This window comes from Carex rostrata, chromosome 25 (assembly GCF_964058835.1).
Source record: "Carex rostrata chromosome 25, lpCarRost1.2, whole genome shotgun sequence".
In the NCBI taxonomy this organism is placed as follows: Eukaryota; Viridiplantae; Streptophyta; class Magnoliopsida; order Poales; family Cyperaceae; genus Carex; species Carex rostrata.
Window position 1 is genome coordinate 3,807,362 of NC_135942.1, and position 138,467 is coordinate 3,945,828.

At 33.4% G+C, this 138,467-nt stretch overlaps 10 protein-coding genes across 16 annotated transcripts; 6 read left to right on the top strand and 4 right to left on the bottom strand.

The window, feature by feature from the left end:
* The first annotated feature begins 14,614 nt into the window (after positions 1 to 14,614).
* LOC144576085 (RAF-like serine/threonine-protein kinase 20) lies at positions 14,615 to 22,683 on the top strand. 2 transcript variants are annotated; one of them, XM_078326337.1, is made up of 9 exons: positions 14,615 to 14,877; positions 15,803 to 18,432; positions 18,867 to 18,941; positions 19,105 to 19,257; positions 19,457 to 19,620; positions 20,431 to 20,578; positions 21,199 to 21,321; positions 21,967 to 22,054; positions 22,239 to 22,683. In XM_078326337.1, the coding sequence occupies exons 2-9, from the start codon at positions 15,868 to 15,870 to the stop codon at positions 22,418 to 22,420; spliced, it is 3,498 nt and encodes a 1,165-aa protein (XP_078182463.1). In that variant the 5' UTR covers positions 14,615 to 14,877; positions 15,803 to 15,867; the 3' UTR covers positions 22,421 to 22,683. The 2 variants fall into 2 exon arrangements, 1 of the variants encoding a protein (XP_078182463.1); XR_013518600.1 differs by lacking the exon at positions 22,239 to 22,683 and having other exon boundaries at positions 20,431 to 20,612; positions 21,967 to 21,993.
* A 1,518-nt stretch (positions 22,684 to 24,201) lies between these two features.
* LOC144576093 (coiled-coil protein) lies at positions 24,202 to 27,418 on the bottom strand. Its single transcript, XM_078326347.1, has 6 exons — positions 26,876 to 27,418; positions 26,300 to 26,432; positions 25,427 to 25,537; positions 25,250 to 25,311; positions 24,548 to 24,635; positions 24,202 to 24,441 (listed from the first exon to the last, which is right to left on the bottom strand). The coding sequence occupies exons 1-6, from the start codon at positions 27,035 to 27,037 to the stop codon at positions 24,350 to 24,352; spliced, it is 648 nt and encodes a 215-aa protein (XP_078182473.1). The 5' UTR covers positions 27,038 to 27,418; the 3' UTR covers positions 24,202 to 24,349.
* A 1,589-nt stretch (positions 27,419 to 29,007) lies between these two features.
* Positions 29,008 to 33,629, bottom strand: LOC144576086 (zinc finger BED domain-containing protein RICESLEEPER 2-like). Its single transcript, XM_078326338.1, has 4 exons — positions 33,412 to 33,629; positions 31,385 to 32,971; positions 30,554 to 30,824; positions 29,008 to 29,420 (listed from the first exon to the last, which is right to left on the bottom strand). The coding sequence occupies exons 2-4, from the start codon at positions 32,966 to 32,968 to the stop codon at positions 29,371 to 29,373; spliced, it is 1,905 nt and encodes a 634-aa protein (XP_078182464.1). The 5' UTR covers positions 32,969 to 32,971; positions 33,412 to 33,629; the 3' UTR covers positions 29,008 to 29,370.
* A 10,610-nt stretch (positions 33,630 to 44,239) lies between these two features.
* On the bottom strand, positions 44,240 to 46,296 carry LOC144543662 (ascorbate-specific transmembrane electron transporter 1-like). Its single transcript, XM_078292001.1, has 4 exons — positions 45,982 to 46,296; positions 45,828 to 45,876; positions 45,115 to 45,314; positions 44,240 to 44,750 (listed from the first exon to the last, which is right to left on the bottom strand). The coding sequence occupies exons 1-4, from the start codon at positions 46,114 to 46,116 to the stop codon at positions 44,445 to 44,447; spliced, it is 690 nt and encodes a 229-aa protein (XP_078148127.1). The 5' UTR covers positions 46,117 to 46,296; the 3' UTR covers positions 44,240 to 44,444.
* Positions 46,297 to 61,236: 14,940 nt separating this feature from the next.
* On the bottom strand, positions 61,237 to 62,744 carry LOC144576092 (putative F-box protein At5g55150). The gene has a single exon (XM_078326345.1). The coding sequence runs from the start codon at positions 62,653 to 62,655 to the stop codon at positions 61,768 to 61,770; it is 888 nt and encodes a 295-aa protein (XP_078182471.1). The 5' UTR covers positions 62,656 to 62,744; the 3' UTR covers positions 61,237 to 61,767.
* A 2,283-nt stretch (positions 62,745 to 65,027) lies between these two features.
* On the top strand, positions 65,028 to 70,083 carry LOC144543751 (denosine deaminases acting on tRNA). Of its 2 annotated transcripts, none has more exons than XM_078292144.1 (10): positions 65,028 to 65,425; positions 65,513 to 65,633; positions 67,732 to 67,880; positions 68,035 to 68,100; positions 68,230 to 68,331; positions 68,828 to 69,000; positions 69,090 to 69,172; positions 69,373 to 69,492; positions 69,642 to 69,726; positions 69,821 to 70,083. In XM_078292144.1, exons 1-10 carry the CDS (start codon positions 65,236 to 65,238, stop codon positions 69,929 to 69,931), a joined length of 1,200 nt encoding a protein of 399 aa, XP_078148270.1. In that variant the 5' UTR covers positions 65,028 to 65,235; the 3' UTR covers positions 69,932 to 70,083. The 2 variants fall into 2 exon arrangements, with proteins under 2 accessions (XP_078148270.1, XP_078148272.1); XM_078292146.1 differs by having other exon boundaries at positions 65,133 to 65,425; positions 69,105 to 69,172.
* Positions 70,084 to 80,667: 10,584 nt separating this feature from the next.
* Positions 80,668 to 86,457, top strand: LOC144576088 (uncharacterized). Of its 3 annotated transcripts, none has more exons than XM_078326342.1 (6): positions 80,668 to 81,082; positions 83,402 to 83,993; positions 84,142 to 84,329; positions 84,511 to 84,575; positions 84,962 to 85,172; positions 85,957 to 86,457. In XM_078326342.1, exons 1-6 carry the CDS (start codon positions 80,912 to 80,914, stop codon positions 86,299 to 86,301), a joined length of 1,572 nt encoding a protein of 523 aa, XP_078182468.1. In that variant the 5' UTR covers positions 80,668 to 80,911; the 3' UTR covers positions 86,302 to 86,457. The 3 variants fall into 3 exon arrangements, with proteins under 3 accessions (XP_078182468.1, XP_078182467.1, XP_078182469.1); XM_078326341.1 differs by having other exon boundaries at positions 80,670 to 81,082; positions 83,402 to 83,997; positions 84,137 to 84,329; XM_078326343.1 differs by lacking the exon at positions 80,668 to 81,082 and adding an exon at positions 82,621 to 82,684 and having other exon boundaries at positions 83,402 to 83,997; positions 84,137 to 84,329.
* A 13,206-nt stretch (positions 86,458 to 99,663) lies between these two features.
* On the top strand, positions 99,664 to 102,893 carry LOC144576087 (uncharacterized). Of its 2 annotated transcripts, XM_078326340.1 has the most exons (7): positions 99,664 to 99,867; positions 100,018 to 100,170; positions 100,349 to 100,947; positions 101,074 to 101,266; positions 101,640 to 101,704; positions 101,970 to 102,180; positions 102,380 to 102,893. In XM_078326340.1, exons 1-7 carry the CDS (start codon positions 99,850 to 99,852, stop codon positions 102,722 to 102,724), a joined length of 1,584 nt encoding a protein of 527 aa, XP_078182466.1. In that variant the 5' UTR covers positions 99,664 to 99,849; the 3' UTR covers positions 102,725 to 102,893. The 2 variants fall into 2 exon arrangements, with proteins under 2 accessions (XP_078182466.1, XP_078182465.1); XM_078326339.1 differs by lacking the exon at positions 99,664 to 99,867 and having other exon boundaries at positions 99,948 to 100,170.
* A 3,924-nt stretch (positions 102,894 to 106,817) lies between these two features.
* On the top strand, positions 106,818 to 109,784 carry LOC144576091 (uncharacterized). The gene is made up of 6 exons (XM_078326344.1): positions 106,818 to 107,022; positions 107,269 to 107,867; positions 107,989 to 108,181; positions 108,549 to 108,613; positions 108,916 to 109,126; positions 109,318 to 109,784. Exons 1-6 carry the CDS (start codon positions 106,885 to 106,887, stop codon positions 109,660 to 109,662), a joined length of 1,551 nt encoding a protein of 516 aa, XP_078182470.1. The 5' UTR covers positions 106,818 to 106,884; the 3' UTR covers positions 109,663 to 109,784.
* Positions 109,785 to 126,161: 16,377 nt separating this feature from the next.
* On the top strand, positions 126,162 to 133,118 carry LOC144576241 (Leucine-rich repeat protein kinase family protein). Of its 2 annotated transcripts, none has more exons than XM_078326551.1 (13): positions 126,162 to 126,455; positions 126,701 to 126,839; positions 127,480 to 127,551; positions 127,645 to 127,788; positions 128,268 to 128,414; positions 128,653 to 128,772; positions 128,900 to 128,970; positions 129,714 to 129,971; positions 130,776 to 130,981; positions 131,238 to 131,370; positions 131,476 to 131,636; positions 131,848 to 132,063; positions 132,673 to 133,118. In XM_078326551.1, exons 1-13 carry the CDS (start codon positions 126,362 to 126,364, stop codon positions 132,916 to 132,918), a joined length of 2,007 nt encoding a protein of 668 aa, XP_078182677.1. In that variant the 5' UTR covers positions 126,162 to 126,361; the 3' UTR covers positions 132,919 to 133,118. The 2 variants fall into 2 exon arrangements, with proteins under 2 accessions (XP_078182677.1, XP_078182678.1); XM_078326552.1 differs by having other exon boundaries at positions 128,900 to 128,964.
* Positions 133,119 to 138,467: the final 5,349 nt, after the last annotated feature.

A 138,467-nucleotide genomic window follows, 5' to 3' on the forward strand; every position in this document is an offset into this window, starting at 1 on the left:
GCTCCGTTACCAACTCGGAGTTGTACTTCCTTATTGCGTAACTTCCTCTTAGTGCGTGCATATTCGTGCAAATATGAGCACATGATCCAGTAGCCAGTACCCAATCATTAACAGAGGTCGCAACATTAATTTCAATAACATAAATACTTGAGACTGAGACTTTTGAGACATTCTCAAAATTCATATCTCCAAGATACTCCGGGCAGTTTCTCTTCCAGTGACCTTTGCTATTGCTAAAATAGTAGTCAGAGTTAGCAGAAACATTTATCTTGGGAGAGTTCGTTCCTGGAACCAACTTCCATTTGCCTTTGTACTTAATCGCCATTTTTCCCTTTTGCTTTCTTGATCTTCCTCCCATCTTCTTGGATCATGAGGACATGAGAACTATTCTCAATGTCTTTATCAGTGATCCTCACCATCCCTTGGAGCTCCTGCAAGCTCTTATCCAACTCTTGCTTATGGGAGTTCACAATGAACTCTGAATAGCTGGGAGGAAATGAGTTCAGGATAACTTCCGTGGCCAACTCGTGGCTCCACGGACAGTTAAGCTTCTCCAGTTTCTCATCATCGCTTGTCATACGAAGCGTGTGAGTACTGACAGAGCTACTCTCTACTATCTCAGCAGGGACCGGTGTATTTAGGATATTTTCATTTTTCTCACGCATGTCTACCTTTTTCGAGTAAGGAGCGTAAAGAGAAAGACGTTTCTTTAGCCATATTTCTACAACGTTTAAAGTAAAGATTTTAGTTTTGTTCATGTAATGTTTTATTCAATGAATAAAACTCCCACTGCAAATTTGTTCTATTCCCGTTTGCAGTAGGACCAAGATCCATGTTTTCACCAATAACCAAGGCAGTGTATGCATATCATGGCTATCAGTTATCTTAGGTAAGCAAACATGCTAATCACAACTCTTTGTGATTCTTAGTTTCGTTAAAACATCACGTGTATTTAACGAAGACTTTGCCCCGAGCCTAAAACTCTTTTAGAAATCATCGGTAAGTAACCTCACTCTACTTTGTTTTGTTATGTCTCACATAACCCTCGACCACCAAAGGTAAAAGGCGATGCCTACTGAGTAGGTTTCAATCATCAACCAATGAACATTAGTGTGAGGAGGATAGAGTAGGAAGGGCATACTACTTAATAATTAATGGGTTGGTGTTTATGCTTAACAGTGCCAGCAATCTTCAAAGGGGTATGTCAGAAAGAACAACTAATGTGATTATATTCGTATCTTTATAGCGACCTCTTTCATATGCTTCATTAAGCAGTCGTGGAAAGGAAGTCTTGAATACGAAATGTGATCTTCATTTCCTTTCTTATCTTATGTTAGAAAGAACGATTAATGTGGTTCTATTCGTATCTTTATAGCGACCTCTTTCATATGCTTCATTAAGCAGTCGTGGAAAGGAAGTCTAAAATATCGAATATGATCCCCATTACTTTCTTCTCTCAGCATATGTAAGAATGACTAAATGTGATTCTATTCGTATCTTTATAACGACCTCTTTCATATGCTTCATTAAGCAGTCGTGGAAAGGAAGTCTTGAATACGAAATGTGATCTCCATTAGTTTATGTTCTTATTAGTACCTCTTTGATACGCTTAGCTTTGTTAAGCAGTCAGTTCTTGTAACTGACTTTGGACACGTGAAAGTCGTCTGCCAGAAAGACAACGGTGAGTTCCTTCACAAATCTTTCTTTGACATCACGTTCTTTCACTGTTCCTTTGAAAGGAATAAATCTAATTTATTCAATTCATATCAAAGCAGTAAATCTAATTTACTTATATACGGGAGCAAGTCAGGTATATTTCTTTCAGTTTTAAAGCAGTAAATCTAATTTACTCTAAGCTGTAAATCTAATTTACTTATATACGGGACCAAGTCGGGTATATAATCTATCAGTTACCAATTCTTTATTTTGCAGCTATGCTCAGTTCTTATTTATACCATTTAAAGCACATAAACAATTTATATGTTTTAAAATCAGATATTCTTTTCGGTCCATAAAGCAATTTGGTAACGTGACAAAGTTCCTTTTGGGCCAGCCATTAGGACACGTGAAAGGGGCTCCCAGGAAAGATCGGGGTCACAAGGACCGCTAAGACTCAATCTTTCCTAGACAGAACCATCTCTTTCTTGTGTGGAAATGACAGCTCTTACTCAGGTACTTTATTGCTTCATCACATTCTTTGATGAACTTTACTTATCCGAAGGTTTTCGAAAAGGCAAAAACTTACACTAAATTTTGCCATTTCAAAAGCATAGAGTAATTTGGTAACGTGACAAAGTCCCCTTTGGGCCAGCTATCAGGACACGTAAACGAGGGTTAGACGAAAAATCGAGACTTTTCTTGTCATTAACCTTGTCGTTTACGGGTGGAGATTAACAGTTCTTACTTGGGTACTTTATTGCTTCATCACATTCTTAGATATACTCAAATGCAGTTGAAAGTTTTGAAAACGAAAACATAAAGAAAGCATAAAATCCTATTTTATCTTTCTCGGTCGGAAAACCGATCCAAGAAATGTAAAAGTTTACATTTCATAAGAAAGCATAAAGAAAGCTTAAATCTAATTTAACTTTCTTAGTCGGTAGAACCGATCCAAGAAAATCTCATTTCTAATCGGTTTTGGACTTAAGCTGCAAATGTAAGAATTAAACTAATATGCGGTATATGCACCTAATTTGCATAAGTTATAACTTTTAGAAAATCAATCAGTGGGAGAGCCTTGTGCTCTGATACCACTGCTAGGGTTTTCAGATACCACTTTTGGGGTTTCGCGGTAACCAAAACCCTTTTAGGCTTAAGCTGCGGAAAGAACGTAAAACAAAAATTTTTACTTCTAACTCAAGCCGTGAATTAAAAGGGATATGCTGGAAAGACCAAAGCAGAGTTCCTTCTGAAGTCTTTCATTGCAAGGACCCTTTTAATCCTTTTTACAGATCTACTCCATGATTGATTTCTAAAACTTTAATCTACTTACAAATTAAATAGATTAATATAACATATTTATACCTTGTTTCCAAATCACAGTTGGAATGCAGACCGAGCGAGTAGAGCCTCACCAAGGAAGGAGTCGACTCGGAGTATCACACGTGTGATACCTCTATCGGTTATCCACCAGGACTAACCGGAGAGCGGTTTATTTCTTCTGCCAGAAATACCGTAAACCGCGGAATTATGCAAAAACACTATTCACGGGAATAAGACGAAAACCCGTAAACACGAATTTTCGGTTGCTCAGTTTCATCAATATGCAAAACTGACATACCGCGAAATTCGGTAAAACACTATTCATCGATCCCGTAAATATTCTCCACAACAACCCGCAAGATTATACGTCAACTACGTATAACTTTCTTTTCTCAACCGAAACACTATTTGGGAGAGAAACAGAGAAAGAGAGAAAATACCGATTCGTTTCTGCACGAAAAGATACATGTGAATGTGCATATGTATATATGTGAATATATCTTTCTCTCTCTACCCCTCCACCCCTATTTATAGTGTTTAGAGTTGGTTGCAAAAGACCAAAATGCCCTCCAAGTTCGGCCTATTTACAAGACATGCCATTGACACCTCATCCTTTTTATATGTGAAATGACCAAAATACCCCTTCCACACCCTTCCACATCCTTCTCCATGCTTCTACACATGCAAGGTGGCATAGGTGTGAAATGACCATTTTGCCCTTGTGGATAGGATTGATGACATGTCATCTGGATAGGATCAATGACGTGTCATGCGGATAAGCTCGAATCTGAAAAGACCCGAATGCCCTCGGCCCGAACACAAATAATATTCGTATAATTATTCTAAACAATTATATATATATTTTTCTTTCGGTTATTTGTTTCGGTATCGATGACATGTCATCTGGATAGGATCGATGACGTGTCATGCGGATAAGGTCGAATCTGAAAAGACTCGAATGCCCTCGGCCCGAACACAAATAATATTCGTATAATTATTCTGAATAATTATATATATTTTTCTTGCGGTTGTTGTTTCGATAATTTATACAATGTGTCATGCACATTTATAAATTAACCGGTCAACTTTTATATAACGTGTCACACACGTTTATAAATTAACCAATGTTTTTGCTTGTTATTTTTACATAACATTTATAATTTAATTATAACACGTATAATTAATTATAACCATCTTATCATTGATCATAACCAATTTATAATCAATCAAAATAAGATTCTCCGATTAACTCCTATATGGTGTGACCCAATAGGATCTGTGTTATGTTGGTAAATAGAGTTAAAACCGTTTTAACTTCTATAATCATGGGTGGCGTCTGGCAACACATCATGACCATCCAATTACACAGATGATGCTGTACTGTACAATATCACGATCCAGTAAACAATTTACTTGTGTCTGTTCCTCTGTCTCATAGCTATCAGATAAGTTTCAAGGTAGATGTGTGTCATCCTTGCTAACTGAATCTTTTCTTGATCTTGAGCATATTATCAAATATGATTACTCTTGTAATCATACCGCGCGCTGATAATCTTACTCTATCAAGGGGCCCAGTGATGCTATAACTCGTATAGAGATACGAGGGACAAGTAGTATTCTTGGCAGACTATCACTTCCTCAGCTAAGCTATATATATCAAAATGCTACCGTTATGACTGCTTTTTACGGACAGTGTTAGATAACACTCACACATATATATTTCTTAGTGGGAACGATAAATACCTTATACTTTAGAACGTGACACTGAATGAAAAACATAAATGACACGAACACAATTCTATTTAATGTTTTCATTCGGGGTCTGTCAAATACCATGTTCCTAGAACATGTATCTATGTGATTAAAATGACATCTCGTGTCAAATGGTTTGTAAAACTTAACTATCTTTCAATCCACATACTAACCTTATAGTGGTAATTAGTGTTCCTGCTAATTACCTTGGTTAGTGACCTTTTAAGATTAAGAGTATATATCATCTATATTATGGAGTTTCACAATTTCAGTCATGAACTCGAAATGATCCATAAATTCAATAATACTCAAGGCAACAAAATGATATTAATCATCCAATTCATGAACAAAGCTTTATGATAAATTATCGTATTATTGACTTCTAGATTATTACAAACTAACACACATATCTTAATGCGATGCACACGGATCAAACGGTAGAGGAACCCTTTAGATTTAAATTTGAGTTTGATAGGCTTTATATGCTTTTAATAAAGGGTAAAATGGGTATTTAAAGATTTTAGAATGAGTTTTAATATAAAATACAATAAAATGGGTAAATTTGTGAGTTTTTGAAGTTTAGAGGGAGAAATACGTAATTTTAAACTTTAGAGGGAAAAATACGTAATTTTGAAGTTTTTGAGGGGTATACGTGAAATTCCCCCAAACAAAAAAGAACCAAAAAATAGACATAACCACATATACGACGCCTGTCAATCCTGACCACTGGATTGGTCTGTTGTCCGGTTCTGATTGTTTTTATCTCCCGTATTGTTTTGGAAAGTTCTTCGGTGTTCGAACGGGTGACTGGTGGGTGGGGTCTACTGTTGAGTCTCCTTGGCCTGGTGCGGTACGCAACTGTGAATGACCCTTTTCTGAATCCACCGAAGCTCGCTTAAAATTCGGGTCGAAGGAATGCATGATTAAAAATTAAACAAGATTGTTTAGGAATGTCAATGATATATTTTGAGTAGAACTAGGGTGTTCTTAAGTTCACCAAGCTTCGTGGTGAACTTAAGTTTAAAATCTGTCAAATCGACTTTAAATGATGAATTCGAACCGTTGAAATCCGCATACCTCACGAGCAAGGTTCTAAATAGCGGCTATAGCATTTTCAGACCATAAAAGCGATAGTGCTATAGCGCGCTGTTTTTTTAACCAGCCCACTATGACGCGATAAACGTTATTTAAACCTTTGTTTATGAGTGATGCCTCTACATGTGAAAATTTTAAACATTCGAATTAATTTAGTATAAAGTCAAATGGTTAAAAAACATTCAAAAAATGAATGCATTAAAATTAATTTATTAACATTCTAATTTTGACCGATTGACTTTATACTAAATTAATTTAAATGTTTAAAATTTTCACATATAGACGGATTACTCGTAAGGTATATGAGTTTCAATGGTTTGAATTCGTCATTTGAAGCCGATTTGATGGATTCTAGATTTGAGTTCACCAAGAGGCTTGGTGAACTTAAGAACACCCTAGTTTTACTCATATATTTGTCATATTTGTATTGAATTGGTAAGATAGATATGAATTATTATTTTTTGTTAATTTATAGAATATAGTATGAATATGGCTAAGATTTTTTTGGTAGCTTAATGAATAAGGATATAAATAAAAATTATTTCATATCTGTTATTTTATAGAGTAATTATATATAAATATACATTCATATGAAAATGAGACATGATGTGATATACGATCTAAATATGTATGGTATTATTCTAAATTTAATTTTTTAATTATTTCTTTCATTCTTTTTTCTTTCTCTTGTTTTCAAAAATATTTTATTGAAAGCATAAATAAGAATGTTAATGACACTTTTATCCGACTCGTATTATATTCGACAAAACAGATATATATATAAAGTTATTTTTGTTAGCTTAATAGGTATGAATATAAAAATACTTCCATTCAATTCGCATTGCATAATTATTTATGAAACATTGTTTCTAGTTTTTTAGTGAACTATCTGAAAACAATTGAATATGTCACTGTCAAGGACCTATATATGGAGACTTCTTTAGTACCTAAGTTTTCTCAGTGGGACTAATTAAAATATAGATCTGGTCACACATTCTTTTTCTGTTTTTCTTTTTGCTCAGTCAAACAATTTGACAATCAAGAAAAAGTTCAATAGTATATATTAATAAAGGTTAATTCCAAAAAAAAATCAAACAATACATCATTTATTATTATTATTATTATTATTATTATTATTATTATTATTTATTCTTTCTTTTTACAGATTAAGTTGGGATGTGACATGTACAAATATAATTTTCATGAAAAATAAAGAAATTACAAAACACGAGATCAAGAAAAATATACCAAATCTCATTTAAAACATCTTATTTAATTATAACGAATAAAATTTGTATTTTATATAATAATAATTAATTAATATTGTTATGTTATTGTTTAATCCAACTAATTTAATTACATGTAATAATTATATTAATAAAGAAAATTGTATAATATCAAATATTTTAAAAAGAAAAATAGGATTTCCCAATTAATCCTACCGTACAACTGAACACTCATTTCAGCATATTCCTATAATTAATCCTGTGCATTTCCACACTCATGAATTCGCACTTTTTCAAAAATGGATTCCCATCTCCATCAAATCTCATCCCATATAATCCTGTAACATCCAAACGGGCCTACAAACCTTGTTATTGGAGAGCGTCTTCATTCGGAAACACACCAATTTGTAACCTTTTGTGATAAACTAAATCCATTTTTCTCTTCTTCTTCTTTTTTTTTCAATTTATTTTTTACCTGACTTAATTCTCTTCGAGAGTGTCTTCATTTTACCTATCTTAATTCTCTTCTTCTTCTTTTTTTCAATTTATTTTTTACAAAACACCACGATGCAAATATCACGTTGGAAAACCGGATCCACTTGTCTAACGGAACTTGTAGATTGGGTTTATTTGATTTTTGCAAAAATATATTGATTGCCCCCACCTAATTGAGAATCATACATTTGTTGTTCGTACAATAATCTTTTACGTCTATTTGACTAATTTGCAAAAACATACAATTATTGAATTTTACAATTTCTTCTACTTTAAGATTATTTTAGGTTCAAGAAGAATTGGAATTGCAATATAAAATGCTTGGACAGAAGAAATCATGAAGATATTTGTCAAGAATGCAAATTGTAATACTTTGTACTTGGTAAAGTAAGTTTGAGGCTGTTTTTACAGAGCCAAACGTTATGTAACGTTTGTAAAACGTTATAAGGTTTTACTCCTGTCAAAAACACTAAGTAAGAGCTCGATCAAACTCAGAGAAAACATAAAACGTTATAACGTTTTAAGGATGTTAAGGGACTGAAATCCAGTTGTACAAGAGTCCTAAAACGTTATAACGTCTTCACAAAACGTTGTAACGTTTTAATTAAATTTGATCTTCAAAAATCCTGTTTTTGATCAAGATTTTACAGAGCAAAACGTTATGTAACGTTTTACAAACGTTGTAACGTTTTTGAACGATTAGCTGAGCTGTCAGGAAATTGAAAACCTAAAATCGAATTATAATATAAAACGTTGTAACGTTTTAGCTCAATTTGCTTATTTTTGAGCTGTCTCTATAAATAGAGCAGTGGGGTCTCTTCCCCACCCAACCTAGCCGTCCCTAAACTTCAAAAGAGGCGATTTTCTGAGAGCTTGGTTCCACCATTGTTGATTGAGCTTAAAACTTCAATATCTCTCAATCAATCTCAAACAACCTCAAACCTACTTCACTAATCTCTAATTAGATTAGGTTAGAGTGATCTATTGAGTGTTTCTCTTGTTCTTGAGTAGCTTGTGTGACTTCTCTTGTTTGTAAGGGCTCGCCGGCTCAAACCTCGAGTTGCTCGTGTGACTTCCCTTGGTTGTAAGTGTTGGATTTTGACTATTCAAACCCATTGATTAATCATGTTGGGGTTTTGACTGTTCAAACCCATTTATATGCTTAAGGTGCGGAAAGAGTAAAACAAAACTTTTACATCTACCTTAAGCTACGGATTAAACGAATCAAGAAGATCCGTTTAATCCTATTTACAGATCTACTCCATAATTGATTTTCTAAAACATTAAATCTATTTATCAATTAAATATATTAATATAACATGTTTATACCTTGTTTCTAAATCACAGTTGGAATGCAGACCGAGCGAGTAGAGCCTCACCAGGGAAGGAATCGACTCGGAGTATCACACGTGTGATACCTCTATTAGTTATCCACCAGGACTAACCAGAGAGCAGTTTATTTCTTTTGCCAGAAATACTATAAACCGCGGTATTCTGCAAAAACACTATTCACTGAAAAATTCGTTTCAATCAGATTTGCTAATTAAACCAAATCTGAAATACTGCGAAAATTCGGTAAAACACTATTCACCAATCGAAAAACCGTAAATAGAGAAAGAGAGAAATCCAATTAACAAAGTAATCAGATTAACACGTGAATTAGTGAGTTTTCTCTTTCACCTATGCCCATCTATTTATAGGCAAAGGAGGAGGTTCACCAAAAGACCGAAATACCCCCGTACTTGACAAAATTACATTTTTGCCATTTTGGATGTGGCATTCAAATTTGATTTTGCAACTTCATATTGGTTAGATTAGTTTAATGGATTCTAAACCCATTAACCCAAACCCACTATGAATAGTAAATATCCAAATCAAATATGTATAATTGTCATGTACAAATATATTCGTTTACGGTTTTCGTTTGGTAATTTTTATACAACATGTCAAACACGTTTATAAACAAACCTGTGTTTCTGTTTGTCATTCTAAATGACGTACAATTAATTTAATTAATTATACCAAGTATAACTAATTATAACCATTAGTTTTTGCTTTGTCATTTTTAACATGACAAATATAATTTAATTATAACACGTATAATTAATTATAACCATCTTAATATTGATCATAACCAATTTATAATCAATCACAATAAGATTCTCCGATTAACTCCTATATGGTGTGACCCAATAGGATCTGTGTTATGTTGGTAAATAGAATTAAAACTGTTTTAACTTCTATAATCATAGGAGGCATCTGGCAGTATACACTATGACCATCCAATTACACAGATGATGATGTACTGTACAATATCACGATCCAGTAAACAATTTACTTGTGTCTGTTCTTCTGTCTCATAGCTATCAGATCAGTTTCAAGGTAAATGTGTGTCATCCTTGCTAACTGTATCTTTTCTTGATCTTGAGTAGATTATCAAATATAATTACTCTTGTAATTATACCGCATGCAGATAATCTAACTCTACCAAGGGGCCCAGTGATGCTATAGCTCGTATAGAGATACGAGGGACAAATAGTATTCTTGGCAGACTATCACTTCCTCAGCTAAGCTATACGTATGGAAATGCTACCTTTATGACTGTTTTTTACGGACAGCGTTAGATAACACTCACACATACATATTTCTTAGTGGGAACGATAAATACCTCATACTTTAGAACTTGACACTGAATGAAAACATAAATGACACGAACACAATTCTATTTAATGTTTCATTCGGGGTCTGTCAAATACCATGTTCCTAGAACATGTATCCATATGATTAAAATGACATCTCGTGTCAGGTGGTTTGTAAAACTTAACCATCTTTTAATCCACATGCTAACCTTATTGCGGTAATTAGTGTTCCTGCTAATTACCTTGGTCAGTGACTTTTAGGAGTGTATATTATCTATATTATGGAGTTTCACAATTTCAGTCATGAACTCGAAATGATCCATAATTTCAATAATACTCAAGGCAACAAAATGATATATAAATAAACATTCAATTCATGAACAAAGCTTTGTGATAATTTATCGTATTATTGACTTCTAGATTATTACAGACTAACAGTAAGGGCTCACCGGCGCTCATCTCTCGTTGGCCTTGACTTCCCGTTTTGTAAGGGCTCACGGTTCACAATTGTAATCCTTTCATATTGGGTAATAGAAAGGCGCACCTAGAAAGAGGTTGCGACGCCCCGGAGACGTAGGCCTTTGTTTTGCCGAACTCCGTTATCATCCCGCGTGTCAAATTTCTCTAAACTCATATCTTTTACTTTTAATTGCAATTTAATTTCAGTTTTCGAGCTAATTAGCGGTGCCCCTTATTTCAACAACATTTGTCATTATTAATTTATACGGGATAATGTTGTTTGTAGAGAAGACATAATCATTTGGGTTTGGTGAGAGAATAAAACAACTGTGAAACTCATTTTTGTTTGTTGAATTTAGTTTAGTGGATATACTTGTTTATTAAAAATATTTGTTGAATTTATTATTATTAAAAATGTTAGATTTAAAATTAATTCTATGAATAATTAATTTTATAGTCAAATAAGAAAGTGAATAAAAAATTGATAACATATCGAATATAATAAAAAAGTAAAGGATAAATAGAGTAACTAGGGTGTTCTTAAGTTCACCAAGTTCCTTGGTGAACTCAATCTAAAACCCATCAAAACAGCCTCAAATGACGAATTCGAACCGTTAAAATTCATCTTACGAGTGATGCGTCTACATGTGAAAATTTTAAACATTTGAATTAATTTATTATAAAGTCAAGCAGTCAAAATTAAAAGGTTAATAAATTAATTTTAATGAATTCTTTTTTTGAACGTTTTTTGACCATTTGATTCTATATAAAATTAATTTTTTTTACATGTAGATGCATCACTCATAAAGTAGGGGGGTTTCAACGGTTCAAATTTGTCGTTTAAAGCCGATTAAATGTGTTTTAGACTTGAATTTACCAAGAGGCTTGATGAACTTAAGAACACCCTAGTTCTACTCTAAATAAGAAATTGAAGAACAATGAGAGATTAACTTTAGAACAACTCATGAACTCATTTAGGTAACATTTACCTTCTATTTATATTTTGTAAGTATAGTAACAAATGAATAGTTCGGGTTCGGGTTGGTGGAGTCAAAAATTCGTAATTTGAAAATAATTTGGATATAATTCGGAAATAATTCGGTACCACAACAAAGCAAAAAAAGAACAACCCCCCCCCCCCCCCCCCAAATAAATAAAATTAATAATAATAATAATAATAATAATAATAATAATAATAATAATAATAATAATAATAATAAAAATATGAGCAAAACTAGGGTGTGATGTGCTCATCAAGAGATGTTGGTGAGCACACCTCCAAAAGGCTATCAGATTGACTACGAATCACGAATCCAAACCGTTGAAATCCATGTACTTCGTGAGTGATACATTTACATGCAAAAATTTTAATGTTTCAAATTTATTTAGTACATGGTCAAGCATTAAAAAAAATGATGAAAAATGAATTCATAAAACAATTTAAAAAATAACCTATAAAATATTCATTGTTTTGACCGTTTGACCATATGCTAAATAAATTCGAAACTTTACAATTTTTGCATGTACATGCATCATTCACGAAGTACATGGATTTCAACGGTTTGGATTCATAATTCAAAGTCAATCCGATAGTTTTTTAGAGGTGTGCTCACCAATCTCTCTTGGTGAGCACATCACACCCTAGTTTTGCTTAAAATATATATATACATTTGCGTTTTTTCACGTTTTATTAGCGAATAATTCGTAATTCGCGTTTTATTTGATGTTCAGTTCGGAAACGTAAAAAAACGAATTATACGTGAAATATTCACGAATTATGTTACTATGCTTTGTAAGTCGCTAACTAAAGTTCTGGGATGAATTTATACTCTACAATTTCTCAATGGTATAATACTTGACTAACAGAAGAGTTCAATTAGGTCCTTTTTTTCTTTTAATCTCAACGAATGTTTGATTTCAATCCTACGAGGCTAAAGCAATAGTTGATCTATAATTATTTTAGTATAAGACAGATACGATAATATTATTTTAGATAAATTAAGATTTTCTCTAATTTGACTTTAGTTAATGTTTTTGCATTTTTATATTTCAGAAATGAGATAGTCATGCTGTTTTTGACCTCCACATGCAACGCAATGCCACGAAAAAATTCGATGCAAAACAATTCGATCCATTGTTTTTAAATCCGTTACTGTTTTATACAAATCAACTAGTTCCTTTATTTCAGGCGCATTTGATGCATTTTTTTTTATACAAATTACAAAAAACTTATATAGCGTAATCATCCATAGATCTGTCATTTGAAAGTTCAATAAAGAAACATGTTTGACTTATATAGCGTAATTTCAAATTTTGACTTAAGATATCTCCTTTACTTGCACCATATTTGGTTAGCGTTGTTTTCTTTTGTTGCATGTTTAATTCAAAGAATATTAAAATATAGATTTTGTAAAATTGAAGGACAAAATGGCATCCATTAACATTGATCTCGTATTTAGTATGAATAAAAATATATTAATTTATGATTTCATTTCTTTCCCTTCATTTCTCTCACTATCTCCTGTCCAAACAAAATATTACAAGTACATTATTAATACAAATTTTTTTTTTACATAAGATGATAAAAAAGCTAAACAATAAATTACATTCATTCTCAGATCTTAGATTTTCTGAAAATTATATTTCACTGCATGTTGGAACTAATACAAAAAAACTTGTCAAAATATTCAAAATAATAAGTTCAGTACTACATTTTGATATTTGGGTTAATTAATAATGCATCGGGCTTTATAACACGAGTCAAGACCAATTTAGTCCGAAGTAAAATACACGGATTCCGTTTAATATTCGTGTCAAAACAAATTAGACGGTTCAGATCTAAACTTAAAATTTGAGTTACCTTAGGTGATATGAATTCTTATAACCCCAGAGCCTTGCACCTTGGTGCTAACATAATCGCAAAATAATGTACTTTCATTTTTTTTTTTGGGTCAATTAATCTCCATTACATCGTTCCATTGACAGAAGATATCTTTGCAAAATATTATTAGTTGTCAATTTAGACGATAGCGAGGTCCAAACTTATCTTGTCCTCGTCAGTTTTCTTCAAGTCGAAGGGACCATGCGGATCTCAATCCTACCCGAATCCAACAGCATACGCTACTAGAACTACAGTATACTAGTACTAAGATCCAAACAAGTAATTAATACTCCATTTATGGATCGGGTTAACCCAATAACCCATGGGCCATGGCTAGTGAGTAGTGGGGTAGTTCGGAAAAAAAAAACCGGATAATATATTTTGTAATTAAAAAAGAGTGAGGTTATGACGTTATGCTATTACGTATGTATTACGAACACTAGTCTGTATTTTGAATCATTATTTTTGTTTTTAAAATTTAAATCGTTTAAAATGATCTTAATATGAGTATATACTTATAAATTAACTTTTATATTTTTTAGATATTTTTGTTATTTTTTAAGATGGGTAGAGAAATCAGTATTTTTGAGTGATCTATAATATTTAGATCAAGTAGTTTTGAATAAAAAGTTGATGTACGAATATTGCGAACTTGTGTCCACTATGCATTGTAAGCAAAAATATTAATTGAAAGTACGAAACTTAGTTGACTATGCACCGTACATTTGTACCAAAGCTCACTCAATATAAAAAAAATGAAATATAAAAAGTACTTGGTATTTATCGGATCTCAATCCTACCTGATTAGATAGTCGCTGCCTCGAGTCCGCATTAACTCAAAAGAGCATCTTTTGGGTTAACGCATCTAGACCGTCTGATTTTAAATGAAATCAATCCAGTCACAGTCTATAATTCAGGAGTCCTTCAATATTAGTGTGGATCTAATCCGCACGGATGATAAAGTGGATCGGACAGTCCAGATACATCAACTCAAACGATTCTTTTTTGAGTTACTGCAGAGGATACGAACTCTGCTACCTCAGTCCCGTGACCAATCTGAAAAGGGTTTCTGGTACTTTCGCAAATAGTCTGTAAATGGAGGGGTAACAAAGAAATTGAGCGATTAACAAATAATCCTACCCCTCTTTGTCCGATACTATTATCGTTTACTTGCTTCTCACCCTGCTTCTCTCTCTCTCTCTCTCTTCTCGCTCTCTGTATTAATTAAATCAGAGATATTAGAAAACAAACTACGAAATCTAATTACACAAGGGAAAATTTCAGACCGTGGAAATCTTGATCCGTCCAATGGCGGCTCCTTTCGGGCCGCTTCTTAGATTGATTTGAGGTACTGGTTTTTCTCCCTTTTTCTGAAAATTATCTTTTCTGTTTAGGAATTGATCTTAGCAGAGTTATATGAGTGGGTAGTTTTCGAATTTTTTGATCTAAAAAGTGATGTTTATTGGTAGATTTTTTTTTGGGTTTTCGGATTTGGTAGGTAGGCAAGCCAGTTAACAAGTGAGTTTCTCTGCTATAGTTGATATTATATAGAAAAAGGGTTAATTAATTTTCAAAAGAAAACTAATTTGTTTCAATCTGAGCAATGTTTGCTTGGTTGAGTTACCATTTGCTTGATTCTATGGTGTTAGACTTGTTATCCTTTGTAAATAATTATGTTTAATTGTTCACCAATTAACTATGCTTAAGGTTTGATTAATTTCAATGACTAATTGATGTTTATGCTTAAAAGTGGAGAGGTGCTAACCTAGCCTGCTGAGTTGTATCATTTTATTGCTGCAAGCTTCTTCTCTCCATTCACATATTTTTTAGAAGTTCCTTTTTATTAGAGCTTGTTTCTTTCATTTGCTTAAAAGTGGACTTGATTCACAGTTTGTTCCATCACTGATTCAACTATGATTTGATCAAATTTATTTTCCAATGACTAGCACAGCTGTGCTTTAAATAAAGCTTTCTTGGTCTACTCTGATGTTTTGTTTTGCTAAGCATTTTTCCTCCGTTTGTATTAGCAATTCGTTGGAGCTCATATTTTTCATTTACGCACAATACAATAGTAATTTTTTTATTTATCTCTTGTCATTGAGCTGTAATGGAATTGTTTTGCATGGGTGATTGCATAAAATGTTTGACTTAAGCATTTAAGTTCCTACCAAATATCCCGAGGTGAAGCAGTCTTACAGTTGTTTCCTACCTCATAGCAGTAATTCACTGCCTTAATTGAACATTAACCCTTTTGTATTTTTTTTTCTGGATAGATTGCGATCTTACCTTTTCAGATGGAACTCACAAGACTCTAAAGAATTTATAAGCCAAATTATAAATGGAGTACAGAAAGGAATCCGGTCAGAGGACAACAGGCAGTCAAGGGACCCTTCCACCCTCTTCTACCAGTACTGGATTAAATGTACAAGTACCTGGACCAACTAGACCTGTTCTAAACTACTCCATCCAGACTGGAGAAGAATTTGCATTAGAGTTCATGCGGGACCGTGCAAAAATGCCGTCAGCTCCTTTACCAGTTATTGCACCAGTACCAGCACAGGTACCGGTACAACCACAAACAGGCTACATGGACCGCAGATCCATTTTGGGTGTTTTCCGCCCAGGATCTGAAGCGATCTCTGACAACTCCACTTTAGCAGCCTCAACTGAACACCCTAACCCTAACCCTCCAGCAGTAACTGAAAATAAGCCCTATTTTTCTTCAACCAGATCAACACCAGCTCCGGCCCCACCACGGGCCATGTCAGGATATACATCATCGGAGGCTGCCTCTGACACATCTGGCAGTAAAAGGATAAAATTTCTCTGCAGTTATGGTGGAAAAATCTTACCCAGACCGAGTGATGGTAAGTTACGGTATGTTGGTGGTGAGACGCATATTATTCGAATAAACTATAACATCTCCTTTCAAGAGTTGAAGAGAAAAACAATGGCTATATATAATTTACCTCATACCATTAAGTACCAGTTACCTGGTGAGGATTTGGATGCTTTAATATCTGTCTCGAATGATGAGGATTTGAGAAATATGATGGAGGAGTGTGGGGTTCTTCTGGAGGGTTCTTCTGAGGGAGGCGGAGGCGGAGGGTCTCAGAAGCTGAGGATGTTTCTCTTCTCCAGCACGGATTTTGATGACTCAAGCTTGAGTCTGGGCTCAATGGATGGTGATTCTGAGGTTCAATTTCTTGTTGCTATCAATGGGATGGATACTGGTTCAGGGACTGGTAAGCCAGTGAGCGGGTACGGGTTTACTGGTTCAACTCAAGGGGGGGATTTGGATCAGTTTATGCATCTTAATTCCAATATAGACAGACAGAAAACAAGTGAAGGTACTGGTACTGGTACCAGCACAGTACCAGCTGGCCAGAATCAAGCACAGGGAAAGGTTCCACCTAGTCTCTCGAGCGAATTCGATCCATCTCACTACTCTTACCAGTCAGAGAGTGTTCCGTACATGGACCCGGTTCGTACATACCCTAGTGTTAACCCTAGCGAAAGCCAGTACCAATACAACACTGCAATACATGATTCTGCCCCTCTTTCAGTACCATCTGATTATGCGTTCATTTCTCAATACACACCTCACACTACTACTACTGGGATAAATGCTGTGTTGCCTCCATCTGTCAGCGGACAAGTTGTTCATGAGAAAGAAGTTGTGTTACCAAAGGATACGGTGATACACCCTGCTCCACCCTTACCAGTACAGGCACCAACACCGGTAAAAGATGATATATCATCATTGTTACCACCAAAAGACATCAATTCAAAGCATGTAGAAAATGTGTCAGCACCAATCTCAAAGCAAAGTGATGGTAATAACAATGAGGTGAATAATGAAGAAGGGAGTTATTCATCTGGCGGGGCCTTCAATTCAGGGTACTCTGACCAAGATACTGATGTTGTGGATAACATTCAGGGAAAGAACCAACCTAGGTCATTCAGGGTTTTTCACTCTGAGAGGATACCTAGACAACAATCTGAGTCCTTGAACCGGCTTTCCAAATCTGATGATTCTATGGGTGCACAATTTTTAGTAATCAACACTTCCCGATCAGACACAGTCAGAGATTCTATAGCAGAAGTTGTGGATCCCACGCTTGAAGGAACTTCCACCTCTTCTCAGCCACTGGGTGTAGAACTCCCACATGAAGATGATTTGTTAAATTTTGAAAACTATGAAAATACCCCTTTACCTCCAACACATATCGAGAATCATGCAGTTAATGAACCAAATGTGGTCTCTGGAGAAGTTACTTACCATAGAAGTGAAGATCATGGTGGGAAGTTGCCAGCAACAGCACCCATACCAGTTCAAGATGGTCAAAAGGCTGAGCCACATGACCCACATGTTGTAAAAACCAAACACAATGAGCCTACTTCGAAGAGAGATGGACCAGAATCTGCCTCAAATTTGGCATGGCCAGAAGACCCTAACCCTAAAAATTTGAGCTCTTTTCCCCTAGAGGAATCTCTGGCAGAGAAGAAGGACATCTTAGTTGACATAAATGATCGGTTCCCTCCAGACTTTCTCTCTGAATTTTTTTCAAAGGCCAAACTTGCTGCAGCAGAGTCTTCTCGAAGCCCCTTTTTGAAAGAAGATGCTGGCCTAAGTGTAAATATTCAAAATCATGAGCCAAAGAGTTGGTCCTTCTTCAGAAATTTGGCTCCCGAGGAGTTTGCCAGAAAGGATGTGTCATTGATGGACCAGGATATGAATTTTGAGCAGATGGCCTCGCAAATAGAGTTTGATGTGGAAATGAAGCTTCCAGAAGCTTCTAGAAGGGACATCAAGGATTCTGCAGGTGTTGATGCTTTTCATGTCAATAATGATCTGTTTGTGAATGTTGGAGAGAATCTTGGCTTGCCTTCAGAGTATGATGTAAGTACACTTTGGAATGATGAATTTTTCTACTGATTGGTTTGTGCCAATGGTGGTAATACAGTTACTAACTGGTACTGGTACTCATATTATGAATGTGCTGGGAATACCTGCTGGTACTGTTATTTTTGTCATGTGTCTTGGTTTATACCTTTTTAATTCTGTATCAGTCAAGGTTGTTGATAAATTCGTGCTGTTTGATCTCAGATTTAACAAAACTTCTTGTCAGATTGCATATTGATCATTGCAGTTATTTGAAAATTCTCCAAAAAAAACTCCCACATAAGTTAATGAATCAACGAATGAATAAAAAGCGATATATTTCAGAAAAGTGAAAACAACAAAAATAAATTAAATAATATTTGTATGTTCAAAGAATTAGGTGTAAAATAATAGTATAATGGTGATGGAACAAATTGTGTCTCTTTTACCAGGAAATAAAGATTGAAGAAGCTGCCGGACAACTTTTAGATGCTGCTTTCGATGATATTGATCTGAGCAATCTACAGGTATTCTTGTGAACTTCTGGCTGAAAAATCTTTGCAAATTACCCTTTGTGTCTTGCTCTACCTCCATGGCTAGGGGAGTAATTTTGTGTATTTTCAAATCTAGTTATGCTGAGAGGTGTTTCACTTATAACATAGCAAAGATTCTGTTTTGATTTTTGAGCAGTTAATAAAGAATGACGATTTAGAAGAGCTGAGGGAACTGGGGTCTGGGACATTTGGTACAGTTTACCACGGTAAATGGAGGGGAACTGACGTGGCCATCAAGAGGATAAAGAAGAGTTGCTTTACAGGCCGCTCCTCTGAGCAAGAAAGACTGGTACACTCTTTTTTTTTTTTAATTCTTCTGCCGTACTTGTTGGTAGTATTTTGTAAAAGGTATCTCAAAGATAAACCAGAAAGGAAACAATCAGAGCAGATTTGCCCAACTGGTTCTGATCTGGCATATAGAGGGTAGAAAACATCTAAAAGGAATTTTGATAATAAATTCAATAATTCTTCCATCTCTCTGTATATAGACGCATGAGTTCTGGCGGGAAGCAGAGATCCTCTCAAGACTTCATCACCCAAATGTGGTGGCCTTTTATGGAGTAGTACAAGACGGCCCAGGAGGTACAATGGCCACTGTGACAGAATTCATGGTTAATGGTTCTCTCAGGCATGTTTTACAACGCAAGGATAAGTATGTCCCTCTTTCTCTTGAAGCTGACACAGTTTTAACAATTTAAAGCTGGAGTAGAACTAGGGTGTTCTTGAGCTCACCAAAGGATGGGTAAGCTTAACTCCAGAACCTATTGGAATGATTTCAAATGATGAATCCAAACTATTGAAATCGATCTACTTCACGAGTGACGCAATTACATGTCAAATTTATAATTTTTTTAATTAGTTTTAGTATAAAGTCAAGTGGTAAAAAAAAAAGTTTTACAAGTTAATTTTAATACATTCATTTTTCATTATTTTTTTACCGCTTGACTTTATACTAAATTAATTTGAAAGTTTATACATTTGACATTTAAACACATTACTTGTGAAGTAGATCGCTTTCAACGGTTTGGATTCGTCATTTGAAGTTAATTTGATAGATTTTAGAGTTAAGCTCACTAAAGGGCTTGGTGAACTTACGAACACCCTACTTTTAGCAAGTCTTAAAGCTGAACCTCAGTATGGTGTCATGCAGATTTGGTACTCTTATCTGCTGTTTAATACAGTACTCTTAATTGTAGTTGCTATGACAAAGACCAGGTCAACTGGCAGTAAAACTGAATATTGGACGTTTTTTTCGGGTTCTTGAATGTCAGGTTCTAAAAAGTAAAATGCATGCACACAAACAGATGGTCAATATTCAGTTGTAATGCTGGTTGACCTGCTTCGTCTAGTCTTTATTGCCTCACCGTGACCTGACAGTTGCTAACTTGCTATTGATTATTTATTAAAATGACTTTTCTATCATTGATTAAATAATTAATATTGTGAAATAATGTGGGAGAAGGTATCTGGATCGCCGCAAGAGACTCATAATAGCAATGGATGCTGCTTTTGGGATGGAATACTTGCATTCGAAGAATATAGTGCATTTTGATCTGAAATGCGATAACTTGCTTGTCAACCTTAAAGACCAAACTAGACCTATTTGCAAGGCAAGTTCTTGTATGCACCTATTTCTTTATTCTGGTGAGGACTTGTACTTCATTTGAAGGGGGTACCCAATAATGTCGTGAATGTAGTCATGACAACTGTGATACAATGTCAATTGCAGAAGCTAAGCTAGTACATGTCAAATTGCAAACACCTCTCATCTCCTTATTTCTAGAAAGTCCATTGTGAAAGCTTCAAAGTTAGTACTACTCACTAAAAGAAGATTTTTTTTTTCTGTAATGAACATGTGACCAATCTACCTTTTTTTTCTTTTCCTGGAGGACATATTTCTGTAAGCAAGCTTCTTTACAATGGCTGTTCATGTCATTCCTTTCTAGTTAACTACAGGGTTAACACAAAAACCCAAACTTGTAAAAATACCCATGGAACATATTTCAGTGGCTGTTCTTGTTGTTTGTTGATAGTTAACGGCATGGTTAACACAATCTCTCTCTGTTTTTTTTTTACATGTAACATAAAGGAGGATTTGTGCAAATAATGAAAATGGGGGCGTTTTTTGGTACCTAGATGTTTGAACTTATTTTTACGTGTGTGACATGTCCTTGGACTAACAGCGAATACTGTTTTCTCACACGAATGATTGTCTTGTTAAAAATACCAGGTGGGTGATTTCGGGCTATCAAAGATAAAGAGAAACACACTTGTTTCGGGTGGTGTGCGAGGGACTCTGCCTTGGATGGCTCCTGAACTACTCAATGGAAGCAGTAACAGGGTTTCTGAAAAGGTATCATAAATACTTATACTTCTAATTATGAGAATTAAGTAGAGTAAGGCTTAGGTTAGGTGCTATGGATAGCATAAGGCCTTCCGTGCTATCATATAAACTTCAAACTTCGATCTAAGTAGCTCAGTAAATTGGTTATATAATAAACTTCAAACTTCTAATTTTTGGAACTTTTTTACTATTTTTTATGATTTATGGAAGATGGCAAAAAATGGCCTAAAATATTTTGACAATTTTCTTTTATTTTTAATCCATTTTTTTGCCATCTTTCATAAATCATAAAAAATAGTAAAGAGAATTCCAAAAATAGTAAATATAAGTTCATTATATAACCAATTTACTGATCTACTTAGATCGAAGTTTTGTACGCTACGTTTTTGAGGCAATAGCACGAAAAGCTTTATGCTATCCATAGCACCTAACCTTACTCATTTAAGTATCTGCAAATAATTGTAACATGATCTAGTATTATTTAATGTCTTTGCTTTTTATTTTTGGTTTTCCTTGAACTTGCAATTCTGAATTGAGCACAAAGTCAAGCAAGAAAAAAGTTACCTTAGTCAGGATATATGAAAATTTTAATTTACTTAATTTTCTAACTGCTGCTTTTGTTCTCATTCCTTCTTTTATTCAAAAATCTTGCAGGTAGATGTATTTTCATTTGGCATTGTGATGTGGGAAATACTCACAGGAGAGGAACCATATGCCAACATGCATTATGGAGCAATTATTGGTAAGATCTTTATTCTTTTCCCATAATCCTTTCATTGTTTGATTTATGTCTGTAATACCAATACAGCACCTACCAAATATGATATCTAACAAGAGTTAATCAGTGATGTCTTGTGTGACATCTCGCAAAAAGGAAGACAACTATTTAGATTGCTAATGGCCTAACAAATTTTGAATTGACACAGGGGGTATAGTGAACAATACACTGAGGCCACCAGTGCCATCAAATTGCGACCTTGGTTGGAAGAGGCTTATGGAGCAGTGCTGGGCACCTGATCCATTCCAACGGCCGTCTTTCACCGAAATAGCTGGTACATTGCGTGCCATGTCTGTGGCTTCTGCAGCACAAGCCAAACAAACCAAGTGAAAAGTATTTGGTTCCTTGCAGAGGTTTTATACCAAATTTACTGGATTGTACTTTTTATAGTGTATCTGTGTAAGAAAGAATGTGACATAGAGTGTGCATATTGAGGAATGGATTTGAGAGTTGATGGTATTTATCTTTTGTTCCTCCTACTTTCTTTTTGTTCGGAGCCTCCTTAGGTCAAGAAATGGATTGTAAAATAAACAGTTCTTGTAGGAATATTATTGATCCCCCATGGGCATATATAATGTACTTGTCATATTATATTACTAGTATCATACCCGTGCGTTGCATCGGGGACATATTATAAGAAATAAATATATCAATGAATATAATAATTATTTAAAAATTAAAACACATGTTAATAGAAAATTTATATGATTATGTATTTTTAATTAACTTTAATCGTGATCTCTGATAACAATTTGATGATGTGATGATTTTTTATTTTTAAGTACCAATGATATTAAATAATAGCTCGATTCAAATCTAATATCAAATATCATACAACAATTCAATATCAACATATAATATGATATAAAAAAAACATAAATAAAAAGTGTTATCATGTGTATGTATAGGATATACACACACACATTATAAGAAAAATATATATTTACACACGTTCCAATTTATATTTTTCTTTGTTTCCAATTTAGAACACACACACACACATTGATATATTCTATATCGGAAATATATTCTAAATTGCCCACACCAATATGTATAGAAACAAAGAAAGAGAAATAAGGAAATAAAAAAAAATGATTTCCATTGTGATCCGTATAGAAACGAAGAAGTAAGGAAACAATAAATAAGAAAATGGAATGTAGAGTTTTCTCAATTGAAGAGGAGAAATATGGAAAAAAATAAAAATAAAGAAACGGATAAATATATCGCTAAATTTCAGAATTTATTCAATTTTAATTGTAACATATCGTGTGGCAGCATATATGGTGGGTATGTTTTTAACTAAATTTAGACTTCTATACATAAAACAGATGCATTTAATTAAAAGAAGACAAAATATGTAATTGGAGAGCTGAGATCAAATCCGAAGTTTCATCTCTCAATCGTAGCCGTTGGCGGATCGGACACCCAACGTGCTTAATAATAGAATAGAGATACGGCAACACAAATTTGTTAGATCATATTGCCATATGCTTGTTTCATCATTGGAAAGCACATTTTTTTCTAGCGTCATGGTCGATTTATATCCCTTTTGCTGTCAATCTAAGATTTCATTGTCAAAGCAACTGATATTGAGATGCCTTTCACTGCTTTATAAGTTCACTAGTCGAAACAGAATAGTTATACAAATTGCAAAAGTGGCATCATATAATGTACAATCCTAAGATTGTGACACGATTACAAAATCTGATTAAAGATGGCTGGGCATGAAATTAGAAGCCTGAACAAATCAGCTGGGAAAAAGAAGTGATGATAGACGATCTTGCATTTGCTATTTCTACTTGTAAAATTTTTTGGGGAATAGATGGAAATATAAGATTTTATTAAATCTCAACCTGTCTCGAATGAAACTTGCGCTGTTCTCAGCTTAGGAGAAAACATATAGCCCCGAATAATGTTGATGATTTTGATGTATGTATGTATAAGAAGAACATTACAAAGTTGTAATATTATAGTATATGGCAACACGAATTTGTTGCATAAAAATTTGTTAGATCAAAAATTTGTTAGATCCTATTTCCTCATGGTCGATTTATATCCCTTTTGCTGTCAATCTGAGATTTTGTTGTGAAATTAACTGATATTGAGATGCCTTTCACTGCTTTAAAACTTAACTTGTCGAAACAGAATAGTTATACAAATTGCAAAAGTGGCACCATATAACATACAATTCTAAGATTGTTATACGATTACAAAATCTGATTAAAGATGGCTTGATAAGAAAGTAGAAGCCAGAATAAATCAGCTGGGACTCTTCTTTTTGAGCTCGAGCTGAGAAAAAGTAGCGAGGATAGACGATCTTGCATTTGCTATTTCTACTATCTTGTCTAGTGCTGCATGAAAGAAAAAAGAGGAAAGATTAAAAAACAATTATAGCACTGACAAATAGGATACAAAATTTTGGGGGATAGATGGAAATATAAGATATTAAATCTCAACCTGTCTCGAATGAAACTTGTGCTGTTCTGAGCTTAGGAGAAACCATAGCCCCGAATAATGTTGATGATTTTGATCTTTCCTTCTGGATCTATGATATATAAAAAGAACATTACAAAGTTGACACTGACAAATTAAAAAAAATGTCACCAGTCTTAGGTGATCACAATAGTATTGCATACACTTTTGTATATATATTAATAAAGAAGAGAGATTCTATGGTACTATGCATAGTGTATATTGGTCCATACTATGGATCAATATCTCCAAAATTCAAGCAATTGATCTGAAGTTTTGAACCATTCAACATGACCTCCATATGAAAATGTATTTGTAGATTAAATTTTACATATTTTTACAATTTTTCTAGATAGGTAGGAAATCACTTGATCTAAATATTCTAGACCATTCAAAAGTAGTGAATTTTTTAGCTATCCAGAATTAAAAAAAAATGTAAAATTTGATTTACAAGTACATTTTCGTATGGAGATCATGTTGAATGGTTTAGATCGACTATTTGGACTTTGAAAAAGAAAAAATTTGATCTGTAGGACGGACCAATCCACGTTATGCATAGTACCATAGCCTCACTCAAGAAAGAAACATAAGATCATACCAATACTGGTTGACCATTTACCATAAAATATTATTTCATGCTTTCAGATATTCAATTTTAGATAAATTATTTTAAATTGACAAACTTACATCGTTTGAACTGGCATTGGAGGCTTGAGCCTCAACCTCAGTGGCATTTGACTTCTCACCATCTTATGTAATAAAAATAGCAAATTAAAATATGGAAAGCTAGATTAGAAGAACAAAATTATAAATTTAAACATATAATGAATTGAAAAATAACACAAAGAAGGGTTGCCAAAGTACCTAGCACATCAGTGGGGCCACGACGCCTTAGATTTGAATTATTTGGTACCTCTGATGATAGGTTCTCTTTTGTTGTTGACCACTTTGAAAGAGAATATTGTGGTTTTGGATCTACATTTCAGAGTTTTAACATGTGTTAGTGCCAAGGGTGGATACTGATTCCATGCAACTCAGATTGAAAAATGAGGAAACAACTTGATCAGTAGAATACCATTCCATCTGGTTAGTAGTGACGAGTTATTCATCAACACCAATCAATCAAAAATTAAAATATATATAATCCGTTGACAATACCAGCAAAAACAAACTTTATATAAGAAATCCAACTTTGCAAGTATGACCTCTATGATAAATTTATCATGCACATATTAGAATGAAAGAGAATATGCATGTTTACTGTTCATCAAATGATTTTTGAACTTATCAAATGTCTGAATTTAAGGACCCTTGTTAAATGATAATTGCACAAACTTGATAGGTAAGCTATGTACATCAAGTAATGCACACATAATCTTATCTTAAGTTTTAAGCATTCTTTAAAAAATTTAAAAGATATTCTGAAGATTGTCAGGGAATCACCTCCCAAATTAAATAAGTATCTTTTTTGTGCTAAAACAGGGCTCAAAATGCAATTTTTTTGGTCTGAAGTATATATGTGCACAAATTTACGGAAAAAAAAAGAACAAACATCATTGTATGTTTAGTTAAAGGTTCTAAGTAGAGATTAGCACTTAATTACAAAATAAACATCAACATCTGGCAAAACCCCTATTTGTTTACATATGGTTATTCACCAATCAACTAATACACATAATGTTCAGATTATATGTGTATGTACTGCACTGACTGATAACTGATAGTCCAAGGCTATACCTGACAGGTTATCAATATGCAATTCGGTTACTTTTACAGTGGTAGAAGCCGAATGCACCTTGTGATCAAACAATTTACTGGATATACGTGTGTGGCCCATAGACTGGCGTGCACTAGCCAGATCAAACCATCCCTGTTCAAATGGAGAAAAAAAAAATTAACCTTTCTGATTGTGCAAGGAGATAATTTGCAGTGAAGTGCTCAATAGGTTGCTTACAGTACCAGTAAACAGTGTTTACTGTCGACAGAGCATGTCAAAATAATCCCATTATAGAGATATCTGATCAATTTCTCAATCAACTTCTGAAATTACATCTACATGCTATGCAGTAATGTAGAGGCTCAATAGGTCCCAAGTTAACAACACAACCTTAAAAGTACAATTGAAAAAAAAAAGAACGGTAAAAAGCAGCCAATTTCTTCAATAAATCCACTAATTGAAGCATCAAGTATCAACCAGACCGGGATAGGTTAATTGGGTACCCAAAAAACAAATTAACAGAGAAGAACTCAAATCTCAGAGAAAACTGTATACATAACATAATGAAAGATGAGATTTGACGATTAGCAGAATACCTGGCGAAGGGACGAGGATAAGGAATCAACGAGCATAAGATAAGCGTCTAACGAATCGAGGAATTGAAGAGTGCTCTCATCCTCCCCCTCTTCATCTTCCTTTTTGAACTTTGCTTCTTCATGGGAAGCGGACTGTAATTGATCGCTCTCGATCTCTGCCATGGGAGCTGAAAAGTGAAACTTGGATTTCGCTCCCAGAAATGGCGGGTAGATTTTGGTCTGGCCCGATCAAACAATGGTCGACTGGTAGCTCTGTTAAATGAGCAGTTTCTCGCTCAAATGAGAATTGGAATCGGAATTCTTCCTCGTCTCTTGATCGGAACGAAAGTCTTAAAGGGAGACGACTCGATTTGACGGGATTTGAGAGGGGATATTTCCTCCAGCGAAATCACCGGAAAGTTGATGGTATTTGGCGAGCAACGATTTTATTTAGGTGAAATTACGTCGCTGCCCTCGTCACTATCTGATTTTGCACCGCTGCCCTATCGTTGTTGTGATCGTGGTTGAAGAGGAAGAGGAAGAAGAAGAAGAAGAAGAAGAGGCGGAGGAAGAGTTGATGTGTAGGTCTGGCCGAGTCGCCAATTAGCTTCTTGTCAGATATGCAAATTTCATCTGAGGTCGCTAAATTTTGCTGCTTTTTTTTGTTACGAACTGGTCATTCAATTTAATTTGTCCTTCTATATTCATTGAACATGAATTAGTATATTCCGTAGGTATTTTTAAAGGAGTGACTATTAGTATTTTGAATAAAAAAGTTACGAGTGATTTGGTTAAAATCAATGAAAAATTTAATGACTATATAAAATAAATTAAATTTGAGTGATTAATTTCGTGATAAAGGATAAAGTTCAGAAACCTCTGAGAAAGATTATTTTTTGAGATATGAATACTCTTTAACTCCGATTTGTTCAATAATATATTTATATATATAATTAGAGTTAGGTTATGGAAGCTATAGATTCATATATATATATATTTTTTAAGTTCAAACTGTTGATTTCAATTCTTAAATATAATTGTTCATATTCATATGAAAATGTATTTAGAAACTAAATTTTATATTTTATAGATCATTGTTTACTACTTTTTAAAATGGTACAAAATTACTAGTTTTGAATGGTCCAGAATTTTAAATCAATATATATTATACCCATCTAAAATATATAAAAATTTAATCAACAAATATATTTTTATACGAAGATTATGTTGAAAAGTTCACATTGATGATTTAGACTTTGAAAACAGAGAGATACAAAAAGTGTTAACAATAGATCTTATCATTTTTTCTTCCAAAAATAAACTATTAGGCACCATAAATCAAACTGTTCGCTTGAATTTTGACAAGAATTGACGGTTTAAGCCCAACTTTAAATGAGCTTTTGTCCAAAGGAACTAAAACCCCACCCTCTTAAAATTATATTAAAAAATCCCGACCAAATAGTTTTTTAGATGATGTACGGTTTAAAAACTTATAACAAACGCTTTTGATACTATCCATTTCTATGAGTTATTTAGTTAACGCTTTCTTATCCTCGTTGATTTCTTACTCTATAAATGATTGCAAACTGAACATGCTAATATGCTATAGCTTAAACAACTTTGTTTCGAACAGTATCATTTGATATCATAACCACGTCAATTAACACATTTACGATAATGTATTAAATTATTATTCTTGCGTAATTGAAAAATGTGTACAATTTTTATAGAACAAGGAGCCGGCAATTTTCTACCCTGCAACTGTTAACAAATGTCACAACAAAAATGCTACTTTCCATATCTTAATTTTCAGTTTGCAACAGATAAACATGCCCATCAAGAGTCTCATAATGTTTACATTCCTAAATTTCTTCTCAAGAGAGAAAATGCCTGATCACTGTTACATGACTTATAAATGATGAATGTACAATTTCATTTTTTTTTTTCCTGATTTTATGAAGTTTTAATGCCACTTCTCATTGCCAATACATCCTCAAACTTTCTTTTTCATTATGTTAATAGCAGCTCTTCCAAAAGTGTTACAGTAATAACTATACTTTTGTGGCATATAAAAATAACCTCAATCAGTGTACTGAACGACATGCACCCACCCGTGACCAAAAAAAAAAGGAAGAAAAAAAAAACAATGTGAGTAATCTGCATCACCCGAGAAAGGTATGCTTTCAATAATCCCAGATCAAATGAGATCAGCTAACCTATAACCAAACTGAAGCTTCCTTAGAGGAATTAACTACACAAATCTTGGCCATACTACATATGAGTTCAATCATTGTCTTGTACTAATTATCAATACAAGCTAAAACCACCAAGTTTCTAACACTAACACCAACTAACAGTTTATCTTAATGCTAGATGCTACTGCCCTAAATGAGAGACATGCAAATTGAGTGCACAAGAAAATGAGGAAAGAAAAGCGCTTGATTTCTCCATTTCTTGCTAACCAATATGCTGATATCAACTGTACACCAGCATGTCTTTTTCTTTGGGATTTGAAATCAATTTAATTCAACTGTAAGCCCATTGTCTTCTCCTTTCCCATCAGAACCTACATAGCAATGTAGGAATAATCAGCAGAAGATTTTAATTATATATGATGAAAAACCAGTCTCGAGCCGGCAACTACCAGCTAGCACAATCCATATTGTGACAAATACCGAGCATTGCCAGCAATATACCACCTTTCATACTGGCAACGGGAAAAAGATACTGGTAACAGAGTTGAGTAAACATTTATATTTAAAGCATGCTTCAACACCCACAGGTAAAATATATATTTTAAAAAAAAAGTCAGAAAATGCCCTTTGCCAAGGATACCCATCATTTATCTACATAATATAAAATACTATATCATTATTTTCTTATAATGTTATGTCGTTTATCTTGAGGGAGTTCGAGTTCAAAATACATGTGACTTGTCAAATATGTTCTATCATACTACAAAGTAACCAGCCTAATTTTCCATGCCCCTACATTTTTACCAAAAGATATGGAAAATCCATTAATTTCATATCAATTAGGGATTAATTTTAGAAGTCAAAATAGTTATATCACACTACTTAAATCAGCAGATTTTCTGTGTTGAACTATTCAAGGGGGCTTTTGTGTATAGTAAGGCATCCCAAAAAGAATTAACAACGAGATTACAAGGACTGGTAAAGATCTGCTCTGGCTAGTAAGACATTCTATCAAATGGAAATGGTGCCACATCCAACCTGTGTCACACTAGTGTCAGGGTGACAGGTACACATACCAGTACAGGTAGTAGGCTTAGGTATTATCATATATGGCTTGTTCAGATGGGAAGGAATAGGAGAATTGATTGGAATAGATCCTCTATTTCAGCCAAACAAGAAAAAAATTGAGTGGAATTGTGTTTGAACTTTTGCAGTCAAACCCCTGCTTTTTATGAGGTCCCTCCTCTAATTCTCTCTGAGTCAATACTCTTTTTCATGGGGATGGTGGAATAGAGGAATTGGCCTTCTCCAATAGATGGAATTGGCTCATTTACCGATAGTCTTCCCCTCTTTCACTATTCCACTTTTCCACCATCAACCAAACACGACTGGCATAGTACGAAATAGAAGCATATTCCAAATTCCACTTTTCGTCTACGCTTTCACTATTCCACCTATTGCCGAACAGGACCATAGGTAATCAATTGCTAAAATAGTCAAGAACCTTCAGATGGAAATAGCCAGTCTTTGGTACATATCAAGGCCTCTAGTTCGTCAGGCTTCAGAGAGCCTTTGTACTGGTCCAAGACTTTCCCGCCAATGCTGAATGCGGATTCCGGAGTAACTGGACAGATTGGAATGGCGAGGATATCTCGCGCCATTTTGGCCAGCTCAGGAAACCTTGGCTGGTTCTCTTTCCACCATTCTAGCACCTCCATTGGCTTATCCCACTCAATCTTCGGCTCCTCTAAGTACCTGTCCAGTTCTGACTTCCCCTATAGAGTCAACACAAAAAAAGGAAAGACACTTTTAAAAAAACTCACATTATAGACAAATAAAAAGGGAAGGAAGAGATCGATCATCATTAATGCACTTTGAAAATTATGCTAAATTTGTTTTATATAATAGATGATGACAAAATCATGTATCTAATTTCGGAAGAGATCCATCATCATTAATGCATTTTGAAAATTATGCTAAATTTGTTTTATATAATAGATGATGATAAAATCATGTAAGTAATTTACATTAGGTTTGTATAAAGAAAATATATCATTACATGTTTCATAAAGGAGAGCATGATACAATGTTCACTGTATTGCAGGTATAATGTGAATATACCTGCACCACCAGCTAGCCAATAGGGTGTGACACTAAACTGTTTTTACTTCTTCTGTTAAAACCCCTTCATAAATCTCCAAGAAAAAAAAAATTCTTAAAAAGAAAAGAAGACAAACGAGAAATGAGATAAAAACAGTGTTGTTTGAGGTGCAGATACTGCAAAACAGTAACTTGGAGCCCATCCTGCCACTAGTTGTCAACCAACAATACTAACCTCAGGCTTTCTATCTTTGTCTTTACTCTTTGAGCTTGATGCCAAGTTCGCCTTATACTCGTTGAAAATCCCATAGAGGCTCTGCCGGACCATGCTTAGATAAAACTCCTTCTCTTCCTTCTGTATCTTCTCAAATGCATACTCTACCAGATCCAATTTATACCTAGGATCCAGCACCACAGCCACAGAGAGAATAGTGGAGAACTCTCTCCAGTAGCTGTCAAAAATGGACAGCATCTTAGCGGCCACTGATTGGATAATCTCATCCATGCCTCTAGACTCTTCCTTCAGCACATATTGTATTTTACAAATTCCTTGAAAGCATAGGTTGGCAGTTGGATAGGTTGCCGTCGAAAATGTACAGGTTGCATCATAGATGGTCTTTAAAAATTTGTACATTCTCTCGACGAATTGCCATTCGCTGGAATCAAGACAGTCGGTAAAACTTACATCACGATTTTGTAGTTCATTAAATGCATCCTTATACGGCAATATACTCTCAATCATAAGGAATGTGGTTCTCCATTTAGTTGGTATATCTTGGCGCAAACCAAGGTTTGTATCTACGTTATGCTTTTTTGCACATTCTAGAAATTTCTTCTTCCTATCAGGAGACCCCTTAACATACTTCACACATTCCCTTATTTTATATACGCCTAAATCTATGTTCTTAAGTGCCTCATGTACAATCAAGTTTACAACCCTGGCACAACATTTACAGCTGAAAAATTTGCCCTGAAGTAAAAGTGCCTTTTTACCATTTAACTGTGCCTTGTAAATATCAACCAAGGTATCATCACTTAATGCATCATCCACGGTAATGCAAAACAATTTGTTTTCAACCCTCCAACTTTTAAACAAATTAGAAATGAACCCTGTCAGGGAGGCACCATCATGTGGGGACGGTAAATATTTGAAATTCAAAATTTTCTTCTGCAATTTCCAATCCCGATCAATGTAATGTGCAGTAACGCAGATGTACTCTTCGGTTTTCACATTGGTCCATACATCAATACTCAGACTGACCCTTCTGGCAAGCTTTTCAAATAAGAGGAACACCTTTTTTCTCTCCTTTTCATACAATTTCACCACATCTGATTTTACAGTCCCAGTATCCAGAAATTTCAAATCAGGACAGATTGTGGTGAGAATTTTTTTCATACCATCTTCTTCTAAAAGTTCATATCTGTACTCGTGTTGCACAATAGCTCGCATCAAATTCTCCTTAAATGTGGCCTCATCATACTTAAAAGGTTTTGGCATTGGTGGCAGGTTGGCAGCTTGAACTGGTACAGCACGAGCCATCATGATTGGGCCCACATTTCGGCCTTTTGGTATGTGGTGGTGCTCTATGTGTCTGTGCAGGTTAGTGGTACCAAAAACAGGACTGACAAGGTATTCTCTATTGCATAAATTGCAACATGCCTTCTCCTTACCATCAGCCCCCATTTGCTTCGTAAAGTAATTCCAAACAGTTGAGTAGGATTTACGGTTCGGTTTTTTTCTTGCAGGTTTTGGGGTTTCTGATTCAGGTTCTGTTTCAACTATGTCGAGAGATTTGTTCATGTCCATGTTTTCTGACATTTTCTACGCAGAGAGATAGTTGTTGGATTAATTAGTAAAGAAGCCAGACAGAAAAGGTAATAATACAAAAATTAAGAAAAGAGAACAGTATAACTCTAATCACAGTCAATACCAATATCCTGGTCAATTTCCATACTACTAATTACCAGAAAATGGTGATCATGCATCACTCGGACACAATTTTGTTCTTAAATTGGCAATTTTCATTTACATAATTGGTAAAAATAGAGATGTGAGCAAGGTTTACGTTTCTACCATGACTGTTAGGTACATTACTTGTAGGACAAAATGAAGCAGAACTAAGAAGAGGTGTGACCTGACCAGTATGGAACCGAATTGTAAGCTAAAATTCCTTAAACAACTATTCGCTGGGCTAAAATTAGCCTCAAATGCGCTAGACGAAAAATAATCCGTAAAAGAAAGAAAATTCTTTGCCTCGGTACCTGACACAAATCGGCACTGCAAAAAACAGGGAAGAAGAGAGAAAAGAGTGCGAGAGAGAACTCAATGTATTATTGTAGAGAAGTTCGAGTGATGGTCTTCTCTCGAACGATTCTTCAATTCTTAGGGTTTTGGTTGTGAAAGGGAGATGAGAAGAGAGTCGGAATAGTGATCGATTTTACGGAGCAGGCGACACACGAGTCCGAATCGTCTGTGGCCATACGGACTCGGCTTACAGTACGTCATCTGTATGACAAATGGGCCCACACCTTTAATTTAAGACGTGATTTCTTGTGTACCCCTCTAATTCCTCAAACTACCAACTGTAGTCCTTGCAAAAAATGTGGCCTCATGATTCACCATATATAATCAGACATTTATATAAACCAAATTGTTTATGCTGGAAACCGGAAAGGAAAGGAAACGGTGGATTTTTGAAAAAACACCATTTATATATAATCAACTATCAAGTACTAATGGGTAATGAGTGATTTCAATTATAGCATAACGGGAATTTATTATTATTTTTCGGTGTGGTTCATTAAAGCATTTGTATATAATCAAGTACTAATAATTGAGAAGTGTTTGTGTTACTAATTCGTCGTGTTTTATGTTTTAATGTAACAATTAAGTCTTGGGGCTGCAATATTGTTAATGAACGCATATGGTGTACAATTCTTGATTTCTCTATTTTAAGCAAAGACTTTGTACAATAAAATGTTTTAAGAGTTAATCAAACACTGTTCTTGGGCCTCCAAACTCAGCCCATTGTTTCCATGTTTTTCATGCATGTAGAGCGATTTTGAAAAAGGTAAAATAATAAAATTTTCGAAGACCTAATAAAATTTAACAAACACATATATCCATATTTCAGTTAAAAGTTATTTAAATTAATACATGTAAACAAGAAATATATGATCAATGAAAAGGAAAATACAATTATTCTTCCAAATTGGTAGGAAATAGTTACATTACCAAACAAGAATTATAAAGAACTCCACTATAATCTTTCAACCTCACCATACATTTCTACCCACTAAAATAAGTAAAAAAAAAAAAAAAAAAAGCGAAATAATACACTTTTTTTTTCTTTTTTCTTTTTTTTTTCTGTAAGAGAGTTTTGAAATTTAAGTATTCCCACAATACTTAGGGGCTTAGAGCATTTATTCTTTTTGTACAACATTGTCATCATGAAACACTATAAATTATGACTTAGTTTGACAGTTAAAAATAAAAAGAACCATTACATTCATTATTTTCAAATTATCCAATTAATATAGAAGTGAAAAGCAGATTCTTAAAAAAAAATTAAAAATTAACAGGCATGTTAAATTATTTTTATATCACCTAATCAACATCAAAGAATAAAATGTCATATTTTCATATTTGACAATTTCAGAATTAATAAAAATAATGTAACAACTGTATAATTTATGTGTAGTTGTTCATGTCCTTTATATTTTTTGAATTTCGTGTTCTTATTACCTGTCCGGTGTTGGAGTGTTTACATTATTAAATTTATTTTAATAAATGATATAATAGTTATAAGGATGTAAAAATAAAAACACAACAGGGTACAAATAGCACAATAGAGTTTACAATATCACATAATTATTCAACTGGCTATATTAGAGTTATTACATTTAATGTAACTCAATCTCACAAACAAAACCTTAATTTTAATTTTGGAAAAAACATAAAAAAAGTAAAATCTTTTATCTAGCAGCTGTTATTTTCAAAGACATAAATATACATAATTTGTATTTCTAACGACTAAATTTAATAAAATAAACAAAAAAAATTAAAGAAATATTATCAAATTCATATTAGTAACAACATATATAGTTAAATGAAATCATGTTACACTTACTCATACGACGCTGGTTTTGGATAATTCAAATCAGATTGAAAATTTAAAATGAAATATCTAGAAAATAATATAGGCCCCGATTTAACATTTTATATATATTTTTTTGTAATAGTTGATTTTCTCTAATATCTAATATCTAAAATTATAGGAGAAAATTTAAACTCACAAGTGTGCAATGAAATAAAATTAAAATATTTATTTAAATTATTTTAGATCAAATTGTTTATTTAAACTCACAAGCAATTAAATTTTCTCATTTGATATTTATAATAGTTAAGGTAGTTATTGAGCATGCAACAAAAAGTGTGCAATAAAATAAAAAAACGCATGTAGAAGAAATGTAAATGAGTGATTGTACGTACATTTTGTATGTGTGACAATTTTTTTTTCTTTTACTAAATTCAGACCTGGAGAGTCATGGGTGACCACCGCCGCATATATTATTAATAGAACAGGATTCTAATATCTCGTGCCTTTCATACTTCATTATACCTCATATATTGTATTTTTAATTTTAAAGTTTAATATATTGATCTAAGTTGCACAATATAATATTCATACTAAAATATGTTTGAAGATGAAATTTATAATTTTTGGAAATTTTTTACTATCTTTAAATAGACAAAAAATCACTGTTTTTGATGGTCGAGATACAATGATTTTGTATCTATTTTAGAAATAGTAAAAAAATTGCAAAAATTATAAAATTTCATCCCAAAACATATTTTAGTATAAATATCATGTTGAGCGGTTTGAATTGACAATTTGAACTTTGAAAATGAAGATAAACAAGGCATTGGAATCCTTCTCTTATTAATAATATACGTAAGATGTACCAAAATCAATTCATACATTATCAATAACATCTCTTAATTAGCGGCCATTTTTATTAATAACCCACAAAAAAAAGTTTTTTACAAAAATAACCTCAAAATCTAATTTTTTTCAAATATAACCAAACCGCCAGGGTTGCTGGCGGTCCACTTCTATAGCGGACCGCCACTATTCCTGGCGGTCCACTTTTTTTTTTTTTTTTTTTTTTTTTTTAGAGATCTGATTTTTTTTCTTAATATTTTCATTTGTGAAGTTTTAGTTTTTTTTGTTTAGGGTATTTGTCAAAAAATTAAGGACTTGGCATTTATTAAAATTTTAAATTTCAAGTTCTGACAGCTTGGGCGGTCCACTAGGGACCAGACCGCCAGTATCCCTGGCGGTCCGCTAGCTGTCTTATAAGCACGCTTTCTCTCTCTCTCCAGCACACAGTCTCATTTGTTAAACCACAGAAAAGAAAGAGAGAGCGATTTTGGCGATTTTGAAGCGATTTTAGGCGATTTAGAGGCGATTGCTACAGGTATTTTATTTTTTATTTAATTATTTTCTGTTTAATTTTTAATTAATAATTATTATACCCGCAGTATGTAAATACTATAAATTAGTCTTTAATTAATATTATAATTAACTTTTAAATTGCAAAAAATAATGAATCTATTATACTGTAATTCTTATGAATTTTTTTTTTAAATGTAGTTTGTTAAGGAAAAAATGCTGGTTGCACTGTACGTGGGCGGTAAGCTAACTAAGGGTGTAGAGGGCGTGTATTACTCGAAAGATGCCTCATTCGGCTTGCAGGTTAATGAAAGAACCACATTTATTGAACTTAAGCAACTAGTATACGAAAAGACTGGTGTAAACCCCAACCGGTATGACTTAGAATTGGCTACCCGAATTGACACACAACGGGCTGGGGCGGGTAAACCTTACTTTGTGAGTTTTCCTATAACAGATGAGGAGTTGTGGAAGGCTGTGTACCAACAATTTGAGTCTAGGGGGGTCGCGATGATAGACTTATATTCCAGGAGGATTCCCCAGGCCGGGGCTAGACCTTTTAGTGCGGCTGGGGCTGGACCTTCTAGGGCTCCCCCTGTTGGACCTTCAGGTTATGACAATTCGGCTTATGACAGCCAGGGGTACCACCACTCCCCTCATGACAGCCAGGGGTACCACCACTCCCCTCATGACAACCAGGGGTACCACAGTCCCTGTTATGACAACCCGGGGTACCAAAACTCCTGTGAGTTTACTGAAGTTGTACCACCACCACCACCACCCAGACAGGCACCCATAATCCCTACATTTCCAGCTATACCAGAGTCAGTACCGATACAGTTATCCGTTAATCGAAATGATACTAATATTGATGTTGATGCTATTGATGCCATACCGGAAAGAGAAATGGAAACTGGAGATGAATACCAAGGAATTTGGGAATCTGATGACTTATCAGATGGTGATGCAAATGTACCAGGTTTGTCCAGGGAAGAAAAATTCCCAATCAGGGGTCGGGGGAATAGGCATCCTGTCGCCACATTCAACGATACCACAGCTTTTGAAGAGGCTGACATTAGTTTCTTTGGTCCTCGTGTTGTATACAATCGTGAACTTGCCCCAGGGCAAGTCTATACCAACATAGATGAACTTGTAAAGAAAATTCACGAGACTCACGTTCACGGCAACTGGGAATGTATATTAGAAAAAAGGGAATCAAAAAGATTGGTTGTGATATGCAAAAATGCCCCTTGTTGCGAGTTTCGCCTTTATGCAACCCCTGCGGGTTCGGGGGAAGCATGGATAATTAAAAAGTGTGAACCACCTCATACATGCAAGTCTGCGTCCACAAGGACAGACCATTCAAACCTGACAGCATCACTAATTGCCGATGCAATTGAGGCAGACATTAAGTTGGATCCATCGATGAGCATCAAGGCGGTGGCTATGGCCGTCAGACACAAATACATACATGTAATCCCAAAATATAACAGGTTGTGGAGAGGTCGTGAACTTGCGATTTGCAGAGTATTCGGTAGTTGGAAGGATTCATACAACTATCTGACACCATTGCTCCAGGCTATGGCAAGTACAAATCCTGGCACCGTATTTCAGCGGTGGCATGGCCCCATTTATGACAAGAATGGAGTACTAATAGAGGGAGTTCAACAATTCAAGGGCATAGCATGGGCTTTTGGTCCTTGTATCCAAGCTGTGCCATTCATCAGACCCGTTATCAGCATTGATGCATGCTTCATGTCTGGCCGTTACGAGGGGAGGCTACTGATAGCATGTGCATATGATGCTGAGAACCAGTTGTTGCCTTTGGCGTTTGCAATTGTTCGGAAAGAGGATGGTGAGAACTGGGGATTCTTTATGCAGTTTTTAAGAAGACGGGTGGTTGGGCCAACAAAGTTTTTCTCTGTAATATCAGACCAGCACAAAGGAATAAAATATGTTTTTGATCGTGAAGAATACGGTTGGTCAACACATACTGGCGAGTGTGTGCACAGGTTGTGTATGCAACACGTTGCGGAGAACCTTAGCAAGGCAACCGGAAACGATAGCTGGGTCCTAGAAACATTCAGACGTAATTGCAAAAAGAAGAAGCCGAGAAGGGTGGAAGAGATGAGTAGAGAATTTGCAAAGGTATGTGTTTGTTGATTGTTTACATGTCTTATTGTACTTTGTTAACATATTTTTATTTTAATTGTTTACTTATATTATTTTATTTCCTTATTTATATGTAGTATATGCCGAAAGCAAATCTCTACTTAATGAAGGTGGGCAAAAATAACCCCAGAGATGTCGAAGAGCCACCAGCATACGAGAAAATATTTCAAGCACGTGATGGAGGTTACCGTTGGGGAATTATGACCACCAACGGTTCTGAATCGCTGAATGCAGTCTTCAAGGAGAGCCGGACGTTGCCTGTGGCTGCAGTTGTAGAAGACACTTTCTACAAGTTAAATACCTGGTTTCAGGAACGGCGTGCTAAGGCCGCAGAATTAATAAGGATGAACCAGTCATTTTCAATAAGGGTGGAGGAGAAACTAAGAAAACACAGGAACAAAGGTGCAACTATGACCGTGATCCCGATGGGTAATGATGGTACAGAATTCGAAGTGCACAATCCAAATGAGTACGTTCCTTCCAGCCGTAGAGCAGATGGCACTATGGAGTTTGTGAAGAGGGCTTTCAAGTACGTAGTGCAATTCCGAGAGGCAAGAGAGGTGACCTGTACATGCCAAGGACCCCAACTATCTGGAATTCCTTGTAGTCACGTGATGGCGGTATGCCGAGTGAGAAACTTCTGCGAGGATCACTATGTCGCTGACATGTATCGTACCGATTACCTTGCTTCTACTTGGGGTGGATCTTTCCATTCTTATCCTAACCAGCATGAGTGGCCTGCGTATGTCGGTGATAGAATACTCCCTTCAGAAGGATGGATAAGGAAGGGGAGGAGGAGACACAAACGTGCTATAATGACCATGGACGAGATGGGTGGTAGGAGGCCATCGGGAAATCAGGCTCGCCGTTCCGTTTCTGACAGGCGCAGGGCAGGTATGTAGCATTTTTCGGAATTAATTTATGATTTTATTATATTAATAACTGAATTCTGTTGTTATGTTCAGATGCCATAAACGAACACAATGAAAGAGAAAATGCGAGAGTTGTTGCTGAAGCAACTGGTAGAACACAACCACCTCTTGCGACCCAATCATCTAGTAGCCAAGGGTCTACAAGTACTGCTGCTCCTGCAGCTGACACCAGAAAATCTTCTCGTCTATTGGGTCTATTCCGACATCGTGAAAGATGAACTTATTATTTTGCTTAGGTGAACTAAGTTATGAATATTTGTGAACTTCAGTTGTATCGTTGAACTTTAATTGTATTTGTGAACTTATTATTCCGACGTCGTGAAAGATACGTTGTAATTTCAGAAGACCATTTCGATGTAAAGCAGAAAAAACATAAAAACCAACATGAAATATAAAATAAAACTGCAATCATAATAAAGAGCTACAGTCCAAAATACATCATAAAAAAACTGCAATCATAATAAATACATCATAAAAAAACTGTATATGTATATATGTATGTGTATGTGTATGTGTATATGTATGTATGTATATATGTATGTATGTATGTATGTATGTATGTTTGTATATATGTATATATTATACATATATTATAAAAACCGAAAAAAAAAAGACCAACAAGCTGTCAGAACTTGAAATTTAAAATTTTAATAAAGGCCAAGTCTTTAATTTTTTGACAAATACCCTAAACAAAAAAAAACTAAAACTTCACAAATGAAAATATTAAGAAAAAAAAAAAAAAAAAAAAAAAAAAAAAAGTGGACCGCCAGGAATAGTGGCGGTCCGCTATAGAAGTGGACCGCCAGCAACCCTGGCGGTTTGGTTATATTTGAAAAAAATTAGATTTTGAGGTTATTTTTGTAAAAAACTTTTTTTTTTGGGTTATTAATAAAAATGGCCGCTTAATTAGCCAAGTTCAATGATATAATACTAAATCAAGTCACAATAATTCAAACAATTCAAATACTCCTACAAAGAAAGAGACAACAACAAGTCTAGCATCGTGAGACGATTGAATACCCCATGCCAAATTTTATTACATTGTCGTTATTTATTCTTAACATGAAAATATAAAATTTTACTTGGCCAAACACTGCTCCTTGTTAACTGTTAAGTCATGTGGTAAACGGGTGAGAGACTGTAAATATATATATCTGTGCTGCATTCAGTTCCAACTCAAGGATTTGTAAATTCCATCCAGACAAAATAAATATATTGTTGGTACAAAGGATGCAATGCAATGATTCAAATAAAATACTAGGCAAACAATTCAAATAATCTTTACATTGCTTGGTATTAAAGAAAAACATTTGTTATGATATGTGATTCAGATGCAAGTATCAAGCCAAAATATGCAACAACTTTTCTCAAATCATCATTCCAAGATGTCAATTAAATCAAGCAATATCAAGAATCAGTTTGGCATTACTATTAATATATCAAGCAAGAATTGGGATCGCATATGAGAACTGAAGTTAGATAGTATAACGAGCAAGGAAGAGAGCTAGTACCAATACACAAGTTTAATAAATCTTTTGATTTAGCAATTTATCAAGTTCTTTGTACAAACAATAACAATTTGTAAATGACTAGTCGTGTCACGGATGATCCATTGATCCTAGCGTGAAATGACTAGTATGACACCTGAATTGGCCTTTACATATCAAGACAACTACAGAACATCACATTCACACGTATTTGCATAAGATTAAGTAATGATAGAGTGTCATGTCATGCGACAATTTTAACATTTAAAAAAAAAATACATTTTAACATGGAAATAATAATTTTCTAATATTTGCTCTTCATTTTACAATATTTGTGTATATTTCTTAAATAAAGTTAAACATGACTATTACATTTCTTTTAACTCTTGATGACAAGCTGACATATTACGATACATTATATTACGTCACGTAATTAATCAATTTAAACTTGCGGAATCATCTTTATTGGTTCCACCAGTTTAAATTACGGAACCAGTTTACCGCTCTGTTGGTTCTACAATTTAAACTTGCAAACGTGGTTAAATGTTTTTTTTTAAGATGGGATAAATAAAAATTTTGAGTAATCAAATCGCTATTTATGTATTTAGAAAATAATAAGTTTCTAATATTTTCTTCATTTTATAATATTTGTATATATTTCTTAAAAAAAGTTAAACATGACTATTACATCAATTATTTAGTAGATACAATTTGTATAAAAATCAATTTTTATGGAGATTAAAAAATTGAATGCTAGATCCACGGTCTGTTGCACGCAAAGTGAGATACTTTGATAGTGTTTAAGTTTAGGAATAAATAAAGACAAACTATTGGATTCCAAAAATCACTTTTTATGGAGATTAAAAAATTGAATGCTAGCTCCACGATCTGTTGCACGCAAAGTGAGATACTTTGATATATAGTGTTTAAGTTTAGGAATAAATAAAGACAAACTATTGAATTTTTGTTGTTCCCAAGGAAAGTAATTATTCTCTTGTCCTTCTAACTCTTTAGTAGGAAATTTCATATTCATTGCCTTTGTGTCTGTTTTTTTTTATCACTATTGCAAAAAATGCAAAAATGCTAATTATGCAGGGTACATTGTAGATGACTCTCAACAATTTTCAATTAAAATGTGTGTAAAGGATGGAGGCGCGCGTGCGAGAATGAGATATAAGAATCGTACACTATGAATTAAGACGGAAGCGGTGTACAAAAAGTCCAAATAAAGACCTCCAAATGTACTTTTGTTTTATACACGGTTGCTTATGAAGCAACCATGTACAATTAAAAATAATTGTACACAATTATGATTAACTGAACCACATATATAAGTGGTTAACTTTTAGTCAAAGAAAACATCAATTGTAAAGTGAGATACTTTGGATAGTGTCTAAGTTTAGGAATAAATATCGACCAATTTTTGGATTTTTATAGGTTCTCCACATCACATGAGAATATAGAAGTAACAACTGAAAAACAATTATTCTCTCGTCTTAAAAACTTCTTTTGCGTTGGTAATTTTGATAGTATGTATTCGCTTAGACCTCCAAATATACTCTTATTTTATTTTCAGCAATTTCTCATTTTATAGTTCTAAAAGAAATCTTAAACTTAATTAATAAATTGTATTATTTAAATAGATACCATAAATAAATATATATCTATGACATGCACGCATACATTGCGTCCTTTGTTGTCCTATTGAAACAGTGATTTTTTTAAGACACTTATTTATTAATAATATCCATAAGGAACTTTTTATTCGGGTTTCGAACATGCAGATTTCCACACAGAGCACATTGCATTTAATCACTACCAAACACTGATTCTCAATTTATACGGTGATTCTTAAAATCTCTAATTGATTAGGAACTTAATTTGAATACAAGCCATTTCAAGATTCTTCTATTTCTAAAAATTAGAAGTCGGTTGGCTTACAACTAGTTTTTTTTTTTTAATTTTTGATGACAAGCTAGCACGTTACGACACATTATATTACGTCACGTAATTAAGGAGTTTAAATTTGCGGAACCATATTTATTGGTTTCGCTAGTTTAAACTGCAGAACTAGTTTACCGCTCTACTGGTTCCTCAGTTTAAATTTGCCAACTTGGTAAAAATGATTTTAAAAAAAATGGTTAAATGTTTTTTAAAGATGGTATAAATAAAAATTTCGGATAATCGAATTGCAATTTACGTATTTAAAACACCAGGTGAATCTCACAGCTTAAAGGCCGTAGCTGGCCATGTGATTTTTGATTTTTTGTTGTCCGATTCCATATGATTTTGGTGTTCTATAGTCCCAGTGAATTTTTTTATCTAATATATCCCCTAAAAAGTCCCTTACATGAGTTTTGCATGTGACCTTATTTTTGAGAATTCTCTAATATTTCGTAAGTTTCATCAATTATACGAATATAATGAATAAATGAAAATGTTTCTGACGAATTATTTTAAATTTTAAGATTTTTATTTATTTGCTGATATGTTATCATTATCAATGTATACTATTTTTTTCTAATTTTAGGTAAACAAATTAAAAGACAAGATGGGTAGAAAACGTGTTTGATTCGGAACCGGGAGACCGAATCCTCGGCTTTCTGAGAGTAGAAAATTCCTATCTCCAGAGTCACTGTCGATGAGTCCACAATTCAAAAATTAACAGTGACCGGTCCCACCCAACAGTGACTGAGAGAGCAGGTGATCTCCTTCCCGGAACCGGACCCCTCCACATGGATAAAGAGAGAACCGGTTCATTATATTTGGTTGGCTTGATGACGTATTAATTGGATTTTATGTGGCTCTTTCCATGCGCGCAGAAATAGCTACCCATGCCATTAAGTAGAATGAACAGGGGTTTATTGATCTCATATTTATTAATTTTTTTTATTTTACGTGTGATTATTTTATATAAATTTAGTGTAAAATGTTATAATTAAGTACTATAAAATTACTCTCATTTTCGACATGAACATTTTATATAACTAATCTCTAATGTGTATCCGATCTTTGTAATTTAGAAGTCTGATTATGCTTCATAAGAACACCTTGAGCTTTTAAAATTTCTCATAAGCTCGTTAACTACAGCTGCATGCTCCGTTTAATTACATTAACTTAATTTACAATCACAAGGGCATTGATCTCAATCTTGTAAACAAACTGGAGGAGAATATCTATATATACCTGAAACAATCCAGCTGACAAACTATGAAATAGCACAGAAATTAGCATACCATTTTCCTTTTTTACAGACCGATAGATTTCTGAGACTCCAGCCGCGTGGTTTTGAAATTTACGGTAGAAATCACGACAGCTGCGCCGAGAAATATGACCACAAGCGCCGTGAAATTGACGAGCAAAGCCTCGGATCCGTACTTTCCCAGCTTGTTGAACAATTGTAAGAAGGTGAGCTTCTCGATGAACCCGAGCTGTGCATTACCGACTGCAAGGATGTAAATAAAGAGGCCGAAAATCGCATGCCATGGTACCATGGATTGGCGCGTAGAAACAGATGCTCCCGGAAAGAAAAACGTGACGAATCCCATTATCCACTGAAACAGAATGGCTACATGTGTAAGTTTCTCATACCTATTATGATATTGTCTACTGAAACAGTATGGCTACATACACAAGTTTTTGATAACGCTCTGTTCATTCGGTACCAAACAAAATTGGGATTTTTTTCCCATTCTCGGTTCATAGAATTCGGATTCAGTGAGGACTGTGAGGTATCACACCTCATAGAGCGAGATCTCAACCGTCCGTTTTAATCTAGCACGAATTTAAATGGGTCCCCTGTGCAGTACCGCAGGGGATACACACTCTGGCCATATGCATACTAGAAATGACCAGTAACGGTAATACCAGTACAAGTACATATACCAGCAACTTATTTTATTGAAAAAAATTATGCACCTGAATTCCATAAAGGCAGAAAGTCCCAAGGCCAACCCAGGAATGCAAGCTATACATATTTGAGATATTGCTCTCTTTGTGAAATTTAAAAACAGCATAAATTCCCACAGCTCCGAGCACGAGCGCGATTCCGTGCAACATCAAATGCACTCTTTTCCTCGCGTCTCTGCTTCCTGGAAGTGCTCTGTAGCTCATTGTCGCTGCACTCTCAACAACAAATTCAGATCATCACTATTTACCAGATCAATATTTTTGGCAAATGGGGTCCGGCTAATTTGCTGCCGGCAGCATTTTAGCCGGAGGTACTGCCACCATTTTTTTTATTTTCTGATGTCTAAACAACAAATTCAAACTATTAGATGTTTAATCTATATTATAATCTACTTGGAGACCAAATTTTACATTGTTTGGAATTTTTTTACTATTTATTAAGCTAGTTTGAAAACTGCTGTTTTCAGTAAATTTCTGCAGCATTGAAATCAGCAGTTTTCAAACTAGCTTAATAAATAGTAAAAAAATTCCAAAAAATGTAAAATTTGGTCTCTAAGTAGATTATAGTATAGATTAAACATCTAACGGTTTTGATTTGTTGTTTGAACATTAAAAAATGAAAAAAGGCTAGCAGCACCGTCGGTAGAAATGCTGCCGGCAACAAATTAGCCACACCCTTGGCAACTGTATCTGAACTATATATAAAAAAGGTTCTAGCTAACCTTCACCACCAAGGATAATTATCCCAATTAACATCATAACTGGATGCACCTGATATTTGAAAAGGAGAATTAACAAATCAACTTGCTTGTTGTAGAGACATGCCATCAATTGATAGCAAATATAACAAAGATTTTAAACAAAGAATTTACATACGTTGAAGATGAGAGATTTGTCGGTAGAATTCAAGGCCAGGCCTCCCCTGAAATGGATGGACCACACCAAGATCAACACAGCAGCTGCAACAGCCAGCAGGTGTGCAACATAGGTGAACGGTGACACCCCTGCCATCTTCTCAGCTTCTCCCCCTCTGTGTGTGTATGAAGATACTAACAAAGAACAGAGTGAGTTATAGTGCTGTAATAATTATGCCTGTTTAAAACTTGTCATTGAGCCAACTACTTTTCAAAACAACACATCTCCTTTAATAGCCACCAAGGTGGATGGAATCTAGCCACACTCCCTTGCAAAGGAGAATGGAGAGAGCTTTAAATGTGGGTCGATTCTTGAAAAAGACTACTTAGGCTATTAGGTCACTGACTGCTGGGTCCACAAGTCCAGATCACATGTTCGTTTACTCTCGTAGACTGTGGATAACGCTTTCTCCGCCACTTTTTTCCAGAACTATCCAAAATTCCAGATAGAAAACAAAAGGCAAAATAAAAAAATGTCCAAGGACACGAACTACTTTACTATTTTTATTTAAGTTAATGTTATGTATATATTCTAGGGCTGAAAATGAATCGAACCGAATCGAAATTACTCTAATTTGAGTTTGGTTTGAATTAATTTCGAATTGAACTTTTTACGAACTCAATTTCAAATATTTTACGAACTTTTTAACAACAAGAAAGAGTGATCGCAGTCGCCGAAAGCGGGAGTTGAAAGTTGTCTAGGATTTTAAAACTGAGAGCAAGAGTTACAACTTACGAGTTATGATTTATGGTTGGGCGGCCTTATATTTTAACTTTTAAATTATCAGCGAATATAAGTCATCAGTGAAAATCAACGGCTCATGTTACTTTGAGATTTGAACCACAATAGTTTGCGAATCTATTTCGAACAAACCAAGTCCAGTTTGAATTTGGTTTGAATTAATTTCGAACTATTTCGAATCAAATTTTTACAAGTTTTTTCAAATCAAACTCGAATCGAATCACGAACTACGAATTTTTTTGTGCAGCACTAATATATTCCCTCCAATTTTTTTCTCAACTTTGTATATTTTCCTCAATTCCTGATTATATCATATTTATACTATTTTTTAAATCATTCATATTTTTACATTAAATTATCCAGTTAAATAAGTAAATAACTCACGCTATTCTATATATACATTCGGTCATTCGCTCTTGGTAGATTAAATTTTTTTAAAATTACCCTTCTCTTGGAATATCACTCTGAAATTTGTTTACCGCACAGTCATACTATGAATGTTGGTCACAAATTCTATTCATAAAGATTGCTAGGCAGACAAAATTCGGAAGGAGTATTTTTGTTTATTTATTTTTTTATCTGTCACAATTCATCACCGTTTCCTGTGCATTTGTTTTGGGAAAGAATTAGGAAAACATTATTCTTGCTCGGGGAAGAAAAATCAGATAGAAATGTCAAATTAGAGAGTTCTCCCAGTACTACATCGGGCTCTTGAATATTTTTTAAGTACTACGAAAAGCTTAATTATATATCAAATTGCTTAAGGTCTATCAGAAAATGAACTAATCTTCAGATCCTATACACTTACATTTTACTGTTAGGGAACCTAAGTAAGAATGGGGATGCCAGAAATTAAATATTCAGTCGTTGATATTATTATGAAGAGGTGAGAAGAAATTAATGGAGCAAAGAAACAGAGAGAGAAATGGTTTGCAGAAGAATAATTGCGTCAATTATTTTTAATCCAGAATAAATTTAAAAACAGATAATTGACTACGGTGACTAATTAATTAATGCATAAATATGAAAGTGTTTGTTATAACAAATTTAGTACTGCACCGAGTTAATTATGAACTATATATCTCCCTGGTCTGGTTAAGACAGTACCAGCAAAGCGTTATGGGAGTTGAATCACAGTCTGAGCAATGGTAGAGTAAATTTAGACTAAGACAGCTCAAGCGATCAGGGTTTCTTCTCAAAAACTCAACCACATGTAACTAACTATGGTTAATAAAATGAGGGCCAGATCCTTATTGTCTGGGGCGAACTCATGTGGTTTCAAGAGAGGCCGCTGCTCTCTTTGGATTTTGAGTTTTAGTAGAGATCGAGCATTTTTATTGACTGTCCCCTTAATTTTTTTTTTCTGCCCTCTAGATGTTTAATTTGTAATTTGGGTTATATTTAGAGTTAACATAAAAATAATTTTTTTGAATTATGATTGTTAATTAGAATTATAGGTTAGATAAGTAGAAATTACAAGTCCGAGTATTAAAAAATATAAGTTAAATCATTGTTTTTTTATCTCGAATATCAATATCTAATTAGTTAATGAGTTTAAATTTGATTTAATATTTTTTTTGCCCCCGACAAAAATTCTGAGTCCACCTTACTTATTGTTATCTGAGAAAAGAAAAAGAAAAAACAGCTCAAGCGCATCATAAATCCACTTTAGTGAAGTTATTAGGATATCTACATTGACATTAATTGTTTGGGAAATAATGACGACGTGAGAGCGTCAGGCTGTTGTCATATTAGAATGCTTATAGTTTCCACCATATTATTTCTATTATTTCGCATTCTCTCCATTGGCATACTCGAGATATCTGGTGGCTGGTTCCGAGTTCTAGGCAGGCTTCTAGCCAGGTGTTGAAAAACGGGAATGAGGTAAATGGATATTGACAACATGTTGAAAATCATTAGATAAAATCTGATCACGGGGCTAGGTTGCATAAGCGGCCATTTTAATTGCATGATGTTAATGTCATGGAAAAAGTGAACACAGACAACTGGCCCAGCATTTGAGGAAATGAACATTATCATTGATATCTTGAGAGTGATGTTTTGATTCTAGAGATTTTTAGTGGTACATTACATATTCCTTTTAAGGTTAATATCATGAATACCCTTCTATTCATTTTCTATATTATATCTCTTGCATATTTACTATTTATCTATTTAAATAATGAGTAAGGCTCGGGTACTATGGATAGCATAAGGTTATCCGTGCTACGGCCTCAAAAACATATCGTATAAACATCAAACTTCGATTTAAGTAGCTCAATAAATTGGTAATATAATAAAATTGTAGAATACTCATTTTTACTATTTTTGAATTTTTTTTTTACTATTTTTCATGATTTATGAAAAAGGGTCAAAAATGGCCTAAAAATAAAAGAAAATTGTTAATATTTTTGACAATTTTTTGCTATATTTCATAAATCATAAAAAATAGTAAAAAAATTTCAAAAATAGTAAAAATTAGTATTCTACAATTTTATTATATTACCAATTTATTGAGCTACTTAAATCGAAGTTTGAAGTTTATACGATAGATTTTTGAGGCCATGGCACGGATGACCTTATGCTATTCATAGCACCCAAGGCTTACTCTTAAATAATTTCATATTTATTTGTCAAATTTTCAATATATCTTATATATCCTTCAATTCTTAAAATCCTTTCATATTATTTTATTCATATAAAGTTCAATTGATATATGCCCTTAGTTCATATTATAGGCTCGACCTCTATTTTTCCCTCAAAAAAGTACTATTGATTTAGAGAAGGAATTACTTGACGATGATTATTTTAACAATTTTGACATTAAATTTAAAAAATCAAATAAAATTGAAAATTGAAAAGTAAATTAGATATGCTACTGGACATATAGATAGTCTACAAATTAAATTTTATACAATTTAAGTATTTTTCTTTTTTCGAAACAATAGAGATCGAGCTCCCATTTATATTATTCTTGATCGGTTACATGTTGGGTAGGTTTCTGGGGATGGAAATCTTGTGTGATAAATAATAATGAAAAAGGAAAGAAAAGTGATAGTCTCAACTCTCAAGAGTGGGGTCTAAGTGAAAAAAAATGAAAGAAAGTAATGACTAGTTACATGCAATTTAAGTATTGTTTGGTGATACACCAAACATCGTTGTTTTTTCACTGTGGAAATAAGACCTGTTCAGCTGTCATGTGTCTGTAGAAAAAAAAAAAAATTCAGGGTCTGTTCGGTTGCAGCAACGAAATTACTGTTCATGTGGGAAAAAAAAATTCACTCAGACTGAATTTTTTTTTTTCCACGTAAATAGTAATTTTCAATTCAAAAGTTTTGAAATCCTATACCCATTTCCTTTCCCCTCGTACTGCCGAACAGGCCCTTAGAGTGAATTTTTTTTTCCCACGCAAACAGTGTTTCGGCCATTCAAATTGGATCCGAACCCAAACCCATTCCTCTTTCCACCTGGCAGCTGAACATGTCCTAAATGTACGGTATAACATACATCATATCTCATTTTTTTTTCTTAAACATGATACGTGGATACTACAATGTTGAAATTGAAATTGAAAATTTAATTTTTTTTTATTAAGATTGTCAAAATAAAGTATTGTCAAGTCTTTCCAGAAACTTTTCACTTAAGGATAGTTTTATGTAAACAGATTAAATTTTGTCAATTTATTCTTTCGCCTAATTGCTCGTTTATTGAAAAATCTATTTTCAAGAAAAAATAAAAAATAAGAAAAAAAATTTGTTTGATGGGGGAATTAAATTTAGGTAAATTCATTTTTAATCACTCATATACCATACGTATAATGTATATTAAGTATAATTAAAATATTTACTAAAAAAATGAATGAATTCAACTCTCAAGTTTTACAAAAACTTATAAAACCCTATTCAGACCACTGAGCAAATTAAATGAAAAAAAAAAAAAAACGAATCTCTGGATATTTTTTTTGCCAAATAAAACCTTATGTTATTATTTTTCTGTCATAAGAACATTTTTTTACGTAAATGAATCTTATAAGCTAGCAATGCCACGGAATGACAAATTCTTTCTGCTCTGTCAATCTAACACAGCGAACATCTCGTTTAAATAAATTGAAAAACCAATCATAACACAGTTATCAGACATAAAGTATTGGAGCAGGATAAAATTGTAGATGTTGAAATACCTTTTACTAATCAACTTAATTAAAGCAGATTTAAGTATCTCATTTTAATATATTTCTTATAGACAATAGGCGAAGAGCCTGCTATTTACAGAATATTAAACGAAAGAATTTTTTTTATAAACCATAATTAGAAAAAAGTTTTTCATGAAACTAACATGATTATTTTTCTTTTTTACAAAAACCATAAGAATCAAAATGTCATTTTGGTCCCAGCCGTTTTCACAGATTTCGAGAAAAAAAATACGTTAAAAAATTATAAAAATATCTGGGACCGAATTGTCATTTTGGTCCAAAAAAAAAAAGGTCGGAACCGAAATGCCATTCCGGTTCTTATGTTTTTTGTAAAAAAAAAAAAGTAATCATGTTGGTTTCATAAAAATCTTTTTTCTAATTATGGTTTATAAAAAAATTTCTAACGAAACAAACAAATTAATAAACAAAAACAATTGAGAATAACATAATTGAAACAGACTGTCGGTTTCCATGCGGAGATACTGGAGAGCAACAGACGCTACTATCTTTTGTCCATATGGAAAACTATAAAATCTAAAATCGAGTTATGGAAAATGAGGGGCAACTAGGGAACCAATTTCTTTTATTTATTTTATTTTTTTGTCAAGCTGCCGTTAGGCTTAGGGAACTATTTTTGGTAGATGGCGGAGAAAATGGTGAAACGTCATGCTCTTCATGAGAGGGATGTTTTAGGCTTTGGTTCTGATAGGGGCAGTGTTTTAAAATGCGGTTTTGTTCATGCATGCGAAAGATCACTACATGCCGCATATGCGGTATGCGGATGTATATGCGGATTTTCAAATGCACTCAAATTTTTGTGCACTCAAATGTACTCTATCTTTCAAGTCTTTTTTCTCCGTTTTCAAAGTCCAAATAGTCAATCCGAACCGTTAGATGCGATCTATATATTAAGATGTGCTTGGAGACCAAATTTTATATTTTTTGGAATTTTTTTACTATTTATTAAACCACTTTGAAAATCGCTAATCCAATGGTCCAGAAAATGTAAAATCAGCGATTTTCAAAGTGGCTTAATAAATAGTAAAAAAATTCCAAAAATGTAAAATTTGATCTCCAACCACATCTTAATATATAGATCGCATTTAACGGTTCGGATTGACTATTCGGACTTTGAAAACGGAGAAAAAAGATTTGAAATATAGGGTGCATTTGGGTGTACAAAAATTTGAGTGCATTTGAACCCTCCTCTATATTTATATATATATTTTAAGAAAAAAATAAGGATTTAAGTCCTTATTTGCTTTATTGATATCAAGGTTTCAAAGTGAAACCAGTCAGACAAAGTTACAAAATGTATTCCATTTTCATTGAATAATTTGAAAACAAAAATGGAGGATAATAAAATGGGATTGAAAATGTCAAATTATCAAATTTTATATTCATATATTTGAATTTATTTCCACATAATGATATAATCAACAATAGTTTTTTTACATAAATTTTAATTAAAATACAATCAAATTATCAAATTAATCAAGCACAAAAACACAAACAAATACACCAACTACAACTAGATTATGCATAAATTCAGTTTAACACAAACATTAAGTTAAATATAAAGTCCATAACAAGTTGATAATAATAGTTAAACTTAAAAAGTACGATAAGACAACAAGTCAACAAGCAAACAATACAAAATTGCATGGGAGGACTGCATGCCTCATATTTGGATTGCATGGCCATTTTCAGTCCGCATGGCCGCATATTCGGACCGCATATGCGGCCGCATGCTCAAAACCGCATGGAAGGACTGCATGATCATTCTGAACACGACTACCAACTGCATAGGCATATGCGGTCACATATGCAGCCCATGTGACTGCATTTTAAAACACTGGATAGGGATGCAAACGGAGAATTCACATCCTCTCCAATACCTGATAAGGGAATCTTTTACAATTACTAGATGTGGACCTTTATTTTTAACTTAGGCATGAATCTCAAAGCCCAAGAATACTCCCCTCTATGACAGCCTGAATTTCAAATCGGTTGAGATTTGATTGAATATGGATATATATCAGATATTAATCAGATAGATCAGACATTATCGGATATGAATACGAATATGGATACAGTTTGAATTTCTAATTCAAAAATTATATATACTTAACTTGTGATATAGTTTCAAAATATATATCTATTTAACTAAAATTCATCACCAACATGACCATATTTTAATCAAAATATATCAACCAAAAAAACATTTTGGCTAAACATAAGTAATTCTAAAATAGAATCAAGAATTAATATCCCACAACCTGAAATTAAAATAATAATTGAAACTAATATCTAAATTTAAAATAAAATAAAATTACACCCGTTTGAATCTAAAAAATTCTTAATGATTTGTGTCTCTTATTTAGATAACATCAAGTTAATGCCTATACTACTTATAGAACAATAAATTGAATTAAGAAAAGAATAACAATAGAATTGATTATAGCAGCAGAAGTCGGGAGACATGTAAACTGAAATTTGAAAATAGTCAAATACAGAAAGTTGAAAAGACCGAAACCCAAAAGAAATAAAAACGGATATCCGAAATAATGAAATATGCGGATACGAATAATTATTTGTATCCTTATCTGTATCTGCTTTTCAATATTATCCATATCTGCAAATTATTCATATTTAATTATTTGAATCCGAAAAATTTAGGTACGAATTCAAATACAGTCAAATAATATCCGATCCGTTTACATCTCTAGTTTAGAAGCATTTATGGTCCATGTTACTAATTCTTCCTAGGCCGCTCCAGCTATGGTTCTTTATACAGACACAAAGTTTTTTGCAATTAATTTATAAATTGTATCTAGTAAAAACAATAAATTATCTAACGTAAATAAAAATAAACATCTATTAACTAAAATTTAAATAAATAAATAAATGGGGTCCATGCCTCAAGGCTGGATAGGCTGGAAAGACTGAAAAGTGATATGGCCCGTTCATTTTTAATTAGGATATTTAAAAGATATTTTGTTTCATTATTTCCTCCAATGTCTGGAGCCGCGTAATTAATAATGTATAACGAGTAAAGAAGATGGGAAATTTTATAAAATAATTTTATTTTAAAAATAATTAAATAAAATATTATCTTTCAAAATATTAATATTAAATATTAGGAAGCAGCTAACAGTCCCCCAACTCCTGTCCCCCAAAAATCCTCGGACATTTTCAACTAATTCTGTAAACATCAATACTAAATCCTATAAACATCAATACTAAATCATGTAAACTAATTCGACAAATCCTGTGAACATAAAAACGCGTGACAGCTGTTAAAAACGCGTGAAAACTGTTAAAAACGCGTGACAGCTATTGAAAACGCGTGACAGCTGTTGAAAACGCGTGACAGCTGTTGGGGACCACCTTCTATGAACATACACATAGTATCATGTAAACATACACATATTATTCTGTGAACATACACATATTATTCTGTGAACATACACATATTATTCTGTGAACATACACATATTATCCTGTAAACATACATATTGTACTTGAAATTATGACAATTGTGGCAGTTGAAAGCGCGTCAGAACTAAGCTAAAAAGGAAAGACTTTTATACACGGAGATTTTCGAGGGACTGTAACCCGAGGGATGTTACATTTTCTCTAAATATTAATATATACCTGCGAGCTAGATTATCCTTCTCTCACCATACACAATTCTCGTCACACATGAGGTGGAGAATCAGAAAGCGTCGATAGCTCATCTATACGAGAAATACCTCAAATTAGTTAAGGTTCACAACATTAAGTACCCTAAATCAGAAAGCTTCTCTGATGCAACAGAAAAATAATTCATCCAGAGAAACAAACACATTAAAAAGAATGACGAAGTATTTATATATGAGTGTAATAGGACATATATAATATGAGGAGAGATTTAATTACACTCTTTTTTGGTGACACCGGATTACACTCTATGTTTTCAAAGTTCAAATAATCGATTCAAACCATTCAAAATGATGGATATGTTAAAATGTACTTGCAGATGGAATTTTACATTTTTCTGAATTTTTTTACTTTTTATTAAGATGAGTATAAAAATTCAATGGTATGAAAATAACGATTTTATAAAATACTTAATAAATAGTAAAAAAATTCAAAAAAATATAAAATTTGATCTACAAGCACATTTTAATATATCCATCATGTTGAACTGTTTAGATCGACTGTTTGAAATTTGAAAACTTTAAAAATAAAGAGAGTAATTCGGTGTCATCAAAAAATGGTATAATTAGATCCCTGAAACTTACGAGAGTTGCTTCTACCGCATAATTAATCTGCAATTTTCCGGAACCACATCCTTTTCATCTAATTATTGATTCTATCCTTGAAACGCTCCTGCAAATTGGTATTTTTTTTGCCTTCATCTTTTAGCAACACAAGAATCAAGATCAAAGATAAAGTAAAATTAAAAACAAACTAACAATTGAATAACTAAATACTTTCGTTAATCACCAAGTTTCTTCACTAGGGTGCCACGATGATGACTCAAGTGGAACATAATAACAATAAGAGGTCCAAATGCCTCCATAACCATATAATTGTCATTTATCTTTTAAAATTTTAATAATAACAAACTTAAAAGTCAACCTAAATGGTTAAATAATAATTAGATCTGATATACATATATTCTTCATTTCAACTCTGTTTTGACGGGGCTTAATTTTTTTTCAGTCCGTCTCTCCTATCTCTTTATCTCTATTCTACCACTTTCGCCAGCAATCTACCTTCCGTCCTCCGCACGAAAAAGATGGAGGACGGAGACTAGCAACAAACCCCCATTGCTCCATTGCTCCCGCCAACAAGTCACCACCTTCTCTCAATCCCATGGTTCCACCGCAACTTTTGTACCTCCTCGTTGTCCTTTACACTTTTCGGAAGAAGTGAGAGTGCGACGATAGCCCTAGTCGCTAGCTCCCTCGTGCTCGACGCCTTCCCGTCCTCTTCAACTTTTGTCGGGAGTTTCATGGAGAGTTGGCGACATAGCCCTAGTCGCCATCCCTTCTGTCTCCTAGCGCCTCCAACCCTCATAGCAACGCTCCCGTTACACAAAATCCTTGTTTGGCAAGGGGAGGCCGAGGCCGGTACTCCCACCTTCAAACCTAGCGGAAAAAAGAAAAAAAATATGATGTCCCATTTTCTCCGGTCACTGGCCAGTCGATGTTGAAGGTCATCGATGTCTACTACCGATGGAGAGGGTTTATTTTATTTTGTTATTTTAGTTGTTAGATGTTGAGGTTTAGATCTTAATGTTTGGATGTTGATGGTGTTCGATGTAAATGATGTTCTGGATGTAAAACGATTGATGTAATTTATGCTTAATTATTAATGAAAATTATACTTAACAACCACTGTCAAGATTTAAAAAAAAAAAAACTATGTTCTGATGGAAATTAACATGTTAGTAAACATGCACTGATGCAGAAAATTAATTGGTTTTGTTGTGAATTATTGAGTAATTGATGTTAGAAACTTGAGCCATAGACGTTTTCTGATTATCCATCCCCGACTGTGATAAGAATTTAAAATTCTTAGTTTAAACGGCGAAAAAAATAATCTAGCTCGAAGGTATATGTCATAACATGGTGCTTGTTAACATTTTTTTTAATTTTTAGTTTAACCAAGAGAAAAATATCAGAATTTTGAAAAAAAGGGAGAAAAAGACAACTTAAAAAGAATGAGAGTAAATTGGAAGAAAAAGTATTACATAGGCCGATAGGCGGGTCTCTTGAGAGGAGGTATTTTGTTTTTTTGTTTTCTCAAAAGAAGGTTATTTTATAAATTTCCCAAAGAAGATGCTAAAACGGTTAAATTAATAAGCGTGCATTCACACGCATTTCAACCACTTGCAGACGACTCCGACAAATTAAATATGTAAAAATCTACATCTCCAACTGATACGGATCAAGTCCCGGAGGACGAGGCCGTAATATCTTAGTGATTTCGTCGGCTCGACTCGTCCCGGCTCGGGAAGCCGGGTTCGAGTCTCGCGGTATGGGCTTAGGGGAATTGTAAAGATACTCGTACTCTAACCTATTGGTACCTTTTATTGTTAAGAATGTCTCGTCCCCAATACCTCGGGATTTGGGGCTTATATAGATTATTCTCTGACAATCATTCCGTGTTGTCAGAATTGTCAGAGTCCGCATATTGTCCTTCGTGGCGTCCCTGCGGACGCCCGTAGAGTGATCCAGCCGAAGAGGCCTTCCGACCGGATCAGTTTTGGGCTCGTCTCGCTTTATTTGGGATCACCCTGGATAGGCCTCGGGCCTTGGTTATGCCGAGCAGGCTTGATTGGGGATGAGGGTCTTATTCTTAGTCCCGGTCTGGTCCATTTCGGAATCCGAGACCGGGTTATTCATGACCCAAATCCATTCTTCTAAGACCTTGTTTACATGGGCCTATCACCAACATTAATTAACAATCAATAATAGCTATCAAATATTAAGTTTGAATTAATTGTAACGATTGCATCATGAAATTAATTAGCAATAAATTATAGCTATCAAATTAATTAATTGCATCACTGAAGAGTCAACTAATGAATTTTTTTTATACCAAACTCACCTTCTGAAATTGATTTCTCTTCACATGGTGGGGTCTATGATATCTATCCGTCTATACCTGTTGTCTGCACGAGTCATAACAGGCCCCAGGAGACCAAACTGAACGACTGGGCAGATTTTAAGCCGTTGGATCTGAGCAAAATGGACGAATGGATTTTAAACTGTCCGATATGCTTGCGTATTGCTACGCCTGAGGCCGAAGCCCGAATGCTTTTCTTTTTGAGTTTTTTCTTCTTAAATCTACAAAATCTGTTATTTTACTAATAGTTTTTTTTGTGGTTGTATATTGGACAGGAAGCAAGATATCAAAGCCAAGGAAACAAGAGGAGGCAGCAAGTTGAATTCGCATAATTTTTGAGTTAATGTATCTGGACCATCCGATTCACTTTAAAATCCGTGCGGGCTAGATTCACATTAATATTAAAATGCCACTGTGTTAAAATTAGACGGTCGAGATGCATAAATTCAAAAGATTCTCTTTTAAGTTAATGAAGAGGATACGTGTTCTAGCAAGTTGGATCTTGAATGAGATGGTTTTCGAAGAGATACCGCTGAGTAGAGAAGGAAATACGTGACATGCCGTGACATGACAAATATGTTGTGATTTGCTCATGTGACATGATCAAAATGGTGGCAGACAATTACGTCACGTCACGTCACGTGTAGTCACGCCGTGATCATACGTAACGTTTTGTGACGTGACTGATCACGTTGTGACTAATTTCTTTATCTACAGTTACTAGCTACTTGCCAGTAAGACTAGAGTACAAGACCGAAAGTGGCTAAAAAGGTTTCAAACATTGCAAGAGTAGAATAAATATAGATACTAGATGTTCATCTTTTGCTTTTGTTAGATATCATATCGGGAGTAATACAAAGTTTTTGCTTTAGAGATTCTGATTTAGGGAGTATGTTATTTTGCTTATGTGAGAATTTGGGTAACTCTTACACAATTTCTGTAACTTTAAATTGTTTCAGTTCAATGAAACCGAACTTCGGCCTTTTCAATATTTTCTTTTCGGAAAATAAAATGTTAACCGTGAGGCGAGCGGATGAGTATTCTACTATTTTTTTATCTATTTTTAGAAAAAATTAAATTGTGTCAGATTTTTTCTTTCGAAACCGTTTTAGATACCCACAAGTCTTTGAAATTCGTGCCAGATTAAAATAAACCGCTGTCAGAAGGATTACATGGATAAAAGAATGGTTATTTAGTTCACAATCCTGTATCAATATCAATGGTGAATTAACCAACTATTTCTTTTGTAAACAAGGTGTACCGTGTACGACAAGGGGATTCCCTCTCCCCTTTTTTGTACATCCTGCAGATATTTTGAGTAAAATTTTTAAAAGAGGTAGACATCATTCTCTTCTACAAGGACTCGATCTCATTGCAAATGATCAGTTTTCACATACTAACTGTCATTATGCGGACGATACCATTATATTTTTGAAAGCCACTCATGATAATGTTGAAAATGCATGGTGGGCATTATATGCCTTTGAAGCCTTGTCTGGTATTAAGGTCAATTATTCCAAAACAACAATGTATCGTGTTAATACTGATGAGATTGATAGTTTGGCTCAAATTTTTTATTGTAAAACTGCATCATTTCCTTTACTGTATCTGGGATTACCTCTACATACATGCAAATTGAAAAAAATGAGTGGTTCTTTCTCATTGATAAAATTGAGAAAAAATTGCAAAATTTGAAAGGAAGTATGTTGTCCATTAGGGGGAGGATAACTCTCCTCAATTCTGTCTTATCTGCAGTGCCATTGTATTTCCTATCCATCTATAAAATTCCATTGTTTGTTATCGAAAGAATTGATCAAATTAGATGTCGATTTTTGTGGCAAGAGACTACCAATAGGAAAAAATATTCTCTTATTAATTGGCAAACTGCATGTCTAGCTAAAGAGTTTGGAGGTTTGGGTATACCCGATCTTAAACAAATGAATATTTTCTTACTATTGAAATGGTGGTGAAAGCTCAAAAATCTGTCTTATTCTAGTGCATGGAAACATACGGTGTTGACCAAATACTCATCTCCCCATTATACATCCAAATCATAATTCTGGGTTGCTATTACCTCCTTACAGCACCTCGGATCAGCTAGTATTACATATGAACCTGGAATTCAAACTTCTGTCTTGTTTTGGCATGATATATGGTACCAACAGTGTACTATGGCTTCTCGATACCCATAGTTGTATGAAATTTGTACCAATAGTGACATACCCCTACAACAAGTTGTGAACACCCAAGGACGTAATCTTGCATTTCGTAGACCTTTATTTAGTGTCTTACTTACTGAATGGCTAGAATTGTTGACTATTATCAACCAACTGTCATTTACATATTTAGATGATAGACTTAGTTGGAGATGGGATCTAAAAGAGATATTTACAGTTAAATCATTGTACCAGTTTCTTAACTTTTGAGGTATTAAACCTAGAAATGCTATGACATGGTGGAAGATTCCAATACCCCTTAAGATCAGAATTTTTATGTGGTTAGTTAATAAAAATAGGATTCTAACAAAGGATAACCTACTAAAAAGAGGATGGCAGGGATGTGACACATACCAATTCTGTGATCAATCTGAATCTATTAATCACTTGTTTTTTACTTGCTCCTTTACAAAACAAATTTGGTTCTTTATGGGGGCATGCCAATCTGTTAGTGATCAATGGACAAAATTATCTGATGTCATTCTTTTTTCTAAACAGTTGCCTTATTCTCAAAAAATTGCTTTGTTACTTGTTTGCAGTGCCGTCTGCTGGATTATTTAAAAGAAAAAAAAATACAAATCACCACTTGAACTATCTTGACTTAATTTATTTCACCTTCCAAACATCTAATAACATGTAATTACATATTAGTTAATATAGTACACTGACTCAACATCATTGACACCTGTTTTCCTTGGAAACATTTCACTCTAGTTAAAACTTGATCGAAAAAAGAATATTATTATTCCCAATAACAACAAGAAATGCCACTGTTGCTTAATTAAGCTATCTTACGCTTGTTGTCTTTAAACAATGAGGTTCATTATAAATGAAGGTTTGCTCATACTCATAAATAGAAATGCTTAAAAATCTATTCAAGTAAAAGCTGAGCTGATTTCTTTTGTTCACAAGGCTTTCAATAGCATTTGACAACTTAGAATCACATTATCAGCCTTTTAAATTGATCCGCAATTAAATTTACAGTGATATATGCCTGTGGTGCCTTTGCAAACAGAAGCATAATAGAGTAGATGTCTCCCTCAAATTGAAGACTGGTTTTCAATGAATGAGATAATGAAAGATACTAAACCACAAACAGGGAAATTTGCAAATTTGGTAAACAAATACTCATACTGTCCTATAACATGTAGAAAAGACAGTACAATCTAATTTCATTTTAGAATAATGTTTGACAGAACCACATAGACAACATCCAATACCAGGAACCACTACAACCTACAACTGGTTTTATGGAAAGATCCTTTCTGCAGAAGAAATATCCAAACAACCATTACATATTAATTCACAAGATGGCTTTCTTGCATGCAACCTTTCCACCACAGCCAAAAATAATAAGAAATTCAACTACTAAGAACAATAGAAAAATAGGATGGTTATTAAACAATACCAAATCAGATAATTTATGTAGTGAATATCATGAAACAGAGAAGAAAATATACTAGCTTAATTTGCTTGGGACAAAACATCAGTATTTAAAAAACATATATAAGCTCCCATTTCACTTTAGGAAGAAGCATGAACAACAGTAAGAAAAAAATAATAACATGGAACAACATGATAGAAGGATTATCTGATGATATTCCTATACCAGATCAAAATTACCAAAACAGTTGATCTATGATTAATAAGGAAGCAGCTAGAGCAAACTCGGTGTCAGCCATAAAGACTTCTGCCAATGATCATTTACTTGAAATGAGCCTAAATCACCAGTTATATCAGTATCCGTTCCATCATCCAGCCTGGCTAATTTGATTTTGTGGTTATACCATGAGGTCCAACTTTCTTGTCGGTTCCACTGCTCTGTCCTTACCGAGTCATAGCACAAACAATTTGCACCCCATTCTGGCAATTGCAGATTAGCACTTGAGAGGGACAATGCATGGTAATTACCACTCAGGAAAAGCACATTTTGGCCTACATCTATCGCTTCAATCCACTTTGTTTCTCCATCATTGCTCAACTTGTACACTGTATACTCAGATTTATTTTGAAGAAATCCATCAACACTATAGGTAGGTGAGGTCCACTAGGATAGATCAGCAATATGTCCCCAGATACCCCATCAACCAGATGCATATCATTCGGACTAATGCCGCCACCCAGCATCGTTCTTGAAGGATTATTAAGGTTATACATCGTAACAGTTGCAAAATAATCAGCTGTGTATAAAAAACCATTGCTATAGGAGAAGTCACAAAATTTCCAGTCATCATAATGCCAACTACACTCAAATTCAATCACTGTCCAACCTTCATCTCCAATTTTACAAAATGCCAACTGCCATTTGGTACTAGTAAAAACAAAAACCATGCAACTAGGGTCCAGTGGACTTGATGTCAGTATAGCCTTTCGGACGATGACATGGTCAGTAGGTTCAATAGCATATTTTTCATCTTCCCCATTTACAAAGAAAAGCTCATCATGTGATGCACCAAGGGGAACAATTCCAATACTAAAGGGAGGTACAGGTGAAATAAATGAGGGAAGGGGAATTGTGGCACGAGTGATGGGATTAAGCAGGGACACGACTAGACCTTTTTGGAGAACAAACCAGCCATGCGAAGATCCACAAATAGACGCACCACGAGTCTCAGGGAGGTCAAGCTTGTGGATTTTAGAAGCTGAGAGATCGTAAAAGAGACGGGTGGAATCATCATTATCGTCGGATTGGTAAGGCAGCATCAGCCATGGGAGTTGGAGAGGAAGGTGATTGGGGCGCGGGGAACAAGCGGATCGCCAGGGACAGCAGACAGCACGGAGGCGGATGTAATCGGCGAGCGAGGTGACCTTCTCGGCTATGGCCTCAAGGAGCTCCGATGGGAGAAGAGACCAATTGGGCCCCATCGTCGCCGGATTGCTGTTTTGCGAATCAATCACTCAGAATCGAGACAGAGAGAAGAGAGTTGAGAGTTGAGGGTTTTTTTCCTAGTGAAGTGAACTTCGGTTTATTTCTGGGGCACTTGACGAATGATAGGGATAAATTGGTGCTGTTCGTATTTTATTTTTTATCCACAATTAAATACAACATAATTATAAAAAAAATGAATAGCTTCTATAATTTAACTTAATTTTTTTTTTAAGAAACAAGCAGAGGCTAATTTAACTTAAAATTATAACAAATAAATAAATAATATAATTTAGACATACTCACGAATAAATGAACGATCCAAAAAAAATTGATGTCCGACGAATTTGCCTAAAATTAAATGTTTCCGTAGAATTTACCAGGTCGTACCAGAATGCAATTCATTAGGACGTGTTCGTTTGTCACGGGATTGTGCGGGATGGGATTGTACGGGTTCGGGAATCCACTTTTTTATTTGTAGGAACCCATACTCATAGGTACTCGCAGGAATTATTATAGGAATGTATTGAATGAGTGTTCGGTTGTACTGTGGAATTAGTTGTAGGAAATTTTATTTTTCTTTCTAAAAATATATGATATTATACAATTTTTTATTACACCTTTAGCTATAGAAATAAATGTAAATAAAAAGAAATATGAAAAGAGTCTCAGGAAAAGAAATTTCAAATTGTAGCACGTAACAAATGATTTTATTGCTTCACTTCCGCTCAATCTAGCTTGAATGCACTTGAGGTCAGCTCCAGGATACCTACCAGTGGTACCGTAGTCTGTACCAGTCCATGATTTCTTACCAGAGTTCATGCCTACTGGTTCTCCAAAGCCGACAGTACTGGATCTCGTACCAGTGGTACCGTAGTCTGTACCAGTCCATGATTTCTTACCAGAGTTTATGCCTGCTGGTTCTCCAAAGCCGATAGTACCGGACCTCATACCAGTGGTACCGGATAACATGAAACTTTCAATCAGACATTTAATTCATATGCTATCTTATGACTGTCAAACTACCTTGGATCCTTTTACTCAATCAGACATTCAGTACATTCTCTTTTAAAAAAAATGAACTAGTAATCAACAAATTGACCTTTTACTCAAATGCAATAAAACACAATGGTGAAATATAACATAATTGTATCCTTAAGTAAACCTTGCCAATTTGTGCCGATCAATTTTTTTATACAAGGAGGTCAGTTTATCAATTTTCAAGTACTGGTACATGCAGGATAATTGTATACATGCATCTATGTATGATGTTATTTCTCATTTTGAGAGCTAAGTGTGGTACTTTTCACATTTTTCAAAGGTGGCATGAAATTTTTTATTGACAATGAAAACCACAATGTTTTCTAGGAAACAAATAAATGATAAAATGCCAACTAGGTAGGCATGCGAGATGTTCGATGAAATGCCACAAAGCAGAGAGCAAAATTAGCATCTAATTTTGAATGACATTGGAGATTGAAATTTGTTCAATAAAATGCTACAACGCGTGCAAGGCGGCTCAACTGGGTAATGAGATCAATTTGTTGTGTTTACCTTCGTTGGAGAAGTTCTTCATCTTCCTTTTCGTTGCTAAATTTTTTTCGTCTTTTCCTTGGCTGAGAAGTCATTAATTTTTTCGCTATAGCTTCTCGCAACTTTTTTTTATCGCTGAAGGAGACAGAGATGTAGAGAGCTGAGAGAAGAGAAAGAGAGAACGACCGACACGCCGTGGGAAAAAAAAAATTCACTCCGACTTCATTATTTTTTTCTCATCTTTTAACACTGCGGTGGGAACGGTTGGGGAAGAAACCGCGAGAACGGATGGGGAAAAAAATAGACCTCCGAACGCTGTTGGGAAATAACGTTGAAATATCGTCCCGACCCCATCGATTCCCACTAAATTTTTGTCATCCGAACACGCCCTTAATATTGTCCAAATATCTAACAAGCAAATGGGACTTATTTTCAGAAAACATTTCACATGTTTGGTGGGTAGGACTGGTAGAATAATTCGTACCCCTCATGGTTTACTCAAGTTTGATTTGAAAAAAAAAGAAAAGTTATTACTAATTAGTTTGAATTTGACCCAGATCGTTTATAGCGAGTTTAAATTTGATTCAACTCGTCTCGTGTTGTAAGAATACAAAGATTTTTTTTTTCAATTCATAATCTATGTATGACTCACAACATTAGATTAAAAAAAAAAAATGTTCTATATGTAGCTCACTGCACCAACGAGATAACTCCGCTCGACTTGTAATTAGTTTGTTTAAAATCAAATTCGACTTGTATTTATTTGTTTAAAATCGAATTCTGACACAGATCCGAATTCAAACTTTGCCTAATTCGACTTGGCTCAGTTCGTCTGCAACTCTATAATCAATGGCAGGTGTGATTCTGCCTCTCTAGGATAAAACGCTAGAAGGCCTCTCATAAACGGTTAAAACCCATAAACCGTTTCACGTAAAGGAAAACACTCAAGTAGGCCAGGCATATGATGGCCCGGCCCATTTTAATCAAGCAGTTTGCACCAGGCAACTTATGCCGACTCCGGCAGTGAGACAAAGTACCCAACGGACATGTCAAGCTCTAGCGGCTCCTCGTCTTCCTCTATGCCTTGGGAGGGGAGCCCAAGCGAGAGAATCAAATGGGGAGAGAGCGTCTCCCGCTCCGTGCTATCTCACTACAGAGCACTGCCTAAGAAAGGGAAGCCTCAAGGCCGCGAAACCACCGTCTTAGCCGCGTTCGTTCTATCCACCCCTTCTCTCGGTATGTATTGGCTCGTAACCATTAACCCCTTAGCTGAAAACCCTAGAGTTTTGATTTTTTTTTTTTTTTTATGGTGTTGGTTGATAGACGTGGAGGTGGTGGCGCTAGGTACTGGCACCAAATGCTTGGGCGGATCTCTACTTAGTCCCAGAGGTGATCTTGTTAATGATTCTCATGCTGAGATCATTGCAAGGAGATCTCTACTTCGGTATCGTTTATTTCCATTAATCAATTATACAATTTTGTACAGCTTCAGAAAAAAAACTACTTTTTTCAAATTTGAACACTAACATTGAGCAAGGGATTTTTTGCTACAGTGCAATAGGATTGTAGTAAAGTGCGTAAATTGCATCAGTATGTGAAAGAATTGAGTAAATGAATTGTTTTGGTGTGTTCATTAAAAAACAATTTTGAACACTTGTGCAAAACCAGCTTAAAAAAATGAAGTTGGAATGCAAATGCTTGGTTGGTTTTTTTAAATAGATCAAATCAAGATTAACAGTTCACATTAGTCAGTTGATGCTGATTCAATAGTCTTTTGAGTTAAGCTCAGAAAATTTCTTGGTGGGGTTTAAGCTCATACTATCTTCAGTAAAGACAAGCATTTTATATATATATATAGAGTAAGGCTTGGGTGCTATGGATAGCATAGAGGGCTACGGTGCTACGGCTCAATATTCGAGTTTTCAAAATCCTAACGGTCGATCTGAACTGTTCATCTTATTCTCCATATTAATATATGTTTGGAGACCAAATTTTACATTTTTTGGAAATTTTTTACTATTTTTTTAGATAGGTAGAAAACCAAATATCTGAATGGTGCAGAATTTTTTAGATCAAGTGATTTTCTACTTAGCTAAAAAATAGTAAAAAATTTTCAAAAAATATAAAATTTGGTCTCCAAACACATATTAATATGGAGAACAAGATGAACGGTTCGGATCGACCGTTAGGATTTTGAAAACTCAAATATTGAGCCGTAGCACCGTAGCCCTCTATGCTATCCATAGCACCCAAGCCTTACTCTATATATATATATAAAGAGAGAGAGAGAGAGTGACCAATGTACATTCGAATGCATATGGGCCGAAATACATACAGTCCAAATTCGACTTTTCAAAATTCAAACGGTCGATCTGAACCGTTCAGCTTGTTCTCCATATTAATATGTGCTTGGAGACCAAATTTTACATTTTTCTGAATTTGTTTACTATTTATTAAGTATTTTACAAAATTGTTGATCCAACGGTGGTTTAACAAAACAGTAAAATCAGCAGCCACCGTTGGATCAACAATTTTTGTAAAATACTTAATAAATAGTAAAAAAATTCAGAAAAATGTAAAATTTGGTCTCCAAGCACATATTAATATGGAGAACAAGATGAACGGTTCGGATTGACCGTTTGGATTTTGAAAAGTCGAATTTGGACCGTATGTATTTCGGCCCATATACATTCGAATGCACATTAGTCACTCTCTCTCTCTCTCTATATATATATATATATATATATATATATATATATATAGAGTGAGTCTATGGTACTATGCATATTACGATTTGGCACTGTGCTACGGCTCTATATTCGAGTTTTCAAATCCTAACGGTCGATTCGAACCGTTCATCTTGTTCTCCATATTAATATGTGTTTGGAGACCAAATTTTACATTTTTTGAAATTTTTTTACTATTTTTTTAGATTTATTGAAAATCACTGTTTTTAGATGGTCCAGAATTTTCAGATCAAGTGATTTTCTAAATATCTAAAAAAATAGTAAAGAAATTTCAAAAAAATGTAAAATTTGGTTTCCAAACACATATTAATATGGAGAACAAGATGAACAGTTCGGATCGACCGTTAGGATTTGAAAACTCGAATATAGAGCCGTAGCACGGTAACAACCCGTGATATGCATAGTACCATAGACTCACTCATATATATATATAGAAAGTAACACATAAAAAAAAACATTCTGACATCAACAATGATTTTTGGAGGCATAAAATATATCATAGTATATGGATTTTGCATTTACTGTCATCATTATCATGGTAAGGTTTGCCATTATTTCCTTAAAATCGGAATGTCCTAATTAACAACCAGGTGGTCTGACAGTTTAGATGGAATAACTTATAACCGAACAATCATGCAATTAGAGTAATTGCTAAATATTTATAGTGTATGCATCTCTTAATTGCATTTCTGTGCATGATTTTTATAATTTCCAAATAGTTGACTTTTCCTTCATTTTAATATGAAAGGTCCATAAATTTCAGTAGAGTAAATTACAGTCATGTTTGTCAAACAGGTACTTGTACTCTGAGGTAGAAATGTTTAGTTCATCTGGTCCAGACGCTGCTGAAAAAAATAAAATACTCCGCATGGATTCTGGTTGCGAAGGGAAGTATCAGATTAAGGAAGGGCTGCATCTCCATTTGTATATTACTCAGCTTCCGTGTATGTCTACATAATTTGTTTCTATTTCTCTTTTAGAAGTATTGGATATAAAGCTGTATGCCTTTCATTTTGCATTAGATGTTGAAAACAATGCAATGGTAAAGCCTCTATTTATTTCTCTAACAGGGTTTTTTATGTTATGCTTTATTCACAGGTGGTGTTTTCTCTACCCCTGAATTGGTACCATCATCATCAGTAAACAATACCACTATCTCAATGGGTACTTCTCATTGGTAAACTTTTCAACGATTATATCATCTTTGAGATTACACCTTTTAAGAACAACAAATTACCAAATGATTTCTTGTGTAGTTTAGTTTCTAATTAAAATTTATTTAAATGGATCTAGAGTTTTCCAGTGTTGTTCAAAGGAAGCCGGGACGTGGTGACACAACACTTTCAATGAGCTGCTTTGACAAGATGACACGCTGGTGTGTTGTGGGTGTTCAAGGTTTGCCACTATATCAGACTCTGGTATCCAAATAGTTAGGCTCATAATTATTTTCATATTTTTTTTGTGAAATTTCACAATTGAAAATGAGCAAATGAAAACCTAACATTTACTGAATCAGAAACCATAGTGAATCAGTCATTTTCAATAATTGTTCAATTAATCTGGGATGAATTTTTTAATTTTGTCATTGGTGTGCTCATTGAAAGTGTGAATAATATCCAAATAGAATGACTTTTGATATGTAAGACCTATTGAGGTGGCTTTTTGGTTGTTCCAATTAGAGAACAAATATTTTCATATTTTAGTATGTACGCATCAGTTCTGAACTGGTTGCACTGGTTATATAAGCTTGTAATTGATTATTCTTTGCTGAAGGTTTTTTCTCTTGTGCTTTTTAGGGTGCTTCCTGCAGAATTCTATCTTTTGGTTGTTCTTTTTTAGAACCCTGGTCGAATTCTTTTGAAATGCTATTGTTTTGTTCCTTGAACTACAGGAGCATTGCTTTCTCTCCTAATGCAACCATTGTATATATCTACCATAACTATTGGTAATTCACCTTTGGTTACTTCTTTGGGCATCCCTACTGAATATAGTCTCACTAGTTCACTTGAAAAGCGCCTCTCATTTTTGCAAAATGAGTTACCACTTCCTTATCAAATAATTAAGGTTTGAGATTTCTTTTAGTTGCCTTCTTTTGGGTCAAATATCAGCAAAGCTAGTTGCAAATTGATATATATTTTTTTAATCTGTAACAGCCAGTTTTCTGTGAGGCTCCTGTTCCCCCTGAGGTGTTTCAACAGTTGACTTCTTGTGGTGATGTGCATAATTTAACATGCGGGTACTATTCTTCTACTTTTGTAAGTTTCATCAAAGCCATTGTATAATTCACGGCTACATGGAGCCTTGGTTGAGATAGGAGTATAATATTGAGGTCTAGTTGTGCGGAAGTTTTGATTGAGACTTATGCAAGTAATTTAGGAATATGAATTGGCAAAAATCATACTGATTTTTTTTTTTATGTTTACTCTAATGCTTTAGGTATTCCATATGTTGGAATAAAGAGGGATTGCATGAAGTCATTCTTGGAACTACAGGGAGAAAACAAGGCTCCTCTTCTAAAGCATCTCTCTCCCCTAAAACAGAATCATTAATATGCAAGTAAGCATCTATCTAATATTTTGGTTTCAGCACTGTTTTTATTTCATTCTTGTTTTTTTTGTTATTTAAACACGCACACATGACACGCACACACACACAGAGACAAAACAGAGATTGCAGCAATTACATTTGATGTTGTTTTGATCCAGGAGAAGGTTATTGGAAGCTTTGATGTCATCTGCACTTGGTTCCCAGCAACTTCCATCCAAGGAAATTTCTTATTCTGAATTAAAGGTAATTTACTTCTTCCAGATCTACGTGCTTCTAATTTAATGTTACGACTGCTTCTCTTTGTCCATCTAAGGTAATTTGCATTTATTGAATTTAGGGTTTGGCTCGGGAGTACCAGTCTGCATTGCATGTCCTCAGAGAACAGACAGTTTTCCATTTCTGGAAACCAAAGCCTGCAAACCTCGAGACATTTTCTTTGACAAGATAGTAATTGTTAGTACTTGTGTAATATCATCCTTCTCATCAAAATGATACTTGTAGTTTTGTCTGTGTCCTTGTTATCGCACCTTACCTCGTCTGCATGTTTACAATTTGAAAAGAGAATTTCATGTGTTTAAAAATTATTGTGATTGTTGCATATTTTTGTCTGTGTCCTTGTTATCGCACCTTATTGTGATTGTGCTATATTACATAATTTTTATGGTCAATTTGGAGTCCTTTAGGTTGGTTTTTAAGTTGGGTTTGCTGTGAGATGATTCACTTAGTTAAAACTACACAATTGATTGATTCAAAATTCTAATTGGCCTCTTCATTTACAAACCGATCAATTATTTTTCTTTTGTTCTTCTGTAAGGGCCGTTTATTAAAGTTATTATTATGCAGACAAAAACGGTACACTGTAACACTCTTAAGATAACCTGTATATTGAATTCGACATTTTATTTTGTTGGAATTTATTTTGCTGTCAGCTTTATTGGTGGGTCATTTAACCTTAAAATTTATGTTGATCAAATAGAGTATTTGGAAGTTTGATTGTTCCTTCTCTGGCTATAGTTTAAAATTTTAAAGAAAATTGAGAGTAAATTTCGCTGTAGGTCACTAAACTTTGTTATTTATCACGAATTGGTCACTCAAGTTTGATTTGTCACTTTTGAGTTACTCAACTTTGTTATTTGTCCCAATCAAGTCATTCTATACTTTTACATCCAAAATTTTAACGGAATATTTCTATTATGTTCAAAAAATTAACGGAATATACTCATTCCATTCAAAATATTAACGGAATAAGCATATTCCATCCAAAATACTAACAGAATTAGAATATTCCGTTAAAATTTTGGATGAAAAAATATAGAGGGACTTGTTTGGGACAAATAACAAAGTTGAGTGACTCAAAAGGGACAAATCAAACTTAAGTGACCAATTCGTGACAAATAACAAAGTTTAGTGATCTAGAACGAAATTTACCCGAAAATTAATTATAATGATTTGAGCCCGATTTACCAATTCATGCACTGGGATTGATGATTCACCTGCAAGTCTGCAGCCCAGTGTTCTTTGTCATACAAGTAACCTCATTTTTTTCTTCTGATTTCTTTTTGTGATACAATTCAACACTTCTAATGTGATATTCATAAATATTTATATGTTTTCTTGTTTACAGATACTAAAAAGCAAAATAAAATAATCATGTTGACTGTGTAGTGTTGATCCAAAACAGTGTTGTAAATAATGGCCTGAATGGACGTTTTTTACAACACTAATCCAAAATAAAAATCCACATAATTAAATTGTAATATTAATTGGTCAATCTAAATTTCAGATAATACGCATCGCAATACAGGTAGTGACTCTAAAAAAAAAATCCTCTGAGAAGCTCATGTCCACATCAGGAACTTCGAACTCAGTACCAAAATTAGTATTGTCAAACGCAAAAACTGCTAAAACTGACGGATATGATAATGTTAAACAACTTTTGACGACCAAATTAACATAATTTTGCAGATAATTACGGGTTCATGCATACTAAATATAAATAGTTAGTGAGTCTAAATATATTTGTGTTAATTAGTAAGCAATATCTATTACAATATGTGAAAAATATAAATAATTGATTTAAAAAAAAGAATAATTATAACAAGCCCCTCACCCCTGTCCCCCCATTTATCCCCGCACTCTCTCACTTTTTTAACTGTCATATCCCCTCACTTATTTGGCTAAAAATTTCAATTTATCCCCGCATTAAATTAGAGTCATTTAATACCAATCCCCGCATTAATTATGCTTTCCTCTAATAACAATTTCCGCATTAATTATTCCTTTAAAAATAATTTTCGCATTAATTATACTGTTATCTAATAACAATCCCCGTTAATAAATGTTTATTTGTTATTTCTGAGAAGTATTTATCCATGTAACATAAAATATTTATCCATATAACATAAAATATTTATCATTATGTATGAGAGTATTTATCATTGATGTTTACTGTAAGTTGCAATTATGTTTGAGAAATATTTATCTATGTAACATAAAGTATTTATCCATGTAACATAAAGTATTTATCCTTATACATGAGAGTATTTATCATTATGTCTAAGAGTATTTATCACTGATGTTTTACTGTAAGTGTAATAATGTTTGAAAAATATTTATCTATGTAACATAAAATATTTATCCTTGTAACATAAAGTATTTATCCATGTAACATAGAGTATTTATCATTGATGTTTTTACTGAAAATTGAAATTATGTCTGAGAAGTATTTATCTATGTAACATAAAGTATTTATTATTATGTGTGAGAAGTATTTATTGTTAGTTTGTAATAATCTAGAAGTCAATAATACGATAAATTATCATAAAGCTTTGTTCATGAATTGAATGTTTATTTATATATCATTTTGTTGCCTTGAGTATTATTGAAATTATGGATCATTTCGAGTTCATGACTGAAATTGTGAAACTCCATAATATAGATAATATATACTCTTAAAAGTCACTGACCAAGGTAATTAGCAGGAACACTAATTACCGCGATAAGGTTATGTGGATTAAAAAGATAGTTAAGTTTTACAAACCACCTGACACGAGATGTCATTTTAATTACATGGAAACATGTTCTAGGAACATGGTATTTGACAGACCCCGAATGAAACATTAAATATAATTGTGTTCGTGTCATTTATGTTTTCATTCAGTGTCAAGTTCTACAATATGAGGTATTTATCGTTCCCACTAAGAAATATGTATGTGTGAGTGTTATCTAACGCTGTCCGTAAAAAGCAGTCATAACAGTATCATTTCCATATGTATATCTTAGCTGAGGAAGTGATAGTCTACCAAGAATACTATTTGTCCCTCGTATCTCTATATGAGCTATAGCATCACTGGGCCCCTTGGTAGAGTTAGATTATCTGCATGCGGTATAATTACAAGAGTAATTATATTTGATAATCTACTCAAGATCAAGAAAAGATACAGTTAACAAGGATGACACACATCTACCTTGAAACTGATCTGATAGCTATGAGACAGAAGAACAGACACAAGTAAATTGTTTACTGCATCGTGATATTGTACAGTACATCATCATCTGTGTAATTGGATGATCATAGTGTATACTGCCAGATGCCTCCTGATACCTCGCATATTTAGCCTATATTTGACTTGATTTCATACCAAATTCACGTTCTAAATTGTCAAAATCATGTGCATTTCATTGATATATCCTTAGAATTTGGTACTGCTGAGAGTTTGTTTGTTTTCTGCAGGATTGGAGCAAAATAAACGAAGAAACGGCGTTTTTGGACTCTCTGGTACGGCCCTTACCAGGCTTGGTACGGCCCTTACCAGACTTGGTACGGCCCTTACCAGACTTAGCCGATCCAGCCTCCCTCCCATCTTGTACGGCCTATCCGTACCACTTTGGTACGGGCCGTACATAGATGCCGCCTGACAGAATTCAAATCTTAGCAGAGGCTATTTAAAGCGAGGGATCTCTTCATTTACGGGGATTCGATTCCATTCCAGATTGAGAGCTCAGAGAAAGAGAGAAAGAGAGCAAAGGAGCAAGGAGAGAAGAAGAAGGAAGAGGAAGAGGAAGAGGCGAAAATCGACGGATCAACCCCTCCTCCACTCCCGATCTTCGATCTAGTTCTATCATGCCTTTCTTTATCTCTTTATTTGTATTTCTGGACAGATCTATGACTTGTGAGTAGTTGATCATTGTTTCTAGGGTTTGTAGATGGATTTTCTTGATTTGTGTTGCTTTTCTTGATTTGGATCTTGTATGAACTCTTTTGATTGTATTGATTGTGTATTTGCTTGTCTTGATTGTTTTGTCTTGCTGTGATTGCATGTGGTGTGCCTATAGTGGTAGATCAACCCTAACAAGGTCATGTGACCATTGCCTTCTCTCAACCAAACCAATCCCTTTAGGTAGACTTGTTCGAATTGAAGCCGAAAGGTTGAATTCTCCCCTAATTGACAGATTAGAGGATACCTTAGATCTCCAATCAATCAACTAGAGGATCTGGACCAAAACAAGAGAGTTGAGGTTTAGAAACCCTAGAAGGTGAAGAATTGACTCCAAAACCTAGATCTTGAACCAACAAACGAGAGTTGAGGTTTAGGAACCTTAGGTATGGTCAATTGAACCTTTCTCAAGAGTTTAATACAAGGTACCAGCAAGAAATGCATCAACTTGAACTTGTAAGCTCTGTTCTGGTAAATCAGTACGGGTCTTACAAGAGTGGTGCGACCTACCCGTACCAAGCCCCACTCGGCTTGGTCGGACCAGGTTGGTGCGGCCTAGCCGTACCAACTTGGTAAGACCCGTACCACTAGAGGCAAATCAGAGATGAAGTCTGAAACCCTTGAAACATCTTTTATCCTAAATCAAAACACAGTTTATACCTTTCCTTGCACAGTTACTATTCTATTGCATTGTTTGATTGCTTGAGTTGATTCTTTAGGAAGATTAAGTACCAAAACTCCCTCTTTCTCACTTCTAGTTTTTAGTCGAGATAAGTAGATTCTAGATAAAGAAACCGTCTCTGTGGATCGATACCCGATTATACTCCTCAATAGGGTTGTGCACTTGCAACCCTAATCGGAAGGTGTAACCGCGGTTTTAAAAGGTACGCTCCCAAGCGTACCGAAACTTGCGTTGCGCTTTCACGCGAACACCTCCTATGATTATAGAAGTTAAAACAGTTTTAATTCTATTTACCAACATAACACAGATCCTATTGGGTCACACCATATAGGAGTTAATCGGAGAATCTTATTGTGATTGATTATAAATTGGTTATGATCAATATTAAGATGGTTATAATTAATTATACGTGTTATAATTAAATTATATTTGTCATGTTAAAAATGACAAAGCAAAAACTAATGGTTATAATTAGTTATACTTGGTATAATTAATTATAATTAATTGTACGTCATTTAGAATGACAAACAGAAACACATGTTTGTTTATAAACGTGTTTGACATGTTGTATAAAAATTACCAAACGAAAACCGTAAACGAATATAATTGTACATGACAATTATACATATTTGATTTGGATATTTACTATTCATAGTGGGTTTGGGTTAATGGGTTTAGAATCCATTAAACTAATCTAACCAATATGAAGTTGCAAAATCAAATTTGAATGCCACATCCAAAATGGCAAAAATGTAATTTTGTCAAGTACGGGGGTATTTCGGTCTTTTGGTGAACCTCCTCATTTGCCTATAAATAGAGGGGCATATGTGAAAGAGAAAACTCACTAATTCACGTGTTAATCTGATTACTTCGTTAATTGGATTTCTCTCTTTCTCTATTTACGGTTTTTCGATTGGTGGATAGTGTTTTACCGAATTTTCGCGGTATTTCAGATTTGGTTTAATTAGCAAATCTGATTGAAACGAATTTTTCAGTGAATAGTGTTTTTGCAGAATACCGCGGTTTATAGTATTTCTGGCAAAAGAAATAAACTGCTCTCCGGTTAGTCCTGGTGGATAACCAATAGAGGTATCACACGTGTGATACTCCGAGTCGATTCCTTCCCTGGTGAGGCTCTACTCGCTCGGTCTGCATTCCAACTGTGATTTGGAAACAAGGTATAAACATGTTATATTAATCTATTTAATTGATAAATAGATTTAATGTTTTAGAAAATCAATTATGGAGTAGATCTGTAAATAGGATTAAACGGATCTTCTTGATTCGTTTAATCCGTAGCTTAAGGTAGATGTAAAAGTTTTGTTTTACTCTTTCCGCACCTTAAGCATATAAATGGGTTTGAACAGTCAAAACCCCAACACTATTAATCAATGAGTTTGAACAGTCAAAACCCAACATTTATCATTGGGTGAGGGGATTGTTTATTTAATGGTCCCCAATTATGCTGGGACAATCCGAAAAAAAAGGAAATTTTGTGTGGGGATAACTAACAAGTATTTATGAGGGGATTGTTTATTTAATGGTCCCCAGTTGTGCGGGGACAATTAAAAAAAAAGAAAATTTTGTGTGGGGACAATTAATGGATTGATTTATTCAGTCATAAATAGATATCATTGCATAGGGATTAATATTTTGCAAATTCAGGATAAATACTTTGATGCTTCAAGTTAAATACTAACATTTTTTGCGGAGTATTAATGATTGAGCAGTCCCCCCCATGACTTTTTTGGCAGTTAGTGCGGGGTTTTTTGCGGGGATTGTTATCAGCATCCTAAAAAAAATATTAATTGTGATTTGCAATATATACACACACAATTAAATTACTTAAATACCTATGAAGAAGCACATCCTAGATTCAAAATATACAACCAAAATTTGAAACATACGTTACTATTAGAAAAATAGACAAAAGATGAAAAATGACTGCTAAATTAGTAAGTTTTTTCAAGGACATGTTTTGTAATAAGTATATCCAAGCAAACAATTATGCTTCTCTTATGAACCTTGCTATGTTTTTGTTGAGAGAATTTAGGGTAGAGTTATAGAGGTTATCTGACCATATGTTTTTGTTGAGAGAATTTAGGGTAGAGTTATAGAGGTTATCTGACCAAATTATACATTATGCTAAGGTCGTTCATCTATTCTACATTTCGGGTAGTTGGGGGTGCTTTTTTATGATAATGGATGTGTAATTATGACTATCCTTTTGCTAATGCAAATGGGCATATATGTCTCTTTTACAAAAAAAAGAAAAAAAGAAAAAAAGAAAAAATCAAGAATAATGTTATCACGAGATTTGATTGTTAATTTAAAGGACTCTATGTGACAGTTTTAATTTAGACCGACTAGTTGATTTCGGCAAGCGACTGACTAATCAATTTAGATGGCTGATTAAGCAAAAGTATACAGTAATTTAATTTCTTACTGCATACATTATTTCATAACAACAGAGTTACTATTTTTTTTTTTTCTGACTGAACGATCTCTAATTGATCGAGTGTTCTTTTTATAACACCGACCAAAACTTCCAGCGGCAGTGCGTGATTCTATGATGAACGAAGTGTCACATTGGCTTTTTGTCAAAAAAAAAAAAAAAGTGTTACATTGGCTGAGACTTACCCCCGAGTGGAATTCAGATCCAGTGAAGTAACTCAATTTTTGAGTTTTAAATTCGCGACAATTCTTTATGAAGTCGAGCGCGCACATCCCGAGCAATGGATTTGAATTCCAAAACAATCTCGAACGACAGATTCGAATCGGATAATCTCAATTCAAAACTCAAAAATTGAGTTACTTTAGGAGATCCGAAACCCCCCCCCCCCCCCCCCCCCCCCACTCCTCTCCGAGTGGACAGAAAGAGGCGGACAGGACCATTTTATTGTGTCAGGTCACTTAGCCTATAAGTAAGCAGGCCGGGTTTATCACATAAATTGTGTATAATGCCCCAAAGTAGTAAAGCCTAAGGGGCGCTTAGCGGTCACATCACATGGGACAACCAGCGTGCAATGGACCATGATTCGGATTGGGGGTAGCAAGTTCATGCTCATACCGGAGACTAGAAACATGACCGTGCTTGATATTGAGTCTAACAAATGACACATTAGCGAGAAACAACTTTTGATCTGTGTGGGAGGTTGCATGCTCGAAACCATATGGGAGGTTGCAAGATCGTAAATAACAGTCCTCCAAATCAAATTTCTCAAATGTCCCTGCACTATTCCTGCACCATAACTACTATAACTGTTTGGGAACCGCAAAAACTCCAACGCTGATTTTGTTTTTCTAAAATATTAATATCTATGCACAAAAATATTTATCCCTATGTACGAAAATATTTATACCTTGAGGTGAACAATTTTTACGTTAATAATTGTCTCTCTAACCAAATCTCTCAAACGTCCCGCACCATAAATATTTGTGGGGATCCACTCAAACTAAATGGGGAGACCATATACATTTCTAAAAATATTAATATTGCCATAACTATATGAGGGAACGACAAAACTTGATATTTTTACATATATCGCTGAAGACATATAAAAGTATCAATATCAAGTATTGCAAGTATTTATACCTATGCACTGAAGTATTCATATGAATATATGTCATACAAAGTTTAATCTTCAGACGTTTGATCATATCAAGTTACATATGAAGTATTAATATTTTATTTTTCAAGTATTAATATCTTATTTATCAAGTATTTATACCTATGCACTGAAGTATTTATTCATATAAAGTTAATTATTTTTGTTAGAGGAAAGTTGACGCAGGGATGATTGGAAAATGTTGATGCGGGGATACGGGGTCCCCACTAATTTATTAGAGAAATATTGTTGACCCGAGTGAAGTCCCTAATGTCACATAGAGGGGGTGAATATGGGGCTTTTTAAAAGTTAAACTCTATAACTTGTAACTATCAGTCAAATAGACAAGTTCAAAAGTCGTTCCTATGTTCAACTAAATCTATCTATGTGAAGTTCTTGGCGAAATCAAGAACTTATGAATTTAAATAAAAAAGTATAAATAGATAGAGTTAGAGAAAGTGACACAGGAGTTGAAGACGGAGTTCAGCTAACTGAATGACCTACGTCTCTGGGTAACACAATCAAAACTAGGCGCGCCTTTTTATTATCCAATGTAGAAAGGAATACAAGTTAAAAATGACGAGACAATACTCCAACGGCCCAAAGAACATAAAGGTGAGCACTATAGGCTTAAGCAGATAAATGAGCACACACGACTCAAGAGCAAGCACAACAGCTAGGTGAGCAACAAAAGGCTTTAAGTCTAGACAATTACTAACTATCACCCTAATCTCACAGTGATCAATTTAGGTGAAGTATATTTGAGGAGAAATTTAGGCACAAGCAGCAATGGACTAGGCTGAACCTCTCAAAGGATTTGAAAGGTTGTTTTTTTGAGTGGTATTCTTTGTCTTTTTAGACAAATGACAAAGTCCACTATTTATAATGGGATTCAAAGGGTTTGCCAACGGCTCTATGCAGATCACAAGATCTACAGAATAAAGGATTAGCCTATTTTGCTTGTGCCTAGTTTTCAGTATTGACCGGCCCAGTTATTTGAATTATGAATTGGACTTCCAGCCTTACAACGGTTAGATTTAGGCGGTCACACCTCATATCTACTTTACAATATTTTTGGATATTAATTAAAAATGAGAAAACAAAATGGTAAAGTATTATATTCATAATCTTCATGATCTTGATCTCCATGATCTTCTATAATCTTCATGATTCAACATCTTATTAAAATCTGACATTCTATATGGCTCGTGTGAATTATCCATCACATCATCATATATCAAATCATTCCTTATAGCTTGAGTAGATTATGTATCAAATTATCTTGTACAACTTGTCATGATATGTATCTTTCACTTGCTTTGACTTTTGGACATAACAACTAAACCTGTATACATCTCAAACAAAGAAACTGTAAAATTTAAAGTTTATATGTTTTGCAAATTAGTCAAACAACACAAAAGATTGTTTACAATAACATGGGGGACTGGAAAAGAAATGATCATAACATGTTACGCATCAAAGTATTAATATCTTATTTTTCAAGCATTAATATTTTATCTTCCAAATATTTATATCTATGAATGTTGATGTGGAGACGAGTGTGAGACTGAAAATAGAGAACCATATAATTAGTGGAGATAATAGTACAATTTTTCTCTATTGTTGTTACGGAGACAGATGTGGGGAACTGAAAAGGAGGGATTCATATAATTATTCTAAATAAAATATACGCTTCAATTAACATATTAATTATGTGTTAGAATCCCTTGACAACAACTCAAATTATGTCAATTTAAAAAAAAAAATAGAAAAGGTTATATAGACATTGTTTTCCTTATAATAGATTGGTTGTGTAAGTTTGATGCAATTATAACATTATTTGATTTTTCCATCAAATGTCATTATATATAGTCCGTTGCAAATTTCATGTCATTTGATGACCGGTAAAACTTACATTGAGTTTCATAACATTTTATATATAATGTGTATAACGTATATATTATATTTTATGAGTTAGGCTGGGTGCTATGGATAGCATAGTGGCCACTATGCTACGGCTCAATATTCGAGTTTTCAAAATCCAAACGGTCGATCCGAACCGTTCATCTTATTCTCCATATTAATATCTGCTTGGAGACCAAATTTTATAATTTTCTGAATTTTTTTACTATTTATTAAGCCACTTTGAAAATCGCTAATCCAACGGTTTTACTGTTTTGTGCAGCCACCGTTGGATCAACAATTTTGTAAAATACTTAATAAATAGTAAAAAAAATCAGAAAAATGTAAAATTTGGTCTCCAAGCAGATATTAATATGGAGAATAAGATGAACGGTTCGGATCGACCGTTTGGATTTTGAAAACTCGAATATTAATTGAGCCGTAGCATAGAGGCCACTATGCTATCCATAGCACCCCAGCCTAACTCATATTTTATTTATGGGATTTTGATACATTAATTATTAAGATTGTGAAATTACGTCAAAGGATTTCCAATCATATCATGTGCGGGAACTTGTTATATCATATATACTTATACTTTGTGCTTTCATTGCTTTACATAGAATATATTCATATTTCTAAACACATTTTCCCACAGACAGGAGGATGATTGTTGACCAGAATTTTCAAAGCCAAGGTAATTTGGTCCCAGCTGCAGGTCCCTCAATTTATTGGTGCTTCTCCTTTTCCTCTGTCTCTAAAAATAGATGATCCAAGGAAAAAAAAAAAAAAAAATCTTAGACAGCTTAAATTTCATGCATGAGAGAAACGGAAACTTGCTCTTTCATCTCTACAGAGCATGCAATTAATCCACGGATCCTTAAACCAAACTTTTGACTTTCAGTTCAGAAGCAACATACCACAAGATGTATAGATTCAAGAAGCAAAAGTTGAGAAGAGAAAAAGAGGTATAATAGAGAGAGATTCAGAAAGCAAATTAAGTTGCAAAGAAAAAAGCCATGAGGATAAGCTGTTTGGATTCAGAAAATGGTTCGGCATGTCAAGTGCTGAGGGAGAGGGGTAAAATTGTAACTTCCCTCTTACAATCCTCTACAAAGGGAGTTATCATCATCTTCATCAGCCTCGTTTTATTGACGGTTTTGAGTTACTCCCAATGGTCTGATGGTGCGGTAAGTATATGTATCCAAAATTTACCTTTTGTTATTTAAATTTTTTTTTTTCTTTGGTTCGTTTTTCTTTTCTGGTCCTTTCAGAAATATTTGAGCGTTTGTATACCAAGTTGGTTTGGATAGTTGTTGTTTCAATGCTTGAATTAGAAAAATGTGTGTTGTAATTAATTCAAACCTAGGCGGCCACAAAATTAAAGTAAGGTTAATATGATATGTCTGTAGCTATCTTAGATACATAGAAATTAAATCACAAGCAAAGTCTTTTGTGAAGTTTACGTGAGCGATTTTAGTCCAAGCTTGGTGGTGCAACATTGATGAAATATTGACATTGTCGTGTATAAACCGTGACATAAAGGAGGAATTGCATTGTGGCCTTATATGTAGTGAGTTGACTGTGTTGTTTATGTGTTTTACATAAGCAGTATTAATAAGAAGCTTTATTTTTTTTTACTTTGTATAGTCTTTGATTAAATGTTTTGTGCACTGAAGAAAAAAAATATGTAGCCATGAGAATTTATAAACTTCTATTTTTTGAACCTCAATCATATTTCGCTTTCTAAAACCTTTTAATACATAATGTTTAATACTTCCATGACACACTAAAGTTTTTAAAAGGTAATGTATATTGCTTTTTTATACTTGAACGGAAATATTATCATATTCAGTTTTGTTTTGATGAAAGCTAAAATTATAAGCTCAAGACACCAATCAAAATAAGCTCTTTTTTTTTTAAAGAATAATCTTGAAATGAATTATTTTGAACCTACCAATAGAAATGTAATATAAATAAAATATATGGTTTAATTTTGTCAATAAATATATTTCCTTTCGTTATTAAGAATTTAAATAATTGAGGTACAATGATATATATAGAGACATTTGAACCATTATTTTATTTAATAAATATATAAGATTCACAAGCTCTGAAAGCTCATAATATATAGCTAGCCTCTTCACATCGCCGAATGCTACTAATATTAGCAACTCTAACATACAAAGGGATACATTCAGAGTGCAACAGGAGATCTGTCGTGCGTTTTAAAATTCCCACACCGATTTAGAGCATCTACATCCCTGAAACTATTAGAGTTTCTAATCTGATGTGGCAGTTTCTAATTCAGTTTCAGGGATGTGGGAGAGTTTCTTATTTAGAAACTATGCAGAAAAGTTTCTTATTAAGAAACTGTTTATAAACTCTATGTTGGTCAAATGATTGGCTCAAATTGTTTCTCCTTTTTAATCTGTTGCTGATGTGGCTTAATAGAAACTCTAAAATGAGTTTCAGGGATGTAAGGGTTAGAAACTTTAGAGACCATAATTTCTAAAAAGTAGTTAATAGTTATTTAAAAATCCTGTTGAGTTTTAGGGATGTAGATGCTAACACAGGAGGCGGCACAATCGAAAGTCTATGCAGCCTTCCACTATTCTCATATAAAAGATGTAGACATTTGGAATTTTATATTGGAAGTCACCATCGCATTTTATTGGAAGAGCTATGATTTTCGTCGATTATGCAAATCAAATTTGCCATATTGGAATTTGGAAGCTGTCAACTTTAATTATACCTTCTGTTGATGATAGCGATTCCTTCTCGAGTTCACTGTCAGTTATGACTTGACTTGTAGTTACTGTTTATTTTAATTTTATTTTTTTGTATTATAGAAAACTTGTGGTTTAATTTATAGAGGGTCATCATGATCACTAATTCACTATCAGTACAAAAATTTACAATATTATATTATTAGGAACGGAAGGATATATTAAGAATTATTTTTATTTCACAATTGTATTAACTTATAAAAAGCTATCAAAATAAAAAATAAAAAAATCAGACATGAGAAATAGTTTAGATATATTGGATACAAATTTTGCTGTAATTTGATTAAACGCTGATAAAATAAACTTCTAATTTAGATGTAATGAAAAATAAGTATTAATTAAATTTGTTGGAGATGATTTTCATCTCTAGTAGGATGTGATAAAAAACTATCTCAGTTTTTGTAGTTGTAAGTAGATTAGAAGTTTCAGTTTGTTTGTAAGCAGTACCAGAGGCCTGGTACAACAAAAACAATGTATGTTGGTTTCAGTTAATGAAATCGGTGAGAACTCTTCCACTTTTTCTTAAAAACAAAAAAAAAAATTGTTGGAGATGGGTTTAGTGATGCTAAAGAAACAGTGATTAGGCTTAACTTGAATAAATTAACTATTTATTATTATTACATTTATTAAATGAGCAGTTCAAGGTGGTTTTTAATCTTCAGAAAAACACAATTAAGGCATGATATTCTCTTACTTTTAACTTTGATCATGCTTATGCAGTCTTTTGTCAAAAATGGAGCCAGAGGCGACACCGCAAAGGTCAGACATCAGAGGCAACCCTCAGGAGTACCTCCGACTAAGATCACCCTCTCTTGCCCCGCAAACACCACTACAACCTGCCACCGGGCCCCACACGGTATGGCATCTCCATCTCCATCTCCATCCCCTGTACCATCGACATCTCAAAACAACAAAACCAAGCACAATCCATTCCGCTCAGCTTCATGTCCCAGCTTCTTTCGGTACATCCACGAAGACCTAAAACCCTGGAAATCTACAGGGATAACAAAAGAAATGGTTGAAAGCGCCAAGCCTTTTGCAAACTTTAGACTAGTAATAATCGATGGCAAGGCCTACATGGAGAAGTATAGCAACCCGTTTCAGACACGGGATGTATTTACCATTTGGGGGATCCTTCAGTTGTTGAACAGGTATCCCGGTAGAGTTCCTGACCTTGACATAATGTTTAACTGTAATGACACACCTGTTATTAAGGTGGCCAACTATCTGTCGAAAGCTCCACCACCATTGTTTCGGTTTTGCAAGGATGGGACATCGCTCGAGATTGTTTTCCCTGACTGGTCCTTCTGGGGTTGGTAATTGTTTGTTTCCTTCTATATCTTATAATATTCCTCCACTAGTATAATCCATCTACTTGAAAATTTGGAAATGTCTTTTATATATATATATGTTGTTGATTCTCAAGTTTTTATCTATTCTTTTGCTGATGGTCAGGGCAGAGATCAACATAAAACCATGGAATCTGTTTTTAGAAGAAACAAGAAATGCAAGTGAAAGCCTGAAATGGAAGGATAGGGTTCCTTACGCTTTTTGGAAGGGAAACCCCAGGGTTGCCGAGACCCGGCAGGACCTTATGCGGTGCAACCTTTCAAACGGGAATGATTGGAATGCTCGTCTTTTCGCTCAGGTACCATAGATAATTTTTTTTATAATTTTCTTATATGTTGGTCATTGTACCAAGATAATTACTGATGATGCATATTTTCATCATTCTGTTGATACAATTATTGTACCAATAATTGTAAAAACAAATTTGTGTTCTATATGGAATTGTACAATCTTACATCACTTCATGTATACAATTGTAGAATTGGGGGAAGGAGATTACAAATGGTTTCAAGGAATCAAACCTGGCAAATCAGTGCAATTACAGGTAAACTGAACTCCCAAATAATGTGCACCCCTCTCTGAACAAATTACCCCTGATACTGAAATAATTGCTTCCGATCTAGAGCTGGTTAACTCTAAGTTTGTTTGAAAATCACTTAGAAAGCGAGTTCAGTAACCGGGGCGCCGGAAGAAGGGACTTACTCAAACCTTAAAAAAACAAAAAAAACAAACAAACTTAATTATATTTTATGGACTTACTCAAACCTTATTAGTGAGAAGTGACACTACATATCCATTCTACAGATTACATTCGAGATTCTCTGATTTTAATGTGCTTTTTAAGCATGTAAACTCAGAGAGTAATTTTCTGAAAAGTACATTTGTAAGAATACATCACTAGTAACATCATCTTTTGTACAACAAATGAAGGTACAAGATTTATATTGAAGGAAGGACATGGTCTGTAAGCGAGAAATACATATTAGCATGTAACTCGCCAACATTGCTTGTGACAACTTCATATATAGATTTTTTCTCAAGAGGTTTGATCCCTGGCAAACATTATTGGCCAATAAATCCCAATCAAAAGTGCAAGTCAATTAAATTCGCCGTCGACTGGGGGAACACTCACCAGAAACAAGTATATTTCTTTCCCCTTTAGCTTATGCTTGAAGCAAATTAATTAGAAAATATATAATTCCTCATTGCAAACCAGTGTTGTAAATAACGGTATGCAGTTGTCGGAGACAGGGTGCTAAGCAATTAATCAAAAATAATCGAGAATAATCGGTCATAATCAGAAATAATCTGTCTATTAGTCAGAAAAATTCATGACGGTTTAGTCACCGCCAATGACTAATCGGCCGATTAATCGGCCTAAAAGGACGATGTTTTTTACAACACTGTTGCAAACTAGTTGGGCTTTAATTTTCTTTTTCTTTTTCTTTTTTTTTTTTTTTTTTTGGTTTGAAGCCCTTAGGCGAGTGCATTTCATTCATCAAACATCTGTTACAGGGGTGCAGCATAGGCATAATTATTACAGAAGAGAAAAACTGCCTAAAGAGAACCTATGCAATGCACATCCTATACATGATCTATCTGCTATAGAAAAGAGAACAACGGAAACGTAAATCCAACAGCTTTGAGCTGTTATATTCGTGCTAGATTTGCAAGTTTGTCAGCCTGATGATTCTCTTCTCTTGAGATGTAGTAGCAGTAGCAGTAGTTGGGCTTTAACTTTCCTTTTGATTTAGTAATTAAATGTCTAGATTCAGTAAAGGTCAGTGGGCCAAGCCCAAAATAAATTTTTAAGCCCGTCTAGGATCTTGGCCATAACTAATCAGATGAATTTATTTTTAAACTTGGTACAATAAACCATAATTAAACTCATTGGTATAAATTATGAATATTGCACAATTTGTCAGGCTGAAGATTTGGGAAAAGGAGGTAGTCTCTTCACTCAGGAAGAGCTGAGCATGGAGAACGTATACGACTACATGCTACATCTACTGACGGAATACGCAAAGCTCTTGAGGTATAAACCTACGATACCGGAGAAAGCCACTAGCATATGCATCGAGTCGATGGCATGTCATGGAAAGGATCCGGTGAAAAAGTTTATGTTGGATTCCATGGTCAAATCGGTGTATGATTTCGAGCCATGCTCGTTGCCGCCTCCATTTGACAAGAAAGAGCTTGATGCAATTGCCAGTAGAAAAACAGAGTACCTCAAGGAAGTAGAGAAAATGGAAAATCTGGGGAAATTATAAGAAATGCTTTTGTATGTTAAAATGTTTTTTGTAGTCAATAGGATGATATGGTAGAGTTATATCTCATAGGATTATTCATGAAAAAAATGGTACTGTAATGAATGTATATACTCCTTGATAGATGATTATTTAGTATGAATGTTGACCGGTTGCAGATGACTTTCCATCTCTTCTCCAAATGGCAAACCTTTCGGAGTTATATATATTTTTTTAATTGATTATATAGCTTTTTATTTATATAATGTCTTATATATATGCAAGTACACTTTTTCTGCTAATTTTTTTTAAATTTTTTTACTTATACGTACTTATTTAAATTGGTTATTTGTAAATGATTAAAAATATTTTTATATGTACATCCATTATTTTGGTACAACTAATGGTTGAAATCACATCACGAGTCACGACAGTAGGCACAAAGTTTCATTTTACTTTTGCAACTTCATTAAATAAGTATAGACTTGACGCATAAAATAAATTGGAGAGTATTAGCGCATTGAAGAATCATGATTATGGATTAAACCTATTTAATTCAATCTTAATCCAAGGAGCCATTAATTTCTTAGTTGTATAGCAACATTAAAATGCTTCCAAAAAATCTTAATCGCAGATCGTATATCTGTGAGAGGCAAAGCCAACACGCCAACACGGACAAGCATTATTGTTTATTCAACGAAAATATATATATATTATAAGAGAGTCGAAAAAAATTCTAATATTATATTCATAAACAAAAAAATTGTAGATAATATTTTTAAATGACATATTAAATAACATCAACATGTAAATAATTTTTTTAAAATTACATATTTATTAAATGATATGCATTTTTTTAATATATTTTCATACAAATGTCATATTAAATGACAACTAACATTCATTAAAAGATATAAAACAATGGAAAGAAATGAAGACATGACCAATCAATCTAAAAAATTCTTAAATGAAATTTAAAATGGAAAAAAATTATGACCAATAAGAAAAATAAGACAATTTGCATGTGACGAGTATGTCTCTAAATAAATTTAGATTTCTACACCTCAAAAAAACATAAAAATTAAGATGCATATAATCAAAAGAAGGTAGACTATTTGAATGAAGAGTTGATATTCAATTCGAAATTTTATTTTTTAATCATAACAATTGGCATATCAGGACGTCTACGTGTCAAAAATAAGAATGGAGATATGCAAATTTAATTTTACAATTTTGTTTTTTGATTTCTTGTTCATGTTTCATGCTACAGCAATAATAATTCTTATCAGCCATAAAAACCAGTTGTGAAAAATGAAGATTGCAATTGTTTTAAACAAAATCAGGTTCTAAATAGCTAGTTATAGCTATGCTATAGATTTTTTTGGATCATAAAAGCTAAGCTATGGAATAAAAGTGCGCTAATGCAACTATGATCGCTATAGCTTTAATAGTTGACCGTTATTACTGCTACGCGCTACACGCTATTGCCAACCTATGCTACAATATTTTTATTTTTGCAATTTCCATGGGCTTCCGTGCTTTTGTTCCTATTTGTGATGCTACATGGTCTACTATGCTGGATATGTTGAACATAACTCTATGCTTCGATCTGTCCCTATTTGTGATTTAGTCTCTCCTTCTATATCGAAAAATGTTCAAATATTAATTTTTTTTTTCTTTTGCTTTCTCTTCGTCTAGTATTCACTTGTAAAAGTTTTGCGCTTCGTTTCAATTAAAAACTTATTTCTGATAATAATATGTAAAATGATCAAATAGGTACGTACTGACTTTGTTTCACTCGTAAGATTAATAACTCTTCATCTATTATAATCTGTAATACAATGAAGTATGAACTATTAAAGAATGTTATCTTGTAGATCTTTTGTTTTTCTTATTGCATGATTGAAAAAAGAATAGACTTAGATTAGTTGTCATTTGATTGTTATACCAAATCTTCAATGTTAATAATGTTGATAATTAATAGAAATATTTAATATAATTTTTGAAAAAAAAACGCTATGTATAATATCTTTTGCTATAGCTACGCTATTCGCGATAGCTTTTTTTCTAATCTCTTTGTGGTGACACAGTAACTGTTATTTAGAACTTTGAACAAAACCCATGTTAGGGTTTGGTGTTATCGGGGTTCAGCGTAAAACGGAGGACTCCGAATTCTCTGCCCCCTGGGTGCAGGAATTTTCTGCTCCCTCAGTCACTGCGTGTGGGGCCGATCACTATTAAAGGGGCTGGTCACTTTTAATTTTTGAACTGCGGACCCACCTCAGACCCACACGCAGTGACTCTGGGGACAGAAAATTTCTGCCCCCAGGGGGCAGAGGATTCGGTTCCAAAACGGAGAGTCCCTCAACAGTGGCCTATCGCAGGCCACACGGGTCTTCAACGCTATGTGAAGTAAATTTATAATTTATAATTTCTTCTCTCATCATGAAATCTATATTATATGGTACACATAAGCAAGATACATAGCTCATCAAATTCAAATAGTAATTTAGATCATAACATAACAACCCACAAAATTATATAATTAATGTTACTAGTTAAATCAAGCAATCATGTAATAGTCACCAGCTGTTTCTTAATGAAACGGACAGTAAATGCCTTTTTTTAGAAAAATAAAAAATAAAAAATCAAGCAATCCATGATTGATGAGCATTAATTAATCCAGTTCAAAACAACACATCTACCCAAAAGTTACCTGATTTAAACAAAGTAATGAATCATACACAATTGATACTTGATACCATTCCAATAAAAACTACAGGCGCAAACCCATAATCTGTGTACTGCATGTGCAACTAAAACTTTAATTAAGACTATATATTTTAATCAACTGAAAGTCAATGGCGACATGTACAAGACTTATTAATGATAAAAGATGGTTAATTTTAGGCTAAGCTATACTTCTGCTTTTTATATATGTTAGATCTAAGCTTAAACATGCCGCTAAGCTGTACTGAATATTTTTTATGTAAGAAGTATATTATTGTGAACTTTTGAAATATCTCATTTAGCACTGAATGTGTTACAGTTGGATTAATTTCCTTTGTATCGCTCCAACTGGAATAAAAAGTCTTTAACTCCGAGCGATGGCCTTTTCTTCTAGTACAAAACCTACCGCTTGAATAATTAAGTTCTCACAAAGAAAATGGCCAAGAGAACAAAAACAAATGTGATCTCGTCGATCATGTGCAAAAAAAGGAGCCTTGGGATTTCGTATGACGACAGAGACCGGGTGAATTGACTACATAACCGACGACTTGAAAATAAAATAAAATATGAGGTGAATTTAAAAATTCTTCCAAACCAGCCAACCAGGGAAGGGAATTCAGATCCATACATCCTGTGCAATACCTGACCGCGTACAATGAAATATGAATAGTTTGTTTTAATCTGCCACAAATATTTAAGCGGACTCTTATATTTTAAATAAGTACCGAATTAATTTTGACAAGTATTCTACCCAAGGTTCTAAATAGCGTTTACAGCGGTATAGCTGGGAGACAAAAAAAAACTTTAGCGAATAGTGCAGCTATAACGAAAGCTATCATAAATAGCGTTTTTTTATATTTCAAAAAAATATATTTTATATTTCTGCTGATAGTAAACATGTCTCATAAAAAAAAATAATATCAAATTGATTAAGAAGTTATAATATTCATATTGAACTAATATAAAGTTCAAATTGTCATTCAAAATATCCCTAATTAAAAAACTATCGATATATTTTATATTCAAAATATACAACTACCATATATTAGCGTTTTTTATTTCAAAAATATATTTTATATTTCTGCTAATAGTAAACATGTCTCATCAAGAAAAATAATATCAAATTGATTAAAAAGTTCTAATATTCATATTGAACCAATACAAAGTTCAAATTGTCATTCAAAAACTATCGATATATTTTATATTCAAAATATACCACTACCATATATTAATACATGATACAAAATTTAATTGATATAGCGGTATAGTCCGCATATGTTCCATTGTATTAATATAGCTTGATAAAATAAAATAAAACTCATCTTGACATTAAGGCTCATTGAAATTGCAAAATTATAAACTCATGTAGCATAGCGGACCGCTATTGTCACTACGCGCTATAGCGGCCGTAGCTCGATTAGCGCAATTTTACCCCGTAACTTAGCTTTCTAGATCCAAAACTACTATAACTAGCTATTTAGAACACTGATTCTATCCGATCAGATATTCTTGGAGGATGCTCACTACCCAACGTAACTGAGCTACTTGTTCAACAGCTAGGGTCTATTCGGCAGCTCTATTTCTATTGAAAATTTGATGAGCTACTTGTTCAACAGCTAGGGTCTATTCGGCAGCTCTATTTCTATTGAAAATTTGATGGGTTTGGACAATATGGGATTGTAATTCTACAATGGTGTTCGGCAGCCATATTTTTCCCCCAAAGTTTTTCTGTGGCTAGAGTTTCCAACAAGTGCAATTTATTTTCTGTGGGTAGAGTTCCCTACAAGTGCAATTTATTGTTTTTCCCACTCACTCTCTCTCCTGGGGTATGAATTTTTTAATGCCTTTCTCATTCTCTCTCCTCCCTCAACTCAACTCCTCTCACACACATGGGAGATGTACATATAAATAGCTCTCTTTTTGTTGTTGTCTATTGTGGGACTAGGACATTCAAAACTGGACCTTCAGGTTTTCTCATATAAGTTTCATTTTATGATTTAAAGATACAGAAAAACTATATAAAGACTTAAAAACAAATGAATCCAATTCAATTAAAGAAAAAAAAATACATATATACTCCAATAAATTTCGTGGTTTCTACCTCGAGAACTGGGCATGCACTTAAAGTTTTTTTTTTACAACATTATTAGTCTAATTTTAAAAAGTGAGAAATTAAATCTAATTTTTACAGCACATTTGAAGGTTTTTAGAAGGATAAATTACATGCACTTACATAATTAGAAGCAAGATTCTAAATAACGTTTATTGCGTGATAGCGGAAAGTCTAAAAAAAAACTATAGCGAAAGCTATACTATATAGCATTTTTTTTTAATAAAAATTATATCATATATTTGTACTAAATATTAACTTTATCTAAGTCTCATAGAACAATAAATCAGTGTTGTAAATAACGATATGCGGTCGTCGGACGGACGGGGTACCGCCAAGCGATTAATCGGTATGCGGTCGATTAATCAGAATTATGAGGACAATAACGTTTTTATTAAATTATGTATATATATCATAATTTATTAAAAATAATTTATTTAACGTACAAGTACTTTACATGTGTCAATAACACATTTATTTAATGAAAAAATAAATTGAAGAATTTTTTTTTCAAATGCTAATAACATATTATGTGAAAGAAATAAAGCATTTCAACATAAAATCACTAAATTTAGTTTATAATAACAACTTAGTTTCATAAATGAATATGTCATACTAATTGAAAAAATTACATCAGTAATTAGTAAGAAAAAATATGATAAATAAATAGAAGAAGAATTAATCAATTTTAAAGTAAGTAAGAAGAAAAAACATATATAAAAAATATTGAATGTATGTCCAAGCACAAATAAAACTACAATACATGATTTATAAAACTTATTTCACACACTATCACATAAAAAAAATTCTGAAAAAATTGAAAAAAATGGGAATAAACGGCCGATTAAACATAAAACAGGCGATTAATCGGAAAAATCCACAAAAAGTACTCTGTTAAGTGTATTCGTGACGGTTTAGCCGTTGTTTTCGATTAATCAGCCGTTAAGGCCGTTTTTTACAACACTGCAATAAATAACATCAAATTGATTAAAAAATTATAATATTCATATTGAACCAATGTAAAATCTAAACTACGACTCAAAATATCCATAGTAATGCTAATATCATAATCTATCGATCTTTTTTTATTCAAAATATATTCAGCATCATGACATAATCTATCTTTTTTCTATTTAAATTTCAAAATAACCTAGACACCATGGCATAATTAACTATCTTAATTTATTCAAAATATTCAAACTACCATATAGTAAGTATCATTTTGTTACTTCAAGAAATATCTTAATATATTCAATCTGAGCCTTTATTTAAAACCCATATAAATTAAAAAAAAAAACAGCTCATATTGCATAGCGCGTTGTAGCTTTCTTATTTGATTTCGTTTGATGGATCTCTCGTTTAATAATTAATAGTTTAATATAAAGCTTAGTTGTCAATTGCAAAAAAAAATCACAGTTAAAATCCAATCTGAGCCTTTATTGAAAGCCCATATAAATTGAAAAGAAAAAAAAACTCATGTTGCATAGCGCGCGTAATTTGCGCTACACGGTATGCGCTATAGCGGACTGCTATTACCGCTATAACGTTCATAGCTTAAATAGCGTGTTTTGATATCATATCATAGCTTAATGTTTAGGATCCAAAAATGCTATAGCGTGCTATTTAGAACACTGATCAGAAGGATAAATTATTCAATGCACCTGAATCTAATTTTAGATGTACTTGATACCCGTGCATATTAGAAGGATGTTAGGGCTTAGAAAAATTGAATCAAAATTTTACAACATATTAGAAAGATAAATTAAATATACTTTTTTTAATTTAAATAGGTGAAAATTTTAAATAAAAATACATATTTTTAAAATAAAACAAGATTTTTCACAACTAATCTCATGGTACAACTGAACACTCATTTCAACACTTCCCATAATCAATCACGTACGTATCTGTACCCATGGGTTTCTACTTTTTCAAAAAGTGAGTTTTCATCCCGTCAAATCCTATCTCGTGACAAACGAACACGCCCTAAAGATTTTTTTTTTTTTTTAAAAGAACCAATTTTAATTATTTTAATAGAACTAACACCATGAAGTTGATTTTTATAAAAAAAATCAGGTCCACCGATTCTAGGAATTGGTAGAGGGAGGAATAAGTAGAAATGACCAACGCAGATTCTTTAGAATAAAATTTAAATTCTCTCTCCACTGATCTTTAGAATAGGATCGGTGGAACTACTTTTTATAAAAACTAAATCAATAGTGCTTGTTTTATTAAAGAATAATCATTTTTGTACCCGCGCTACAGTACCCGCATTTAGAGGAATAATGTATTATGGTCCCCACTAATTATATTGTGTCCACTATTTATTATTCTTAAAAGATATTATATAGTCTCAACTAATTATTATTCTAAAATTTCACCAGCACCCTTTCAAAGCCTCGGCACTAATTCCGCATCAATATTTCTCTAACAAAAATAGTTGACCTCATAAAAATAAATACTTCAGTGCATATATATAAATACTTTCAATACTTAGATATTAATACTTTCAGTGTCATATGTAAAAAGAGGAGAGATCTAATTACAACATTATGGCAGTTTAGGTCCCCACAAGCAGTTATGTAAAAATTACAATATTGTTTACTATATAGATATAAATACTTGTGTTCTTTGAACTATATACTTCAAGATTTGACTATTAATATTAAAAAAAAAGTTATAGATCTGGAACGATTGCGGTCCCCACAAGCAATTATGGCAGTTTAGGTGCGGGTACGACATCAAAAATTTCAAAAAAAGGTGCGGGTACGATTATTTAAAAATAATTAATTTATTACTTACATTGTTTACTATATAGATATAAATACTTGTGTTCTTTGAACTATATACTTCAAGATTTGACTATTAATATTTTAAAATAAAGTTACAGATCTGGAACAGTTGCGGTCCCCACAAGTAATTATGGCAGTTTAGGTGCTGGTACGATATCATAAATTTTAAAAAAAATGCGGGTACGATTATTTAAAATTAATTAATTTATCATTTACATTGTTTACCATATAGGTATAAATACTTGTGTTCTTTGGACTATATACTTCAAAATTTGACTATTAATATTAAAAGAAAAGTTATAGATCTGAAGTGCAGTTATAGCAGTTTGGTCCCCACAAACAGTTATGACAGTTTAGGTGCGGATACTGTAGCGCGGGTACTCATATCAGCTTCCTTTATTAAAATAATTAAAATTGATTCTATTTAAAAAAAAAATCGCTAAAGGATCCCCAATTTGTGAATACTACTTTTTATCTCAAACGTCTTGCAGTAATTCTCCCAAGCATAATGGGGGCAGTTTGATGGATATTTGATCAAATTTAATTTGGTATTCGGTATGAACTGTTGGATCCGTATCAAAATTTATATACATCTGATCTGCATGATTTTTAAATTTTTTTCCATAAATATTTATGCGAATTAGACGACTTTGACTTGACATCAAATCAAATTTAATTCAATATCCATCGAACCTTGTAGATTTCCTCCAAAACAGCCTTCTAGTTGATTACTAATTTACTACCAGTCTGAAATTGACAAAATGCTCGGCGCTCTCAACCATTTCTTCTGTTATCTATGTGGAATTTAAAGGGGCCCAAGCTTTGGTGAATGTACGGAAAGGAAAGCGAAGCAGGCGTGTAAGGGGTGATTAATGAGCGAGTTTAAATAAATTAATAAATAAGTGAGTTTTTAGTGAGCAAGTTATGAGCGGTTCACGAATTATGACTTATGAGTACCAAAATTTAACAAATTATAAAAATCCATCAAAAATTAACAACTCGCTCATTAAGTAATATTACACAGGATTTAATGCCGATATACAAAAAAAATGAATGTATGAAACTATGAATATTACGCAGGATTTAATAAGGCAAGACTGATGTTACACAAGATTACACAGGATTGAATGTGGCAGGGATTAGATGTGGCAAATCCTTAATGAGCGAGTTGGACCATGCTCATGCTCGCCCATTAAGTAAATGAGCGAGTTGTTAATAAGCGAGTTTAAGCGAGTTGATAAATGAGCGAGTTTAAGCGAGTTTTTAATGAGCAAGTTATGAGCGGCTCACGAGTTATGAGCAATTTACTCGCCCCTAGGCGTGTTATAGGGTTTTGACAAAAATACTGCACAAGCATGAAAAAAAAATGTATTTCTTCTGATGATGAATTACTATCATGAACTGCTTAATTAATTTTAAAATAAAAATAAATATATGGAAATTTTATTTAGCTTACTCCTTAATTAGTATAGAGGAGAGATTATTTTATGATAATTATTTTGACAATTTTGATTTTAAAAACTATTTAAATAAAATTAATTTAAAATTTTTTAAAAAAATTAAAAATTAACAAGTAAATTTTGTATAGGTACATTTGTTGAACATATATATAGATGTCTAACAATAATATTTTATGTAATTTAAATATTTGTGATGATTCATTGAGGACAATAAGTTACGGGCCGTTAAAATTTTCATATTTACTCATATTTCATCATTTTTATAGACAAAATATGTGAATTTTATCATTTATGCACGTAATGTTGAATATTAAATTCTTTTTAATTTCATCAAAATATAAGATTTATTTAAACAGCACCGCTTTTTTATTAGGAGCAATATATATATCGCAGCTCCAATTTAATTATTTTCATTCCTTAATTTATATAATTGAATATTGCAAACTATCGACTGTGGAGAGCCCACAATGGACTTGAATATAAAATTCAATAGAAGCTGTATATTGCTGCCACATTTCAATACGGCCAATTTGGCGTGCACAATCTGTTAGCGATAAATCGATATTGACAAAAAGGGAGAGAGACTTGCAATATCAATTCCAAATAATGTCTACTTTTTTGACCAAAAAAAAAAAACATAATGTCTACATCCTATTGATTGGAAAAATGGAAAGAGACCTAGACTTCTTTTCTTTTCTTTGGGATAATTTTACGTATATCCTAAAAAAATATCAAAATTAAGTATTTCCTCTTTAACCCTTTAAAAACTCATAATTTATCCATTTTAGTGTATTTTCCATTGAAATTCATTTTAAATTTGAAATATCTATTTTATACTTTAGTAAGTAATTTAAAATAATACATGTTTAAAAATGTCAGTGTTCTAATTATTATGTATGCGTCATAGTAGATAAATGACTCATTTTCTCTCGAAAATGTACCAATTAGAAGATTGACATTTTTCTTAAACATGCTACATATTTTTATTTTTAATAATAAAGGGTAAAATGTGCATTTTATAAATTGAATGAGTTATAATAGAAAAGATAATAAAAATGGATAAATACATCAGTTTTTCAAATTTACAAGGATAAAGGATAAATATGATATTTTGAATTTCAGAGAGAAATTCATGTTTTTGAGGGGTATACATGCTTCTATGACTACACCAAATCTGTTTTGCTTCTAAAACAAAGGAAAGAAAAGTTGTTGGCGTACCCGGTACGCATCATTATACTCGGTATAGTGTCCTGCCTGAATATGTTGATGTCAACAATTAGTAAATGTACTGATGTCAATATATTATTCGATTGAAGCTTCTTGAATTTCGATAAATGACTATTGCTAATACATATAATAATAGAGAAGGGGTCCACTTACATTGTTTTTTGGTGACACCTGATTACACTCTACATTTTATAAATAATTGATTCAAACTGTTCAACATGATAGATATATTAAAATGTGCTTGCAGATTAAATTTTACCATTTTTGAATTTTTTTTAATAAGATGGTACAAAAATTCAATGGTATGAAAACAACGATTTTGTATAATAATTAATAAATAGTAAAAAAAATAAAAAAAATGTAAAATTTGATATGCAAGCATATTTTAATATATCAATCATGTTGAACGATTTGAATCGATTATTTGGACTTTGAAAATTTTAAAAATGTAAGATGTAATCGGATCTCACCAAAAATAGTGTAAGTAGATCCCTGTAACAATAACAATAATAATAATAATATGTCAATAGACAATTCTGTGCTAGTGCATGGATATGGATTTCCTTCTCTGCTTGCTTAAAGTTGTAACTCATTGGTAGGAATGGTAGTTCATGAAGATATTTTTTTAAAAGAAAATAACATCATTGGAAAGAGACAAACAGAGGATATCTACTTCCCTAGGTTCACCTATTTCCTGCTTTGAGTGCCGAGAATGTATTAATACATTTATATTCCATAGTTCGAGGAAAGGTTCTCTTCAAAAAAAAATTATATTTAGAATATAAAAGATTAATGACGATATGTAGATAGACAATTCTGTGCTAGTGCATGGATATGTCATATATGTATATCTTTTTTCTGTTTGCTAAAAGTTGTCATTGGTAGTTAATGAGGATATTTAACATCATTGGATTGGAAAGAGAGAAACAGAGGATATCTACTTTACTAGACTCGCCTTTTTCTTGCTTTCAGTACCGTATGTAAATACATTTTTATTGCATATTTAGAGGAAAGGTTCACTTGAATATATTTTTTGGTTTTAGAAAATACAAAATAAAAATGTCAGAAAATAAATTGATTGTATTTTACGGTCCAAGCCAAAGTAGATGGAAAATTTGGTTCGGTGACATATTGTCCATACATTAAAAAAAAAAAAAAAATCAACGACGCCTCCTCTGTTGCGGGATAGTTTCGGGTGTCAAGCGGTTGGGTGGTACAACTTGACGACGTGCATCCTTTCAATGTTCGAAAACTGTTATGGATGATCAGGGGCGGATCTACTGCATGTAGCACAGGGAGGAGTTTGTCTCTCTCTGAAATTTTTTTTGTCCCTCTCTGAATATTTGATTTGTAATTCGGGTTAAATTTATTATTAAAATTAAAATAAATTTCTTGAATTATGATTGATAATATTAATTATAAGTTATAGGATCAGAAATTATAAGTCAAGTTATTGGAAAATATAAGTCAAAATATTATTTTTTTATCGAGTACTCAATTAGTTAATGAGTTTAAATCTGATAAGTTATTTAAACTCAATTTGATATTGTTTTGTCTTCCTAATAAAAAGATCTGAGTCTGCCTCTGTGGATGTTGACTTGAAATAGGAGGGTGGGGATGAACGAAGCTAGAGTAGAACATGGGTAGGCAACTGAAAATAAAAAAATAAATTGGATGAGATTTTTTCTTAAGTGGACAATTTTTCATAGTGAAAATCTTAGGTCATGTGCCAATGCCCCCACAAGAAGGTCAAAAGGCTTGTAAAAGTCTCGCAACAAACTTATGCTTTTACCAACGAGCCAATTAAAGTCTCCAACATATATATAAATAATAAATTACTAAACAATTCTGTAACAAAAGTATTATATTGTAAAAGATTAAAAAATATATTTTTCTTGTTTATTATGAAGTAAGGTTCTTTTATTGCAGTCTAGTTTCAAGTGATCTATGTGTCAAATGGATCACAAAAATAAAATGCATAATATGTACAGAAAAATTAATTCAAAATTTGAAAATATTTTTTATATGTGGTTCATAAATAGTGTAAATTCAAATAATTAAAGTTGAGAATAATTTCGTAGATAATCTGTCAAAAGTGGCAGAATAGAGTTCATTTTAGCCTCATTTGAACAAATACAAATACAAATAAGAATCTATAATTTACAATATATCCAATTTGTTATTTGTAATTTAGAAAGTGTTTCGAATCCGAACTCGTTTAGAATCTGAACCTGATTTTTGCCTACCCCTGACTCAAATTCTGGCTTCACCACTGAGAGTGGGGGACTGAACCAAATTTTTGGGCCGGAGGGGGGGAGCGAAAATTTGGTTCAGTCACACTTTGTTTTATATCTTCTATGAAGTACGTAGATACCTTTTGCGTTGTGCAGAGAGGATGGAATCAAATTTTCAGTCTCTACTGGTTTGATCGAAAATTTTGTTCGGTTCTTTTTTTTGTTAAGTAAAAAATAACACTCAATATGTTTTCTGATTAATTTTTTATTTTCTAAAAATAAAAAAATATCGGTACGTTCTCTTGTTTCATATAATTGTTAATATTCTCAATCTTCCCATATCAATTATAAGATACAAACAGTACTGAAACGTTTTTCATGCATGTTATGTTCTACTGTCCTGCCTGAATATGCAGCTAATTTTAATTAGAATAACTAAAAATTATTTTTATGTTTATTCTTTTCTTCATAAATTACAATAATCTTTAATCAAATTCACTTAACCCAACATTCTCCTTGTGTGTTAAAAACTAAAATTATTAATTATTATATATTACCTAGTACAAAAATTAATATACACCTTAATTATTACATTAATTCTTTTCTACGTACCGCCCTTTATTATTAAATAAATAGAATTAATTTTTCAAAGAGCGAAATCATCCAATGGAAGTCGATTAATGAATTGGTTTACATGCAATCTCCATCTCTGTTTTATTTTATTCTTTTCTATTATTTTGAACGTTTTTTCTTCGTTTTGCGGGAAAGGTCTTTGTTTGAAAACTTCTTTGTAAGTAAGAGATATTCGATCTCTTATCGATATATGAACAAGGCCTTTGACCTTTATTTCTTACTCAAAAAAAGAGCTAGCGAACACCAATGAATCTGACTTCACATGGGAAAAAAATCTGTGCATAACTAGATATAATTCATTGGGATTTGCATTTGTGAGAAGACTTAATTATTCATATGGAGACGTAAGAAGTACATCCTTCTTTTGAAGAGACTTCGATTAATTCATGGCTTCGATGAATAACGTACGTGGGTACATGACTGCACGATAGACCCCAATATATTATCAATATCATTTTATTATTTTCCCTTGTTTCCTCGTTTCTTTTTTTTATTCATCTTCTAGAGATAGAGGTTTTCAAAGTATGATTAAACCTTTAAAGGGGTGTAAACAGGAGGTTGTAGAAGACATGGGGTGGTGCAGTAGCCTGGTAGAAAAGGGAAGGAGTGCTATGTACATCGGATCTCCTCTTGTGAAGGGATCGTTGGTAGTCTTACTTGGTTTCTTTCTTTTTGAGCTTCTCACCACAAGCTGGAATGAAGAATTTGTAAGGATTATCTTCTCTAGCATATGTATATGTATAAGCTATGTTGGAATTATTTATGCAATTGTTAATTTTTTATAGAAATTTCTTTAGCAATGGTGCACTAGCTATATCTTCCAACTCAAAATTATCTGATTGGTACCGATTAATAAGGCTTGAAGGCATCCTCTCTTTCCTGCAGATACAGTCATTTCTTATTAACGCCGGCTTTGGTGACAGCAATTCAACGATATGGCATAATCGACACCAATCGGAAGCACAAGGAACTCCAATCACCCTTTCTTGCCCGACAGCCCCCACACAACCTACTTGTAGTGACTCGTTATTAATCACTTCATCACCCGCTCCATCTCCATCGCCTATCCAAGCAAAACCAAACCGCTCCCCAATTCCCACTCCATCATGCCCCGAGTATTTTCGCTATATCCATGAGGACCTAAAACCCTGGAGCGCTACCGGGATAACACGAGAAATGGTTGATAGTGCAAAACGACATGCAAACGTCAACTTTCGACTGGCAATAGTAGGTGGTCGAGTGTATCTCCAGACGTTCAGCAAAGCATTTCAGACCCGGGATGTCTTCACTATCTGGGGAATTCTACAGCTCATGAACCGGTATCCTGGTCAGGTGCCTGATTTAGATATCATGTTCAACTGTGATGACCCACCTGCACTCAAGGCGGACCGTTTTCATTCATCTCCACCACCGCCATTGTTTCGGTATTGCAAGGACGGGACGACACTCGACATTGTGTTTCCAGACTGGTCCTTCTGGGGTTGGTAATTGCTTGATATGCTATATATTGATCTCCTTCCTTGTTTAGTGTATAACTATGAATTAATTATGTTTGCATCTTATTTGGATAGTTATAAACTTATAATTAGCCATTTTTTTCATGAATACAGGCCGGAGGTGAACGTGAAGCCATGGGAGAAATTTCTAGATGAGATATCGATTGAGAGCGAGAAGCTAAAATGGAAGGATAGAGAACCTTATGCATTCTGGAAAGGCAACCAATATGTTGCCTGGACTCGAGGGGATCTTCTGCAGTGCAACGTGTCAAACGGAAAAGAGTGGAACGCTCGTCTCTTTGGTCAGGTATGCTTAAAAAAATGAACAACCTTTAATTATGGTTGTAGACTTTGTGCATGAGTAAACAATCAAAAATCAAGACATTATAGTTCTCTGACAAAGACGGAATGAATAAATAATTAAAATATCAGGTATAATCATATAGCCCAAGCTACCACCGGTACACATGGATATCTTTAATTTGGCAGAGAGTTTGATAAGTTTTTCTATGCAAGGAAAATGATGTTCTTGCCAGTAAAAATCTTGTGGTAGAGAGAATTTTAATTCAGGCCAACATCTAAATATCACTTGGCACCACAAATAAAAAATTGCTTAAAATTAATAAACACAAAATATTGTATTGTCACATCTATAAAATTTTCTCTGTTACTTTGCTTAGGACTGGGATGCGGCGCAGAAACGTGGCTACCAGCAATCAAACCTTGCAAAACAATGCACATACAGGTATGCTCTGCAAACTAACCCATTAAGGATCCAATTTCACATACCAGTACAGGTCATATGTTAAAAATAGAGTCAATCTACCATACATTGTTCCCAAAAAAAAAAAAAAAAAAAGGCTTGATAAAAGTTGTTTCATGTGGAAGACAGTAGATTTGAATCAACCTAGATGATTTTGATCTGATATCTAAGTTTCAGAATTTGGATCTGCATCATATTCTCTTTCTAGAAAAGGAAATCTTGATAAAATTGCTTAATATGATGACAGATACAAGATATATATTGAAGGGAGAGCATGGTCAGTTAGTGAAAAGTACATACTCGCCTGCAACTCGCCAATGCTATTAGTGACAACTCCATTCATCGATTTTTTCACAAGGGGTCTGGTGCCGGGTAAACATTACTGGCCTATAAGACCCGATAAGAAGTGCAAGTCCATCAAATATGCCGTGGATTGGGGTAATAAACACCAAAGAGAGGTAATTCTAAGATAAATAATTTTATGCTTGAAGAAATTATACATTAAGATGGTGCTAAACTGCTAATCATATGTTCTGGTCATGCGCACAATTAAGTTAAAACGAGACACAAACTTGCGATAGTTTCTTGTAGTTGAAAATAATATGCACAATTAATTCTAAGCCCTGTTACTAACACTGAATAGTATGCACTCAACAGGCAGAAAAAATGGGGAAAGCGGGCAGCCATTTTGCACAAGACGAGCTAAGTATGGAAAATGTGTATGACTACATGTTACATTTACTGACAGAATATGCAAAACTGTTGAGGTACAAACCTACTATACCAGAGAATGCAAAGGAGATATGCCTGGAATCAATGGCTTGCTCAGCAACTGGGCTTACAAAGCAGTTCATGCTGGATTCAATGGTCAAATCTACTTATGATTTTGAGCCCTGCTTGCTGCCACCTCCATTTAAGACTGAAGAGATTGATGAAATTACTCAAAGAAAAGATGAATACATGAGAAACATAGTGGTAGGAGAAGATACAGGGAAGCCTTGAGAAGGATTGCTATCTTGCATAGGCTTAATTGTTAATTAATACAAGAATATTTTGTTATTTTTGTAATTAGGTAATTTGTTGCTATACCCATAAATTTAACTCGTACAAAAAATTTATCTGTAGGCTGTATACTGTTGAGTAAGTGGAAGAACCGTGAAAATTCTGAGTCCGCATCGTCTGCATTAACTCAAAAAGTATCTTTTGAGTTAATACATATAGGCCGTCCGATTGTAAACAGAGTTCATCCAACTCCCGCCTAAAACATAGGGGGTTTTTAATATTAGTTCGGATTTAATTTGCACGAATCTTAAAGCTGATCGGACGCTTAAGATGCATTAACTCAAAAATATTATTTTTTGAGTTAATGCAGAGGATACGAATTCGAAAATTCTAAGGTCAATTATAGACTAACACATAAAAACAAGACACTATGCTACCCAGAGACCGGACTTTGCCAAATCCGTATCATCAGATACGTGTCCGATATGGGGTGTTCAATGGATGCAGTTTATTTGGTTTTCAATCAAACCGAAAAAAGTTTGAATTGAATGGTTCGGTTTGGATGAATTTTTTAATTACTTTTTTTTATATATTAGGTTTGGATTAGATTTTTCAAAACCGAAAAGACAGAACTAACCGAGCTTTATATGGTTCAAATTCAAGCCTTAGTGTATGATTGGTGATTTTAGAGACGAAACTAAATTTTTAAACTATGAGAATCAAATATATATAGTGGTCAATTATATAAATTTTTTTACAGAGATTTAAATTCAATTTTACAGTTTAATAATATTTTACTCTAAATTATATAAAAAATCATACATAAATACAAAATAAAATAAAATTAGGTCATCTTACATCCGCTCCTGAGTGGTTTAATTTTTTTTTTTTGTTTCTCACTATTGACTTTTTTTGGATTTAAAATTAAATGAAGATTTTTTTTATTTAGATATTTTAAATTCCTATATATTCTGTATAATAGAAACAATCTGTGTAATGTAAATAACTTATTTATATGATTATTAAATATATTAGTGTATAAGTATTGAGTTTTGATATTTTAAAATTAGTCTCTTTTATATCGGTGAAATGTTAAATATATTGTTTACAGAAAAGAAAAGATTTAACTTGAATAAGTAATATATTTTTTTTTCTTGTTTAATATTGTTGAACTCTTTGTGGTAGCAGTTTTAATTTCTCTTTAACTAAAATTCATGGGCTTGATTTTTCTACTAAATTTCAAAACCCAGGGAGGGCTGATCTACTCGTTCCTCTGGAATTAAGGTGAGAACTCATTTGGAGTTGTAGCAATGCTGAAGGGCTTTGCACTGAAGCTGAACAAACAAATCTATGCCAAAGCAGGGGTGGTTACTTTTACTTGCTTTCTTCTCATTTTAGTGCTCACCTCTAGGTGGAATCACTGGAATGATGACTTTGTAAGTCTTGTTTTTGTACAACTTTTTTTTTTTTTGCATTTCATAAGCCCGTAGGCACATTACAACTAGGATTACCAGTAAAATAGTTGCATACTGGTACAACACCTCCCATTGACAGATATGTTGTAAAAACATTAAAAAGCTCAATGTTTCACAACATAACCGATCAGAGCACCCTACCATCTACCCCCTTTTGCAATTACATTAATTTAAACATAGGGAAGGTCTGACCCACATTTTCTCTTCCAAAATCAGCAGGAAAGCTAAACGAAAAGGTTACATTTCTAATATTTAAACATACAAGCATCCTTCTTCAATAATGCGGCTGATCTCACGTCATACAACTCCATCACCTTACATAAATACCACAATCAACCCCCCTAAACCCCTCACGGTTATGTCCCGAGTTCTTTCGCTACATTCACGAGGACCTAACACCCTGGAAATCTACAGGAATTTCCAAGGAGATGGTTGAGAGTGCCAATCATTTTGCCAATTTTCGCCTAGTCATTTCTGATTGCCGAGTCTATTTAAAGAGATGTAAGCGTTCATTTCAGACACGAGATATATTCACTCTTCACTCTCTGGGGAATTGTCCAGCTTCTTAATTTGTATCCTGGTCATGTACCAGATCTCGATCTCATGTTTGGATGTGCAGATTTGCCTTGTGTTTGTAAAGGCAGACTACAGCTCAGTACCTGCACCACCGTTGTTCCGGTATTGTAAGGATGACACGACATTAGACATTGTCTTTCCTGATTAGGCCTTGTGGGGTTGGTAACAGCTTCTAATTTATGTTATATTTTTAATTTTCTCTCAATTAAAACCTCAAAGCCTACCAAATGCACCACATATCTTAGGTGAAAAATTTAAAAAGAAAAAACTAGTACTCCTGCCAGAACTTCTCTTTCTTTCTAAATTACTACTTTTGCTTCTTTTGTGAGAAAAAAGTTAACACCTGGAAGCTTTTGCATGACATTATACAAGGCCAGAGATGAATATAAAGCCATGGAAAGCACAATTGGAGGAGATCAAAGTGGAGAGGGAGAAATTTAACTGGATCAATCGGCAGCCGTATGCCTACTGCAAGGGGCATGCATGCCAGTATGCCAACCGTAAGGATCTTCTCTCCTGAAATGTATCTAATGACCATGAATGGAATGCTCGCATTTTAAACATGGTATTTATTTATTCTTTCATGACCAAAAATTTGATAAATAATTAAGTGGTATAACCAACCATCATTCCCTGAGGAAATGCCATCTTTTTCCTGTGAGTATGGTCCTGATTAATCTCTCTCAAAAATGTTCCGTTTAATTCGCGAAGTAGCGAGCGTGTGTGTGTATATATATATATATATAAACTAGAGATATAAGCACGAATTAAAACAGTCCGTTTAATTCACGAATTAGCGTAGCCTTACTCTATATATATATATTCCTCTCTTGCAGGACTGAGATCTCTGATCCAAATCATTTCCAAATTCATTTGTGTAGCAACCGCCAACCGGCCACGAGTCCATGACCAGTACTAGTCGCTTCTAACCAACGTCCCAGTCCCGATCGAGCTTCCCAATTTCTCCATGTATGCAAACTTGGGCCAGGTTTCCCTTGGGCTGAGAAAGATGTAAGTAAAAGTGAACTATTCCGGGCCTAATATGGCGCTCTCTGATTGTGCGCAAACTTTTTCCCTGATTGTTCTACTATCCTCGCTCTACTATACACTATACTGTCCCGCATATCTCTTCGGTCTACTGTAATCTCCTCTTTACATTACCACTAAAAATATCTTTAAGTTTTTTTTTTCATTAATTACAATAATTAATCTTAATTCAAATTCACTTAAACCAACATTCTCCTCGTGTGGTAAAAACTAAAATTATTATTTTTACCCTTATATTTCCCTAACTAGTACAAAAATCAATATACACCTTACTACATTCTTTTCTACCGCCCTTTATTATCAAATAAATAGAAGACTTATTTTTTCAGTAGAGCGCCCTCATGCAATGGAAGTCGATTAATTAATTGAGTTACAATCATCATTTCTGTTTTATCTTTTCTTTTTCTTCATTTTGCGGGAAAGGTTTTTTTTTCTAAAACTTCTTTGTAAAGAGAACTAGATCTCTTATCGATATATGAACAAGGGCTTTGACCCTTATTTCTTACTCAAAAAAGAGCTAGTGGACACCAATGAATATGACTTCACATGGGAAAAAAATTTGTGCATAACTAGATATAATTCATTGGGATTTGCATCTGTGAGAAGACTTATTATCATATCGAGACGTAACAAGTGCATGACTTCGATTCATGGCTACTTAGGAAGAACGTGGGTGCAAGGCTGCATGATAGACCCCAATTATCAATATCATTTACTTTTTTTAATTTTCCCTTGTTTCTTTCGAATGCGTATCCTCTGCATTAACTCAAAAGGGAATCTTTTGAGTTAATGAATCCTAACTGTCTGATTTTAAACGGAGCCAATCTGGCTCCTGCTTATAATATATGGGGCCTTTCAATATTAGTGCAGATCTAATTCACACGAATCTTAAAACAGATTAGATGATTGAGATTCATTAAGTCAAAAGATTCCCTTTTGAGTTAATGCAGAGGATACGAATTCGTTTCTTTCGTTTCCTTTTTTTATTTATCTTTTAGAGATAGAGGTTTTCAAAGTATAAACCTTTAAAAGGGTGTAAATATATAGGAGGTTGTAGAAGACATGGGGTGGTACAGTAGCCTGGTAGAAAGGGGAAGGAATGCTATGTACATCGGATCTCCTCTTGGGAAGGGATCGTTGGTAGTCTTACTTGGTTTCCTTCTTTTAGAATTTTTCACCACAAGCTGGAATGATGAACTTGTAAGGATTATTTTCTCTAGTATATGTCTATATGAATAATTAAGCTATTTGTTGGAATTACACACACACGCACACACACAAAATTGTGTAGACATGCATGTTCCCTTTATTTCAATACATCTCTCCATTAATTGTTAATTTGTTATACAAATTTCTTTAGCAATGTTGCACTATCTTCCAAGTTCCAACTCAAAAATATCTGATAGATACCAATTAAAGCTTGAAGGCATCTGCTTTTTCCTGCAGATACAGTCATTTCTTATTGATGCGGGTTTCGGTGACAGCAATTCAATGATATGGCATAATCGACACCAATCGGAAGCACAAGGAACTCCAATCAACCTTTCTTGCCAGACAGCCACCACACATCCTACTTGTAGTAACCCGTTATTAATCACTTCATCGCCCGCTCCATCTCCATCTCCTATCCAAGCAAAACCAAAGCGCTCCCCAATCCACACTCCATCATGCCCGGAGTATTTTCGCTTTATCCACGAGGACCTAAAACCCTGGAGCGCTACCGGGATAACACGAGCAATGGTTGATAGTGCAAAACACCATGCAAACGTCAACTTTCGTCTGGCAATAATTGACGGTCGAGTGTACCTCCAGAAGTTCAGCAAAGCATTTCAGACCCGGGATGTGTTCACCATCTGGGGAATTCTACAGCTCCTAAACCGGTATCCCGGTCGGGTGCCTGATTTAGAAATCATGTTCAACTGTGACGACTCACCTGCACTCAAGGCGGACAGTTTTCGTTCATCTCCACCCCCGCCATTGTTTCGGTATTGCAAGGACGGGACGACACTCGAAATTGTGTTTCCAGACTGGTCCTTCTGGGGTTGGTAATAGGTTGATGTGCTAAATATTGATTTCCTTCCTTGTTTAGTGTGCAACTACGAATTAATTTGTTATGTTTGCATCTTACACAAATTGTTTAAATTAGCCATTTTTTCATGAATACAGGCCGGAGGTGAACGTGAAGCCATGGGAGCAATTTCTAGATGAGATATCAATTGAGAACAAGAGGCTAAAATGGAAAGATAGAGAACCTTATGCATACTGGAAAGGCAACCAATATGTTGCCCAAACTCGACGGGATCTTCTACGGTGCAACGTGTCAAATGGAAAAGAATGGAACGCTCGTCTCTTTGGTCAGGTATGCTTAAAGAAGTGAACAACCTGTAATGAAGTTCGTAGACTTTGTGCATGACTAAAAAATAAAAAATCAAGACATTCTACCTCTTTGACAAAGACGGAATGAATAAATAATTAAAATATCAGGTGTAATTATATAGACCAATGCTACCATCAGTACACATGGATATCTTTAATTTGGCAGAAAAGTTTTTCTATGCACAGGAAAATGATATTCTTGCCAGTAAAAATCTTGTGGTAGAGAGAATGTAAATTCAGGTCAACATCAAAATATCACTTGGCAACACAAATAAAAAATTGCTTAAAATTAATAAACACAAAATATAGTATTGTGACATCTATAAAATTTTCTCTGTCGCTTTACTTAGAACTGGGATGCGGCGCGGAAACATGGCTACCAGGAATCAAACCTTGCAAAACAATGCACATACAGGTATGCTCTGCAAACTAACCTATTAAGGATCCAATTTCACATACCAGTACAGGTTATATGTTAAAGATATAGTAGAGTCAATCTACCATACTCTGTTCCAAAAAAAAGAGACAAGGCTTGATGAAAGTTAGTTAAAGTCTAATGCAGCTGACAAAGATAAAACGTTTCATGTGGAAGACCGTAGATTTGAAACTGCCTAGATGTTTTTGATCTGATATTTAAATTTGAGAATTTTGATCTGCGTCATATTCTCTTGCTAGAAAAGAAAAGCTTGATAAAATTGTTTGATGATATGATGACAGATACAAGATATATATTGAAGGGATAGCATGGTCAGTTAGTGAAAAGTACATACTCGCCTGCAACTCCCCGATGCTATTAGTGACGACTCGATTCACCGATTTTTTCACAAGGGGTCTGGTGCCGGGTCAACATTACTGGCCTATAAGGCCCGATAAGAAGTGCAAGTCCATCAAATATGCCGTGGATTGGGGTAATAAACACCAAAAAGAGGTAATTCTAAGATAAATAAATGTATGCTTGAAGAAATTATACATTAAGATGGTGCTAATCATATCTTCTGGTCATGCGTGCAATTAAGTTAAAACAAGACACAAACTGGCAATAGTTTCTTATAGTTGAAAATAATATGCACAATTAGTTCTAAGCCCTGTTACTTAAACTGAATAGTATGCACTCAACAGGCACAAAAAATGGGGACAGCGGGCAGCCATTTTGCGCAAGACGAGCTGAGTATGGAAAATGTGTATGACTACATGTTACATTTACTGACAGAATATGCAAAACTGTTGAGGTACAAACCTACTATACCAGAGAATGCAAAGGAGATATGCCTGGAATCAATGGCTTGCTCAGAAACTGGGCTTACAAAGCAGTTCATGCTGGATTCAATGGTCAAATCTACTTATGATTTTGAGCCCTGCTTGCTGCAACCTCCATTTAAGACTGAAGAGATTGATGCAATTACTCAGAGAAAAGATGAATACATGAGAAAAATAGTGGTAGGAGAAGATACAGGGAAGCCTTGAGGAGAATTACTATCTTGGATAGGCTTAATTGTTAGTTAATGCAAAAATATCTTGTTATTTTTGTAATTTGGTAATTTGTTGCTACACTCATAAATTTAACTAGTACAAAAATTTTATCTGTAGGCTGTATACTGTTGAGTTAGTGGAAAAACCGTAAAAGTTCCAAGGTCAATTATAAACTAACACAGAAAAACAAGACACTATGATACCCAGATACGGGACTTTGCCGGACCCGTATCAGACTATGCTACCCAGATACGTGACTTTGCCAAATCCGTATCAGATACATGTCTGGTACTAGGTGTTCATTGGGTCTGGTTTATTTGGTTATCAATCGAACCAAAAAAGTTTAAATTGAACGGCTCACTTCGATGAATTTTTGAATTACTTTGTTTTTTTGTATTTGGTTTGGTTTAGATTTTTCAAAACCTAAAAGACTGAACCAACCGAACTTTATATGGTTCAAATTTTTCAAACTATGAGAATCAAATATATATAAGGGACAATCATATAAAATTTTATAAGTTAAAGTCATTTTTTTACTCTAAATTATATAAAAAATCATACATAAATATAATAAAAAAAAAATTGGGTCAATTAACTCCCATATCTCCATCTTACATCCCTCCAGAGTGGTTTGCTTTCTTTTTTTTCTCACTATTGGCTTTTTTGGATTTTTTTTTTAAGAAGAATAGAGGTCTAGCTCCTATTTAATATATTGATTGTTTAAAAGAGGTTTAGGTCTTCACGAAAGACCTGTGGTTTACAATAGATTTAGAACAGCTCAATGTGAGCTCCAGCGAAATGGAATGAAAAACGAATTAACAAAAACCGAAGAGTGACTACAGTAATACTACAGTAATGTAGCTCAAATGCATGCTACCTCATCTTTCATATTGCCATTTGCTCGCGCACTTCATTTATCAGCTGTGCAATTGTTTTTGTTTGTTCTTTGAAAATTGTCGTGCATCAATCTTTCTCTCCGCAAAACAAATCGGATAATCAGTAAAGCTTCCTTTGTTTTTTGATTAACCGTGGATGACGTGATCGCCTCCTTTTGATTGCACCGGCATTCTTCAAATATCAGATCCTGCGAAACTTTTGTATATCAATTTTAGCAAAGCTGCATTGTACAAATAGGTGTGTTACTGTCTCTGAACCCTCCTTGCACATGTAGGATTTGCTCGCGAGATGCCATCCTCTTTTTTGGAGATTATCTGTTGTCAGGATCTTATTCATGGACAACAGCCAAGCAAAGATTTTCATCCTCAGGGGTGTGCTTAACGTCCAAATCCTATGTACCCGTGACTCGATTCTCGGCCCATTTTTTAGTGTTAAGTAGGCAGACTTTACCATGAATTCCCCAGAGATCGCTGGCAACCAATGTGGCCTGTCGTGTTCTGCTGAGATCCCTATCCTGTAACAAGGCATCCTGTTCCTGCATTTCTTTGGCAGGTAGGGGTCGGAATGAGCTGCTTAGTCTATGCAGCAATAGTGCTTGCGCCAGAGTAGTGTCCGGGTACTTGCAGTGTGAGTATTTTGTATTAAATTGATTTAGATATTTTAAAATACCTACATATTTTGTATTAAATTGAACAATGTCTATAATGTAAATAATTTTTATTTATTTATATGATTATTAAATGTATTAGTGTATATGTATCTAGTTTTGATCTTTTAAAATTTAATCTCTGATTATTTTAGTTCGGTTGTTCATCGGTTGGAAAATTTAACTTATTTGTTTGATTATATATTTAAAAACTCAACAAAATTTTGGTTCAACTGTGACATCCTTCCGATACGAAATTGCACGTAATATTCTGTCATTCATATTGGATACACCAAAGGAAAAAAAAGGATCACGGGACGCGGCAATTATTTTGTTTAATCTTTTAGATACACACCACAAAATTGCACGCATCGCTGCTTTATGGATCCAAACAGAAATATTATGTTACCTACATGATACGAATTCCCGGTTTTATTGGATGGGATTCGAACTCATTGCCCTTAAAACTACAATAGTTGGATCCAAGCATGAGTTGCCAATCACTCTGGTATACAAGTAACAAGCTTAATACCTTGAAATATGAAGTGGTCACGTCTCATTCAATTTCTCCAGCAAATGTTAGAAATTGTGGGTTCAGCACTCTGGCCTCCTCTTCAGTTAAACCTCCTAGGTCCGGACAAGCTGACAAAATCATCACTCAGACAATTCGTCGAACACCTTGTGCGCACTACATAAAACACATCGAAACCTGCGTTACAGGCACGATTTATATACTTACTCTTTTGCTCCCAAAAAAGGATACGCCGACCCAAGGAAAACCCTTTTACTACTAAATAAGGCTACATGATTCGTCACCTTCAGAGACCAACCCTCCAACCCCGTCTCTAGCCCACCAGATGACCAGAGCAGTTTTTGTTCAAAGCCACAGACACACAACTAGGCCAGATTATTTGGGCCAGGGTGCTTTTAGGCCTCGAAAGATGATTCTGGGCCTAATGTGACGCTCTGATTGTAAATAGACCAGCCCATTACCACATTTTTTTCAGCAAGAGCACATGAAAACAAAATCACGTGGGAAGAGGTACAGATTGTTTCGGGTTTATTAGACAATGTACAGATTAATTGCAGTTATGCAGTCGATATTTGGTACGGGCACTGGTGGAGCCGTAGAGGTGTTCAAACTTCGGCTTGAAGAAGGCTTTTCTTCGTCGCTCAGAAGCTAATGTCACACGATTAGTTACATCTGTCACAAGACTCACAACTGTATGATAACCAAAGTCTATCGGATTGCATTAGGGCTGCACAAAAAAATCGTACTTTGATTCAAAAAAAGTTTGTAATTAATTCGATTCGAAATTAATTTATTCTGAAACAAATCAAATTAATTCGGTTCGAATATTATTCAAATCAAGCTCAAGCTGAATATAATTCGTTTGAAATTGATTCACGAACTATTTAGGTTCGAATATCAAATAATACAACTAATGAATTCAATCATCAATCTTTAATAATGTAGGAATCAAACTTATATTAGAGCTCAAAATTGTTAATATAATGGTAACTCATAATAAGAAAATGTTTCAGAAATATAACAAATTAACAATGGAATAAGTTTCATTTGACTAGATCCATGCCGTGATTTTAATCAATCCAGCAGCATAAAAGGTAAGGGAATTTTGAGCTGACCCATAATCTATCAGTGTGAATCCGTAAAAGGTAAAAGGAAACTGTATGAATTTTGTTTCGCAAAAAGAAAACTAATGCATAAACTATCGGTATAACTAGGGCTGCAAAAAAATTCGTAATTAATTTGAAAACGAACTAAAACCATCAATTCGTAATTGATTTTGTATGAATTTTTAATTCGTAATTAATTCAATTTGAAATTAGTTCGTTTTGAAATAAATCAAACCAGTTTGATTCGAATCTTATTTAAACTCAAACTCAAACTGGAATAAGTTCAATTCGGTTTGATTCGTTTGCAGCCCTAGGTTGCATCATTTACAACTGTATGAAAATCGATTCCTCACAACTGTATTAATTAAAGCTCTGATCTAGTGCTACGCATTGATTGCCTGGTAACCAACTCCGGGTTGGTTCAAACAGGTGACTCACCTGGCACCTGATTCTCTCAGGAAGTATGCTACGTGATCGGTAAAGTTTAATTATTCTCAGTTTCTGGTATAATATCAAGTATTATTTATATAATGTTTTCTTTTTCTTTTTTAACAACCATACTTCAAATGCACACAAGTGTGATTACAAATTAAATATAGACTTGTCATGGTAGCTTCCACTACATATCAATATGCTTGGAGTTTACATCCGACCAGCAGTATATCAGAAACTTAGTATGTAAGCTAAGGCTTGAATTGATTGGTATGGAGATATTTTCAGTATAGTTGCTATTATTATTTTTGTAAGAAAGAAATTATAGTTAGTATTATGGAACTAATGTCAATGTTAATTATTTGTTCTCGGTCGATCGTAAGATTGCTCAGTCTTGATTCAAACCTTAGTAACAATCAACAGAGAAGATACACCTAAGAGGAAAAAAAAAAAAAAAAGATTTGAGACCAAAAAAAATCAATCGGATCAGGAGGCACATAAAACAGGAACAGAGAATCCGAACTCTAGAGTTGTGCAAAAGCAAAGCACCACTAGGTTTTGTTTACTTTTCTAAAAGTATAATAGAATGATATGATATATATCCATTCAAGTGGAATCATGTGTGAGATGAGACTCAGACCATCGGATTACGACTCTCCTCTCTCTCTCCGTCTCTTTAGGTTTTTCTTTTTCTCGAAGACAGCCCTTGACTCGTTAGATTAGCACAGCTGCACGGACATAGTTGTTTAACACATGCTAGCGAAAGCAACAACGCGCCTGACTCTTTTTCTTTTTTATTCGTTTATCAATTATGGATAAATTGGAAAGCAAAAGGTGGTCAGTGGTCACAATTGATCATGAATTTTGGGACCATAATAAAAGGGTAAAAGTTTTAGTTATATATGAAGAAATGGAGTCTGGATCGATCTCGTTGAAAATGACTGTCCTCGCGTTGTGGCAACTTCATAACATTAACATATATACGGCACAAGTGCACAACAAACTTTTGTAATTTTTGATGTATATATAAAAAAAAATAATGGATAAATTTGTATATTTTCAATTTACAGAGAGGACTTAACCGAATTCATTTCCTCTGAGTAGGTCTGGCAAAAAAATTCGAGGTTCGTGATTCGATTCGGGTTTGATAGAGAGTCATAATTTAACTTAGCGGACACTCCCTCGCTCTCAAATCTCAATAACCTAGTTCTCTCTCCACCTCTCCCTAACTCACTCTCCCTCTAGCTCTAAAATCTAGCCGACGCTCTCGGCGACTGGCTGTCTCTCCGGCTGTCACTCCTCTCTCCGGCCTAGATGACTGTCTCTCCTCTCTCTTCGGTCGTCTCTCATAGTTCATATCAAAAAAGTCGTCTCTGATGTATTTTTTCATGAACAATTTTTCAACTTAAAAACACTTATTTCATAGTTCATGTAAAAGGAAGTCATGTGAATTTTGTCCCGCGAGAAAAAACTAATGTATAAACTACCGATATAACTAGGGCTGCTAAAAAATAATTTAGTTCGTGATTCGATTCAGGTTCGATTCGAAAAATGTGTAGTTCGCTATTAATTCGATTCGAAATGGGTTCGGTTCAAAATTAATTCAAACCAAACTCAAACCTAAGGTAAGTTTGGTTCGGTTCGGTTCGTTGCCACCCCTACCTCTGAGATAACAAATATTTCTGTTTAGATCCGGACCGTCTGATCATAATCCAAATATATCCGGTCCGAAATAAAATGCACCAGTCTTTTTAATATTTGTGCAGATTATAATCAGGCGGTCTAAATCTAGAGAGAAACATTATGTTACCTTAGATGATATGAATTCAAACTTTACCACATTTGTTCTCAACATCTAGAAATGTTATGGCCTATTATATGTATGTGAGGAAAAAAATAGTGAAATACAGAGAAAAGATTGAAGCAAATAGTATTAAAATTATATCTTTGTTCGTATTTTATTAAGCATATATAAATACAAATAAACTAATTATTATTTTTCTATCTAAAATAACTTTAAGTATCATATCAAAAAAAATCTGTAATTTTATAATTAAAAACAAAAATAATCTGGTCTTGAAAAAATTTAGTCCATAAAAAGAAATTCAGTTTGGGCCTTGAAATTAAAGTTTATGTAGCATAGCGGAGGTTGTAACTGAAATAGTGCATTTTTATTCCATAACGTAGCATTTAAGGTCTGCAAATACTATAACGCGCTATTTAAAATACTGATTATTGCAAAAGATTTAATTGTAGCAGTTCATATCTGAGCAAATTCATTATTTTGAGTATGTTCTCTAATTAATTATATGCACTGTAATTAATACTTCTCTAGCCTTGAAGAATGTAAGCACACTGCCTAAATAAATGAGAGCACATGTCACATTTTTCATATAATAACTAGATATACAGCGATTGTTGTTTGTTCTCTCTCCAAAATTAGCAAGAGGGACCTCAGTGCTGTCATTATTCTGTCGACTGTTAAAACCCTAAAAAAATTAATTCCTTACGGTTCTGAGTTCTGACATGTAAAAGGGCCTACATTATAATTACAAACACTATGTATGTTTAATTATGAACCAAGAATAGAATGCCAGTATGCCACATTTATATGGATCATGCATTCCGTATTGTTCCCCGTACGATCCCCTGAGAACATTAAATTTTCTGGTAAATAAATGCTATACTAATATTAATTTGTTGCATACTTACAAATTCTAAAATTGTTGAACTACTGAATTGTTCTAGACAAATTATGTGAACAGCATTACACCCATGCTAAATAGAATATGTATCCTCTCAAGTACCACACTTAATAAAATTAGCTTTCAGTCGGTGCCATATTAAAATTGATGACTCAGATCTCATTGTACTCAGTCGGGTATTGTACTGAATCTGAATTCTTCTAAATATATCTTTTTTAGTCAATACAGAGGCGATAAATGCATCAGAAAAATTGAAAAAAAAATATATAAATAACTCAAAGAGGCATATGAGAATTACTTTGCTGGAAATTAAGCCATATAGCTTCTTATTTGTAATGACTTACAAAACCTTTATAATAATTGTTTAAAAGAAATTGTGAATTATTAATATTCTCCAACTTCTTCTTTTTTATGTTTGTAATATATCCATTTTTTTCCCCCGTCGTTAATACCCAACTGAAATTACTTGATATTTTTTTAACTTACATTTTTTTTTACAGAATTCAATTTTATATTTACAACATAAAAATTAAGGGGCTTTCATAATGTAGTAGCTGAATCTGATTCACTTATTCACATCTTGCCTGGATGAGCCCAACTTAATTTTTTTTTTTAATATACTCTAAAGTAATGAGTACCTCCTAACTATTATATAATAAAGCCCTATGTTCTTTTTCGTGCAACCAAACTAAAGCACAATTGAATGCAAGTTCTAACAGAATTAAAAGTTATCATGACGCTGAAATTCCCACCAAATAACCCACTTTTCTCACTCATAACCACGCATAATTAAGAAAAAATTTGGAAAATAAAATAAAAGCAAGAGACGCTTTAAAACTACGCAATACTATATTTAATAATTTTATCAACGGATGTCACTTTTTTCAAGGGCAATGGATGGTTTCTTTTAGAAATAATTTTATAGTAGAATACATAAATAATTTTAAAGGACGTCCAATTATCATTTTGGTCCTTAAACTTTTAAAAATATCATTTTGGTTCTTAAAGTACTACTCATTTACTATTTTGATTCTCAAAGTTTCAAAAGTATCGTTTAGAATTTAAGTTTCTCGTTTTGTACCAAATTAGTCCTGCATATGACATACATTTGAAAAATATGATAACTTTATGTAATTTACTCACTAACATTTTTAAACGAAATAATTTTATGACTCGTCAACACCAATCTCTGGTATTATTAGTGGGTTTGTTGAATTAAAATATGTGAATCATATTTTACCTAAAGTAGATAACAAAATGTTAGGAAAGTATGTTGTTTGGTAAAAAAAAAAAAAAAAAAAAAATCAACCATTAGCAATTCTAGATATTAATGTTAAATGATGACATGTCATCAAGCTATTGGTGAATGATCCAAGAACGAAAAATCCCAGACAATTGTAAGCATACTTGAACATTTAATGTATCATCGGGTTGAATGAATTAGTATGACTGTATGGTACCATTATCCTGGTACAAGGAGGATAATCTTTCCTCACCAGCAATTTATACTATTTTTTCAACCAACCGCCAAACACTTAGTAAAAATATCAACATGATGATCATTTTCCTTTTCTTTTAAAGTAGCAGGTAAGATACCTGCTGATATTTTTACTAAAAACAAAAAAAAATATGAATTATATGATGACCATTTTTATCCATGTTTTTTTAGGGATATTTTTATTCATGACGTACTACATGTGTTTGGTTGTTGTACAATTTTTTTTGTTTTTAGGATGACGAGATTATTTGTGGCAAAGGAAGCCCTAAAAATGTCACAGATCGTTGTGGACTTGTAGTAGCATGCATAGTAATAATATACGCAAATAATTCGTGTTTTATTTGTTTTTTTTTATATTTTTGAACTGAACACGAATAAAATGAACAAAAACGTATAATACATTTTATTCGCGAATAAAACACGAATTTTTTTATTTTTATTTTTTTGGTTTTTTTTGTTGCTTCTTATTGTACCGAATTACGAATTTTTGATCCCACTTAACCAAATTCGAACTATTTATTTGTCACTATGGTAGCATGTTTAATCTTAAAGGTAGCATGCTGCACGGTTGTTCACACAGGTTGCGCAACATTAAATTAAACAAATAAACTAGAATGGACCGATCAGATCCGACAGTTGATAACTCTCCAGTTCTCCAGTTGTTTGGATCCAACGGCTCACACCAAATACATTTCTCGGAGTTCTCACCGCTTGACAGAACTGAATTCAGCCTTAGAAGGGCAGTAGATCCCGCCATGTGCGCGCAACGCGCTTTTTTCTCGGGTTTCGCTGCGGCTACGTATAAATTATCAAATTTGTTTTCTTTATTTCCTTCCACATTTACATAGATTGCCGTGTAGATTTCAATACTTTTTCATTGTAAAGAACTAAAGATTGAATGATTGATTAAAAGTTAAAACAGATAAGTGAGCAACATCTGAGCCGCTGTTTCTTTCTTTTTTACTTAAAGCGTGATTTCTTTGGAATCTAACGGTCAATATATAATCAGAAGGGAGATAGCTTCCCTGCTCTTGCCGAAATGATATCCTCTGCGGAGTTTTTCAGTGCGAGCTGTGCGGAGCTTTTAATATGGTCCGTTCGTTTCAGATCGGACGGACCGAATTAAAAGTTCTACAAATTTTGAGTTTTTTTTAAATTCGGGCAAGATCTGATCTGATCCGTCCAATTCGAAACGAACGTACCAGATTAAAAGCTCTGCACCAGGGACAGAAGGTAAGCCTATCAAGGGGTGGCTAAACCACCCCCAACAATTTCATTTTTTTTTGTCAAGTATATAAAAATTAAACTAAAACTTCTATTTTATATATATTAGCTACCCCTATAATAATACAAAATAATCAAAGGGATTGAATATAGGATAATATATTTTTTCATTTGCTAATTTTTTCAATAGTAAAACAGAAAAAAGAAACTAAAAAAAAGGAAAAAAAAAACCATACCTATTACAATATTATTTTCATTAAGCATTTTGGAGAGGTCACCTTAACCATTTTAGAAGGTATTATTGATTGTACCGGAAAACAAGAAAATTATTGGAGAGAAAAAAGTGATTAAGAGGTTTTCTGAAGAGAAAAAAAAATCAAAATTATAAAGGTGAAATTTAAATTGATGTGAAGAACGTAATATCTTTTTTCCTTTGATATTAGAGTTTGTTTCTTATTTATCGACTATTTACAAATTTTAAATTGTTGTTCATTGTAACTTTTAAATAAAGGCTAATTTTAATATTTTATTTTCATACAAGATTGTTTATTATATTTTTATTTTTTTTATAAAAATAAATAAATTATGATAAAAATGTTCTGTATGGAATTATAGAAGAGATTATTGAAATTTTGTACCTAATTTAAATCCAAATAAAATTATCTTTAAAAGAAAGATCTCAGGTTCTTATTGTAAGGTAAATGAAAGCAAATAATGAAGAAACAATACTATCTTGTGTGATATAAAATTGGGTTTATATAGAAGTATTTTAAATATGATATTTATTTTGATCAACCACCCCTATAGTTGAAGTTGAGTTCCGCCCCTACTCCGCACAGCTCTGCACGGAAAAACTCCGCAGAGGATATGCTTCTTGCTCTTGCCATGGTTGTTCCCCAGGCTCAACGGAGAAGGAAGCGGGTGTGTCTGATAGGCATTGAATTCAAATCAGTCTGAAGTTTGATCGGAATCGTCTAATTTGCTTCATAATTTATGTGCGTTGTGTCAATATTTGTATTGATAAAATATGTACGAGTCATAAAATGAATCGTACTAATTTGGATTTGATATCATACAATTTGTTCCCTCTTTAGCCACTTGTGTCATTTTAACCCTCTATGTTCGTTAATTCATACAACTAAACATAGCTCCTTATATGTATTAAAATTTAATCCTAGTGTAAGCAAACAATATTTTTTGTGGACTATGTGATTGCTTAAACTCGGTCAGTTCTGACTACTTGTCTCAACCATAGTGACAAATGAATTATTCGGATTTGATTCAGCAAGGTCAAAAATTCGTAATTCGGGTAAAATTCGGGAATGATTTGGAATTATCTGGATCAGATATCTCAATCCTGCAAGAGAACAAAAAACAAAACAAAAACAAAATGTTATGGAAAATATTCGGAAAAAATTCGCAAATAATTCGTAAAATTGGAGAAAATTCATAAAATTTGCAAATTATTTGGATTTAATTCGGTCAACCAAATAATTTGACGTTCGGTTTGACATCACTAAAAAAATTATTCGAATTTAATTCGTGAATCTTGTGACTATGATCCCAACCCATGAACCTACCTTATACCATCTATTACACAACAACAGACAAACAAAAAATTGTAGGAAGTTTTTGCACACCGTGGAAAAAAAAAATCTGAAGAGAGAAACAATGGAAATACTAGAAAATAGAGTTGGGAAATTAAGCATTAGCAATTGTCAATTCGTTACTGGTCAAAGTGTTAATTCATTAATTGACAAATAACAACCATATATCATAAAAATACTAATTAAATTGATACTGCTTCATAAGGTTAAAAGTTTTAAAACTTTTATCATGTCAAATCATCGAGTTGGATTTATCAACAATTATGATTGTTAATTGCATGGCTGAAAATTAGATAATTTTTAACTAATCTATATTCATCAATTTGGAATATATCTAATTTAATATTTGAAATTAATTACTTTATTGTGTGATTATATAAATATTTTTTTATTTTTTTTATGTTGCACTCTATTTCATTTCCAATTTAAAAAAATGAATTATCTCTTTAAATATATATTTAAATTTTCGATATGAAGTCCGAAAAATAGTTTTAGTTCCTGTAAAATGTAAATCTTATATTTGAGACTCGACAAAAATGGATAAAAACTTAATATTTTTTTGGAGTATTAGATGGTTCTAGATTTTAAATTCACATCCCCTTAGGTTACCTGACTGAGTACAATTACAATAGGACGGTTCTTTTAGCTTGATATGAATCTCAAAATGAACTCCTACAATCTCTACAAAAATCGGCTCCAGTTTGATCCGGATCGAATTAATCTGGTCCGTCAGTTTTAATTTGCTCGAATCAGGTACCTGAGAGGATACGGATCCCTAGATTTTACCACAGGAATACGTCTATAGAACTATTATTTAACCGTAGCTATAAATCATAAATTCATAATTACAAGTCAATAAAGAGTATGGCTAATATAACATCAGTGTCATTTCAGCTATATAACACTAACTCCAAAACCTATCAAATCGAGTTCAAATGATGAATCCAAACCGTTCAAACTAATTTACTTTATTAGTGATGCGTTTACATGCAAACTTTTTATATTTTCAAGTTATTTTAGTATCAAATCAAGCAGCAAAAAAATTGAAAAATGAATGTATTAAAATTAACTTAGAAACTTACATATTTGACTGCTTGACTTGATACCAAATAAACTCAAAAACTTATAAATTTTACATATAAACGCACAACTAATGAAGTAGATCGGTTTGAACGGTTTGAATTCACTATTTGAACTCAATTTAATAGATTTTAGAGTTAGTATTATATAAACTAAAATGACACTGATGTTATATTAGCGATATTCGTCAATAAGTTATCCAAGACCTACAAATGAGCGCACCACTTACCTCGCATTTAATTAAGATAGGCGCTGTACGGCTGTACCGTATCCATCTAATTTAGCTTATTGTCTGTTTGTTTACCCCTTGAGCAGATAACTAGAATATTTTGTTGTTTGTTGTGGAACAGCTATTGATTAGGATTTCCGAAGCACCTGATTTGTTTATTTATTTTTGGTAACATGCCCGTAGGGTCGGAGCAGCTTGTTCGTTCCAATTGCACATAACCAAACGAAATTTCAAATTTGTTACATACTGTATTAGCCTGACATTCTAGCTACTTTTTATGGCCAATTTAAAATATATATATCAGGGTAAAATAATTGTCCACGTTTATTTAAGACAGAAGAGAGAGAAAAATAGTCTATTATATTATGGCCATGGATTAGTTAACGGTCGGATAATTTGAAATTAAACATTGGCAGATATCTAAATGACCTCTAGTTAGATAAATTAATCTCAAGTTTTTTATTTCATACGATGCACATATAATAGGAGGAGATTGGCTAAGTTCAAAATATTTTTTCTTAGTCTACAAAACAAATGATTCGATTTTCAGATTTTCAAAGTTCAAACAGTTAGATGTTCAATTTATATTAAAATGTGCTTGGAGACCAAATTTTACATTTTTTAAAATTTTTTTACTATTTATTAAGATGGTTTGAAAATTGTTGTTTTTATTAAATTTATGCACCATTGAAAAATAATAATTTTCAAACCATCTTAATAAATGGTAAAAAAAAATCCAAAAAATATAAATTTTGGTCTCCAAGCACATTTTAATATAGATTGAACATCTAGCGGTGATCGAGTGTTTGGACTTTGAAAATCAGAAAACCGAGTCGTTTGTTCTCGGAATTAGAAAAAAAACGTTTTGAGCTTAACCAACCTCCATATAAAGTCAAAATAGCACTATATGAAGTTAAAAGTGCTCTGTCAATATTTTTACCTTCATTTTCTTTCAAAAAAATTATAATTTAGAATGTACTCGGTATGGTTTCCAAATTTTGTACAGTGCCAATCTACCAAAATCATACCTTCACGCTATCTCAAACTCGAGTACCTTTGAAGCACCACCGTCGCTGTCCAAAAATATACATCCATACCAACTTATGAAAGTAGATTCTAGTCGCTTTCACAACAAGTATCTCATTAATAGGAAATCTCTCATCTATTAAAAGATAAATGTTTTGGAGAAAAATTCTAAACTTTTGCTATGATTTTTGAGGAAATGCAAAGCCTACGGGCAGTTTTAAAAGAAAAAAAAAGAAAAGAAAAGATAAATGCCCCAAAACTAAACGCGCATTGAAAAGGCACAAGTAATGAATTTTAATCCTCTAGAATCATCTCTAGTTGCCTTAACTAGATTTTATTCATTTTAACTATTTAATATCTTGATAGACCACATAATTAGATAAAATGTGGATTGTCACCAATGGTCTAATTTTACGAACAAAATTATAGAGAGGCTACACTGATGGAAATAATAAAAAAAAACATATATATAATTCTCGATTAATCGCTTGGCGGTACCATATCCATCCGACGGCCGCATACCGTTATTTACAACACTGCTCTGAATCAGAAGAGGTGAGTGTACCAGGTGGCAGAGCCAAAATTGTTAGGCAATGCGCAATGGTGTCAATCAAGAGGAATTTTTTTTTTCAGTTTATTTATTTTATTTTACAAACACAAATTTCACATAATTTTAAGGAGTTTTGTAAAAATTTAGTGGTATTAATTGACTCTAATAAAAGTTTATTGACTCTGGTCGAGTGTACTATTCGGAAAATTAACAGTTGAAATTAAGAGGGGGGAGGCAGTGATCACTAATAATACGATACATATTTTCATCAATTAATGAGCTTCAAAAATAATGTATTGCCATTTGAGAAAATTTATATGGAACGAAGAAGGATTTAAAGTTTAAATCTGAGGATCTTAATTTTACAAAAAGTTTTGTACAAATTACTTAAGAATTGTTTGATAGATAATTAAAATAAAATGCAGAAGAATGATAGAAAAAGCGATCCATCTAAATTATCCATTATTTTATTAAGATATTTCCATCGGTTTATTCTCTCTAGAATTTTGTTCTAGTCAATGTTTGAAGTAATTTGAATTTTCAACTAAAGAGGCTAAACCGATGGAAATAAAAAATTAATGTCTAAAGCGATCCATCTAATTTAAATAAAAACATCTGTATTTAAATTGTGTGAATTTTATGTTGATTGCGGACTTCATTATCTAATATCTTTATGCTATTGCCCTAACAAAGTTCAGCAAACTACTATGAGGTAGCTCGATTCAGATTGTTCTCGACTCGAACCGATTACAAGCTAAGATTTTAGATCGCCCCTCTAATTCCAACTCGCTCCGTTCGATCGGTTCCTACTACAAGTCGATTACGAGCTAGACCTAGCTTGATCCGAGTTAGCTTGTTGACACCCCTAGTTGTTTTTAGTAGCTCTATTTTCAACTTTGAAGCAGTGGCAGAGTGATATTATTTTGGAAGGAATATTTGTCTATTTATGGCTCAATTTTTTTTCTCCAAAATATGCTTTCCTTTAGTTATGTACTTTTTTTCATAAAAAAATATACAAAATATGCTTATGTTTTAAATAATTATACAATTATGTGCTACTCTGAAAATTTTATCCCGCGCTATTATAATTCATGGCCGCTCCAACACTCAAGAAGTATATGACACCAACGTGTTCAAATATTATATGATGGACACTGAAATTAAATTTAAATTTGTTTATATAATATATTAATTTTTTTTTTAAAAAGGCAAAATAGAGCAACTGTTGTTTCATGTGTTCAAATATTAATTTGTTCATGGCCGCTCCAACACTCAAGAAGGAATATGAATAATTACACCATTACAGTTGTTTCAGTTTTAGAGTCTATATAATATATTAATATGCATTAAATTTAATTCCGAATGAAACTTTGATTAAAATAAAAAAAAATTCAGATAATAGCTTTTCCTTTTCTCCATCACCCTCGCTTGGTGTTCTTGCTTGGAGCAAAAATAACGAAAGAGCTTTTGCTCTATTTTTCCTATTGAAAGGTGTTTGGCAAAGTATTCCATTAAAAATACCAACTAGACCATTATTTGTAAATTTATTCTGTTAGCGCGTCATTTAGCAACTGAGCGGTGCGTCGAACTTTATATGATAAATAATAATATGTTTGTACAACCATCTACTGACAGAACAGAAAGGAATATTTGTTTAAGCAAATTTAAATGGTTTTATTTCAATCAACATAAAGAGGTTTATTATAATTATTTAGACATCATCAAGTGGAACGCTTGAAGGACAAGAAGACAAAAAAAAGAAGAAGTAAATAACTTAATGTAATCCTGATTGTTATTCTTTATTTTATTTTTAATGTGAAATGCCCGTAGGCTGATATTAAAAACCGAGATTACAACAGTTCGTAAGACAGCATATATTACATAAAGTGATGAAACCAACAACCCAAATGTAGTTTACAAAAACACTAACTAGCAACCTAACTATTAATTACATAAAATCACCAACATAAAATAGAAAGAGAGAGCAGCAGTGACATATAACTGGAAACTGCAGACCAGTATCATCAGGATCAAGGACAGAGGGAAGGAGAGGTAATGGGGTCCTCAATTGGTCTATAATTTTTAATATTTTTTTTTGTATTCATGTATGCATTTTTATATAATTTAGAGTAAAATGACATGATATTGTAAAATTGATTTATTGTCCGTAGAAATTTTTTATATAATTGATCTCATATGTATTTAACTCTATAGTTTAAAAACTTGATTCCGTTCTAAAATCAAATGATTGGAATGCTGAAGATAAAACATTCTTTATATTTTTAATATATCAAAAATATTTTGTATCTATCTAAAACTGCAGTAAAAATGTTTCACAAAATATAAGATTTGATTTCTAAACATATTAAAATATGAAGATCACAGTGAGCAATTTGAATGGACTATTTAAATTTTAAAAACAAGAATAAAAAAATGTAGAATATCATAAGACATGAAAGATATAAAACATTTTAACTCTTAACCCTCCTCGGATTATTTATTTGTTACAAGTGTTAATCGTGTTTTCTGTAAAACGCGACTCATGTATAAAAAAAATAAAATGATCAACAATTTTAGAGATTGATATGAACTGTCGCTGATAACGTGACAGCGCGCTATTGGCAAGTTCAGAGTGAAAATTTCAGTGATTGAAATTAAACAGGCCTCAATATATTTTGTATTGTAGAGATGAAAACCAACAGAGAAAATGTAGTTATGACACAACCTCTGAGATATCTCTTATTTTGCGTGACTTTCCGGAAAATCTCAACCGTTGAAATACGTTCTCCGCGAATCTCAAAGCCTAAATAATACTGGCCCCGTACGTCACCCGGAATAGGCACCGGACACGTCGTTCACGCAAAATATGAGATATCTCAGAGAATACGCACTCACACCTCTCTCACCATTTAATTCGATGTCGCTTTATATAATAAAGACATTCTCTCTCCTAGTCTCCTCTCTTCACTGCTCTCTCTTCATCTTTTCTTTTCTTCTCCTTCCCCTTCACCAACTCCACTCGAATGATCTGCATCCATGTGGATTGCCGAGTGACGATTCGCTCTCCTTCTTCTCTTCTATCCTTCTCATTTTTTTCTCTGTGTTGAGAAAAAAATCGAGTGTTTCAGTGAGTGCGAGTGATTTTAAGTGACTGTTTAGACATGAAGAGTTCGATTAGATTTTCGCTTCTGTTTCTCCTCGCTTTTGACTGTGCATTTCACTTTGCGCCATCCAATTCCCTTTTGCAAGATGATGGTATGTATACTCTTTTCTCAAATTAGAAACAATTTACGATTTCACTTGGATATCCTCGAAATTCTTTATTAAGGAAATTTTCTTAATTGGTCAGCACCTTTCACTGTATATATATCACATTTTTAACCGCCATCTTTACTTAAGTTTCATTGTACGTAGTAATCATAACGATATCTTCCAAAAAAAGAGCAATGTGGTTGATAGTTGGGGGAATTCGTAATTTTGTTTTCAATTTTCAAATGCAGTCTGGATTCTAATTGCTTTTAAAAGGGTTATATTCGAAGACCCTCTGTCAAAACTTTCCGATTGGGATGCTATGCATCGAGATCCGTGCAGCTGGTATGGCGTGCGCTGCTCTGGCAAACGGGATCAGCTTATTTCATTGTAAGGCAATATGGTTTTAGTTTTTTTATTAATTAAACTGTTTGTTTCTCATGTGTTCTGTCTCCTGTGCTGTGTGGATCTCAATTCTTGACTGTTTTTAGTGTAGAACCGAATCATTCCCAGAGTTAGTAGTGTTTTTTTTTTGTAGGTTGGGAGTTGGTTGCGATAAATAGCATCTTTAGTTATTTGGATTTGTTAATTTGATTTGATCCTGTCATGTCTTTTTTCCTTCACATTATGCCCTTTCACTGCTGGAATTCGCTTTTCTTATCCCTTGAATTAAATTGAAGCTATGTCAAGGGAATTAAGAAAAAAAAAAGCTGGAATTCGATTTTTCTTATCCCATGAATTAAATTGAAGTTATGCCAATAGAAATAAGAAAAAGAAGCAAAGTTTTTTATTGTGCAAAAATTGCAATGTTTAATATGAGAAGGACAGGTGAATCTCATTTTATGTTCAGTTTGTTGAGCCTACTTCTAAGAAATGTTAACAATTTCATGCCTGGTTAGCACCTTGAAATTTTTTTTTTGGAAAGAAATGAAGAAGAAAAATATTCATCAACCAGTAGTTTGCATCAATTGAGCATTTGACTTCATCAACTTATATAAAATTTGGAATTTTGAATATATCTTTTCTTCAGAAATCTCTCCAATTCCTCATTGAAAGGGTTTCTAGCTCCAGAACTTGGTCAATTCAGCTCACTGCAAGAATTGTATGTACAGCACTCTTCCTTCACTTCTTCTTTTTGATAGTATATATTTGTTCTGTTACACTGACAATTAGGCATGCCTATTTTCTTGATCAGACATTTGGATAATAACCTCTTTATGGGGACAATACCTAATCAAATTGGGCTGTTAAAGAACCTAACAGTGTTGGATTTGAGTGTGAACCGGCTTACTGGACCTATCCCTGCTGACCTCGGAGACTTGAGCAGAATAACAAAAATGTAAGCGGCTAAGTTTCATTTTCTCAAATAAAAAGCTTCAGTTGTGCTCCCTTTAGAACATAAAAATGCCCCCAAACACTGTTCCAAAAGGAGAAAACTGAGGAGTTTCAGTATTTTGTTTGGAAGAAAACTGGGGAATTTAAAAGTACGGAGATATTTTTCATGTTTTTAGGGCTATCGGATTGTTGGTTTGGTTCTATATTGGTGCAAAATATGACAAATTTTCCTCTGTAAAACAAAATATTTCCTGTATTGCTCCACAAAACATGTTTTATCCTTCATGTCTCTCCATATTTGTTTCATCCCACTTTCTTGTCCATGAAATATGAAAATTTAGGACAGTACAAAAGTTTGGTGTAAGGTGGAAAATGCGAATTTCTGCTGTTTCCCAAATTACTAAGTATTTTAATAATTTCAACTTCTTGTTATCTCAGTATTTTCTTCATTCTGAACTCCGTCTCTTTTTTGGGTATTTGTAGAAACTTGCATTCCAATGGATTGACTGGTTCTATCCCAGTGGAATTTGGTAAGCTTCAAAATCTGGTGGAATTGCGTTTGGATCGAAACCGACTCAAGGGGCCAATACCTGGTAGTACCAAGACGAGTGTTTCACAAAGTGATAGCAGGTTTGTATTATGAATTTTTATTCATGTGCACAACTCAAATTTTAGATTCTTTTGTTGGTTTGTGTGGAGGTTTAATAGTGCTGTATATTAATTGATCTATACTGGCACCTGTAACTGGTAGTAGGACCAAGTCCACCAAAGTCCTCTCCTCCTCTCTCTTTATTTATTATTTTAGTAGATGAAATAAAAAAATAAAAAAAGAAGATTCAGTTTACCATAATTTTACTACGAGTTTCAGATTGATGGCTCATGACAGTGGTAATGGATTATGCCAGCAATCATCACACTTGAGAGTAGCTGATTTCTCCTACAATTTTTTAGTTGGGAAAATACCTGCTTGTTTGAAACATCTCCCAAGGTGAATATAATTTATGCAATGATTGATCTAGACTTTCCTTTTGTACAATAGAAAGTTTAATATAAAAAGTAACTAAGAGTATTATCAACGAAGCTGTTTAATTGGAAGCAATTAATTATACAAACAGGTCAAGTTTTCAAGGAAATTGCTTTCAAGATGAGTTTTCAAAATTGCAGAGAACCATCAAAATATGTAATGGTATCTCTCTCTCCCCTCCTCTCCATATATCTACTATCTATCTATTGTTCTGTTTGTCTTTGTGTTTATGTGACAACAAGTTCTTAAGGAATGCTAATTTTATGATGAGTAGGGATAAAATGCTCCCATTGTTTTCGTGCCCCAATAATGTCTCACATCCCTATGTTTTCATAGTCTAAACAGTCAATCCAAACCGCTCAACATGATCTCCATATTAAAAATGTGCTTGGAGACCAAATTTTATAATTTTTGGAAAAAATTACTATTTTTTCAGATGGGTACAAAATCACTGTTTTTCAGAAGATTTTTGGACCATCCAAAAACAGTTATTTTGTACCTATCTAAAAAAGTAGTTAAAATTTTCCCAAAAAAATAAAAATTGGTCTCCAAGCACATTTTAGTATGACGAGATAAGGATGTGGTTTTGTACCTATTCAAGCACATTTTAATTTGATCATGTTGAGCTGTTTTGATCGACTGTTTAGACTTTCAAAACCGAGATAAGGATGTGAGGCATGATTGGGGCACGGAAACAATGGGGCATTTTAACCCTACTTTTTTATGATATTGGTACTGGCAATGTTGTATAACGGCAAAGTCATTATGGCCCTGAAACTATGATATTGTACTGGCAATATTGCATATTGTTATCATGCTTGTGGTGTTCGATGGAATTGCCTAGTTATAAATCAGGTCATGTTCCACTTACAACTGCAATTTACTTTCAAAACTTCTATTTGTAGGTGGCAATGTAAAAACCCAACCAGCACAAAAAGGCGTGGCATACAAGGAATCAAAGGAGTGGCACAAGCACCAGAACCCAAGACAGCCATGGTGGCTTCTATTTTTAGAAATTGTGACCGGAATTCTGATACTTGTTTTGGGTCTCACTGCTATTGTTTCAGCTTACAACAAAAGTTGTAAGCTTAAACCAGCCTTGAATTTAAAAGCCCCCTGGAGCAGAACTCAGAGCTGGAGGGATGAAATCACCATCTCTATAGGTTCGTAGTCTGTTATTCTTACGGGATTTTTACAAATTACAGTTAAGAGTGAGGCTATGGTACTATGCATAGCGCAAATTAGTCCATACTATGGATCAATAACTTCATTTTCCATGTCCAAACAGTCGATATAAACCGTCCAACATGATCTTCATATGAAAATATACTTGGTTACTAAATTTTACAATTTTTAGATTCTTTTTAGATATGTAGAAAATCACTACTTTTGAATGGCCTGCAATCTTTAGATCAAGTGATTTTCTACCTATCTAAAAAGATAGCAAAAAAATTATAAAATTTGATCTACAAGTACATTTTCATATGAAGATCATGTTGAACGGTTTGGATCAACTGTTTGAACTTTCAAAATTGAGATATTGATCAATAGTATGGACCAATATTCTCTATGCATAGTATCGTAGACTCACTCTTATAGTTAATATTTACCATACAGGGCTGACACGTGCAAGTTCCAACAAACGTGCAACTATTATCATAATTGCATTCAGCCAAGCAAAATTTTCCAATAACCTGATCATGTGAACTTATCTGACTTCTCAGCAAACTCAGCTTAATTTGTAAATTAATGTGGTGTTTGTAAGGCAATAAATCAGTTTGTATGGACAGTTACACATTTGTCAATTTAAATGGGAGTAAACCTTAGTCTAGATGTTACTTGCAAAAGAGTAAAATGTTGGTTTCAACTTGTGGATATACCATTTCAATCTACAATATGTTATGCAAGTAAATTACATGCATGTCCTTGTACAAATAAGGATTTGCTTGAAACACATTTCTCTACAGATGGTGAACTGTTGAAGGATATACCTAGGCTAACCCGGCAGGAGCTTGAAATAGCATGTGAAGATTTTAGCAACATAATTGGCTCTACCAATGAAACTGTAGTTTACAAAGGGACTCTGAAAGATGGGCCTGAGGCTGCAGTTATTTCTCTTTGCATCTCCCATGCCAACTGGAGCAATTATCACGAGTTCTTCTACCAGAGCAAGGTATCACATCAGATATCTCTAGGATTCCCTTATCACTGGTATCGAGCAATATAATTATACTGATACCATCCTGATACAGACTGGTTGTTTTGTAATGACATTGTTGTATGTTTGATATTATAAATTATACAACAGTTGATATACCTAACACGAAGAGAACAGTGGATCAGAAGCAATTTCCCAAAATTGAAGTGGTTTTTGTAATCAATGAATAGGAAATGGACAATTGAACTTTTTATAATTATATCTTTTCCAGCTAGCTCATTTGGCAAGGCTAAATCATGAGAATATAGCGAAGTTTCTAGGCTATTGCAAAGAATCTGATCCATTTACCCGAATAGTAGTATTTGAGTATGCATCTAATGGGACCTTGTATGAACACCTACACTGTAAGTCAGCATTTTAATTATTCAGTTTATTTATGTTTTGGTTTTTGATTTTGGGGCAAATTTTCGACAGTATTTACCATATTGACTGCTTGCTCGTGCTTTTAGATGGAGAGGATGGGTCACATTTATCCTGGATTAGGCGAATGAAAGTTGCTATAGGAATTGCAAAAGGGCTTCGGTACTTGCACACGGAATTGCAGCCCCCATATGCATTAGCTAATTTGAATTCAAATGCAGTGTACGTTACTGAAGATTTCACTCCAAAGGTATGCCTCATCTCCTCTCTCTCTTTTTTTTTTATTTAGGATTCCATTAACGTCTTAATTTTAAATTTTCATGGATTTCAGTGCCATCCTAACGCAACTTGTTCTTGTAATGTATGTACATGATTAGTTACAGACAGGTTTTAATTTTTTAATCAGTATTTGTTAATTAGTTGACCTTTTATTTATTTTTTTCTTTTACATTTTTGTGCAGTTAGTTGATTTTGAATGTTGGAATATGCTATTTTTAAATTTGGAGAAGAACTCGTATCACATACAGAATGGAAGTTCTGTTCACGGATTCCCGGGCACTTTAGAGGAGCGAAACATGGATGTGCAAGCAAACACATACGCGTTTGGGGTAGTCTTGCTGGAGATAATTAGTGGGAGGCCTCCATATTGCAAAGATCAGGGTTGTTTGGTCGAATGGGTAAGAACCCCTTTATGAAAGTTAATTTATTTATGAATACATAAAAGATAAATAAATAAAAGTCTTAGTTAGTAACAAATAAGTAACATGCTAATAGCACCTTACATTGCAGCAATATCTTTTAGAAATTTTGCTTTTGCCTATTGAAATGCTACCCCCTTACCAGAGAGATTCACAATCTCTCTCTGAACTAATCATGATTTGTTGCTTTGGTCAGCAAAGTTTATGAGTTGCCATTTTGATCCATATTTTAACACAGCAGTTTTGGCTTCATGCAGCGCACGGACCATACACATAGTTGTTTTGATTCTATATTCTGTGTGCTGCATGAAGTCAAAAGTGGGAAACCATAAGCAAAAATAAACATTAATTGGTAAATGGAAAGTAGTTCTAAACAAGTGATACTTTCGGTTTGCATATTAACGAAAGGATTTTGGTACGAAATGACAAAAATTAACTTTGATCAAAAATAGATTTCTGTTTTGTATTTAATAGGGTCTCATGTTTTAGTTTTCCACAAACTAGGTTATTGTGCAAATAAGAGGGATTTTAATTAGCATGATAAATTTCATGTTTTTGCTCATGTTTTAGCAATAAATTTTATGACAGGCTGTTAAACATCTCCAAAATGCTGAAGAAATCAAGAAATTAGTTGATCCTGTGTTAACCAACTTCAGAACAGAAGACCTCGAGGTCATATGCAGTGCTGTTACTCTATGTTTAGAACCCGACCCGTCAAAGCGACCTTCAATGCAAATCATTGCTGGAATTTTGGAAAATGGAATTGACTTATCAGTTGCTGCTCAGCTCAAACATTCCCCTTTGGCATGGGCTGAACTGGCTTTATCTTCCTAATATATACCTTCTTCTTCTTTTCTTCTTTTACTACACTGTAAATAATTTAGGTAGTACATTGAAAGGGCACTCTTAGCATTTTTCTCTTTTTTCTGTATCGTTATATTTTTATTTTACATTATTATCGCTTTTACACGGCCTGTTTGGTTTGTTCTGTTCAACTTCTATGCAATGTCGTACGTGTGGTGTTTTGTTGTTGTTATCATTTTCTTACTAGTGAATTGATTATTGATTGGAGGGTTCACAATCGAACAGCGCAGAGACAAATTTCTTTAAAATAAGCAAAGAGAGAAGAAATATTAGATATTGAAGCGTCGGTTTGTGAAATTGATATTATAGTTGGGGTAAGGCTACCGTGCTACGGTTTAATATTTGATTTTTTAAAATTCTAACAGTTATTCTGAACTGTTCATCTTGTTCTCCATATTAATATGTGTTTCGAGACCAAATTTTACATTTTTTGAAAAAAAATTATTTTTAGATAGATAAAAAATCAAATATCTGAATGATGCACAATTGTTTAAATCAACTGATTTTCTATCTATCTAAAAAAATAATAATTTTTTTTTTTTAAAAATGTAAAATTTAATTTCCAAACACATATTAATATTGAGAACAAGATGAACGGTTCGGATCGACCGTTAGGATTTTGAAAACTCAAATATTGAGCTGTAGCACCATAGCTCTCTATGCAACCCATAGCACCGTAGCCTTACCTTATAGGTTACTTCTAAATTATGTTGAAATATGTTTAGTTATTAAATAGTTGTATTATTAGATTAATCATTAATTATTGTCAAATTTAATTATATAGCTAAAAGTTATTCAATTTTGTAATAATTATTATTCATCGATATGTGAGTTTACCATTTCAATGTACAAAATTAATTACATTATATGATCATTTCTAAACAATTCTATATTTCTTTTATGCTGAATTCTATTATATGATAATATTTATTTTAATTTAAAAATCAAATGTATTGTCCAATATGTGTTTTTGTTTTGGAGACGAAGTCTAAAAAATAATAATTTTAAAAAGTTCATTGAACTCCAAAATGCATTGCGATTGGTGGCAATTTATAATATTGAAGGTTGGTAATAATTATCAGAAAATAAAAAAACGTCCAGATAATAATGTGAATATTGATGTATTATGTACAATTCACAAGTTCGAATTTTAATGTATCAGAAAGGATGAATAAAATTTCAAATTTGTATGTAACTTGAATTTTATAGAATTTACACTTATCTTGACTAACATAAATCATCGTCAATTACACTTTGATATCCGTATATACGAATTTCATTGCATCAAAAATGTTACTTTTATAAAAAAAAAATAATGCAATAAAAAAGATAATCATGGACAAATTTAACTTGGTACATGATTTATTTTTTTACAGCATCAAAATTCTGCTAACAAAACAAATTATACAAGAATACATTAATATTAATATTCATGTCAACACGTGTACGATTGCTAACTTGCCAAGTGATCCATCTTAAACTATAATTCTTATTTTCCTCCGATTCTCAAAAGCTCCATATGTCGAAGGAGACGAGGTTGCAATAATATTTTAATGAATCGAAGGGACAAATTTGACCTATTTGTAACCTTATTAGTTGAGAGGTGTGGATTTATTTGAAAACCCATCCCGTGACTCTGCTGACATTGTAAACGCACGGTGGTCATATTAAGAAGGGAGCAATATTATTGGACTTTGAGATTCGTGCCAAGTTAAAAAAGAATGGTCCAGAGCCAATAATTTTGAAAGATTCCCTATTACGGTACCGGAGAGGATCTGAATTCTAAGAAGTGAAGTTACAATGATATACATATTCCGGATTCATTATTTGTATGAATTTATATTTATATTTTTAAAGTTTAGACTATCGATCTTAATTATTAAATATAAATTTTATATAAATTTATATGTAAAATTAAATATTACTATTTTTGTAGGTGGATAAAAATCACCATTTTCGGTTAGTCCAGAATTTTTAAATCAAATAACTTTCTGTCTATCTACAAAAAAAAAAAAGTAAAATTATTTATAAAAAAAATGTAAAATTAGTTTGCAAATACGTTTATATGCAGTTCATATTAAATGATTCAGACCGCCTCTTCAAATTTAAAAAAACGCTTCTCTATTTCTCTCCGTATTTAAAATATTAAATTTCAGGAAACTGGAAATGTATATTGACAAGAAAGAATATTTCTCTGTTGGAGCTCACTATATGTCGGTTTATTGCCTTATTGGTACGAAGAAATTCTGAAATTGAAACATCAAACACGGATCATCTTTTACGGGAAGATTATCAAGAAATAAAAAACAAGGATCACTTATTAAATGAAGGACCCTTTTTTCTCTCTCTACACGAGATTTTTTTTTTTTTTTCTAGGTGCCCCTCCCACATCAACTTCTAGATTGGTCTAGAATTTGGCAGCTAAAAACATTTAAATATAAACATCACCAGGCAAATCTTCCCTAATTTATTCTACCTAATTTTTTTTTCTCTATAAGCTGTGCTTTACAGCTTAAGAAATCATACGCAGAGAGCAAGGGAAACGACCAGGAGAGAGTATTTTGTACACTCTAATTTAGAAGTAATAAATTTCAGCAAAATATATAGTGGGTTACCTTCGAACAGTGTCAGTTCTCTTTTGCTCCCTTCCGCTCCTACTTTTCTTTTTCGCTTCTGAAGCAGGTGATGGAGTCCGGACACCTTACAGTCTGATCGCTCTTCACCTCCTCTCTCTTTCCTTTAGATATCTTCTTTTCTTTTGAAGCACGGCCTTAGGATCAACATCCAAATATCCAAAACGATATACTAAAGTAAATAATTCTCATAATGATATTTTTCTTAAAAGTAAATATTGGAGGTTAAATTATTAATTATTTATTTATATTTCAAATCTTTAATCGAACATATAAAAAAAATTATTTTTATCATTAAATTAAAAATTATTTATATCGCAAGTTCTGTAATATACAAGTTTTTTTATTTTATTAACCGTAATTTTTTATTTTTTTGTAATAATTGGAAGAATTTTCTATGCAAATGCATCTTTCAGATCATTGAATAAAATTGATTAATTTTGTCAATTATATTTTCAGAATTTAATAATTAATACAATAAAAAAATATCGTGATGATTTGTCAAATATGATTTAATCATTTAATTGTAGTCCTCAATATAACTGCGATGATGCATGTGATGTGTTTAAAGACAATGACTTGTATTAGTGCCGGTCAATTCGAAAGAATTTATATGAATTTGTTTGATTAATTTATTATTTATTGAGAAAAGGTAATGTCCGCCAGGCTACAGTCCCCCAAAAATCTTCGTGTGTAAAAGCCTTCCCTTTTTAGCTTAGTTCTGACGCGTTTTTAACTGCCACAACTGCTATAATTTCAACTGCTATAATTTTAAGTACACTATGTATGTTTACAAAATTATATGTGTATGTTTATAGGATAATATGTGTATGTTTACAGGATAATATGTGTATGTTTACAGGATATTATGTGTATGTTCACAGAAGGTGGTCCCCAACAGCTGTCACGCGTTTTCGACAGCTGTCACGCGTTTTCAACAGCTGTCACGCGTTTTTAACCGCTTTCACGCGTTTTTAACAGCTTTCACGCGTTTTTATGTTTACAGAATTTGTTGAATTAGTTTACAGAATTTAGTATTGATGTTTACAGGATTTAGTATTGATGTTTACAGAATTAGTTGAAAATCTCCGGGGATTTTTGGGGGACTGGAGTTGGGGGACTGTTAGCTGCTTCCTTATTTATTTCTGTTAGAACAAAATTGTCAAATTGATGACAACATTAACAGACGGTTAGACAAACACGCAAATACATTATGGTTGTTTTATCTGGCAATTTGTTTTGCTGGCTTCTACTGTGAGACTAAAAAAAAATTAGTAATAAAAATTTAAAACTTTTTTAATTGAATAAAAAGTAAAACTTACCTTTTTGCAAATGATCACCTAATTCACATCGCTAAAGAAAGGATTTATTAATGTGCTTCCGCCAAATACCAAATTTTGTGGTATTAAATTGGATTTATGTTAAGGTTATAGACAGTTGAAAGGCAATAATTTAATATGAAGAGGGTTCAAATACTTTAATTAGTCAGACTTCAATATATATTTCCTTTCTAAATTGAAATAACAAAATTGAACTTCTAAATACAATTTATATAATTATTTGATCTGCATGTACAAAAAATATATTATTTTAACTTTGCCTTGATAAGAAATAAGAATTTGAAAAACTAACGGTTAGAAAGTGTCCACATCAACATATTCTTTCAAGCTCTCGATGTCAATAAAAAATAATAAAATTTTATATCTTTTTTGTGTGTGGAAAAACCGAAAAAGTGATATAGAATATAGATCACAATTAATTATTTTATTTTGACAGAAAATTGGTTATATTCAACTCAAAAGATCAGCATTCAGAAAACAACTGGCCACGTGGGTGCCGACTGCCGACTGGAATTCGAATCCTCTGAGATATCTCATATTTTGCGTAACTTTTTGGAAAATCGCAACCGTTGCAATACGTCCTACGCGAATCTCAAAGCTCAAATAATACTGGCCCCTACGTCATGCCCGAATAGGCACCGGACACGTCGGTCACGCAAAATATGAGATATCTCAGAGGATACGCACTCCTGCCTAGGGGTGATTAATGAGCGAGCATGAGCGAGTTAGGGTATGCTCATGCTCGCTCATTAAGTAAATGAGCGAGTTGTTAATGAGCGAGTTTAAATGAGCGGATAAATGAGCGAGTTGTAAATGAGTGAGCTTTTAATGAGCGAGTTATGAGCGGCTCACGAGTTATGACTTATGACTCATAACAAAATTATATAGTGTGTCCACGTATAACAAAATTTGTTAAAAGTCATCGTAATAAAATCCAACAAATTGTTATAATTCATTTAAATGAGTGAGTTGTTATGACTATTACTTGTTTTGGGCTTTTGGCGGAGGTTTTGATTCTGCCGATTTACAAAAAAAATGAATATGAAACTATGAATATTAGTATATTACACAGAATTAAATGTTACATTGTACTCATTATATTACACATAATTAAATATGAAACTATGCTCACTATCTATCAATTTTAATGAGGCAAGGTTGATGTTATACAGAATTATATAGGATTAAATGTGGCAGGGATTAGGTGTGGCAAATTCTTAATGAGCGAGTTGGGTCATGCTCATGCTCGCTCATTAAATAAATGAGCGAGTTGTTAATGAGTGAGTTTAAATGAGCGGATAAATGAGCGAGTTTAGATGAGCTTTTAATGAGCGAGTTATGAGCGGCTCACGAGTTATGAGCGATTTACTCACCCCTACTCCTGCCAACTGTCTGTACTATGTACTGTAGCAGTAATACCAAATCAAGAGAAGTAAAACAAACAATGGAAGCCGGTTAGGTACCAGGTGGGGTCCTCTTGCAGTGTTACGGACCACAAGCAATACTCCCGTCCGGTCGCTTTCTTACTAAAATTATTGCTTCCGGT

Excerpts from the sequence above, each read along its gene's own strand:
- LOC144576085 (XM_078326337.1), top strand. The coding sequence starts at position 15,868 with ATGGAGTACAGAAAGGAATCCGGTCAGAGGACAACAGGCAGTCAAGGG. Across the intron at positions 19,258-19,456 it reads CCTCTGAGCAAGAAAGACTG|ACGCATGAGTTCTGGCGGGA; the intron begins GTACACTCTTTT and ends CTCTGTATATAG. Across the intron at positions 22,055-22,238 it reads GCATTATGGAGCAATTATTG|GGGGTATAGTGAACAATACA; the intron begins GTAAGATCTTTA and ends GAATTGACACAG.
- LOC144576093 (XM_078326347.1), bottom strand. The coding sequence starts at position 27,037 with ATGGCAGAGATCGAGAGCGATCAATTACAGTCCGCTTCCCATGAAGAA. Across the intron at positions 25,312-25,426 it reads TGGCCCCACTGATGTGCTAG|ATGGTGAGAAGTCAAATGCC; the intron begins GTACTTTGGCAA and ends TTATTACATAAG. Across the intron at positions 24,636-25,249 it reads CCAATGCCAGTTCAAACGAT|ATCCAGAAGGAAAGATCAAA; the intron begins GTAAGTTTGTCA and ends TATATATCATAG.
- LOC144576086 (XM_078326338.1), bottom strand. The coding sequence starts at position 32,968 with ATGTCAGAAAACATGGACATGAACAAATCTCTCGACATAGTTGAAACA. Across the intron at positions 30,825-31,384 it reads ACAAAGATAGAAAGCCTGAG|GGGAAGTCAGAACTGGACAG; the intron begins GTTAGTATTGTT and ends TTGACTCTATAG. Across the intron at positions 29,421-30,553 it reads CTGGCTATTTCCATCTGAAG|GTTCTGATGGGAAAGGAGAA; the intron begins GTTCTTGACTAT and ends ATTGCTATGTAG.
- LOC144543662 (XM_078292001.1), bottom strand. The coding sequence starts at position 46,116 with ATGGCAGGGGTGTCACCGTTCACCTATGTTGCACACCTGCTGGCTGTT. Across the intron at positions 45,315-45,827 it reads AATTATCCTTGGTGGTGAAG|CGACAATGAGCTACAGAGCA; the intron begins GTTAGCTAGAAC and ends TTGAGAGTGCAG. Across the intron at positions 44,751-45,114 it reads TCTGCCTTTATGGAATTCAG|TGGATAATGGGATTCGTCAC; the intron begins GTGCATAATTTT and ends ATTCTGTTTCAG.
- LOC144576092 (XM_078326345.1), bottom strand. The coding sequence starts at position 62,655 with ATGGGGCCCAATTGGTCTCTTCTCCCATCGGAGCTCCTTGAGGCCATA.
- LOC144543751 (XM_078292144.1), top strand. The coding sequence starts at position 65,236 with ATGTCAAGCTCTAGCGGCTCCTCGTCTTCCTCTATGCCTTGGGAGGGG. Across the intron at positions 65,634-67,731 it reads GCAAGGAGATCTCTACTTCG|GTACTTGTACTCTGAGGTAG; the intron begins GTATCGTTTATT and ends TTTGTCAAACAG. Across the intron at positions 67,881-68,034 it reads GTATATTACTCAGCTTCCGT|GTGGTGTTTTCTCTACCCCT; the intron begins GTATGTCTACAT and ends CTTTATTCACAG.
- LOC144576088 (XM_078326341.1), top strand. The coding sequence starts at position 80,912 with ATGAGGATAAGCTGTTTGGATTCAGAAAATGGTTCGGCATGTCAAGTG. Across the intron at positions 83,998-84,136 it reads GACTGGTCCTTCTGGGGTTG|GGCAGAGATCAACATAAAAC; the intron begins GTAATTGTTTGT and ends GCTGATGGTCAG. Across the intron at positions 84,576-84,961 it reads GCAAATCAGTGCAATTACAG|GTACAAGATTTATATTGAAG; the intron begins GTAAACTGAACT and ends CAACAAATGAAG.
- LOC144576087 (XM_078326339.1), top strand. The coding sequence starts at position 99,988 with ATGATTAAACCTTTAAAGGGGTGTAAACAGGAGGTTGTAGAAGACATG. Across the intron at positions 100,171-100,348 it reads CAAGCTGGAATGAAGAATTT|ATACAGTCATTTCTTATTAA; the intron begins GTAAGGATTATC and ends TCTTTCCTGCAG. Across the intron at positions 102,181-102,379 it reads GTAATAAACACCAAAGAGAG|GCAGAAAAAATGGGGAAAGC; the intron begins GTAATTCTAAGA and ends TGCACTCAACAG.
- LOC144576091 (XM_078326344.1), top strand. The coding sequence starts at position 106,885 with ATGGGGTGGTACAGTAGCCTGGTAGAAAGGGGAAGGAATGCTATGTAC. Across the intron at positions 107,023-107,268 it reads CAAGCTGGAATGATGAACTT|ATACAGTCATTTCTTATTGA; the intron begins GTAAGGATTATT and ends TTTTTCCTGCAG. Across the intron at positions 108,182-108,548 it reads ACGCTCGTCTCTTTGGTCAG|AACTGGGATGCGGCGCGGAA; the intron begins GTATGCTTAAAG and ends CGCTTTACTTAG.
- LOC144576241 (XM_078326551.1), top strand. The coding sequence starts at position 126,362 with ATGAAGAGTTCGATTAGATTTTCGCTTCTGTTTCTCCTCGCTTTTGAC. Across the intron at positions 126,840-127,479 it reads CGGGATCAGCTTATTTCATT|AAATCTCTCCAATTCCTCAT; the intron begins GTAAGGCAATAT and ends TCTTTTCTTCAG. Across the intron at positions 127,789-128,267 it reads TTGAGCAGAATAACAAAAAT|AAACTTGCATTCCAATGGAT; the intron begins GTAAGCGGCTAA and ends GGGTATTTGTAG.